Raw genomic sequence first — 115,604 nt, 5'->3', positions numbered from 1 at the left:
GCTCACATAATTTGATTCAAATAGTCCGAAACTGTAAAAATAAGAGACATGGAAGCCATTTCTTGGTAACACTGCAATAAGCTTGTTTTTAACAAACTACAAACTCCATGTGTGAGCTTTTTTGGTCTGCTCGTAGGCTTTTTCTTTTCGTCCTGTTTCCCCTTGCTTCCAGTCGATATGCTAAGCTAACTGGCTCCTGTCTCTAAGCCCCTTCTTAGACTTGAGATTAGTATTGATCTTCTCATGTGAAGTAATTCTCGGCATGTTGTGGACTCCATCTGCATACTATACTGTGCAGGAAAGTCACAGTACGTGCGTAAGTAGTATTCTTCGAAAATCACATATTTAAGATTAAAGAAACATTAATTCTAAATTAAATTTAAGCACATCTGTGACACTGATGCCGTGAGTTTGCAGTTGAAGCAGCGCTCAGGTGGATTCACTCATCAGTGGCTCCTCCAAGTAAATACATAGTTGCAGTCGTTGCTCATTTCTTCTAAAAATGTCTGTGCCTGAAGGTTCCAGTGGAACATTGCTGATAGCGTTGTGGAAAACATCAGAACAAAATGTCATAAGTCAGATTGCTATTGCAAGCCATACAGGACTGTCTGTGTCAAATCACAGCTGCACTGTCCAAGAGCACACCGTCGGGAGAGGGTACATTTGTTTCCGGAGCTGTAGAAAAGCAGCGCAACACTCCAATCAGCAGAAATCCTGTCAAACTAAGGGACATCTCATAAAGTCTCAGAGATCACCTCGCCTCTCTGAGACACTTCTTGCGAGCCAAAACAAGGCTTCAGATTGGATATGAAATCGCAAGATTTCCTAGTAGATGAAGGAAAAAAGTTATATTTGCTAATGAATTACAGACTGAAGATGATGATTTTGGACTTTATGTAGGGAGATGAACAGGGGAGCGAATGGTGCCACATTGTATCATACCCCCAATGAAACATGGTGGGAATCAACTCCCTGACACAGGCACCAGTCCATTCTTCACCCAGAGTTTATGCAAGTAAAGCAGGAAAATCAAACCAAGCACACCTGCTTAAAGTGCTTTGAGTCGAAAGAAGTCTGAGGAGCGCTGACTATAATGGACCTTCTTTAGTCATCATGACCTCCACAAACTTTCATAGGACACTCGAAGACTGAGAAATCCAAACTGACATCACATGATCAGATCATGCTGGTGTTAATCTTAATTACCAAGTTTGGGGAAACTGGTGGAGTCAATGCGTATCACATACCAATGTGTTTTTACGTGTGTGCACATTTTTCAACTGTTTATTCACATTGTTCAGCTTTTGTTATATTAAATTCATTACTGAATCAAAAATATATGCGGAACAGAAGTGTCTTTCCTAGTGGACTAAACTTTGTGTGACATACTTGAGTGAATCTTCAAAAATATCCTTTAATTAGACACTGGTTAATTTGCAATTTTCTCTTCATACTGCTAAATGGAATTTACTATTAGTACCAGCTGACTGCTCTATCAATCTAATCAGTATATTAGTGAATAAATAAAGAAATTGCTAATTCTTGCACAAAAAAAATAAATATATACATATAATAGTTGATGGATCAACAAATCAATTATTCAAAACAGTGGAATTAACATTTCTGATCACTATAAAGCACGGGGCATGACTTCCATAATCGGATTACATTGTTCACTCAGACCTGTCAATTTCCTTTCCGTGTATTAGAAACACTTAGTGAAATGAGGATTAGCTAATGAACCTAAAATTATGGCAAATCTGAGCCACAGGCCTTCACAAAGTCAATTGTTTATCCACCAGGGCAAAGATTACATTTAAATGGGTAAAGTGATTTAAATGGAGCTAACGCAGACGCTTTTAGTGAAATTTTTTTAAAAAAGGCCCTATTAAAACAGCCTTCAATTCACAGGGAGTCTAGCCCCAGTGCTAATCCAGGCCCAGTGGTCCTCATCTTGACAGCCAATGAAATCAAGCCTGGCACCCTCAGCCCAACATTATTAGCAAATGCACAAGAAACTCTGCCTTTGCCTGCTGGGTCTGTCTCTCCCTCCATCTTACTCTCACTCAACACACCAGGACTAAAATTCCCTGTGACAGGTTTCCAGCCGCAGTTTGTGTGTGTGCGCGCGCTTGTGTGTGTGTGTGTGTGTGTGTGTGTAGAGGAGTGTCTGGGTGTCATGTGCGCCGTGATACTCATGCTACAGAGCAGCTCTTTTGCTAATTGCAGCTATTAGGCCTCCAGAGACCGTCTCAGAATGTAGCATGGTTAATGAGGAGTGCACAGTGAGATAAATGAGACATTGTATATCTGATGTTGGAACAATGATCGAGTGACATTAGATGTGCCGTTGAGGGCCACGTGGAGCAGTTGTGTTCCTCGTGACCCTCGTCCCAACAGTGCTGAAGAGGTATCACTTGAAAGCTGTTTTTTGAATGGCTGTAATTAAGGTTATTATTTCTTTTTTTGGGTGCTGATTAGGCCTTTGTCCTAGATTGCTCGGGGGCCAGTGTGATGTGTGCTGTGGTCTTCTCACTCCCACATATCTCCTTAACCTTTCCATTAAACAGTCCGCTTTTTTCAAAAGCCAAGAGATGTGTAACGTTTTACACGCGCATTGTAATATCCTGAATTAGTGATAATATATTGTCACTATTTAGTGAAAAGAAGATCTGGCTGCTTTGAAAGTTTTATTCCAGAAAGTAAAAATAACACTTTCTTTATCTTGAGGGTAAGAGATCCATTCAGTGGGGATTAAAAGAGTTTTTGAGATCAATGTGTTTTTCAGCCACAATACGAGCATCAGTGAATCGTGAAAAAGGATTGTAAGAAAACCCGATTTTCAGTCATAATGTGTGTGTTTATACGAGTGCTGCACGACAGTCAAATGGACTAATGGGGTTCACAGTAATACGTGCTTTCTCTACACATTCTCTAGCTGTGGAGGAGATGTGATGGACAACAGCAACAAGGTGGTCATGTTGCTCACTGTGTAAACACGTGGTGAGGCTATGTATAGGTGCAGAGTGTCATGGTGATGCATTAGTGGACGGGTCTAGGTCTAATAAGCGGGACAGAGGGGTGGCAGAATGTGCGGTTGCACCAACGGGAGATGTCACTGGTTAATTCAATGAAACATGCCGCCAGGTTGACAACCTCATGACACCGTCACCTCAGCCTTTTATCTAACAATGAAACCCAGTTCCATTATCACAAAATACACAATATAGCATGTGTATTACACTTGTATACTGTATCTTCCTTAGTTTTGGTGTAGAGATAGATAAACTTTAGTGAAGCTATTCCTCATTTTTTTCTAAATACTGTTGCATTAATAGCACTTTTGTTCCTATTTTTATTCAAAGTGCTTTACATTGACAATGGCACCAGTACCCATTAATTTATACAAGCGTTCACACACTCTCACACACCAGTGACAAGCAACTCTGGATTTAGTGTGTTGCTTAGAAATACTTTTGCATGTGGTCCATGTTCAAAGGGATCGAATCTCAAACCCTGGTCCGTTGATGACCTGCCCTCCCATCGAGCCACATCGGCCGAAAAGTCTTTGAAAAAATGGTTTGCATTTGGACACATTATCCAATACAACATATATAGATATAGCCAACAAACTTTGACGCAATCATGACTCATTTAGAAGAACCCATTGATCGGCTAAGTTGGTATTCCTGGAAAACTGACTGGAAAATGGGAACTTGTTAGCAAGGCTAGCAAGGCTCAGTGTTAGCGCCGGTGACTCCAAAGGGATTGCGTGTCTATCCTTGTGTTTCTCCAGAAAGTGATCCTGTATTTTAGATAAGTGCCACCCCTGTCCAAACTTTCCTCTTGACAATGTCCAGGTGTAGCATCTCACGGCAAATATATGGAATGCATGTCAGATTTTCCCTTACAAATGTGTCCTTCCCGCTGTGCAGTCTTCTTTTGGAAAGCTTACATTGTCCTCTGTCAAATACTGATACACGCAAGTTATGGTCTTGAGAGCATAGGCCGTATGAAAAGATTGGTATGGGCGTGCCATGTGTCAAATCGATGCCTTGTTACTCCACAGCTCCACCCTCTCATCCCGGTACTGTGTGCTCACTCCTGGCTCTATAAAAACATCCAAAATACCCAAGGCTTCCAAATGTTAACCCAGAAACCAACGAGTGACTTCATGGTTCTTTTATACAGTTCTGTGATTGAGAGCTCTGCCTCTTTCTGCACATCCTCATTACCTAGGGTTTTCACACAGCTTTGAAAAACACTTAGCACGGTGTGGGATTTGTTTGACATGGTTCACGTAGAAATGAACATTTGTTACATTCCAAACCCAGTTCACACAATGCTGATTACGTTTATTGTGTATCTGTACTTCACAGTATACCATTAATTTAATTCAGCTGCCTGTGGCTCGTGATGAAGTTTTACATCCACCAGCAAAGATTGGTTTTTCAATGTGGAAGAGCAGCTATAGTGGTGGAATAACTTAAAGAAAGTATACTACAGTGGGGTAGTGGAGCCTATGGCGGAGATACCAGTGTTACAACAGTAACTAAGGTTCTGCGAATTCTCTGGAGGTGTGGATGAATTACATACAATCTAGAAAGTGTCCAAGAAACGTTTCTGATGCTCCAGGTTTGCTCCAAAGACAGGTTTTCCTGTCTTTTCCTTATTGATGTCCTGGCATTAGATAAGATAAGCGTTTATTCAACCCACAGTGGAGAAATTCTCCCGCTAGTCACTCTAAAGTGGTAAAATAATTATAATAAGGACAGACCTGTAACCGGCTTTAGTGTGTATATATTTTCATGGTAATTTATGACAGAACGCTTAAACAAGTTTTCTGGAAATGTCTGACAAACTACTCCCAGGGGACCAATTTTCAATCAGCACTGATTGAAAATGGTGTGCGGCGGATGTTCTCACTAATGGTTTCAGCTATGACGACAGACATGTAGTACGACATGCTAGATCCATTCATCGCTGTCTCTATTGTCAGTCATAATGAAGTTGTAATGTTCGCAGTAACCGGGGAGATTGAGCAACATCAAAGATCTATTCTTTTTCCCCCTCAACTTTAGATGAATATATTCATTCCCTTGCTTCTCTTTCAGGTCTAAATCTGTCACTTTCTGCCTGCTGATGATGCCTTTTTGTCCCTAAAAGCCGTCTCCATTTGGGATTTCTTGTGCAAATCCTTCTTTCCCATCAAAATCCTTTTTTCTTCTTCGCTCTTTGTTTTTAGGGCCAGATCAATAGCTGAACGCAGCTGGAGGCGAGGCACCAACCGTGTGTGTCTCTTAATACAGCTAAGAGGTCAGTGGACTAGCGGTTTGATTTTTTATCCTCTGGACAAACCGGCCGATCAGTTTAAAGGCTAACTTGACAGACATGGCTGCCGTTGATCAAAAGGCCTCATTAACATTTCAATCTGCCACTGCCCAGATAAGACAACGACAGCCATTTTGAGATGGGCGCCATCTCTCAGATGTGCTGGGTGGCCAATAACGATGGTGATATTTCATATACGTTATCTCAATCTCCATGCGGCTATCTTTCAAATAACAGATGCCTCAAGTTTAATGCGCCTACCTTCCATTTTAATGAAAGTAGATGTTTCTTTCTCAGTTTAAAGGATAAATTGAGTAATCACTCCCTTGAAGTGAAGGTGGAAAATGAACATCAACCAGGTTACTCATGCCTTAAAAAATTCTTGAACGTTTGTTGATTTGAGGGGGATGAATTAATTAATCAGTTGCTTGACAGCTCCCTGGGCGAGCCTCCGCCGGAGGATCGATAAGCCACATCCCAAACGATGGTATGGATTTTTGTTGAAATACAGCTTCTTAGGAATATTTGGAGTGAAATATCTCCCCCTGACAAACACGCGCAGGCTTTAAAGTTCAGTTGAATGTAAAAACGGGAAAAAAAGTTAATAACTCTGGTGTCTGATTTGCGATTGTTGTCATTTCAAACAAGTGGCATGTACAGTATCTCTCCAGCACCTGGAGGAACATGCTCGCAGTCAAGTCAAGTGAGTTATTGAGCCTTTTCCCTTTCCACACAAGATCACGCCTGTATAATTGAGGTGGTAAAGAGACAGAGAGAGGAATGTGGAGAAAACAAAGACAAAGAAAAATGTGAGGCAGAGACAACCCAGCTCTGTGTGTAATATAGATATGACTTTACTTGCATGTTAACCAATGCAATTATGGAGTGACTGTATTCGCAGTACCAAGGTCATTGGTGTGTGTGTGTGTGTTTCTGTGTGTGTGTGCGCACGTGTCCTTCTGTACCTGGCTGCTGTTCAACTAAAAGGAACAAGACAGAGAGTCCGAGCCTCGCTGGATACAATAAAAGCTGCAGAGGAGCAGGGAACTTCACAGCAGCTCAACTGGTCCGACCGCCCCGCGTCACAATCCTTCTACACAATACCCAACAGGAAACACTTGAGAAAAAGAGTAAAGGCTAATAAAACCGAGACACTGGCGGATGTGTTGTAATGTAAGATGTTTCCCTGGCATCGTTTAGCTGCACTTAAAATCACTAACAAGTAAGAGTTTTATTGCCCCGTGGAACAAAGCGAACGGACGGAGGTCGATACGGGTTGCTGGTCGATACCAGTGACTCAGTGATTGCCCAGACACAAATACTTAGAGGCTGTTTTCTCCTGCCAAAAACCAAAACAGAGCTAACTAACTGTTTCATATGGATTCCAGCTGCAATAACTTTTGCGATTCTGGTGATTCCATCGCAGTTCCTGAAAAGTGACTATTTTACTCGGTTTAACCGCTAATAGTGGATGGAACGTGCCAATAAATCGATGTCGTTGTTCTGTGGGTGGCTAATGAAATGAAAGAAATCCAACCATAATGAATCTTAACAGGGTCCTAATCATCTTTGAGTGACAGTGGAAGGATTCCGGACCGTAAATCATCCATGATTTACTTTTCTGTTGACAAGTCTGGTGACAGAGAAAAATGCTGATATGGATGTGGTATCTCATCGCACTTTTAAAAAAGACACTGAAAAAGTGTGTGCGGGCTAGTTTTTCCACTGGCTTCTTATTTATTTACGCGTTTGAAGCTTGTTAATGCAGCGCTTTAATAAGTGAACATTTGTTTTACAAAAACACTCGTCTTTGAATACGTGAGCGCTTGATGATCTTCAAATGTTAATTGAGACGTCTGATGAAATCAATTTGCTTGGTTTAGTTTGGATGGGTACATTTTAAAAGCTAATGCGCTTTTAAAAATTTAGCTCTAACCAAAACTCCGGTAAACACATCAAACCTGTGTTTAGCCCTCGGCTCCCTCATCACCGCCACCCAACCGCCACCGCTGCACAATCACTGAAATCAGTCCAATCAAGCCAGGGTGAAGCGGTTAAGCAGAGAAGCCTGCATTTAGTGGGTTTTATAGGAGCTGCTGTTGCTGGCACTCAGGGTTTAGTAATCTGAAGACTTCGCCTTCAGATTCATTTATTATAAGCGAGCGAAGCTCACGGGTAGCGCGTCTTTCTAAACTGGGATCTGTATATCCTCCTATATTTAGGAGATGGACTCGGTGAGATGCTAAGTAATCGACATACATTTCAGCATGTGAGTGTTTTATTGATCTCTGCAGCATTGCATTACATGCTGGAAGCGAGTCTGAGCTGTGGTATGTTACAGAGAATGCACTAGTGTTGCACACATTTGTAAGTGTGTGAGTCCCAGGGAGACGGTGGTGGTGATAGGGATAATATTATTAGATTTGCCAGCTAATATGGAGAACATTTAAACATCTTAACCATGCCACAAATAATACATAGGTTCAAATATTATTATTTTTTCATTTCAATCATGTGCAACAGTAGGGTGGCTGACTGCCATAAACCTAAACATACCTGACATAAACATAGCAGCATGTGTCTGGGATTTCACCCGAGGACTGAACAGGATCTCTGCCAATTGCGGGGGAACCTGACAGCGTGTAATATGCAGCCTTGTGATTGGCTCAGCAACAGGAGGCTTAGATTGGCAGGTCTGGGGTACTCATTTTCTGCCTCCATTTCTCCCTTCACTAAAATATGTTGGTTTAATGTTAATGTGTATTCAAAGAAATTTAAATTTGTGGGAGAAAATAAAAACATATATATGTATAAAAATGTCTAATCAACCAAAGATTTTGTTGCCTCCGTGGACCCCCTGGTTTAGAGCCTACCGTGTGTTTGTTTGAACTTATAACTGATTGAATACGTCAACCAAATCAGGTCCTGTCTGTCCCATTTTCCAAATCAATTCCACTTTGGATACTGCAGTAGCCCTCCAGATATTTCCTACGGCTGGAGATCAATAGCGGGATTCAATGACTGAAGACTACTAATCCAATCCAATTGACTTTTTACCCCTGTTTGACCGAGATCTGTTCAGAGGCTCAGAATTGTTTTCCTTTGCTTTCCTTAATTTAAAGTGGGCTAAACGTTAGATTGAGACAGACGGTATTAGTGTCTTTGGGCTTGATTGCAATCACTGACCACAGAGTGTATCTATGCTTGGTTTGAATTTGTCATTATACACAAACTCTGCTTTTCAGTGGAAGTGATTGGTGTCCATTTAGGTGAGTGCTGTTACAAATCAACGGACTTTCCTATGCATTTACTTAGGCACAGCATCCATTGCTGAATTCAAGCCTATGTAAAAAGCCCAGGGCATGCAACACAACTGTTTCCCAGACTCCATTATGCTCAACAAACAAATAGCAAGAATGAGCCTTGTGTCTGAACTCATTGTTTTATGTTTCTTTTGATATTTACATGGATGCACAATCATTCGAACAGCGGGACCACTAGGGATTCAAAGGGAGATCACAAACACTACACCGGCTTCAAGTCCCAGGTGGCCCAAAATAACCCCTCTCAACCATATACCAACAAAAAAACCCAAATTCACCCTTCGTCTTTGAGTGTTTTCTTGTCGTCCGATGATGACCTCCAGTAGGAGGAAATGAGGTGCAGCGGGAGGCTTGAGAAAAAAGCCTTTTACTGGTTTAAGATCAGCCACAGGTATTAAGCTTCTCTCAGGGCCCAACAAAGCTCCGTAAAAAAGCCCGGCTAGGTAGCTGGGAGCACAAACAACGGGGAATCAGATAGAGGAAAATCATTGAGATACACAAGAGGCATGTTAATCTGGTAAAAACATGAAACTGATAAACCTGAGGCTTTAATGTTTCAATGGAAAATTAGTGTCTGAATTTGCTGCCGTTTAATGTCTTAATAATGGATCGTTTTTTGACTTTTTTCTTTCTTTTTGTTCCCTCACATAATCATTACTATCTCATCTATATCTAGCTCTACACTCAGTCTGCCGCCCTAATCCTACCTCCATCCCCTCTCATACCTTTCTTTATAGCACAGGCTGTAGAATTCCTTTTTTTTCTAATAATTTGTTGGCACAAAGCAGACCTTCTCCTTTGGCGTTTTTGAGCGCGTCATCAGTCTAATACAATCAAGGCCAGCCACCTGCCGCGGCCACCGCAAACCACTGCCTATTATACAGTAACAGAGCTTTTCTCTTTATTCACGGAGACAGAGGGTCTCTGTTTTCGGAAAGGACTGGCAAGGACGACTCTGCTGACGGAATGCGAGACTGAAAGACAGACTCCGGCCTAGGTTTGTTTGACCTTTATGTTGAACTAAATTGGATTAGGCAAAGCACACATTTCAAAAAGAAAAACCGCGACTAAACCCCCAGAATTTGATTTGAAAGTTTGATTGACAACGTGTAGCGTGGGACTTTCAAGTATACGAATGAATATCCATTAAATTACATCTTTGCCCTGCAAGCAAAATGCTGCTAAAGCAAATCCCCATTATGTGATTCTCTTTGTACTTTGCAGTGTACTGTAATTTCAGATGTGTTTTTTTGTGGTGGCATTCCTGCCCTGGTGCACTGGTAGGGATGCATTTAACAGCAACCGGCAATGACAGCTTGCAAGAGCTGAAGAGAGGAGAGGAACTAAAGCAGACAGCAGCTAGGGAGTATACTGGAGCCTAGGACAGTGAAGCAGTGGTTACAAATGTAACTTGGTTTCCATGAATGCGCTGTCTCTGGCAGTCGGGAACAACAAAGCTAAAAAGGGACAGTTTATGATGCTCAAGATAATAAACTTGGTGTCCAGAGGAAAGAAGACGGAATAGAAGAGTTTTATTGTTGGAGGGACTTTTTTTTCTCATTTTTTTTCTCATCCCACTGAAGGGAGAAAGGGGATTGAGGGACCTCGTCTGCGTTAAAACACTGCATAACTGACTGATTTGATTGATGCTACTTTGTGTATTTCTTTATTTTTTTTTATGTCACACATGTTAGTTTTGAAAAGAGCTGAGAAACGAGTTCCTGTGTGTCTTTAATCTATTAAGAGTAACAATAGCTACAACATGAGCACACACAGCTTTAGTGTTGCAGTCTTAAGGGAAATAAGACCGGAATGGTTTTGTGTAAAGCTAAATCAATATGTCCTTTAAATGTCAAAAACATAGAGGGTGGAGGTCATGCATGCAATGTTTATTTGATAGCAGTAAAATAGCTTTATTAGGCAGGTTAATTGTATTTCACTCCATCTATTGCCTTTACAGTGGCATGTTTCTTTAACTGAAATACAAAAAATCACAAAATATAAAATTTAATTATGGATGAAAAAAAGCCAAGCATGTTTCATGTCTCATAACCCCCAGTATTAGGCAGGACATTGGAACGCGTCCCGAAACACTATCAGATTTTAATAGCTATTCTGTTTCTAATGGATTTGCATGGTGAGAACTATTTTTGTAGCAAATCGGTTCGCTCTCCAAGATTGCGAAATGGATGAGGGTCAGACTTTATCGCAGTTTTGTCTGAAATCCGATAAGGAAAGTGGAGGAGAAACAGCCTCGCTTCTTTCTCTTACTCCCCGGTTCAATAATGCTCCCATTGAGGGAAAGAAAACAGCAGACGCGTCTTTTCTTTTTACCCTGAGGGGAAAGTACCTCACATTGAGGCTATCACTGAAAGGTCAGGCCGCTCCGAATCTCATGGAAACTCCATTCAGGAGACACACTTCCCGTGCCATACTGGGCCCTGTCCAGCTATCCTCTCTGTTACAATAACATTTCCACGACTCGGCGGGGGGATATGAGCTCCAGAGGTGCTGAGAATGTCAGGACAACGCTCTGACCTTTTGATCGCCGAGAATACAGATGGGCATCTAACACTCCGCTGATGTCAGAAATGCAACCTGTGTCTTTCATATTTATGTTGCCCTTTCAGTCTGTCACTGCACTATGTGTGTCCCTCTGTATCCAGTTCTAGCGTTTGAGTATATTGTTAATTACAGAGCACCTTTAAAACTGAAAAAAAAGCCTTACATAATAAACAAAGCCACACGCTATATACTGATGTTGACTGACAACCTTGCTAACCTGAAGCAAATGGTGCGCTGTTGAGACAGCTCATGTATAGCTGTCTTCTTCCTCCATTTATCCCTTTACTAAAATATGTTGTATTCATGTTTATTTAAAGAAATTTCAATTTGTGGGGGAAAATTTAAAAAAAATATATATAACGAATGTCTAATCAACCAAAGATTTTGCGGCCCCTCTGCAGTACCTCCGCGGACCCCCTAGGGGTCACGGACCCCCTGTTGAATACCGTTGCTTTGAAGAACTGCTGAAATTTGCTCTGTGTCTCGAACAAAAGCTAAAACTTTGAACAAACTTCAAAGATTAGACTTGTTCTTTTGGATATACTGTGCAATGACCTGGGTGACAAAGAACCATCACAGACACAGTAGCTGAGAGGCTAAGAAGCCAAGGAAAGCTGCAAACCGTCGTACAGAGATGGTTCTCCTGAAACATTCGTAGTGACTTTAGTCATTTTCCTCCTTCTGAAGGAGTTTAGGTCATACCTGTTCCGAGCACACACACTTTAAGTGAGGGGAAACCCAACAACAGAGAGGGTGGAAACGCAACAATTGCTTCAATTTGAGCTATCGGCCCACATTACAATTTGAAGAAAAGTGGCAAAAATTGTCGTGTAGAGATCCAGAATGGGCGCTTACTCCTATATTCCCGCCGACACTCCGTGAGATGAGAGAAGTCCGTGTGAATGGTGACCAGCTAGTTTCAGAAAGTTAGAGAGCAGCTTTTCAACCGTTTGGCAACCAGGCGTGATGGAGTGTGCTGGCAACTCTACATCTGATTGTTGGCCTAAGGGTCAGGCGTGCTCCTAAATTAATCCCCACTTTCTTTACACTCCACCAGTCTCCTGGCCTCGTGTATTACTCTAGCAAGCAAGTTATACCCCCTTGAACTCACATACTGGAGTTTCCTACAACAAGGCACTCTAACACAAAGTTTATCTTGATACAAGTGTAAGCTAGTACTCAGATAAAAAATGTTGGCAGTAAAACAAACCCTTGAATGAATAGTGCATTGTTGATCATTTCGCCATTGATCCTGTAGTGGCTATTTCATTGCGCTGAAGAATAAAACTGATCATAAAAGAAAGTATAAAAATGCTCTAAGTGTTTTTTTGTATGGTTTTACTGCCCTGTAGCACAATAACTCTCTGAGGCATTATCCACAAAATGCACTTTATCCTTCAACCCCGCGCACTAACTGCAGTTTTGTGGCTTCGTAGAGGCTTCCATGGTGTGAGTATGGAATCACACTTGTACCTCCCGGAGAAAAACAAGGACCACCGTCACTGTGACACACAATGAAAAAGCCAGGGCAGCGTCGCCGGGCAGAGCCCGCCGCGTCTCGCAAAGCCTCGCGCAAGGTGATGCAGACATTTTGTGTTTGTCGCTGGCTGACAGCGACGGGTCTCGGTTTACGCGCGGTGAGGAGAGGAGCGCACGGAGGAGAAAATCAGGATTTAGATAGCGCGAAGAAAGAGGAAAATGACAAAATAAAGACACTAATGAGAGGAGAGGAGAGGAGAGGAGAGGAGAGGAGAGGAGAGGAGAGGACAGGGGAGAGGAGGAGAGAAAGTGGGGCCTGTGACAGGTCTAGAGGAGTCTGTTGAAATGAGAAGAAGAATCCGATGGAGAGGAGGCAAACCAAGAAGGGGGAGGCATGGGCTGCGCAGTCAGCAGTCAGGAGTCAGGTGTACTGTATGTGTGGGAGTCGGGTTTGAGCGGCAGAGTGCTGGTGGAACAGACAAGTTAGATAATGTGTGTACTCGTGTCTGTGTGTGCGCGTGTGTGTGTGCATTGTCTGCTATAATCCGCAATGAGTAAAGATCCCGGACAGAATAGGTTCATATATCATTCTCCTAATGGCGTTGGCCCTGAGTCAAATCTTTGAGATATCTCTTTCTCTCTCATTTTGACTTAACGACTTCAGGATCTGTCTCCATTTAGCTCTATTTTAGCCCGCCTGTCATAACTGTTGAGATTTACTGCCGAGCAATTCCTCCACTCCCACTGCATTTAGCAACCCAAACATGTCTCTTTGGAGCGGGCGGCCGGATTAATAGCGAGATTTCAGTGTTTTCGAGCCATCAGGATGTTTATATCCCTTTCAGGTCCCAACACCAGGCTTTGCTCTCGCAGCACACGCTCTCCTCATGAAGTCAGTCTGCACTAAACCTCTAAAACCTTCTAATATAAATGTTGATTTTTGTGAGATGGTATCTGTTAAAGAGGTCATGTAAATCGCGTGGAGGGAGGGGGAAAAAATGTTTAGCAGAAAGAGCATGCAAGAGATAAGAATGTTTTTCAGTCAAACGGTGGTTACAGTGATTAATTCAAATATCTGCATGAAATTGAGTATGTGGGCATGTGTATGAATAACGTTCAGAATGAAAGGTGCAGACATCAGGGCGAGAGCGAAGCAGTTTAACAGGGATGGGAAAAGTACCATACCCCAAAGAGGGGCATGGTACTATCTATCTAGGATTTGATGGAACTTTAAATTAAATTTTAAATTCAAGTAAAACTGGAGCAAAACTAGTTACAAGTAATAACTTCTAAATTTAAAATACGATAAACTAGTTTTTCAAAGTCCTGAAATTAATTACAGAAATTTGGTCTCCAACCATAGACTTTTTTTTTTCACTCAACAAATCTGAATGTTTCCAAAAAGCGGAAATTGCCTTATACATACAGTAGGTCTTCAACAGGGGTTGCGTGACCCCTAAGGGGTCCGCGGAGGTACTGCAGTGGGGTCGTAAAATTGTTGGTTGATTAGACATTTTTCATATATATATTTTTTAAATTTTCCCCCACAAGTTTAAATTTCTTTAAATACACATTAACATACATCCAACATATTTTAGTACAGGGATAAGGGATAGCTTTTTATTAAATTCAAAATGATAATAATAATAATGTATATTTATAAATAGCACTAGGCCAAGTTTAATATAGAACATATATAGTACGTAGGGGGTCCCTACTTAATCTCTCCTTAAGTTTCGGGGTCCTTGGCCTGAAAAATACATGTTGTCAAAACCTAAGCTGACATTTCAACATTGATGGTTATGTCCTAAAGAAATATAACCAACAACAATAACTTGAATAAAAGAAGGAAGAGGCTGAGCTGGAACTGCTTAACTATAATCCAAATGAGAGTTACTTTTTTGGTGAAAGTTGTTATTTATGACTTTATCCTTGATTTTAAATTCGGTCATAGCTTAGTTGCCTGCTTTCATAATTTTACCTTTAAAATGTCACAGAGAGGACACAGTTAGCTTAGCATAAATACATATGTAAGCTTCAAACCTTAGCATAATTAAATATAATTAAAAGAGTGGAAAATTTGGGATAAAATTTGAGTGTGGAGAACAAACACACTCTCATGTCTCAGCCAGCTAGCTTAGCGTAGCTTGGCACAAAAACTACAAAAAGTGGGGAAGAGCTTGACAAACTTTGTTGACATCTATGCACGAGCTACTCCCAAACTTTGCAAATAACAAGTTAGAAATATGTTTTCTAAGAGTTGTTATTTCCTGTTGCCTTTTTTCTCTCCACACAGTTTAGCACAATGACCCTCCCATAAAACCGCAAGTGTGTTTATGCTCAGCTAAGTTAATTAGCAGATGGCGGTAAAATCATCTGACTCTCAGCAAGGTGGCGTATATACTGTATTAACCGCCATGAGAAAGTATTGCTGGGTGATGCACTGGTCTCTAGCGGCGGTGGCGTCACTAAACAAACGAACCTACAGGCCAAAGAGCATTTCAGGCAGTCGGGATAAAAGTTAACAAACAAATTTCTCACACATGGCTGGTATTCAGCGAGGGTCAGGGAGGGTGCTATATCTGGACAAGCAGTGAGCCCCATGCTGGGGAGGCCTGGCAGTCGACAGAGCCGCACTCTAAAATAAACACACGCTTGTACTAAAATGATCCAAACAGAAACACTAATCCATCCAAGCCAGCCTTCATTAAAGTGGTCCACCCAAGGTCTAATTATAGGATTACAGGGCAGCCAGCAGGACACGGCAAGAACCTCTGGTTTGGATGCAGTTGCTCCAAAACACACCGATCGCTGCACCTAGTGACCCAGGTATCCACCCACAAGCACACGCACACACTTCTGCGCTAACCTCAAACACTCATTTACACAGTGCCCATTTCTGTCCTCCTCTCCGCAGGACGCTGTGCACGCTCCTCGGAGTCTGAGCTAACGCGCACGAGCCGAGCGAGACGACGCACACCTGGGTAAGTATAGTGCTGACTGTGTGCCTCCTAAACAGACATAAAAATAACCTCAAGGTGGAGCGGCAAGGAGAGTCAGCCCCGCAGTCTGATAGCAGGGGGAGGCAGACAGGGTCAGGAGAACTCTCAATAACATCTCATTACGGCCAAGACAGTCTGGGCTTTTAAGATGTTTTAAGAGATGACCCTGGAGAGGCTGCATCACCACTTAAGAGTCTTGATTTAAGGGGGGGGTGAAGGCATTCTTCCTTTCCTCTTTCCAGAGTTTTACTATGTGCCGCGGAGGAAGGGAGGAAGCTGTAGTTGCTTCCTTCATTTTTCCTTCATTCATCCCTCAGGGGTGAGATAGCTTGAATGAGTTTGATGTTCGCTGATACGACTCAAGTTGAGTCAAACTCTCTTTGATTTGAAAGGATTCTTCTGTGACAGCACGTCGTTTTTTTTTTGCTTTTAAACACCCATTGCCAACTTTTATTGTGAAATTTGAGCATGACATTTGGTCCGGACCCTCGGGACGAATCACAGTGATACCTTCACTTTTCATCCTGCACCGCCATCATGTCTCTTCTTTTTTTCAGTGTGTGCACTGCTTGGGTGCATCAGCGGCACTTTGTGCTCCGTCTTAATTTGCCAATATTAGCATGAGAGCATCCTAAACTAATTACAATCACTGCTCCGCCTCACAGAGCAGCTAGCACGGCTGCAGTTTCTTAGTCCTTCTTTTCTTGGTGGATCGCACTGTACGTGACACAATGAGTGTCTTTGTCGGAAAAACTGACTTCCTGAAATGTCATTTACCTCCACATTTAGCATACAGATTAGCATGCTAACGTGCACATCTTTTTTAAATGTAGATCTGATTAGGAAAAACAAATAATAGCAACTCTGATTTTCTGACTTTATTTTCATTTATGGTGCTTTTATTTATTTATTTTTTTCTGTGTGTAATTTCACAATTGTACATTTACATTGCCTTGTCTTAAAACGGGAGCCACAGGTAGCTACAGTTATCTTGTGATTATGTTAATGGGAACAAAACCGCTCCCTTTAATTCACCATTTCGCCATAATTATTCACGGGGGGAGAGACGTACTTCGTAGATACACTAATACTTGCCGTGGAGCCGCTGATCTGTAAGGAGCTGCCAAGATGTGTTTCTGTTTAAGCCCTCGGGCATCATCTTAAAGAACAATGAATTCTCTCTGAATATTGCATTCCTTCCAAATGAGATGCCAATTATTTTTTATCAACAACTTCCATCCCTCTGTAAGTAAGAACAAAGTGGTGATCACAAAGGAAACGCACATCTCCCTCGTACGCCGCTAATATGCAATCAAGCAGAATGTCAGCCCTGCTTTGTGCTGACAGCCGCAAGTGATAATTGTGTAAACAAAAAGCGCATCATTCATTCAAATATTATAAAGAAGCAGATGAAAAGGGAAAACAAAAGGATACAAACAGTAGCAAGAAGGGCGGCGCATTGAAACTGAGAGAACTGTTCAGAAGTACATTTCTGATTTCAAGATTTCCACTGGACCCCTGTGACGGAGGCGAATATTATGCCAGTTTAAATGTATATTTGTGTTTGCACGCGTGGCTCCTGAGCGGAGTAAGCGTAGAAGGAGATGAGGATGGGCTGAAAGGCGAGGCGGAGGAGGGCCGAGGAGCTGGAGGGGCCTGCGAGAATGTCGTGAGGCTTATTGGGGCCAACAGAGGGCATTGTTATCTGTAATATCCATTCAAATGTTCCGTATCAGATGCAGCGAGTGCGACGCCGCTTGGGGATGGAAATTAGTCTTGTTCGCCACTCAGCCCTGGTCACACCAAGGGCAGATTCAGACAAATGAATTTACGCAGACAATACATATGGAACGCTGATGATACAGAGGGCCGCATGAATACCAGAAACAGTCGGGGGGGGGATGCGAGGAGGCACACGGAGGCCTTCCGACCTCCTATAAAGACATTCGTCTTTATAGTATAAACATGTCAGCACTTTACTTCCACGCGGCTTCAGGCCGACTCTCACGTTTCGTTTTAAATATGGTACACTGAAGGTTTTTGTAGGTCGGTCGGTGCTGCCGTAGCTACACGGAAAGGACACAAAACCTTTTTAACAACGTTGTCACTTCCAGTTACAGGCGGGGGTGCATCAAATTAAAGAGACAGCTCAGCCCCCAAAATCAAATATACATGTTTTTACTCTGGCGCGTATGCCAGTTTATGAATCGAGATCATAGGTCTTCAAGACGGGGTCCGCGACCACTAGGGGGTCCGTGGGAGTACTGCGGGGGGGCCGCAAAATCTTTATCTGGTTAGACATATTTATATATTTTTTAATTGCATTAATATGAATGTAACATAAATGGAGGCAGAAGACGTTTTCATTCTATCTATATCTGTCTGCCACCCGACAGGGGGTCACATCGCATCGTTGGTTGATTAGACTTTTTTTTTTATTTTCCCCTTCAGATTTAAATTTCTTTAAATACACATTAACATGAATCCAACACATTTAGTAAAGGGATAAGGAATAGCTTAATACTGAATGCAGAATGACAATAATGTATATTTATAAATATAAAGGAGTTTAATATAGAACACATATAGTAGATAGGGGGTCCCTACTTAATCTCTCCATCAGTTTGGGGTCTTTGGCCTCTAGTTCAAATTTAATTGTAGTAGATGGCTTTTGGCTTGTGGTAAAGATAAGAAGAGAGGATCATCTATTCATCTTCTATCCAAACATGCCCTCCTCGGCCGAGCTGTAATGCCAGCAGCGTGTCCACAAGCTAGCCAAGTTGAAATGCGTCTCAGTCGTACGTATTTGAAGCGGCGCACATAGGACTGAAACAGATGGATGGGGAGAGGGCGGAAACGGAAGTGTCGCTGTCCTGGCCAGCAGTGATAGATGCTCGCTTCTGTCTGACAGGGTTCGAGGGTGCAGCGAGACACACTAGGCCTGTAACTTCATTTCTGGGGAGACGCTTCGCTGTCGCCGTTTCCCGAATGTCTCTTTTTCTGGAGCCAATAGCCCTCTTACATTACATTCAGGAGAAAGCTGAAATGTTTACAGCTGATAACGCCGAAACTCTGCTGCTCAAACCAAGGCTATCTAAATGAGTAAACGGCACTAGACTAGACAGGGAAAGACATTATTAAAATACTCCAACAGTGTTTACAAGTAAAAAAAAAAAAAAAAGAATCCATCAAATGGAATAAACCAACCCAGAGTTTTCATTTCCACTAGTCCTCCACAGCATCACCGACTTTGTTAATGGGCTTAATTTCATGAAAATAAAATAAAACGAAAACGAAATAAAAAATAGGATTTACACTTGAGTCACCTCTCACCTGAATCTCTTTGGCAGACTTTGTACAAACCTCACCCTTCACTGTGCAGATAGGAGCAGGGGTTGTGCTATCTCTCTATCCCCCCTGTCCTATCTCACTGAGAGACACTGTGAAATGTAGAGGACATAAATCTTTTGTATTTACGACTCGCGCTGTAGTCAGCTATCTGTTAGTAAGCCCTGCCCTCCTCCTCCTCCTCCTCCGATGTGCAAGGTCTAGGGACTTATGATACCTTTTTCAACACGGGGTATTGAGGGAGGATGGTGTTTCTCAATCAGTCCGTTACGTCACGGGTTGTGACTGAAAGAAGATCCCCCGTGCTCGTAGAGTACCTGAGTGACAGAGGCTGAAGCGGGACAGAGGATCCTTTTGTCCGTGGATGCGCCGTTTCCTTGAACTGTGCTTTGTCATGATGGCTCGCGTTCCTGCCCGGCAATGGAGTGAGATCGTTAATTTGGTGTTGCAAATTGTCATCGCGCAACAGTCCGCTCTTATTACCGCAAGTGGAGCACTAATGTCTTTTGACAGCACATGAAATAAGTTAAAAAAAATAATAATAACAAAATGTGTTGACGCGTCAAGGGGGCCCTCCTCATTCCTCGGAAAGGCTCAGAAACAGTTGCAAAAGACGGGGCCCTGAGAAGAAGCACTGACCCATCGACTGCTGTGATCCATGTCTGACTGACACCAATACACATTCATCCCTGCTTGTTTCTGCCTCAGGCTAGTGGGCCACGGGCTACGGTGGCTGGCACGAAATCTGGTCAGACAACAAGTGTGGCTTTGTCTCCCGGGCTCGCGCTATCGCTGGCATCAAACACCAGAGGAGGTGATCCGATGGACCTTTTGCTTTGTTGTGAACCAGCCACTGATAAAGGGCCCTGAAATGTCAGCGGCCACTGTGTAAACCCTTCATTACGCGCTCATTTAAAGGGAATGCTCCCCAAAACGCAGCGATCTCGCCCTCATGCCTGACACGCAGGGGAGGGGAGCGCTCTATAAATCTGTTGTCTGTGACTTGACACCTGACGCTTCCTTCCTGCTTTTCATCTCCTCCTCATCTGCTCAGACACACACACACACACACACAGTATCGGATTAGCAAAGATCTCCACGCTGCTATTTTAATTTAGCTTCTGAAGCAGCTTCATTAACATTCACAACTAATGTTTTTTTCCACTGGGTAAATCCCTCCATAGAGACCAGCTTACGCCACTTTTCTCTCTTATGAGTCGATTCTCTGTTAGTGCAACTGCTATCTCCCCCTCTCTCCCGATCTGGACTCTTTTTAATTATAAACTAATCTAGGGAGGCAACCGCAGACAGCACGATCAGTACCTCACACACATATATGAAATTCAAGTTGTTTGCCTTTTCTTTGCTGTGTATTTACAGCCACCATAGGTAGCGCAGGGATGCAGCCCTAATGCTCTGCCAATTAGCCATAAAAAAGAAGCATTAGTCCCCTGACTGGAGCTCCAGCTCTGTATTTGGCTCTCATGCAATGTGGAGTAAGTGCAAATACTAAGTCTGGGGTCAAAGAAAAAAGTAAAAAAGTGGAGTCGTGGAGTCATTTTATGTCTCAGTGCTGCGCGAGTCACCCCTGCTTTTGGAGCCTTTAGACATTATTGAAGATGCGATTGCTGCTGAGTGGCAGGAGTGCAGGATGGAACTGGATCCTCAGACTGATGAGCGCTCTAATAGGCCTGTCTAATGTATCATCGATAGACTGACTGCCGTCTCGGAGGAGACATTTCAGAGGGATTCCAGCAGATGGATTTCAGAAAAGAAAAAGAAAAAAAAACCCATCCCGCTCCCGGTTGCTGCCGGCTGCGTGTGTGAACCAGGCCGAACACTGGTTTGTAGAAAGACGCCCTCTTCTTGCGCGGGCGGGATGTGCAAGGAGGGGGTTTATTCCAAGAGGAATACAGACGAGCAGTTATATGCTTCACATGGTCGCAGTGCCCCCCCTCTCCCACTCTCTCGCTCTCTTCCTCTCTCGCGCTCCTCAGCCAATCTGCGCGCGATGACGCCGCGCAAAGGCAGGATCTAGTCTTGGCTTCATCATCATATTTAACACACCCACCCAGATTCACACATGCTACAAGAGGTGCGTTCTCCTATCCCGCCGCACTCCCGGAGGTTGCCCGGCCCGCCAGGGGGATTTCTGCCTCTTTGCAACCTGTGCACATTTCTCCGCCGGCTCGCCTGTATGTAATAATCGGGACTCGATGTGGCCGAATTACGCATCCTGGGTCGCCGGGGTGAATGAGAGCACGCACTGCTTTCCGGGGACTTTCCCGAGAAACACTTGAATGTGAAGAGCTGCACTTCTCGTATTTCCAGATTTTCTCTCTCTCTCGTCCTCGCTCTCTCTTTCTCTCTCTCGGCGTCCCAGCTTCTCTTCCCCTACACTGGAACGGGGCTGGACGGCGAGACCGATGCGCGCAGTTGGATCTCTTGGGCACGCTCGTTTGACGGATCATTTTCGCCGCGTATCACAGCTGCCTTAGTGTCCTCCCCCACTTTTCTGCCAGTCGGTGTCAGTTCGGGAAAGGGGGTAGACGTCCAGCGCGAAGAGGATGAGGCTTGGGCAGATCGACCGCTGGTCTGAGCCGACTCGACCTGTTTTACCTGGACTCCTGCGGATGATTTTGCGCTTCTGAAACCTCGCCCAGCAACACCCGCGACTCCAGCAGGACTCTGATGTTGAAAATACAAAGGTTGAACGCTGAATCCTTTACTCAAGACGGCAAGTGAAGATGGGTCGTACGTGTTTAATGTGTATTTCATTAGATTGGCGTCCAGTCTGATAAACATCATCAGCGATGTAGTCAGCCTGTTCATCTGCGTGCTGATCATTTGCAGTAAATACTCACATCTGCTCAAAAGGGAGACCATGAAGATGATACTCCTTCGCAAATTCCGGTTTTTGATCCTCATGGTGTTCCTCATCGCGTGCTCCATGCACATAATGATAGACTTGTTACCGAAGCTGGAGCGGCACGGCAACAGCGGCTGCTCCTGCTCGCACACGCCGAGCGAGGAGCCCCAGAGCTGGGGGAAGCAGGGCTGGCCTAACAAGCACACTCTGCGGATCCTTCAGGACTTCAGCAACGAGCCCAGCTCGAACGTTTCCTCCCACTCCCTGGAAAGGATCCCGGTGACGGGCGACAAAACGCAGGCTTTCAAGAGGCTCCAGGAGCATCAGGGGCTGCGCGGTGACAGGAAGAGGCAGTTCATGCAGGACCCCACGGTGACCAAGAACATGCCCGTCAAGGGTTCAAGGTTGTCTGCTCTCTACGACCACCCCTTATATAAAAGACCCCTGCCACCCCTGACGGATGAGGACACTTTGTTCAACGTCAACACGGACATCAGATTTGACCCCAAGGCGGCAGAGGATCAGTCATGGTAAAGTGTTTTGCTCCCCGAGTCGCCTTCGAAAGAAAGCATGTCACAATCACCCCTGATAGGACACAAGCACTAAAGAAGCATTTTAGAACCAGCTTGCAAACATCACAGCAGAGGACTCACAGTCTTGTGCAATCACGTTAATCTTATTCTGAAGCTGACGCTCGCTGGCTCTTGCACAACACCTGTCACTCTTTACACAAAAATCTGAAAATCCCCTCTGTGCCTCTCTCTTTTCCCCTCCAGGGCAGGGGAAGGCAACGTAGACGAGTTCGGCCCCACAGGGGGGCTGACGGCCGACTCATACCCCAACTGGCTGCGCTTCCACATTGGGATTAATCGATACGAGCTGTACTCCAGACACAACCCTGTCATCGATGCTCTCTTGAAGGACCTGGTTACCCAGAGGATCACCAGCGTTGGTGAGTCATAAAAATCGACACAGGGAGTGTGTGTGTGTGTGTGTGGGGGGGGGGACTTCAAGGCAGCAGCAATCAGCAGGAGGGCTTCAGTGCACAGACGGAGGGTCAGAATTTGCAGTTTTCTCTGAGCTGCGATTGCAGAAAACCATCAGCACTTCTTTCAGGCTAATCCAAGTCATCCAGGCGTACGCGGACAATCAGATTTGAGTGCACAGTAATATTTTACACAAGCTGAATGTCACCTTTCTTGAGTATTTTGGTGCCTAATTAAACAGTCTTCTAGTGGGTCCAGTGTCTTGATTAAGGACGCTTTGACCGGCCGGCGTCTCCTCATAGGAACAGACATCGACTGTGCTCATAGATTTAACCATTCGGCCGCTCGGTCAATCTGTCCCTTGTGTGCCACGCAGAGAGAGGTCAAAGTTCAGGTTAAGAGGTCAGAGAAACAATGTTCACAACTTCAACTATACAGTTTTAATGGACAAACAAAACACTTTATTTCTGTTTGGGAAAGGATGGAATAGGGTGAACTGTATGGTGCACGCGTTGATTTGTTTTTAATAAATTAATTTCATATATAAACACAAAGCTTTGTCAAACCAAACAACCGCTTCATGACAGTAATACACCTTTTAGTTTTTTAAGGTTGTAACATACTGATAATGGCCTCACTGGCCCTGCTGGGATATAATTTGTGGTTTATGGCTGAAAACAAGCATTTAAAGAAGAATGAAGTCGTCCCTCTAGTCTTACGTTATATCAGTTTAGTAAACAAACCCATAACTATAATCTCACGGATCAAAAATTAAGTACAAGGCTTCATGATGTTTCTATCTCAGATGTATGACTGTGTAACTGAATAACAATTTTGTCCTGGTCCTAGCTGTACTTACATTTAGCGGTCGTAATTTTTTAATCACTCCTTTTGAAGTGATGCTCTGCTCATTGTAAACTCGCCTAAATAATCATAAATCGTAGTAGTGTCTGTGCGCAGTGTCTCCTTTCAACATTATTTAATGGGATCAACTGGTTTAAAGGAGTCAGAGGAGGAGCTGCTAACCGACTGACAAGTGTGCTCCTCTCTAGCACACACACGCATACACACACACACACACACACACACACAACTATGCACGAAGATGGAAGTGCGCTCCCGGCTATCATAGGACAGCGCTGAATGTGATCACCCTGCCTCACGAGGCTCAAGGAATAATAAAACGCCACAATCTTCTCTCATGTATTTCCACGGAGCGCCGCAGCGGAATACATCAAGTCCGAGAGAACACCTGGTTTCCATGCAAATCACACGGCTACGCCGCGGTTCGAATGGAATCAGGCACCGTGGCTCTTCTTCATTTGATTGACAGGCGCGCTGTGAATCCGGCGGAACTGTATAGAAAAGTGTAAAAAAAAAGCCTGAGAAACAGTGAAGTAGATACCTGATGGAGGTGATAATCCATGCTGGGGCAGTTATATATGTTATATTATTGGGGCGGGCGGAGTGGGGAGGGGGAGGGGGGGTTGGCTTTCTTTTTGGCTCGCTTCAGCTCCTACATTCCAGGAGAGCTTGTCGACTCAAGGTCGTCCATCTTGCGGTAAAATGGATTTCAGATGTCAGGTTTATCTGCCAGTGACAAAAATGGAACTGGCCTATAGCGAAGATTAAATGCGCATCAGGGCGTAGGATTAGCTGTTTATAAAGCTAGCAGCCCTGCGTGGTAACTAGTGGAAGAAAACATTCATTCTTCTCCGTCTTTCTGGTCAACATGATCTCTAATTTTGCTCAAAATCTTCTTGCCTCTCGCTTTCTGTCTGTCAGCCTGGGTGGATAGAGGAAGCAGTTCTCAGCATATCTTGCCAGCTAAATACATGGTGGCTCAGTAATTATAGAGTCTTACAGGCCTGCAGGGCAGAATACCAATAGAAGTCGAAGAACTGCAGTTGTCTATTATTTAAAGTTAAGGATAGGAGTTCTTGGATGTATTTTACACTGTAAAACCTTCCGAGCAACCCCCGCCGATGAAGATATCGCGTGCGAGAGCGAGACAGATAAAGGCTGTACGTCCGACCGTTCCAGTGCGCAGCCCAAACGGAGACAGAGCTAAATATTGTTGCCACACGAGGCCTCATTGAATGCAGTTTGTTTACTGCATGCGGAGGCCGAAACGGAACATTATTTTCGTTGTGGCTCCGCATGCATGAGTTCCTCGCAATTACAGTTGGGGTTCGCGCGGCAGCAGGTGAGGTCAGGCGAACATTGATCGGTTCACTTCTAATTTTTTCCTCGGTGAAGTGTTTGCTTGTCCTCACGATTCCCATATGTAAAAAATAAATGAAAGCATTGATTGAGAAGGTTGTCCCGTGGCCACCAAAACACGGCTCCCGATCGATCAGGGTAGAGACGGCATGCACAGTGGCTGCCGTGCCTGTTTTTTTATTTATTTATTTATTTATTTTTTTTGTGTAATTCTGGGTGTTTCAGCCCTGCCCGTAGCACAGAGCCCAGTCCCACGAGCGCCTTTAGACTGCATTATAATGTTCAAAAATGGAGAAAACACGGAGGATAGGAGGGAGAATAAAAACACAAAGGCGCAGAGACAGAGACAGAGACAGACCCTCCGGAGAATACAGGCGGAGAGTAAACAGCAGAGGAACACAGAGCGTTGGGCGAGCACTGGCTGTCCTTCACCCCCTCACTGTTCCTTCCCATCAAACAAACACTGTGACATCAGCTCTCAGTCTTTTCAGAGCTAGAGCACACAAGCGCACACACAGCGACACACAAGGACACATCCCTGCGCGTATACGTAAAGGCTGCATAGGCAACAGTGAACTTCACCGTCTCCGCAAATTCATGTTTCAGGATCCCACTGCGCCGTGAAATGTTTCTGAAAATCTAAATCAAGTCAGTGATTATAATTGTATTTATATACACTGATCAGGCATAAAGTTATGACTTAATATTGGGAGAGTGTCATTGTTATCTGTTGGGGGGAGTCTGGTCTGGTTTAGGTGGGTGGTTCATGTCTAACATCCTTTTGAATACCAGGTCTAAAATGGTCAAAATTGTCAGTGGTCATAATGTTATGCCTAATGTTACCTGTTTAATTACTATACTATACTATACTATACTATACTCATGGCAGGTGGATTTCCGTTTTGTGAAAAAGTGCATTAGAAAGTATTACGAGTTAAAATGACATGTAACGCCTGTTAAAAGGAGAATAATTTATTACAAGGCGTACCATGCTGAACAAATATTAGATCAATGTGGATTTTCTTACTTCTCGTTTTATTGAACAGAGGCAAAAAACAAGTGTTATTACGGAGCTGGAAGGAGATGCTTGGACCTTTTTGTTGAATTTAAAAGCAACGAAACAAAAAAATCTAAAGGTTTAGGGTTCATCTTAACTCCCTTGCAAGTGTGTTAGGTATTCTAGTGAAAATGTTTGCATACTAATATAACAGATTAAGGGATTCTCTTCTGTTTCATTTGAATCACAAAGCTGCAGTATGTTGTAAAAATGCTGACGTATAAATACTCAACACCTAAAGTGAGAAATTGCGTTATCATAACGTTCTGTCTTTAAATGAAAGGTTCTTTAAATACAGTTTTCTTCATTCTGGAAGAGCGAGGTGATTCTGAATCCATGCCATAATTCAATGGGTTTAAAACATTATTTCTCTCTCAACAAGATGTACTTTGCAAAATAAGATCCCGTCGGTCCACCCGAAGACACCATGACTTTTGTTTTAAGAACAAAGTGTACATGTTTGAAACAACGCTTGGAGGTGTGGAGATTAAACAGCTAACAACTAGAGTAGTCAAATGCAGATAATACAGTTGGGTTAACATTTTTTGTCAGCTTACTTAATTAGCCTAAATGCTATAGGAGGGCTAGTTTGAATTTTCACACTAAGCTAGGTTACCTAGCTAACACCGGTTGCTAATATCAAGTCAATTAGCATCAAATTTGCGCTTCATTAAAACTAAACTTCATTTTTGTTAGCGTGAAAGTCTCATTACAGTTAGGTAGCTGATGTCATTAAAGTAAAATTAATAGTTGTTTGTTTGTCACCCAACAGCGATGAAGTCCGGAGGCACGCAGCTAAAGCTCATCATGACCTTCCAGAACTACGGCCAGGCATTGTTCAAACCTATGAAGTAAGTTTTTCTGGTTTCCACAAAAATGCTCTTTGTGTGTGGTGAGTTTTGCTAAATGTTCCTCATGTTGTTCCTCTTTTGGGTTAAAGCGGTGTCTGTCCCGCTCTACCACGCCGGGTGCTCAGTGTCTCCCTGTTTAAGACGAAAAGATATCTCTTTCATGTCACGTTGAAGCTTCAGTGCCATTTCAGTATAAAACACCAACTATGCAGCTCTTTACCTCGACTGACTTCCTTTTCCGCATCCCATCACCTGCTCATTCTCCTCACAACATCAATCTCGTTTCCTCATTCTCCTCTCTGGCGAGATCAAATTGCTTTCATTTCAGCGCAACCTTGATATTCGATTGAAGGCCGACATCACTCTGCTGTGTCAGAGCCAAGTGTTGAATAGGCATTTCACCTCGGAGGGCTTTCAGGTGACACATCACATTCTTCAGCGGCCATATTGGAGGTCTGCAGCCCTCAGGCAACACCGGCTGTGCCATTTTATCGCAGATTCGTCTGATCCGTTTTGTATGTGGCGCCATTTGGTCGGTGCTGTTGTCGGCATGAAATTTGCATGCTTGTTAACAGAACTGGTTGAACAGAGTCCTTTGGATTGTGAAACTTTTAGCCGTCATTGATGGTGCTGCCTGGCTAATTCAGACGTTTTGGTTGGTACGCCACTTTTGTAGTTCATAAAATATCGCTAAGGGTATATGCACGTGACGTTACAGCTAGCGAATTCTCTGTGGTTACAGCCACTGAGTGGAGAAAAGTGACAGTTGAGCACAGAGATTAACCACATTAGTTTGAATCACAGGCTTTAATGGCGTCTAAATTGTAAAATAAATGTAAAAATTAAAGGTAATGAGCTGTTTTGCGATTGACTGTACCGACAGATTTGAAAAGCAGTCAGAGATACATTTTTACAGAAAAGTGAAGTAAATGAATTGCTGCGTTACAAAGAAACAATTGTTGTTGTGGCATAGTTATGGCCAACAATCAAACAATAAACAGAATATTCAGCATACCAATTGTATTACCTTTGGTTATCCACTGATTTATTTTTCTGTCCCACCTCCACGGGTCATTCTTCCCTTGTTTGTGGAATATCTGAACATGCACCAATTTAATTATCACTGAATTTGGTAAAGACATTCACGTTGACCCCGTGGGCTTAGACCATCATCAGACTGGCTTTAATTTGTCAATTGTTTTAGTTTATAGTCAAATATATGAAAAACATGATGCCATTCCCGTCATTCTCAGCTGCGCTTTGCTCGGATTCTGATAAAGCTTAAAGCACCACCGTGCTCCCTCTATACAGCCTCGCAGAGATGCTAACACACGGGCAGAATCAGATCTTCTATTGAGTTGGATATCTCCCTTATTCAATATGCGTTTATGCATATCACCAAAATAAAAAGAGCTTGGTTTTGTTATGTAGTCAATGCAAGGGACAGTTTAAGTGTTTAGCATTTAAGTGTTTAGCATAATACGTTTTTTTCATATATATATGCTAAACATTTAAATTATCCTTGTGCTGGTGGCGTGTAGGTAGGTAGTGGATGAATGATAGTTATTTAATACATATTAGGGAGCATATATATATACACAGACACACACACATGCACACATTTATATATATTCTTACGTTATGTCTGCAGGCTTTCAAGTACCCAACCTGGCCTCATATTTTGTCATTATTTTTCCTTAGCTACCTCTCTATAATGATGCCAAGACATAATTGCTCGGAGCTTTATGATTCAGCCTCAAAGCCTTTGTTCCGTGCCTCATTTCCTTCTAATCCTATTCCAGATGTGAATAAGTAATACAACATATCATTATATTGCACATAAAAAGGTGAGGAGAAGCGAAATCAACACTTCTCGAGCCGAGCTTACTCTTCTACATCCTGCCGTACATCTCAGCTTAACTTGCGGGGGAGATAAGTCACTCGGTGATAAAAGCCACTGCGAGATATTTCAAGAATTCACATCACAGATTAACTCACACTTCCTTTGTCCACACTGTCATATTTAGATGATAAGGCATCCCGAGAGAAATGCTCTTTGCTCCTAATCTCACCCCGATTGGTGGATTTAAATGTCACCCATCCTTTGTTATGGTGATTGTAATTTAATTGTGGGTTAATGGTTCTCTATACCCAGACTGTTTGCTGGCCTCTGCATGTCAGGATGGAGAGTGGGGTTAAGCCTGTGGATGATAGGTATGAGGGAGGGAGGAAAGCTATTCAGAGACTGTTGTAATTACTGTTTCAATCGCAACACACTAAGTCGGGCCAAACGCAACAAGCCTGAAATCATCCTGACAGGCCGGGAAGAGCAGAGATGAGAATGAGGTGAGAGGAGTGAAGGGACAGGAGAGGGGAGAGGTGCGGAGTGCCATAGAGGAGTCAGGGGAGGTGAGAGGGAAGGATCGAGGAAGACAGGGGGTAAAGGAGAGAGACAGATGAGCAGACGTGTTGTCAATACACGCACAGAGTCAAAATCCACTGATTATCTTGGTGCGCTGCCTCGAATCTGAACCCAGGCAGAAATGTGAAATGAGAATTCTGGGGGAAAAGCGTGGGGCTGGATGTAAATCTGTTGCTCGCGAGTTGTGGTTGTCAGAGCCGCGGTGACGTCTGATAATCCTGAAATACTGCTAGAGCAAAGAAAAGAAAAAAAAGGCGAGGGGTTCCACTCCCTCCTGCTTGAATGCACTTGACTTTAACAAAATAGGGCAACCCATGCTGACCCGTGTGAGTGTGTGCTCATTTGGACTGCAATCAATGTCTTAACAGATTTGCACAGTCACCGCCGCCATAGACATCATTTCACTCGCAGCAATCACGCATGCTAACATGCACAGAAACACACGCATCCAACTTAACACCCGGCATCATTTGCTCGTTCTCAAATCTGCTGGTGTGTTTCCACATGATGCATCAAAGAGACAGAGGCTGAGAGATCAAAGACTTCTCCGGCTGTGCTCTTCTGCTCGGCTCCTCTCGGCTCTAGTGCAAATGTGTGCCAGGCATTCGGGCAGCAAGGGCACGCAGGCATGCACGCGGTGTCTGGGTAACGATCGACCCTCCAACCATCCATATCTGTGGAAAGTTGCACTTTGGCTGCTCCTCTCTGTTTTGGTTATTGGCCCTTCTGTCTTTTTTTCGCTCTTAGCAATCACCATCATTCGGCCTCCATTTGTGCTACTCTGTCTGCTGTTTTTTTCTTTCTTTACTGATCAGCACAGCTGCACAAATCGATTAGCAGGCCTTCTTTATACTTGGTTATCTTGGATTGCTGAGTTCTTCTTTCGGCGTCCAACAGTAAAAATACACATTTTTACAATTTCATTGTTAATGTGGCAGAGTTTTAAGCAGCCTTTGTTGTACACACACGAAGGGCCTTCACTAGCTATCCAATATGAAGCAACAAAGGTGAATCACACCATTTAACTGTCTGTGGCCCAGTTTTCCAGACGTGGAGTAAACACAGTCTTAACCAGCCTAATTCAACTCAAGGTTTGTTTGGCAATTTTTGTAGAAACTACAGGTCTTGTAGGATCAGAGAGGCTTCATGGGATGGGACTTAAAATCCCAGCTGATGCCCAGCCCTGTGTTGTTTAAACAGGTAATATTTGGCTGGGAACGCATCATAGCTCGACTCCGTAGCACAGCAACTGCAATGTAACCTGAATAACATTCAGTTCGATGACTAAGCTCAATTATCTCCTTCGTCATCCTCTGCGTCCTGTTATGCCTGTGGTCAGAACCGAAATAACCCCGAATTACAGCATTTCCATAATTTCTGCCTTTATCCCAGCAAACAAACATTTTATGCTGTCTGGTTAGGAGACAATATGCTTCAATAGGCTTCAAAACATACAATGTGTAGGATACGGGGACGCAATAGTCCTATTTCAACCAAGAGTCCTATTATGTGCTTATGATACAGAATCGTGTGGTGGGCTCAAAGAAATATATCATACAGGAGTAATGATTAATACCTTTGTTCACTGATCCCTTTAGTATGCAGAGTAATCATGCTTTTTTTTATCAGTTTTACCTTGAAAGCCAAATATAAAAGTTCTAAATATGTCACTAAATTGAACAAAGAACTGAAGGGCCACAGTGAAATAAAACATCTACATTTATATTAATAAAATGTCAGTGTGATGAAATTGTTTTTCTTGCTTATGGAAGTCTATCAACACTAATAGTGTAGTTCTGTATAATTAGCAGCTAAAGTTACGATAAAGAATTTCACCTAAATATTTAACCGTTTGGACGTCTTTCACCCTGAATTACTTGTTTTCATATCAGAAGAATGCAGCTTGCTACTGAGAATGTATGCAGTGTTGTCTGCGCACATTTGATGCGGGCCTCAAATAGGGCCTTGAGGGACGCCAGTAACAGGGACAGGGATGTTTTCCCTTTCCTTTCCTTTTGTTTTTCCTGCTTTTTATATGATCCCTGATCCCAAACAACTGCTTGCTTGCCCTGGGTTTTCACTTTTGATTTGATTTGCTGCTGTGAAGTCCTTCTCATGAATAACTTAAATTGCTTAACTTGATGATATAGGACCAACATTACATCTGTTCTGGTCACAAACTGTGAGCAAAGGACTACAGTTTTAAGCTGAACTTTTAGCTCATGGCAGCATGAAGAAAAAGTGCTCTTTGAAAAAGGTACAATCCCTTTGGGAGGACCTCTCCTACAACAAAACATTTTGTACCTTCAAAAGCTTACCTTCAAGTTCAAATCTTACTAATATATATAATGTGCCTTTTGCTGTCAGAAATGTCCATGTACCTGTGCAATCAAAGGGTAAGCAGGTAATACCGCAAGGGACCTTGTTACCTCTGTGTACAAAAAAATACGTGTGCTGTGTTTAAGTCCCAGCTGTAGCGCTGTACTTTTTAGTACTTTGAGTGTCTGGGTAGAGCCATCTCATATGTTCTATTTGCATTTGTCTCTTTTTGTCCTGATGGCATTACGACTTTGTGCTGCTTTGAACTCCAGAGACATGTAATGTTTACAGTGAAATTAGCGCTCAGAGCACACAAAGCCCATTAGATGATGAGTGCTGATGATCGACAAAGGAAGGCGGGGGAAGGGCTGATGATTGATATAATGGCGGTCTTCCGTTCCTTCTAGCTTCCACTTAATTGTATCGCTTGTCAATCAGCCGACTGTTGGCTCAGTCACACGCGAATCAATTCCAGTATTCCTAGAAGAGATATCTGCTCTTTCCACTGCCCCTCCTCGCCGAGCGATCTATATCTGAGCTGAGTCGGATCTATGAGTAATTTCTGATTGACACGTCGTGGAGACAAGAGACGGGAGCCACATAATGTCACCTCGTTTGTGTCAATAGCATATTGACAGCAGCACAAATAACAGCCTGGAGGAAATGCTTGTGTTAAATGTGAAATATTGGTGGGAAATTGGCTGGATATGCGAGATGACGTTGTGTCGTCATGCCGCACCAGCCTTGAGAAGTGAAAGAGTAAGACTGCGGGAGCTCTTTCTAAAGAGATGGCGAGGGCATGTCTCAGCAAAAACCCTTATTATTCTTGCTTAAAGCTGCCCACAAAAGGCCCACAAATGAGGCACAACACTGAACACAGAGACACTGGTAGCCAAAAACCCCCAAACAGAACAAATAAGCCACTGTTCCTGCGTGTTTTTGAATAAAAGGGATGTCAAACATACACAACTCCTCTGTTGACAAAGCTCAGTTTGTGCCTCTCCTCTTTTATATATATTTTGTCAGTTTCGGTTGTTTGCTTGTCAGTGTGCGCATGAACACTTGTTTACTGTGTGATATTGTATTCACAAGGTCTTCTGTGCCTCTGCTTTGACTTTGAGTCAGGAAATAAAGGGATGAACCGCCTCAGGACAAGTCATTCAGAGCACAGATGATGAGCGCGGCCCTGTTAGGAAATTCGTAGCAGCACAGTGGCGACGCCAGAGCAGGAGGGGCAGAAGGCACCATTTTGACCCTCAAACTGCTCTCCAACGTGCGTGGAAACACACAAGCACCTGCGGTGAACCATGACGCAACATCACGAGAATAATTGGATATGTACGGTACATACAGTAATTAAACCTTCTCCTGTATGTGCTTGCGGCATGTAGGTAGCACATTAAATACACTGTGAATGGATTTCCATGACATGCTTTTAAATATATATATATATAAATAACAGAGAATATATATAAAATAATAATAAAATAACTGGCACACGTGATCCTGCGTGTCTTCCAGATATTTAATCCTTCTCTCTATACTGAGAATGCAAGTCTTCCTGGACCGTGAATGCAACGCGCACATGTTCGTGTAAATGTGCCGGCTGACCTCAGGAAATATCTGTTCATATCTGCTGTACCACTGCTTCTGTTTGCTGGCTGAATAATTAATCTACAATTAAAGTCACTGTGAGATGTGCGACTTAGCAGCACTTAAGGCTTTGCCCCGCTCTCCGCCTAATGTTTTGACTGTTCCCCCCGTGTTATAATTGTTGCGCCGGGGTGTTATTGTGCGGTTCGCGCAGGAGCGCGGAAATCAAAAGCGTTTCTGGCAAAATGATCGGGGGGGGGGGAGCAGCTTAAAAGAAATAACTCACACCAGCGGATGAAACGCACGCGCTTGTCATCGTTTTGTGCTGCGGATGAAATTCGCAGCAGCTACACTTCTTTTTGTGCGGCGGAGCGACACGTGTGATCGCATATGTAGCCCTCAGGCTTGGTTATCTGACCCCTTTACTGCCTTCCCTATAGAGACTGTGACACACTGTAGGCTATCGGTGCACAGCTGCACTGTGTTTTCCGCTAAACGTGTTAGCTCGTCTGTTGTCACATCCAGGCAGATGGAGGAAAACGGAGAAAACTAACACTGCACCGTTCACCTTGATACCGCTGAACCTAAGAAAAGCACAGGTGGAATATAAGCCAGATTCATGCACATGCATCCATCACAGATGAATTAATGAAAGATGGAAGCGCTGCCTTACAACGTGATGGAAAAATAAAATAAATAAAATGTAAAACCTCTTCTCTGAACTTAGCAGAGCACAGAAATGTATGAATATTGTGCAAGCTTGTGCCACACGGCTGAACACCGTCTAGTGAATTGCTCCTTTTTACACAGACAGTAAAGCCCCCACCGTCCAAATAAAAAAAGAAAAAAATGGTCGCACACCATTTTGTTAAATAGTGCTTTTTTCTGTAATGCATAAATTTCGCCCTTTCAAGTGCATATCGACAATAGAGCGGCTTTTATGGAAATGCTTTTTGTGCCCATTCCTTCTCTTATAAAGACTGCAAAACACAGCAATTTTTCTGTACGACGGTAATGTATTTCTCACAAAAAAAAAAAAATCTTTCAACTTTCTACGTTAAGTGAATTTCACGTTCAAATGTGAAGCTTGTATTTTACCTATTTAATAGAACCTATTAACCCGGGACACAACGTGGGCCGCGCTGTAATTACACATAAAGGGTTAATGTAAAGGGTTAACTGACTGATGATCTTTTAATATGGGGCAGATATTGTATTGGGCGGTATTGCAAAGTGAAACAAACGGGGCAGGCCTATGGCCCGGTGCGCTGTAGAAAAAAAAACCTAAGAGCAGCACTCAGACAGGAGCTTATGCAACTAATCTATGGCCCAGTGGGGATGGAGGGGGCTTCACATAAGCAAGTAACCCTGTGTAATAATCTGTTAATGTACCATTGGCATGCTGCCATCCATAGTAATCATCCATCAGGATTTATGTAGAACTCAGATATTAGTAAGCATGTGAGGTTTTCCTCAGTAATATATTCTAGCACAGAGTGCCACTTTTAATTAGTGTGCTTGATTAGCATAATCGTTGGGTCTGACGTGTCTGTTAGATTTTTTTTTTCTACTTTACGTGTTATCCTGCACTTCCTGAAAGCTGAGCGTCAGCAACCACTCTCCTGGAGACGTCTTCACTCTGCAACCGCTGCGGTTGCAGTCTCGGCGTTTGTTTGTGTGTGTCTCACTGTCTTACTGTCTTACTACCACCTCTTATGATTTTGGACATGCGACGTCTCAGTTGTCACGGTACTTGTACAGTAGTTTCCAAGGAGACAAGGGAGAAGATAAAGCGGCCGTACTTCGTTGTCTTTTCCACACTGATCTGTTTGTCGAGCGTGTTACCGTGCACGCAGCACGAGCCCCAGCTCTGCACTGGTACTGTTGCAGCAAATTCCACGCGGGCCTTGCTCAGGCCTTCCAGGAAGCAGGAATGTCTTGGTGATATTATCAGTCAACTGCCCCCTTCAGGTAAATGTTATCAGCTCTAATGTGGTGCTGAAGGAACGATAACGCAGTGTTGCAGCCAGCAGAAATGACAAGCCAAGCATCCAATCTGCATATCAAAGCCTCTGCAAAATTCCTCTGCCATCTGTGTGCACACGCCTGTGTGTGCGTGTGTGTGTGCGCATGTACACTCGCCAAAGCTTCACACACTAGCAAAACGCGCACATTTCAAACGCACGCCGCTCCGCTGTGTCTCTGCAGTCTCTGGAGGGACGGCGTTCCTGCTCTGTCACAGTCTCAGTTCGTCCTCGATAAACTCATTGTTTCCTTCGCAATAAAAAGGGAAACTTAATTATTCACCCATTAACATTTCAGAAAACCTGTTCCAACTCAGTGTTTCTGTGGGAATGCAGCCTTTGATACCATCTGTCATCTTGTCTCTTTGCTTTGAAGGAGCTGTCACTCAAAGGCAGGCTTTACTCTGTCTCTGTCTGGACACAGCGCACCTCAACGGTTGACGTGACAATAGCACCAGACATTGATTCATCTGGCTTGAGTCCGTCCCGCCATAAAGCCATTATTATTGAGGGCCAGATGCTTGAAGCGGAGGGTGTTTCATGGCTGGAAATGAAGCTTTCCTTTTTTTTTTCCCAGAGTCAGGGCAGATAGTAAGACAGTCTCTTGTGTGCTGTATTTCCTACTACATGCCTGACATAGAAAGCGGAAACACCTGCACGTGGACATGCTAAACATTTAAGATCGCACCATAAGCGTCTTATTATAGAGCCGGTCCATGTTCACTACCGGTTTAGAATTGGAGATAACTGAGTCTGAGCAGCAGTCCTGACTGCGGTTTGTTTTGCTCAGCCAGCAGCCAGCTCTCAGATGTCGTACGCTATTTAAAACCCTTCAGCTTTTGTGTGTTAATAGTAGATAGTTGGCGCGGATACGTTTTCTCTTACGAGGGTGCCTTGACATCTGCCAGGTTTTGTTGGATTAAAGCACAACATCAGCGTGCCCCACTCAAGCAAAAAATGTGAACACCCGAACGCAGCAAGTGTGACTGAAAGCGGCATCAGATGAAAGGTACCGGACTTCATTCGGCGATTTCAAAGAACAGCACAACAGGTTCTTGCAGCATCTGTTGTCTTGTTTGAGTTTACAGCAGCGGAGCTCACGCTGTTTTGACTCCTTTAAAGTTCTACGTGTGGGTTTGGTAAAGTAAAAAAAAAATCCTACCACAAATCCAACCAGCGCATTCGGCCCAGCGCTATGTTGTTTCGGTACAATGCACACCGATCAGGCATAACATTATGTCCTAATATTGTGTGTGGTCTCTCCCTTGTGCCTCCAAAACAGTTGTTCGTGTTTTGGAGTTGTTCCTAGAGCGCTTTTTGCGTGTGTCATTGCTGTGGGGTGTGGGTGCCTGGTCTGGTCCAGGAGGGTGCTTCCACGTGAACGCCAGGTCCCAGCAAAACACTGCTCTGTCATACACTTCTCCTGTCTGTGGTTTTATTGTTGTGGCCGATGCGTTTTCAGATAATCAGGTTGTGAGTTTACCCATTTGCCTTTTGTTTTGACGCTGTAAATGCCAGCGTGAACCACCTGGACACGCCCTAAGAAACAGCACCACCCTGTTTGTGGAAGATTCCCCCCCGTTGCGGTATAGTTAGATAAGTGTTCACACCAGGTTGGAGCTATTTTAAGAAACTGATCCAAATATGTTTAGTTGGGTAGCTCCCTTAGACATATTGATTATATGGAGAAAATGCACTTTGATTTGGGAGTTAAAAGAGAGATATTTCTGAATGGGGCCTTTAAAACACACCGTGCCTGTGCCTCCTGCCAAAGAACGAGAGAGCTCCAGTTTTACTGAGGAGTCCAGCATTTTATAGTGTGTTGGATGTTTGCAGCAGACCTCAAGGTTCCTCCTGTGATCTTCCTCTCTCTCCTGACTTCTCTGTCTTCACCTTCGCTGGCCATTAAAGCTCCCCGTCTCCTCTCACTGTCCTGGCAGCACAAACCGATCCCTTTTATAAGCTGTAGTTAGTGTCAGGGGAAACACCTTAAGGGGATCATTAGACTGTAATGAAGCAGGAGGTAAAATACCATGTTCGCCCGTCGCTCCCCAGCATTCCTGATTGTCAGGTTTAATTATAGCACTGCGCGGTCTTTGACTGGTATTTTCACTGCATTTGTCTCATTTTCTTCAACCCGGCCTCCACTTCTCTGTTTCAGTAGATGGACACTTGGTCTAATTAGGGCCTTCTCTCCTCCTGAAGAGTCACCCTCCGAAGGGGGTGGCGTTCAGGGAACGTGGCACTGCGAGGCCGTGCTGTGATACGTAATTAGCAAACAGCAGAGCGGCGGCTAAGGTTACGGTGGGATAGAGGTTGCCACAGCTGTCAGCACCGATACTACGGTATATAGATGCAGATTAAAACATCTGTCCAACGCTGCCGTGCGCGTGAGCTTGATTGGACTATAAAATCCTGCGCTTCCACTTCAATATCTGCATAGTTCTCTTCAGAGGAAAAGCAGGAGGTTGGATAGTCAAAACAAGTGATCCAACCAGCATCAGATGGGGAGATTAAAAAGCCACTCAGAACGCCCAAGTCCCAACACGAATTTCTGCCTGAGTCGGGTGCGCGAGCCTCTGTCTCTGCTCTCAGACGGCACGGGCTCTCTCAGAGATGAACATAATTCAAAAGCGGTTTTGTTGCATTCGGGACGTGCCGACTAAGTGGCACAACAGACCCGGGTTGCCTGTTTTACATTGCAACACCTTCCTTTTTCTTTTTTTTTTTCTTTTTTTTTTTTTTTACTTTGTCTAACACTTCAGTTTCATTACAGCTCCCGCTCTGGGCGCTGCCTCGGCGTGCCGGTACTCGCCGCCGAAACACAAACACCGGCAACCCGTTATTTGTCAGGAGTGACAACAAATGCATTAAAACGTGATTGTATCCTCGCTAGCCAGAAAATGAATAGACAGAATGACACGGCTTGTGCATCGCTCTTTATTATGAGGGCCTTGTCTGCCTGAAGGAAAGCTGAACAAAGAAATCACCTAACATGCTAGCAGAGTAGACGCAGAGCACAGATTCTTTAGCTGCTTAACGTGCAGCGTTTTTTTTTTTTTTTAATGGAAATGGCTAAACAATGAGCGGAAATTGCCGCAAAGCCGCGCAAAGCTCCATCAGCAGCGCCTTACGCGTCGTTTTCGCATCATTTGAAACACCACCGTACCAATCCGTCCGTTTTAATGACGACGCCCGTTTCAGCCAAAGAAGCCCAAAAAAAAAAAAAAAAAATGACAGGAAGATTACTTGAACGCTGGGAATGTTTTGGCCCTATACCATCTCCCCAGTGCTACAGATTATTAATGTCAGTGGGGTGCGGATAAAGAAAGGATAAAGAAAAGACCATATGGTCTGGCTCACCAAAGGATTATGATTTGTTGTTGTTTGCAAAAAAAAAAAAAAAGAGAGGGAGGGAGAGGAAATAGAGTGAGAGGGAGAGGAAAAGTGACTTCAGCATTGTTGGGCCCAGTGAGGAGAAAGCAGCTTGGCGAAATGGCATGGATTAGCGCGCGCTTCCCTACCAACTGTGATGCTGTGCTGTGTTCAGTTAACACAGCGCGGCGTTGGTGAGGGGGAGTGATGGGGCTATTTGCGGTGTTTGCCCAGCGCTTATTCAAATATGAGCTTTGGAGTCTCGGTTCTTGTCCAAGCACGAGCTGACTTCAGAGGAGGCGTGCCTGACTCATCATTCAGAGTAATGATCTGGGGGAAATCACAGCCCCGGAGTCTAACGCAGGGCAGGGCGACCACCTTTAGTTCCTCCCCTAATTCGCTGCCCGCGAGTCAAGTCGAGTGGGCGGACCGCTTAACCGCGAAGCGCACGCCATCCAAAAGGCTGCCTCTTCTAAACATAAGGGCACAACTCATAATTTATTAGACAGTCTCAAAGGGGGCTTTCACATCTGTCATCCCGTGTGAGGAAACATTAACAGCAGTTTGTTTGAGCTCTCAGCCAATATTCGCCCCTTTATTCAGCTGCGCAGTAATGGAAAAGCTGCGGTTAAGTGCAACCGACTTAAGAAAAGGCTTCATATTAAATATGTAAATTTACACAGATCCTCTCTTTTTTTTTTTTTTTCCCTCCCCATGTATTTTTCATCCCCTGAATTAAATGTGCATGCATCTGTCATGGCGTGGACATCATTAGTTACTGTTGCGAGCCGCGTTCCAGGCCAGTTTTTCTTCCAGGCAGAAGAGAAATTGGCATGTTGTATGAAGATTTACTGCTGCTTGGTTCCCTTGTCGGAAAATTCACGACAGCACACGAGGAGCTAAGCGGCAGCTCCTGCGTCTGTGGCCAGTTGGCTGCTGGACATTTCTCCTTCCTCGCTGAGCAGCCTCTTTGCTAACACGGGAGATACATTTAGCTGTTTTTCCAAACCTGGAACGTTCGTGGACTCGCTCGGTTCCTTGAAATCGGTCGATTCGGATTTCTTTTAATCACGTCTATAAACAATACTCGCATCATGTCCGCATGAACAGTGGAACCTTTTAATCGCCCTTCCTGTCCACAAGAGATTCCTTACTAACAGGGTTTTAATGAAAGAGACGGAGGACCGAATCCACAGGCCCACTTCTGAGCGAAAATACTTTCCAAAGTTCAGCTGAGGGATGGTGTTGTTGATCAGTGTGTTGTTTTCACTAGTAAAATGCAGTCAGTTGTCATGTTTTTTTAGGCATTCATGGCTGAGGCGTTCCCCTGGCTTTACCTGCAGCGCCAGCACAGGGCTCATGTTTTGATAGAAATGTCTTAAATTCCCATCCAGATATGACTCACTCGTCGTCCGTCACTTCGTAGCTGACAGTCCCAGAGCAGATGTGGCGTATTTACGGACCTGGCTCGTCTTGCTCTTCTTACATTCGAGAAGAAAATACCGTCGATATTGTCCATCCCGGTCCACTAGATGCTCCACGCCCACCATCGGCGATAGGTGGTGAGTTTGGTGGCAGGGACCGGAGCTGTGGATGGTGTTTGCCTTCCCGCTTGGCGCTACACACCGATCAGCCACAACATTAAAACCACTGATGGGAGAAATTCGTATCACCAACCGTCTTGTGACAATTAAATGTTCTGCTGGGACACTTTTGGACCTGGCATTTGGGTGGATGTTACTTAGCCATGAACCGCCCACCTAGACCAGACCAGGCACCCCCACCCCATAGCAACAGCACTCAGCAGGATGCAGCCTGATACACACACACACACACACACAAAAACAGTTGAGGAACAACTCAAGAAACATGAAAAACAGCACGAGGTGTTGACCTGGCCTCTAAATTCACTAGATCCCAAACTGATCAAGTATCTGTAAGATGATCCGCAGAGGCCCCGCCCCCATAGGATCCAAAGCCCCCTCACTAACAGCACCCTCATAAGGCCCATGTGCATTCTATGATGAGTCACAACTGAATTATATTAGGAAGGTGGTCATAATGTTATGCCTGATTGTTGTATGTCCATCAGCTGTATCAGTCACTCCTATTGATCCCAACTACATCGCTTCAGAGTTAAAATTCAAGCTCAACATTGTAAGCGCCTGTTCTGTTTTTTGTTTTTTTTTTCTTCTTCTTTTGTTTTTTTGGGCCCTTTTCCAAAAGTTCTTTCCTGAGAGTTAAGCGCAGTTGCTAAGCATGCTGTTGTGATGATCCTCGTGTTTCCGTTTGCTGCCAGCGTGCTTGCATGCTCTTAAGATTTGCTCATTTGCAGTGATCACATTCTATTTTTAACAGGCACCGATTTGAACGGGAAACCGAATCTTTCGGTGCCGTCGTGTTGCAAAATTTGATTTCTCCGGGGACATAAAGCGATGACCAACTATTACAGCAATGACAACGCTAAACCGGTCCGGCCGTTTTGTCTTAACGCAAACTTCGGGTTTTCATTTAACATCTGCGCCTCCCGCACTCCACGCCACGAGCTCATTTAAACTCCACCTTTTGGGCCTCCTCATCCTCACTCCGCTCCTAAATTGTCGCCTCCTTTTGTGACCCACCCCGAGCCATTTCCTGTTTTTCTCTGTCCCTTTTCTCTCCCTGTCACTTCTTTTAACCATCACTCCTTTCTCCTCCGGCCACACCCCTCAGTCTCTGGTCTCGGGAGAAATGAAAGGGAGAGGAGAGCTGTGCTTTCCTTCCTCACGACGACACCTTGGTGCTCTCATTTTCTCCTGATATGATATGAGTGATTTGAGCCGGGAGAGAAGGTCTCGCTGTGCAGTCTCCTCTCCTCTCCTCTCCTCTCCTCTCCTCTCCTCTCCTCTCCTCTCCTCTCCTCTCCTCTCCTCTCCTCTCCTCTCCTCCTTCCTTCCTTCCTTCCTTGCCTCTCCCGTCTTTTGGAAAATGTGAATCTGTCGTTTATTGTTCTTCCTCTCGCAAAACTTGTTTTTTCTTCGGCTCATAAAGCCTCCCAGACGGTCTTATAAATATTTAACAAGGTCAGTTTTCTATTGTACTTTCCAGCTTCCTCTTGTATCCGTGAGCTTGTAATGGTGGCGCAATAAAAAAACGGGGATGGTTCCTCCGAGGTCGGGGGGAGAGTGAGATGCACCCCTTTCCCTCTTGTTTATTATGTAATAGGACATGACGTTACAGAGACTTCATCCGGTTTGTTTCTTGTGCGTTTAGCAGCCGGGATGACTTCTTCGCTCCTTCCATCCCTCTATCCGTCACTCTTCTCTCTCGTCTCCTTTGTCGCTGAACGTATCCGCGGCGGCGCAGAGCCCTCCTTCCCTTGATGTGCGCCCTTGCCACGCAGGGTTTTCCTACGTGTATTTATTGCGTATTTATAGGCGCTGAGCCCTGTTTTCTATCTGCTTATCAACAGCCAGCGTGTACCCCACCCACCAATTTAGCAGACACAGCCCTGGGATTTCAGGACACCACAGGCCCTGGCAGCAGTCACTCAGCCCTTGATCCTCGTGCTCCCCGTCTCTCATTCGCCGCTTTCTTACAAAAGCGTTCCCCAAATCCCTCGATTTGTGCCCTGCTGATTTATGTTTTTTTTTTTTTTTTACTTTCCCCCTCAACACCCATTTTTTTTCATTACTTCTCTTTCTTTTACCATCTCTCCCCGCTAACCCACTTTTCTTATTTTCTCCCTGCCTTTCATTCCCTCTCGTTAGTCTCCTCTCAGACGCCGATTCCCTCGCCGCCTGCCCCCGTCTTGCAGTTTTTTTTTTTTTTTCCCACAGCGACTGAAGAGCACTCGCTTAAACGCCTCCCTCCCCTCCTCTTGTCGAGTGCGTATCACTTCAGCCGTGAGGCGTGAACCGTGATCCGCAGAGATCCGCGCGTCGTCAATCACGCGCGCCGGTCGCCCCGCCGCCGACCGCCCTGCTGCCAGATCACACCCGTGCGCATTTTTGCACGAGCTGATTTTTTTTTGCAGCAGCAGCTGCAGCGTCGGTCGAAAAGCGGAGACGAAACAGAAGCGCGCAAGTTGGATCCTGTTTTAGTAGCATGCCACCGCCTCCTTAGCCATGCAGCAAACGGTATAATTAGACTAATTGTCTCAGCAATAAATTTCAATCCAGACATGAAAGAATTTGGAGGGGCGGGGAGTGGAGGAGGGGGGGTCGTTTTACTAATTACTCACAAAGTTTGCAGCCCATGTTCAGAGAGCCGGGACAGAGACATAGGTTTAATACCGGAGACTGGCGCGGCGGTGATTGGTGGGTAATTTTAAGCTAGAATTGATTAAAGAAACTCACAAGTTGAGGCGCAGTTAAATTAAATTGAGCACAGCAGGCGCAAGAGTGAGAGCTCTTTGGTTGGTGCCTCACTGTAAGTCATTCAGAAGGAGGGGGGAGGCGCCGCAGGTGATTCGTCGCAACTCTGCGGTGCGTTCAATGTCGTCACATGATCAACGTGGTTGCAATGGTCAGCCTCGTGGAGCATGCTGTAGGGGGGGTAAAGTGAGGAGGCGGCCAGCGTGGCTAGTGGTGGTTTAAGAAGCAACAACAAGCTACGCATCATATTCAGCAGAAGCTGGAGAAGCCACAGAATGAGGCCCTGGGCCGTGTGACGTGCAGCATTTCTAAGTCGAGCCGCTTCAACTTTTTCCCTAGTGCGATCCAGTGATAAACCAATCAGATGAGTTTGTTCTATCCATTTCATTTTCTTTCTTTCGCTCTAAGATGTTATGTTCTCTTCTGCAGCATTGTAAGAAAACCCTAAACTTTCTAAGTTTCTTACTTAAAACAAATGCTGTCATTGAACGTTTGAGCTCTAGCTGGTGCATTCGCGTTCAGGCCTCACAGGGTGGAAGCTTCTGAAGCAGGTTTGCAAGACAGCTGCGAGAATCCCAATGAGAAGATGTGGGAAATAGCGCAAGCTGAAAAAAAATAATTTCTGAATCAGATCAGATGTTTCGTATGAAGACGTCAATTTGAGTTGGAAAATCTATTCTTCAAGCCCTGTTGGGCGGGAATGATGTGGGATGCAGCTTGGCTTGGGATGGCAGCGTCTCTAGTGGGATTACCGGTTACAACACGTACATGTTTAAACATCTGACAATGTCAAGACTTCAACCCAGAACATGGAACTGGGCGATGTTGCTACTTTGTCGCTGGTGTGAACGTAGTGTGTGAGCAGGTGGAGAGCTAAATAATAACAGTGCGGTTTTACAGTCACGATCGAACATCGTTTTCATGTTTTGATGACCCGCGCTGCCGCATATTTATCACATGTGTGTGACAGAAGCTCCAGCTGTGTGGCAGCTACCTCTCCGTATCGGAAGCCGTCCCCGGCGTTAAAACCCTGACGTCTCCAGCCTGAGATCGACTGACCCGCTGCACGATTTCTGGCTCCACGGTTTAAGGCGATCAGAAGATAGACCCCCTTTATCTCTAAATTTGCACTCTTAACAAATCACTACTCTCTGCACCGCCATCATCTAAGATGTTATTTTTTTTTTTGTCTTTCTTTCAAGTCCAAAACCACAGGAAATGAGGAAAATCCATTAGCTGGATGGTTTTGCCCCCCCCTCCACACACACCAAACACACACACACACACACTCACACACACACTCCAGTCGTAGTCTTGCCCCGTGGGCCTGCATGACAAGGGCAGAGGAAATGGCCAGGCATTAATGGCAGCTTTGATTACTCTCCTGTCACTAATGTAGCCGACATGAAAGACAAGAAGAGGAGAGGGATGACTTCAGCCCCAATCTGATGCAATCTGATGGCATCTACATGTAGCCAGGCCGTACTTACGGAGCCATTTGGAGCACACGCCGAGGCTCTGGGGAGTGGGGGCGGGGGGGCACATGTGCACAAAATTCAATCGGCACATACCTCCCATACATGTGTGTGTCGGGATAATGGCGGAAGAGGTTAGGGATGAGAAACCGCGGGGGGGGGTGGGTAGAGGATCTTGGTTCTCATCTCTGTCCTTCTCCTCCAGCGTTCTGAGCTCCCTCTGAAGGGTGCTGCTGTTTTGCCGGGGTAAATTGTTGTCTGCTGTGTGCGCACTAGATGTAGACGCGGCGCGGTGCTGACACGTCGCAAGCGGCAGATGATCGAGGCATCGCGTGATGTTACAAAGCTGCAGGAAGTAGAGTAAGAGTAACATTAAGAACGAATGCGGTTTGATTAATGACTGTGTCCTCTCCCATTTTCCATGGTGCACCTGGTCCAAACACATCATCCAAACAACACAACTAATGTCTCTCTTCACTGTGACTCCACTCTGCTCTTCTATTCTTTTCTAGACTGCCGCTGTACTTCTATTCTATTCTATTCTATTCTATTCTATTCTATGGTTTGCATGTCAGCATGTTCTGTTTCTAATTGTCTTGTGTTTTTCTGAATTTCTGTTGAACAAAAACAAAAACAGAAACAAACAACGACAGACAGCTTTGGTCTGAGATCGACCGACCCGCTGCAGTATTTCTGGCTTCAGCTTCGTCTTACGTTGCATTAAATGTACTTTTTTTGTTTTCATTAATTTGATCTATTAATTGGACAAAGCGAACCTATTTCATAACGTTATTTCTGGTTCTAGGATATTGTTGTGTTTTCTGATGATTAAAATTGGAATTACACTTCATCAGATAACCGAGGAAGTAATTGCTGGTTGCGCCACTACAAAACTATAATGTCACGGCCGAACAAAAAAAACAAAAAAACAAAAAAAAAAAACATAACACAAGCCACTTATGTGTATTTAAGATCTTTCTCTGCTTCAATTTCCGATGTAATTTATCAGCTCAACAAATACGGTGCTTTTGTTCAAGCCGCCGAGGTCCCGGCCAATGAGATTAGCTCTGTCTTCACAGAGGCTCCGGCTCCTTGAAATGTTTGGGTAACTAAATTTCCAATTTGCCATATGCATGTGCCCAGGGGCTTTGGTGTGTCATTTAAAACCGGATCATGTGTGCAAAGTGCAGACACGTTGTTATCCATCCTCTTCACAATTGCCGCGGAGCCATTTCTGTGTCAATATGAGAGATGGAAGAGCAGCCCGGCAGCAGCAGCAGCAGCAGCCATCGGCCCCACCTGCTCGCACAGGGATCAAACTGAAGAGGAGTCGGTTTGGAGAAAACGCCCAAATTTGGGAACCATTTGGGAAAAACTGCATAGTCTGAAACCGCACTTGACTTGATTTTTATTACAAAAAAACAGCTTCTGGCTGTAACCGAGAAGAGCGCTCTGTCCCGTCTGACTGAGACGCTGCAGCTTGCCTTGTTATTTGACCAAATTATTGATACTCGGGGAAAATCTCAGGGGACGCGTTTGATGAACGAAAGCTCTAAAGCTAGAGAGCAGCGAGCGGGCGAAGATGTCGGACCCTGCTGTGACGAGACAATCCTTCATTTGGAATCGGAGCCTTCATTTTTTTGTGAAACTTTCAATGACGCATGTCTTGGATCAAAACACAATTAGGCGGAGGGGGGGAAAAAAGTGCATTCTTTAAGCGCCGTGAAGTCGCTAAATGCATTTTAAACGACCTTGTGCACTTTATTACAAAGTTAATAACATGAAACAGGGCTGGAGTGCATTATGCTAACTATTAAAGCTCTCCGCGTCACGCTGCTGATCTGATTGACTCCGGGGCGAGGCTCTCCGCTGCGCGCCCGTGTTGATCGGCCACGTCCAGCTGTTTGCAGACGCTCGGCCTGCTCCGGCCTCGGCCTCTTTTCCCGGGGGGTTGCGCGCGCTCTCCGCTCGCGTCACAGCGCGAGGGCGCGTGGAAGCAGGCAGGTAGCGCGCGGCTTAAAATTCCTGCTTTTCCCCAACCTGCTCTCTCTGCATCAAGCCCCCGCCCCCCCATCGCCGTCTCCTTCTTCTTCTCCTTGAGGACGAGGATGCTTTTACTCCTCTCCTGCCCCGAGACTCCATTCGGCGTCGGCCGTGGCTTTATTGACCGGCGCCTGCACAATGGCTACAACACATGTCCATGCCTGCTTTGGAAATGAATCCGCTCTCAACAGAACCGTCCCTTCCATTCTCCTCTCCTTTCATTCCCTCCTCATAATTCTATTAGTTCGTCCTATTCAGGAGCGGCCTGATAACTCCGCGGCACAATGAGCGCGGCGACCGAGGGGTTCTTCGGGGGTTTGGATGGCGCTGGCCCGTGTGATGTTTTCGCCGAGCCTCGGCTTTGTTCTCGGCAGCGTTGCCTCCGGCAGCAACAACTACTGCTGGTACTGTAAGCCGTGGTCTATCAGCTCTGAGAGGCGCTGGATGGGCTTAGGGTGAGCTTTCATGCACTGGTATACCATCATGTGTGTGCTTACACATAAATGAGCAAACCCAGGGACATATATGCTAATGCTAAAGCACGTCCACACCTTTGCTCACGCGCACGCTCGCGTGACACACTTAATCACACTGGCTCGTCTCCGCCGCCTCAGGAGATGTGAGCACGCTTTAATGTGTGCGAGAGAGGGGCTGGGCCGCTCTCTCAGAGGAAGATTAATATAGGCCGTGTCCATCTGCAGTGTGTGTTTGCACCATTAAGCTGTGTCAAACAGAAAGCTGTAATCTGAAATGAACGGTCTCCGGTGCGGGAGATTCGCTGACATCGATGCCCCGTCTGGGTTTAGGAACTCGGCTGGCTGAAACCTCTGCGACGGAGGCGCGTGGAATTTCGTGTGCGTTCCTGTGATCTTCTGTTGTGTTACGGGGGCAGGTCAGAAGGATACAGGTGTAATGAGGTTTGATGGTTTGAGCCGTGAGGGGGGAAGTCATGGCAACACCTCGGCGAAGCCACAAAGCATCATTAAAACATAACCGTGGCTCTTGTTGCAGTCACAGATGATAAAAGATGGATTTTAAAGAACACACTCTGTCTGCCCGCTTTCCTTTCTTCTCTCGCGGGTGCTGCTGCTGTTCTGTTACCTCTCGCGTTCCTTCCGTCCCACCTCCTCCTCCTCTTCTCATCCCCTTCGTTTTTCCTCTCACCTCTCTCCTCCCCGCGACGGATCCATCCGGACGTGAGCGCGCTAACGCCGGGCCCTCTCGGTAATACCTTCTAATAAATCCATTGCACGCTGTGAGAGCAAAAGGGCGGATGAGGGGATTGAGGGAAGACGAAAGGAAAGTGTGATGAGAGGAAAAGCGAGAGAGAGAGAGAGAGAGAGAGAGAGAGAGCGAGGGCGGGCATGAATAATGAAAAGCGCCAGAACTCAAGCTGTCCCATCAGGCCCGGCGACACTCCGGCTTCCTCCTGCGCTGTTTTGGTTACAGGCAGATGAAGGCTGCTCGCGCTGACGGAGGAGCAGGGAGATAGAAGGGGAGAAGAATGGCCTGAGAAGTGAGCGGATGGATGTGTGCTACGTGCCTCGAGTGCTAAGGGCAGAAGCTGAAGAGAGCAGGGAAGCTGATAATTAGCAGTAATTGTTGTTCAGGGGGAGAAAAGCCAATTGGTTGGGGTTTTCATCTCAGCCGCCTCTCTGTTTATGTCGGAGGGTTTCGCCTGTGTTTGTCTGAAACCGTTTCATATTATATTAAATGTGATCCCATAATTGTAGAAAGAAAGAAAATATTGAAATATTTATTAGGGATGCAGCCTACACTTAACCAGTTATTATATGCTTTAATATTCTATTCTATGCTAGTTCGATTTATTCTGTTCTGTTCTATTCAATTCTATTCTACATATTCCATATCACATTCTTACTTTGATATATTTTATTCTTTATATTCTATCCTATTCTATTCTACTTTGATATATTCTATTCTGTGTTATTCTACATATTCCATTCTATTCTATACATTCTACCCTATCCTATTCTATTCTACTTTGCTATATTCTATTCTATTCTATTCTATTCTATTCTATTCTATTCTATTCTATTCTATTCTATTCTACTTTGCTGTATTCTACTTGATTCTATTCTGTCTTATTTTGCTATATTCCACTTTATTCTATTCTATTCTATTCTACTTTGCTATATTCTACTTTGCTGTATTCCACTTTATTCTATTCTGTCTTATTTTGCTATATTCTATTCTATTCTATTCTATTCTATTCTATTCTGTTCTATTCTATTCTATTCTATTCTATTCTATTCTATTCTATTCTATGCTAGTTTGATTTATTATGTTCGATTCTGTTCTACATATTACATATTACATTCCTACTTTGATATATTCTATTCTGTTCTACTTTGCTGTATTCCACTTTATTCTATTCTGTCTTATTTTGCTATAATCTATTCTATGCTGGTTTGATTTATTCTGTTCTATTCTATTCGATTCTATTCTGTTCTACATATTACATATTACATTCCTACTTTGATATATTCTATTCTATTCTATTCTATTCTATTCTATTCTATTCTATTCTACTTTGATATATTCTATTCTGTTATTCTACATATTCCATTCTATTCTATACATTCTACCCTATCTTATTCTATTCCACTTTGCTATATTCCACTTTATTCTATTGTACTTCGTTACATTCCCCTTTAATGCTCTACAGCCAGATAACTGACTTAAAAGCATCCATCAACTATGAGCTGTCCTAACTATTACCTTTATCAGCTGTTAGGTTGTCTACTGTGAGAGACAGAGTGCAAAGTCCAAACATGGTAACCAAACAACCTGCAGTGCACAGCTCTGGATGACATGCATTTGACTAATGATGCTAATCTAGTTAATATTGTTTTGCATTTTCATTTCATGTGAGATAATAAAAAAATGCACCGCATATAAGGAAATAACGTCGCCTGACCGGTCGAGTGTGCACCTCGGCCCTGTGCACACTGTAAATAAAGAGCTGTTAAAGCAGGCTTTCCTCTGCGCACTTGACTGCCCGGGAAAGGGGGCGGTGGTGGGCGGTGGGGGCTGAAATGCAGACATAAGCGGGAGAAAGAGCGGCCGTGACAGAGGCGTAAAGGATCGGCTTTGTACACCGTTACATAGAGGCTGAGTGAAGGTTAGTGGGCATAGAGACGAAGGAGGGGAATTGCAGCCGAGAATGGCGCGTCGGCCTGATTTTGTTTTATATGAATATGGTCATGTCTTCTATAACTAACCTTTAACCCCGAGGCATCAACCTGCATCTCATTACTGCAGACAATAGCGATCGTTTTCCTTACCCTACCTACTGAGCCGCACAGTTACATGGATGAACTGCTCAATTCCAATTACACTGCGGTGATTGCATCGCTGTCACAAAAGCCTGCGAAGGCTGTTCAGTGGTACGCGGCCGCACTCTCGCACGGACTGGAGTGCAAGAGTCTCTGGCTATTGTTGACGCAAGGAGAATTCAGAGAGGCTGCATCAATCTTGTCATCAAAAATCAACACGCTTGTTAGTCTCTGTCTGTGTGCTTGCGTGTGTATGCATGTGCTTGATTGTGCCCGATTGCATGGCTGCTGTTGGTGCCGTGTGTGTTTGTGCGTGCGCGATTCACCTTTTGGTCTGCGTGAGGTTTTACTGGACCGTGGGTTCGATAGATCGATGCTGAGTGGAAGGCACACACTCAGCAGAGCCAGAATAGCTCTGGAAAGGCCACGGCAATCAGTCTTAGCCAAGTCTGTCCCCTAATCATCCAGAGGAGATTTTTATTCTGAATGGAGGCTATTTTTACAAACTGCCACTTGAAGCGCTTCCAGTGAAGTCAAATATGCAGCAATTACAGATATGGATAATTAAATTTGACTCGCAATCGATCTTCAACTGAAATTGGGTCTTGCTTTTTGCTGCTGATTGTTCCGTTTTTTATTTACCACTTCATGTATGAGCGTTACAGCAGCTGGTCGGACTTTCTGTTAATCTAACAATGGAGGGCAGAGGGCAGCAGATATAATCTCGCTGGTTGAGTTTAATCTAAATGGCCAGAGCCAAAAGTGCAGATTGCTAGCTGGCAAGCTTGAATGGCAAATAAATAGATCAAAAAACATTGCTAGCGCTCACACAGAGAGTGGGGTTGTATAATATAATAACACCGTGTTCCCGCTATTGAGGTCTCACTCAACTAATCAAAGTGTTTCTGCTCTATAGAAAAGCCTGTTTAACCACTGGTCTCTGTTACAGAAAAGCCTTAATGCACTTCCCTTTTATCTGCAATAAAGATATGTTTCCTATGATTGTTATTATTGCGGCTGTAACTGCTTTATAATTTCATTCAGGGAACATTTAGGAGATGTTGGTTGCTGGTTATTGTTACAAATTGCATATTATGTTGACATTATTTCACATCATGTTTGATTGCAGTCTCAGAGTTTCAGCCGTGATAGCTGGACAGCCCTCTGGATGGTAATGTCACTGTGTAGGTTGTGTGCATCAGTCATTTGATAAACAACGTTGCCTGAGACGGACATAAATACTGCTAATGCATCCCTGTTAGCTAAAAATGTATCCATGCGAACACACTAAACCAGGGGTCTTCGACGTTTTCCGGCCAAGGACCCCAAACTGAGAGAGTAGGAACCCCCTAACTACTATATGTGTTTTATATTAAACTCAACCTAGTGCTTCTTACAATACATTATTATATTTCATTCATTATTAAGCTATTCAAATAATACATAGGTTCAAATATTAATTTCCTTATTTCAAACATATACAACAGTAGGGTGACCATGCAACTGCTGTAAACATGAACATACCTAACTGATGTATTGCTTAAAGTAGTAGGGACAATGAATCACCAAGCCTTTTTGCTCTCAGTTGTTGGCTGATGTGAGTGAGCTGCACAGTTAGCTTCTCATCTGCTGATATTGGACCTTGCATCTGAAATTTCACTGGATTCATGTTAATGTGTATTTAAAGAAATTTAAATTTGTGATGGAAAAATTGTGGGGAGGGGGGGGGAATATGTAAAAAAAATGTCTAATCAACCAAAGATTTCGCGACCTAACCCCCCTGCAGTACCTACATGGACCAACTACGGGCCGCAGAGACCTATGCACTAAAGTAAGAGCAAAACTGTGATCTATGCAGCTTTTGTCAGCCAGTGTAGCTTCTCAGAGCAACTAGCACAACTGGAGGCTTAAATCTATCTTAGATTAGCTACAAGCTAGGGCTAACAACACTTTTCAGTGAATCTAAATGAAGTAGTGAAAGAAGCTTTTTTTGAACTTGTATATCTAGTGCTGCTTAAAAGTTTTTGTGCTGTTGAGAATTTTATACATTTCTGCATAAAAGTAACTCAAATCATCCGCAGATTTTCACACAAGTCCTAAAAGTAAATAAAGAAAACTGAGTTAAACTAATGAAACAACATATTATGCTTGAGTGTTGCGTTATTCAGGAAAATGAACCAATATTGCCTATCTGTTAGTTCCAGAATTGAGTGCACTTCTAGCAGTTAATTTCAAGGCTGAATTAGGTTAGAATGGTTAAAGAAGAAGAAAATGAATATGTTCGAAAGGCCAAGCCAAAGTCCTGACTTTAATCCCATAGAAATACATTTCAGAACTGATGTGTTTCTGCACTGGGAAATTGTCAGAAATTCACCAAGCCTCTCTAAACAACGGATCAGCAGTCACCAGAAATGTTTAGCTGCTGTTATAGCTGCAGAACAGGGTCACACCAGATCCTGAAAAACCAGGGTTCGCTTCCTTTTGCCGCCATCATTGACTGGATTCTCTTTGTCTACTTTCAGGGCTCGCAAGAAAATCCATTGATGTTTTGAACCATTTTTATGCAAAAATGTAGAAAAACTCAAGAGGTGCAAGTACTTCTAAGCTGCACCGTATTGAGTCTATAGCTGTTTCCTGAAAAGATACTGCAGGGTTAAAATGGTCGTGCATTGTTGGAGCCTTGACGTGTAAAATTAAATGTCAGATTTATTCCGAACTGCACAAATCACATGTACAGTACCATTTTATTTTCAAAGCACTGTATCACAATCAAAGGCCCAATTCAGCTCGATATACATGCGTGCGATTGTGTAACATAATGTGATTATTTAGTCGGTATGCGGCCCCGGGTACCACTCATTCATGCAGCTCGGTGCGAGGCCGACTGACGGCGGCGGCGCTTCACTGATGTTGTTCGTTTGAACGCTGAATGAATGGTGCAGATTAAGGATCATCTTTTATGCCGTGCGCTGGGAAATTCATCATCTTTCCTTCCCTCTCGCGGAGACAGACACACGTGTAATCCACCTCTGCTTTGGAAATGGAGATTAGAAAGCAGTTCAGTTGTCCTCTTATGCGGCTTGTGTGGGAATTCAATGATGCGTGTTTACATTTCTGATTCGGTTTAAATCGTGTTTTATCAGGCCTAGTGTTTTTTTTTCCTTCTTGGGTAGGTACATAGCGAGGGTGCACCTATCTATCTATCTATCTATCTATCTATCTATCTATCTATCTATCTATCTATCTATCTATCTATCTATCTATCTATCTATCTATCTATCTATCTATCTGCCGACCTACCTACGTCTGCCTACGTACCTATCTATCTATCTATCTATCTATCTATCTATCTATCTATCTATGTGCCTACCTACGTCTGCCTATGTATCTATCTGTCTACGTACCTACGTGACTACCTACGTATCTATCTACCTACCTATGTACCTACTTACCTACATGTCTGTCTATCTATCTATCTATCTATCTATCTATCTATCTATCTATCTATCTATCTATCTATGTGCCTACCTACGTCTGCCTACGTATCTATCTATCTTCGTACCTACGTGCCTACCTACGTATCTATCTGTCTGTCTCATGTCCAACCCTTTGTCTCCTCAGTTAAGATTGAATGAATGGCATCAGGCATTTTGCAACACATTCTAAATTAATTTACTTGGAGCTCTTCCTGACTTCCTGCTGGCCTTCATGCATCCTTAACAAAATAAGACATTATTACATGTTTCCTTGGAATATCCCCGGAACTGGAAGGACGACTCCCAGAAGTGTCTCCCTGGCTGTTGTCTCAGCGTCCAGAAGCTGACAGACAGGAGCTAGTAGGGCTTGTGTTCCTTTCTATAATAAAGAAAGACTTACGGAGATGTAAGGAAGAAAGAAAGAAAGAAAGAAAGAAAGAAAGAGGTGCCCAGATAAGAGCTGATGCCGTATCAGGACGCGTGCTTGCTGGGTGGAGGCGTCCTGCGCCGATAAGGACATGGAGCTCGCTGTCAGAGGCGGCGGTATATCTGTCTCAGATTATGTTGAGGTGACGGCTTCATCTTTATGGCCGCTTTATCTGCCGGGATATTTACAGGATGACATGACAACATCTCAGCGGGAGAGGAAGAGGAAGGCAGGATGTCATCTTCCTCCGCGTGGGTCTGCGCGCCACAGTGGATTAATGCAAAGATAATGATTAATGGCGCGCCCGTTTCACCTTTCCGTCCCTTGTCTGTTGCCGTCATCTAAAAGGCCTCTCAATAACAATCTAGCCGAACATCCTTCTCCCAGAGCCTCCCTCCTCCGCCTCCTCCTTTCACTCTTCATGGCGTCTCTTGTCAGGCGCTACAACTCTTAATAGCTGTGTTTTGCTCACTGATTTTCATTTAGGGCTATTCTTCTCTGAAGCCCTTTGAAGTGGCTCCACACAGAAAAATAAGTAAATAAAAAGGGGAAGGAAGAAGCCGTCTGTTGTTTTCTGAAGGCTTTGGCTATTTATTCGGGATGACTACATTTACACGCTGCCGGCCCCAAGGACACGGAAGCGAAACTTGACGCTGGATGTAGTTACTTTTCAAAATCGTCTCTGCTGCATAATTCATTATATTGACATTATCTTTATTCATGCACATTGTGATGTATGTGAATCATGCTGATGTCTATGAATTAGTCTCGAAAGGAGGGGACGCTAGCGTGAATGCAGAGCGGCGTGCCGTGGAGAATCGCTCATTTCTCGACAGTGTATGGTGTTTTTTGTAGTGTGTGTGTGTGTGTTTATGTGTGTGTGCATACGTTACCCTTGTTGTCAGAATGCTGCCTCGATACTTTTATCATTTGCCAGTGTGTGTCTGAGAGCGTGTGCATCTACCTATGTGTGTGTGTGTGTGTGTGTGCGGTAAAGTGTCAAGAGTGTAGAGTGAGCTTTGCTAGAAGTAAAACAGCTGTCTCTCTGTATGTCAGGCGGGGGATCTGAAGGAGTAAGGGAGTAAAAGAGGAGGAGGAGGAGGAGGATGAAGAGAGCTGCAGAGCCTCGGGAGCCATGACAGCCATCGCGCTTAGAAACTGCTGCACACACACACTCGGAAAGTCACACACCTGGATCACAGTGTGAAGGTTATTTAGAGAGCCCTTGGGTGTTTGTGGTGTGCTAGTTAAAAATCCTTGGGTGAAATTTTTTACTACCTGACTCATTACGGCTGCACTGCACTGACTGCACGTGGTGTTTGAAGCCGCCGCTGATGCTTTCAGACGATTCGTGTCTTCACATTTGGCTCTTCGCACGTCACTTCGACTGTGGACCGAGGGGCCTTTTGCTTAAAGAAGGACTTTATAGTGATAACTGGAGGATTTAAATGTACACACACGACATGTTTTGCAGTAAGACATTGTTGCAGTACTGATCTAGTAAGACATGTTTCCACGTTTTTCTTCCTTTTCGTTCTTTTCCTTCTGGCTCCATAAAAACAAAAAAACATTGGCAGGTATTTCTATATATTGTATTACAATTTTCAGTTTCTATTCCACTTTTCCTTCTCGCCTTCCCTCTAACTTCTCTCATTCATTTTTACATGTTTCTTTCATTCTTTGTGTCTAAATTCTTTCTTTCTGTCTTGTCCTTCTTTCCTTTCTTCCTGCTTTCATACATATTAGTGATTTCCTTTCCTTTTGTTTCTTTTCCTTCCTTCCTGTTTCAACTTTTCCATCTGTGCTCCCTCACTGTCTCCTTTCAGTTTTTCTATTATCCTTTAATTCGTTCTTGGTTTCTTTGATTCTTTTTTTGGTTTCTTTCATTCTTTGTTCTTTCAAACTAAAACTTTCCTTTTTTTATTGAGATTTTAACAACATGATTACGTGATACAATATTGCACAACATTAAAAAAAAAGAGTCCTTGACAAAATACACATTTCAACACCCGCGTATGTATTTACACATAGATATAAAATATAAACACGTAGATCATTTTCATACATTCCAAGTGCACAAGAAAAGTTTTCTTTCCTTTTTCTTTCTTCCCTATTTCTTCCCCCTTCCTCTCTTTCTTGCTTCCTCATATCCTTGCCTGTATTCTCTCTTTCTCTCTTTCACCCTCCATTATGAAAAGGGTCTTTCTTTCTCCGCCCTCCGTCCTTTCCTTACCTACACCAAATGTCATGTCTTTGTACCACCACCCACGAGCACTTACTCACACAAAATAACCTGTCACAGCTTCCCATTTGCGCGTCAAACCCTCATTGTGGACATAAGATTACAGCGGAGGGTTGCGGCCGCAGAGGCCGGTAAACAGTAAAACATATCGGCAGATGCAAACACGCAGGTACGCCTGTCTCATGCGCCCCCGAAAAGCCTCTCTTTTTTTTTTTTTCCTCAATTTATCAAATGTCATTGCTGGAAAGGTCAGCTTTCACACGCGTTATGCTCGAGATAAAACAATGCACCGCCTCCTCTCATCTCCAGCCCGCGCCATGGTTGGTGTTTTTGACCCATAAATGGGATTCGCTATCTTTACCCGTTTATGCATTTAAAGCTTACCTTCCACCTTGCAGCTCCACACCTCCCTCTTGAGGTTTAGAAAAACTCCTTTTTTTTTTGTTGCTTTGTGCACGCGCTTGCACTTTGCCATGCCCGTGGGTTTGACAGATGATGTGTGACAAGTGTGTGGAGTCAGCCCTTTGGTGGGAACCCGCTGGGGCTGGAAGATGCCCTTGTCCTTTTATATTTTACAGCATATCTTTTTACTCCTCCGCTCTGCTTCCCATCTATGCTTTGGCCTACGACTATAGCTATAGGCTCATGGTGATCGATTGGCCGTTTGACTTTGAAACTAAATAAAACACCCTCCCCGTGCTGTATCCTAATGCACCGAGACACGGTGACACTTGGGTTATTACGTGTCACCTTGGATGAGATGTTTGCTCATATTAGAAAGTCAAATAAAACTAAATTTTAATGATGTTTTATGTCCACAATCCAGCTCAGTTCCAGATGCAAGAGAAAACAAGAGCGTGACCGCGGATTGCTCAAAAGTTAGCGGTTGGGCCGTGCGAAACATGAAGAGCAAAAATAAAGCATGTATAATGAGTTTTGTGGAAAGAATCCAGCGCGGGGCTTTGTGCATAATTTTGACATTTGCAAATTTGGAATTCGTCTCCATAATAAATAACTTAAAGCCACTGGGATTTGCGGTGTGAGCAGCTACGGGTCCACAAACGGTGGCGATGTTTTGAGAGAAGGAACATTTAGTATATATTTAGAAATATGTTAAATATTTGCATATAAAATGGGAAAAACTTCCATTGAGGCCGACAACTTTCTGTGACTTTTTTTTTTTCCTACATGTTGCCACCAAGGATCGTTAAAGCAGGACTCCAACAGTTCACAGGTTAAAGGTTAAAACAGTTCAATCGTTTCTTCTGTGGCTCTGAGGAACACTGAGTTTGAAAGAGATATGGGCTGAGATTACAGAATTTTCTAATTCACCCAACCTGAAAGTCCAGTCCAGACCTCACTTCGTGCTGAGGGATTCCTCCTAGATTACCTGAGAAAGGTTTATAAGGTTTACGGATCAGCTGTTAAACCCCCTCGAATCACTCTATATATCTAATATATGGTATATGGTATATAAAGGTGGTATAAACCCCTTCATGACCTACGTCACTGTGACGTCACAATGTTAACTGGTGGCAAATCAGAGGGAACAACAACAATAAAGCACACACTTCACATCAGGGCAGATTAATATGTAATTCATGATCAGATTCATCCTAGATAACATTATGGGTTAGACTAAACTGAAATTACATCAAGTTAATCACTATTTTAGGGATTCTTGTAACATGTTAATGCTAATGCTAACCGCAAGCTAACTCAACATTAGTTGCGTGTTTCAGGGTTGTCCAAGCAGAAGTTGCATTTACTACGTTACCCTCCACAGTGTTTCCACTTACTTCTTGTAATATCTTTGTAGGAAAGACTTCACTTGATAAAGACAGACCAAACTTCGTCCCCTGTGTCCTCCTTTGGTCAAATCGTCCATCCAGTGTGAGAGTGTAGGAGCCGGTGAATGTAGTCCCATCAGTCACTTTTTAAAATAACACTCAGTGACTGTATTAGTACAGTCTCTAAAATATGTGTTTTCCTCGTCCATTCCGTTGAAATATGGTAACCGGGGTTTACAGGCTACAATGTTTGAAATTTGTTGCATCCAGCTAAGCCCCGCCCCTCAGAAAATGTCACATTGTTTACAAACCATGAAGGGGTCTATCACGCAGCACTAAACATGCTGTTCCTCTGTCTAGTTACACAATCTGTGTTGACCACCTCTAACCAACTATTTTTTTTTTTTTTTTTAATCAAAAGTCATTCAGCCTTCTGTGTTCTACAGAAGTTTTATGAAGTTTCATCAAATTCTTCTTTTGGTTTAAATAGCGGTTAGTAAAACAGCTTGTGGTCTGTGGAGAGTGGATCAGTAGATGTACAGCAAGTATATGTACACCTAGCAAAACTAGGTGTTTCTTGCCCTCAGGTCAGTTCACTTGGTCTGGTATGTACTCAGCATTCACTGCCAATGCTCCACTTCCCATCAGATTACTTCCCAATTTCCTGAAATGCGCAAAATTGTAACCAATAACAAAACTATGTGCAACTGTCTCAATTGCCCTGTGAACCCGAACCATTGCAAAGACATTGTATAAATGACGCCCTGAATCTGAACGAAATACAGATGTGTAAACAGCCTGAAGCATATCCTGTCATGTTGTGCTATCATTCCAACATCATGCAGTGTGTGCAAGTTGGAGATTATAGAGAAGAATGTTTGTGAAGTTGACGCAACCGGATTTTAAATTTTGGCACAATTGTAAAAGCCCTGCAGCTCTGCTTTACAGTCCCACACTTTAGTGTGTCTTTGTTTCTTATTTGTATACTCATACTCATCGTTCCAAAAATGTACAGTAGTGGTTTATCTGTGATTATTTTACACGTCCATCTCATCATATTCTGTGTTTAAGTGCACGTTTCTAAGCATGAGAGTGACTGATACCAGGAAGGAGTGACAGCTTCCAGCGAAATGCCTTTTCCAACTTGATGTCAGTAACAGCGCAAAAGGAAATGCCTCTTCCTTACTCCCTCCCCTTCCCCCTCCTTCCCCAAAACTCCTCTCTCTCTCACTCTCTCTCTTGCTGGTGCTGCAGAGGTCAGCTAGTATGAACAGGTCTCATTGACTCTCATTCACCTTTATTTTTTCACACTGCTGTGTGTTTGCCGATAGACCTCCGCTGCCCCGGTGGCTGCCGGGGCCCCTCCGAGCCGAGGGCAGAGCCAAGAAACTGTCTGGCCACCCAGTGTAAACTATGTGTTTACAGCAGGGCCAGGGTCACACTGGGCATGCTCGGCTCAGTGCGTCTCACCTGCTGCTAATAATAAGGGGGCTGACGTCGGTGTGGACGGCCGCTACTAAGTCCCTTTTGAAAGTATACCTTTGCCTGGCGGGGAAGGAGTAGAAGCATAGGCTTTCTGCTTTTCATTCAGCGTAAATCCGCTGTGGATTAGTAAATATTCCAAAGGTTAAGCTCAACCAGGCAGGCCAAAGTGAAAGGGACGAGTAGCTGTTGAGCAACCGGCATCCCTGCCCTCATCCTCCTCGTTTTCCTGAGAGCTCAGTGCGTACTGTGCACACAGCCATTTATAGACTTTATTATGTGGTCATGCATTTATGTATGTTTCCTCCGCCTCACATCGGCAGCACGGCTTCCTCGTAGCGACGCGGCCCTAACCGTTTGCTTGATCAGGACATGCTTACATTCTCCAGGTGCAGCTGTTGGAGGATCCAGACATAAAGTTATGTAATGCACAACAGCTGCATGTTTGTTGTTTGTTCGAACATCACTGAGGGACTGTATGTCCTCCGCTCTGCCCCTATTAAACTGTGTATTTAACTACAGCCCTTCTTCCTCTCTTCCCCCTTTTTTTACTCGTCCTGTCAGTGGGGGAGGAGGGCGGATTGGTGAGGGGGGCGTAATGCCATGCTCTAAATAACTTTATTGACATTCGAATTGGTTGCGGATCGCGGTAATTAGCCAGCCTTCCTGCTTCCTGGCTGCCATTCACCGAGAGAGGGAGGGAGCAATTCAAGCCACGTTTCAAGTCGAGCCGGAGAGATCCGCCTCGGATGAACACATGCTTCTGAGCTCAAGCCTTTCGCTCATGTTGTCATCCCCGTAAGAGCAGCGGTGACGCAAGGCATGAGCACCTAGCGCCTAGCGCTGAGACCGTTTGGGGTGGTTGAATATTGGAGGCCGTGTATGAAGAAGCATGTTGTGGTGCCTTATGCAGGGAGAGCTATGTAGTAGGACTGTGTGAAGTATTCTTGTGGATTTTTCTTTAAGGCTGACTGACCATGAATCATTGCACTAGAGTGTTTGCTCATTCTCAACCTCCGAGATATCTCCATGACGACACTCCTGTACAGTCAGTGAGGTCAAGAAATGCTCAATGAGGCGGTCTATCTCATATATATATATATATATATATATGTATACATACACATAGTTCAATTGAAAGGCACAAAGCCAACCCCAATCGCCTTATATCTTTTGTCATTTTATTCTCAAAGTTTGCTTCCTTGAAAGTCTCTTCTTGCCCATCATCACTACAGCTCACTGGATGTCACGGTCCATGGTCTGTTGTCGTCACATCGCAGCCAGGCTCTTTTTTCCCTGTGGCCCTTTATATAAGCCATCACCACTTAACACGACTTCCTGGACAAGCCACTGGTTGCTGAGGCAAAGTAAAAATTAACTAACTCCCCCCATCACCCATAAAAAAAATTAACATTTTATTTTATTTCACATCTTTTATCGTTTTATTTGTTTGTTTTTTTTCTAATGCTTTATAGGAAGGGCCGTAAAATAAAATAGACATTCATACTACTCAGTTCAGCTTTACATCATGCTGTATATCACAAATTGGTCTCGAGGGCCTTTTACAGTCTCCACAGACAACAACACATCTATAATTAGACCCTCGGCTCCATTAGGAAAAACTCCCAAAACAAACCCTTTAATGTGAAAACAATGGCGGAAATCATTAGCAAACTAAACGTACGGGAAAAGACTAAATTACCAATGAACCAGTGCTGCACTTTACAGACTTTTCTTTTTTTTCTGCTCTAATTGGACATGGACAGAGTTTAAAGTCGACTTTCACATAAAATATAGTGTTTACTAGTGAGCTTTACAAGTGCTGGTTTTGTTTCTCCCCGTTTCCTTTCCGTAAGCATGCTAAGCTAAGCTAACAGGCCACTGGAGTGCTATCAATCTTCTCCTCTCGCTCTCGACAATGATATTCCCAATAAAATGGACCAGACGGTTTTTAAATTAGCATCTAAATTTGCGCAGCTGCCCCCCGACGACACAATAGTTTGTGGTGGCTTGATGTGTTGCTTTTCAGTGCTGTTGCCGTGCGGCGTTGGCGTAAATGGGCGCTCTCCGCTTTCAAAGTCTGCCTCATTCTTTTCTCGACACGAGGCTTTCCAGAGGAAAAAGGAGACACAGTCAACAGGCAGACCTTTACTGGCCTCAATGACCCGCCCAGGACTGAACAAAAGAGAGTGGAGAAAGCTGATATTGAGAAAGGCAAAAAGGAGGAATAAACAGATCAGGCATACCTGTGGTGTTGTTAGTGGGGGGTCTTTGGGTCCTGTGGGTTGAGGGGAGAGGCCTCTGTGGATCAGGCTCGTTTCAGTGCATCTTACATCTCCCGTGAGGGGTCGTAATGTTATGCCTGATCGCTGTACATCACCAGGACATACACCTCGATACCGACCGTAGGCGTCTGCTGCGCAAACAAGAGCTAAGCATCATTTGAAAAGACATGTTGCAAAACGTTCGCCAAGCTCTCCTGCTTAGTTTTCCCACCACCCGTCTGTGCGATCCCCTCTGTCTAATAACGCTGGATGGAGAAAGATTAGAGAAAGGCAGGATAAAGATTGATAAAAAAAAGAGGAGGAAATTGAGGGATTTTCAGTGGAAGAGTGTGTTCCTGGGCTCCATGATGGGCTAGTTAATGACTGGCGCATATGTCAGCCACGCAGCTGCGGAGCTACAATCAGCCAGCCAGCTGAGGAAGGGAGTGACGGATGGAAGGGGGAGACGGGGAGGGCAGGGGAAGGGGGGGGGGGCGATGTGAAGTATTAGGCCGTGGACGCACAAAAAAAACAACAGAGGAAGGATTCTGAGCGACGGAGGGCTAGCGGAGCCGAGGAGGTGAGAGAAATAAACAGAGAGGGGGGCGTCCAGAGGGAACAGAATAGAGAAGGAGAGAAAAGGAAGAAGTTGCCAAGATAGTTTCCATTCTTCTCGTCCTCCCTCAAATTCCAAATCATTACGCTCAGCTGCCTTTCTGGAAAGTATTTATTGTTGTCAATAATAAAAAAAAGCAAAAAAAAAAAAAAAGCAAAGAGGAGGCAACGTGTATATAAGGAAAACTGAGTTAAATCTGCTCCTCTAAATCTGTCTTTGTGTCCTCGTCTTTCTCACCTCCACTTCCTTTGACTTTGCCTCTTCAGCCCCGCCGCCCCGTCTGTCCTGCCTCGTCCTGGCCCGCGTTCCATCAGCTCTGGGATTTAAGCCTTTAAGAGCCTCTTTTCCCTCCAGTAAGAGCTTTAAGGCAGAATGTGTGCGGAAAGCATTTTTTTTTTCTTTTTTTTTTTGGGTGGGGAAGGATCAGAGCCAGACAGAAATAGGTACAGGCCCGAGAACAGGAGCGGGTGCTTCAGGAGAAAGGAAGCGTTTGACCTTGGATTGTCCCCTTCTCCTTGCTGCCCCACAAAACGTCGGCGGTGGCTCCGCCGAGGCAAGGACGGCGGTGGCAGTAGTTTATTGTGCCTTGGTTATTGCTCACAAACGCCACCCGTGGTATTAGCCACGCGGCTTAAAAAGCAGAGCGTTTTATCGCGTGTGGACCGAGATGTCTGCATTTCTCTTCATGTCACCTTGCGTACCTGCTGTATTTGTGAGTTTCCGCATCCAAACGTCTCAAAGCTACGCGTTAACCTCCATGTTGAGTGGCTCTGCGTGACTTCTGTACCTCACCTTTGGGCTAATTGAGCATTTTTTTCTGTGCACCTGCAGGCAGACCCGGGAGCAGGAAACCCCCCCGGACTTCTTCTATTTCTCTGACTTCGAAAGACACAACGCCGAGATCGCCGCCTTTCATCTGGACAAGTAGGTGGAAACGAGGACGTCACACTCCTTGTGTGCTCCGGTGTGTTGTGCTCGAAACGTTAAATTGCCGTCAGCCGTTTGAAAACCTCGCTTTTGTTTCTGTGTCTTGCTGCGCAGGTGAGTTTTGGAGCAGACGACGTACCCCTAGTTTCAGAAGTAAACTATTTTTTTTTGCATGTTGCTGCTGGCTAACTAATGCATTCACTTTACACTGGTTTGTTCACAACAGACGGGCTAAATTGTAAAGGCAAGGCCACAGAATCAGCTCTCTGAGCTGCTGTGCTAGCAGCAGCTAATGGAGGTCAGCTGCTTGGATCACTTCCATCTGTCTCCTCATCCCTAGATTTTGTTACCGGCCAAAGCCATTTTATTTATCATAATTATTATTTCCTAAATCAACTTAAAATAGGGCGTAGCGAGATTCACGGGGAATTAAATTGCCATAAATACCGCATGTGGATAAAAGGAATCATTAGATCATCAGATAGCAACGACAGAAATAGCTGCGCTCGGAGGAGTTTCCGGCTCTGGCTTCTGTTAAGCGCCTCGAGACCATTTCGGATCGTTCCTGTCGTCACGTAAATAAAGCTGAATTTAATTAAACGAGCGGAGGCGTTTCCTGCGCTCGACGCTATCGCGACGTCTGGGGCGAGGGTTCGAAGAGCGGGGGCGCGCCAAGCTCGGCACAGAGCAGGCGCTGAAGAGATCCGCGTTAAACTAAACATTGAAGAATTAGCCGCGGAGAGATCGGCCCCTTCAGGAGCGGGAGTGGGAGCGGTGTGTGTCTGGCCTGGAGCAATAATGACATCCAGAAGCAGCCCTGTTGCTACAAACACTTTGAACGAGGAAAAGCAAAACAGAAAAAAAAAAAAAAAAAAAAAAAAAACGGCTGATGTTCTTGAATCTAATCTAACCTCCCAAGTACATTTTTCCATCCTTGAGGGCCAGCGTCCTGCAGGTTTTTGTTCCTCCCTGATTGCTAATTTGCCCGTCCCCGTGCCACCTCATTAACCGCCTGAGTGGAGAGCAGATCCCGACGAGAGCGCCAGGACTGGCTAGCGCTGTTTTACAGCACTGCTTCCAGATATGTGTTTGCGTTCGGTATTTTTCCGCGTTGCATAACTGATTCATTAGCATCACATTTAGAGGAACGTCGAAAGGATGTAAGTGATTGCAGCTTTGCCCTTCTTTAGTATTAGACCGGGGGGAAAATATCCCAGATTTGGGGTTAGGTGAGGCTAGGATTAAGTTCTGCACAAGGAATACAGTAATCAGATTTATGTGTGTCTGCGCGCTGGCGCGACTAGAAGCATACCTATTTCACTTCTGCACATTCCACGAACACTAGATTTTCTCAGAGGAGCTTATTTGAACGTTGCCGTCCCCCTGAAACTCATCTTTTTTTTTTCTTTTTTTTTTTTTTCCAAAACAGTGTCTGAGGCCGGCCCGGTACAGTAGAGGCTGTGAGCTTCGAGAGGCCGTGAGTCATAGAGAATGAATGCCGCCCTCCCGCAGCTAGTATCTGACTGAACAATGAGCGCAGCCTCTTTGCTTAGCTAAACCACCGGCTCTCTGACTTCACCGCCTTTACGAGGCTGACACTTTATAGGCCCCGCTGGAGAGGATTCGGTGAAAAGAGAGATCCTCACGAGCCCCTCAGAGACGGGCTGCCGCGAACGCCGGTGTTCGCCGCTGACACAAGATGGTACCGAGGTCACGCGCGCACGTTCGCGGAGGCACGCACAATGGGGCCACAGAGGGCGAGGGCGACGTTTGATTCCGCTCTTCCTGCAGGCACAATGACACAGTTCATCAGCGGCTGCATTAGCAGCGGCGCTCCTCACCAGTCTGCCACACATCTGGTCCTCCTCTGTGCACACACATGAAAATATGCTCACACGCTCCAGCGTATGTGTGGGTTAAGGGGAAGAGGAGGAAACCAAAGGCATGAAAGGCCCTGTGCCCATTCTAAATATAAGCCAGGCAGGGTTTGCCAAAAGCAGCGCTTTATTTTTTTGCCTTATTTTGCCTGTTCTAAATTAGAGCCTGTCCACAGAGCTGCTGCTGCTGCTGCTGCTGCTGCCTGTGCAGAGGCTGAAGCTACACTGCCTCCCAAGGGGCACACACAGACACACACACTGTCTTTCCCTATATAGGCTACACTCCTTTAAGCGTCATTAATTATGTGATTGGATTTAACTGGGAAGTGCACTTGGTTTTGCTGCATTAGGTAGTCAGCAGATATCAAGACTCACAGAATCCAATATGACCTTAAAATATTAAACCGCACGGCTTCAGATTCATGAGAGCCCACTCGCATCTTATACATTTTTCAGCTGGAAATATCCGCAGCACCGATGCCAGCCCCTTACCCCGAGTAGAACACGTGTTTAAAAATCGCCACTGTGGGAATTTATCGGAGAGGAAAAAGACGGAAGAAAAGGCGTGTGAGCGATGAAGGAAGCCAGCCCTCGCTGTTCTCTTTAGCGTGGCAGCCGGCCCAGACCCAGCAGGCCACACAGCGCTGTGCGGTGCTCTGTCCTGCGTCCGCCTGTCTCTTTGACAGCTGGGGGGTGGGGAGGGGGGGTAGAAGAGACATGGCTGCATATGTGTCTCGCTACACCTGCCACCGCGCGACTTCATGATGGCATCATTTGTCCAGCGGGGCTCCCTCTCCTTCCCCGGTTCTCTCATTCTTCCATTTTTAATCTGGGCCTGTCTTCCCCGTCTCTCTGCCCTCAGGCCTCGGCCATTAGGTGTTGTCGGGGCATCAATTTTTAAAGAGCCCGTGCTCGTGTGGTGCTTGGTTGGTATCGAAGGCGGGGGCGTAGCATAGAACGGGCACGCGTACGGGACGACAGCCGTGCCACGGTTAAGAAAAATATGCTAAATCTTTCTCTCCGTCTCCTGCACATCGTTGACTCTGATGCTGGTTCCCAGTCGTGTGATGCAAAGACGCACAGTCGCCTCGCAAAGCGGAATAGGGACGTAGAACTCACTGGGAGCTGGCATCCTCAAGTATTTAGAAAGTTAAAAATGTGTTTGAAGGAGAATCAGAGCCACATAAATACCACAGGGAGGTTCTTGCCACCATGTGCTGCATCTCTCAGGTCCTCGCTTGGGTCACAGTGCCCCCTTTTGGCGGCGACATAAAATCACATGTGGTTTCATGGTGACAGCGCGGTTGTTTACTCCACTGGTTTAATGGATGAAGCTCTGGCTCGCCTAAGTGAGATATTGTGGGTTCATTCCCCCCATCTGACGTGAAAAAGGCTTTATTTTGTGTTGCAAGCAGCAGGTCCTTGTCTCTGCTCTCTGCAGGCGGCTCTGTATACACTGGTAATAAGGTGGATTTTTAATCTGATTCTGTAAAATAAATCAACATTTCCAGGGCTATTTTTAGTGTGGCTGCTGTAATTCAGCTTCATATTTGTATTTATTTTCCTAAATACTGCATAGAGTGGTCTGTTGCGTATTCATGAGTTTGTGATTCCCAGTACGGCTCTAGTGTACCGACATATCGCTCCGTCCAAGTCATTTTGCCTGTATTTGTGCGGTTTTCTTAATAAATGCATGAAAATGTCCTTACCCTGGAGATGTTGACATCCTGGGAAATTGTCCTAACGGCCTCCGTCAGCAGCGTGTGACAGCCACTCTAGCTGGCACTGCTCATTTATTCATTTATTTATTTATTTATTTATTTATTTATTGAACACTTGCAGCTGTTATTTTCCAACCCGGGACAATCTTTAAAATCCTCCTCTGCTTTCTGAAGACCGACTCCCTCTGTGTTTGCGTCTGCCTCGCAGGATCCTGGACTTCCGCCGTGTGCCCCCCGTGGCCGGCAGGCTGGTCAACATGACGAAGGAGATCCGGGATGTTACGCGAGATAAAAAGCTCTGGAGGACCTTCTTCATTTCACCAGGTACACAGTGATGAAGGGGGGTCGAGTGATTGGTTTTCAGAAGGGGGAACTTAGATTATGTGGCTGCAGATGGAGGACATATATATATATATATATATAAAATGAACAAACCCTCTGTTACTCTTAATTTTTGAGTCTATGCAAATCACCATCTTGGCTATGGCTACATGTGATTTCAGCTATCTCAAAGTGTCACACAAAGTGCCCATAAGTAATGAGAACTTTAAACCTAGTTATAATTCAAACGGGTGAATATATAAATATTTTGTGGGTCATTTTAAAACGGAGGTCTATGGGGATTGACTCGCTTTTGAGTCAGCCTCAAGTGGCCATTCGTTGAACTGCAGTTTGTGACTGCTTCCGCTGTGGCTTCATTTTCCGCCTTGACGGCTCAAAAGAAACACATTAACAAAAATGACCCCAGCAATTTATAAAAGTAAAAACCCAGCAAAAAAAAAAAAGAACAGCTTCCTCGCTCATAATTTGGGTGGAAGCTGCTCTTGTGGCCTGAATTACTGAGATATTCATTTGCATGGGATTAGTATTATCGAGGGACTTTACCTTGTGCCAAAGCATGACAGTTAATTAGCGATACAACTTCACTTTACATATTATACACATGGAAAACTCTCAGAGGATTAAAATTACTGACAATCTCAGCAATTAATACAGCTCAGTGAATATCCCCAGCTAATTTTAATAGCATGGGCTTTAAATATATGTGCACTGAATGACAAAAGGACGAACGGAGAGAAGACGCTTTTTAAACACAGAGTGGTAAATGAGAATATATTTAAATGTAGTGCTAGGCTGTTATCAACAAAGGTTAAACAATGTAGCAGCAGTAACGACATGCGCTCCGTTTCTGGTCCTCAGCCAACAACGTGTGCTTCTACGGGGAGTGCTCCTACTACTGCTCCACTGAGCACGCTCTGTGCGGGAAGCCGGACCAGATTGAAGGGTCTCTGGCAGCCTTCCTGCCAGACCTGGCTCTGGCCAAACGCAAGACCTGGAGGAACCCGTGGAGACGCTCCTACCACAAGCGCAAGAAGGCAGAGTAAGAGATCGATCAGTGGCGCTCATTAAATTAGATCCCGAGGGATTCGCTGCTGAGTGGGATGCTGTAGGTGCAGCTGTCAGAGGGTATTTATTAGACTTTCTGTCAGTCACCAGGGCCAATGATTGTATGAGAGCTGAGTAAGAGGTCTGAAGTTTGTAAGATATTCTGAATACGTGTGGTCCAGCTGATCTTTTGCTGCAAGAAAGCAATTGACGTCTGTTATGGTTAAGAAAAAAACACCTAGCGTAGCTTAGCTTAGGTTATGAATAAATTGGAATAGACACAGTAAAAGGAAATTTGCATTTATTTATCCGGTGCAGAGGCATACATTTAAGTGGACTAATACTAAAAATCTTTTCAGGTGGGAGGTGGACCCAGACTACTGCGAGGAAGTCAAACAGACTCCACCTTATGACAGCGGCACACGACTGCTGGACATCATGGACATGACTATCTTTGACTTCCTCATGGGTGAGCAATGAGTGGACGTGTGTCCTGAGGTGATGCTCATTCTCCCAAAGCTGATGCATGTATTGTAGCTACAGCAGGCTGTATACATTACGAGCTGGCATGACACAGGCGCACACACAAACACAAAGAAAAAAAAAACGTAAAAAACTGCACTAGGTGTTGACCTGGCCTCTAAATTCACTTGATCCCCTCCACTAACAATACTTTGTTGCCAGACACAACAGGAAACCCTCAGAATGTTGTGCCTGATTGGTGTGTTAACTCCTTCCACACAGGAAACATGGATCGCCACCATTATGAGACGTTCGAAAAGTTCGGAAATGAGACTTTCATCATCCATTTGGACAATGGTAGAGGGTGAGTCAGCACTGAAACACTGAAATGCAAAAATTAGCGAGTTGTCATTTACAAAAACAAAAAAAACATACATAATACATTACAATTTTTAGAAAATTTGTTTAAAAAAAACAAACAAACTTATCCAAATTCAACACCATCCTGGTTCCGTTTTCCGCCCTAGCTTTGGAAAACACTCCCACGATGAGCTGTCCATCCTGGTGCCATTGACCCAGTGCTGCAGGTAAAGCCTCTGCTTTATGGTGGTTACATGTGTGTTGAGTCGGGTGTGTGATCCCCAGGAAGAGGAGTGAAAAATATTTCCTCACAACATCAATTTTGGCTCACTTGTTTCAACCCCACCCGCTGTTTCTCCGCAGGGTGAGGAAGTCCACTCACTTGCGTCTGCAAATGCTCGCTAAGGAAGAATACAAGCTGTCCACGCTCATGGCAGAGTCCCTGGTGAGGGACCGTCTCACTCCTATCCTCATCCAGCCACATCTGGACGCCATGGACCGGCGACTGCGCCAGGTCGGTGCAGCGTACTCATGTGACTTATCTGAACTATTAAATTAAAAACGAAACTGACTCAAAAATTAGGCAATGAACAGATTACTAGTCCTAAAAATTCTCTGGTCAGACTCCTCAAAGGTGAAATTTACTACTGTGTCCTCTGTGATAGTAACTCTCCAGGTATTGACTGGTAGATGGACATTTCTGGATTGTTGAAATATTTTTCTGTTGTTCTAATGTTTAAATTTTCAAAAGCAAGAAAAAAAGCCTGATCGGTTAAAAGAAATCAGCTTGCCAGTAAAAATAACTTCCTTCTCCTTCACATTTCCCTCTGCTTCCGGTCTAAGCTAAGCTAAGTAAAGCTAACATGCCACTGAATTTATTAAAATAGAATACATTAGGGTCTCAACCAGAAAACGTCTGAAAAGACCAACAATTATCAGACTTCGATTTGAAGCCAGAAACAGAGAAATCTATCTAACAATAATGAAACATTTGTATTTCGCTGTCACCAGGTGCTAAACGTGCTGTCAGAATGCATCGAAAAAGAGGGTTACAGCTATGTGGTGGAGGACGACCTCCAGGGAGACCAAGGGACAGACCACGCTCACAGCGGCCCAAGACGGAGGTAGCTGCCCCGGGGTGTTGGTGGCAAGATTGGGCTGACTCCCTAGACTGGACTGAGTTAATCCGGTCTTTCTCTCAAACTGTACTAGCATCCCGCAACGCAGATGAGCCCCATCTGTGCTGGATTTCTCAGAGGGCTTGATTTTTCGCTGAACTTGCAGGGGAGCCCACCTGCCTGAGGTAAAATATAAAGCCGCGTGGAAGTGGAAGCCTGCTGGATGGGACTGGACTTTAACAAAGAGCGCAGTGGCTTTAGCCGCACCGATGCTTGTGGCGCAGGCGATGTCGAAGACTTCTGGATGGATCTGCGGCTGCTGGACAGAAGTGAACCACCGCACATCACCTAGACTCCTTAAAGTATCCAACCCTGACTGTAGTGTAGGATAGTATCACCACAGCTGACCCAAACGCCCACCGACCCACTGCAGCAACCAAACCATTGAAGTCTTGCAAAAGGCGCCTTCTCTCTGTCTGGTTCGGGACCCTTTTCTTTTGAATTCAGTGAATTCTGATGGGCTTGTAAAGAATCTCCCCGTCTTCACAAATGTGTGTTTCTACTAACTGTTGGTATTGCAAGTGTTTTGGCTGAACATTCCCAGAGAAGTAGGAGGAGGAGGAGGTGAATGTCCTGTTGTCTTCATTATCAAAATGATGTTTTATTGATTTGCTGCAAAAATGTTTTTATTGCATTGTGTCTCTTTTTTTTAAAGAAAATTGATTTCTGCTGAGGTTTTTCAGCACCTTATAGTTGCTATTCCACATCAAAAATATTTGATTGGAGTGCAGGTTTACTCCTGGATTTGTCCATTAATTTTGCCCATAAATGTTAAATGTCCTTGAGAGAGTATTTATTAAAATTCATATTTATTGTTTGAAATGAATACTAATCAGTACCACAACAACACATTACTTGCTGTCGAAAGTGTGCAATTGAATTTACATCACAGAGGTGTACTTCCGCGTTTGTCCAAAAGAGGGCAAACTGAGCACGTGCAAGAGTGGCTGCCAGCTCAATGCCGCTCATTAAAGTCAACCCTCTCCATATTTTAGCCCATTACAAATCAGATCGGCTTTAAAATTGGTTTACAGCCACCATGATCTTCATCTTTGCAACTGCTGTTTTTGTTTGCTTCCAAGGCAACAGATATGAGGTTAGATTTACGGTACCAAAAGCCAAATGTGACACTAATAGTTTTATATTATTGTTTCTTTGTAATATATTTGATGTCCAGATGTTGCTGTTGTGGAGAGATTATTTTTCAGGATGTATATTTCATTCATCGCCAACAGCTGATAGCTTAACTGTTGGTGTCAATGATTCAGTCACTGGCTGAAAGTTAATATATACAGTAGGAAAATCTAGTGCCTGTGCAATGATAGAAATACTTGAATGTCTGGTTTCATAGCGGAAAGGTTTAAGCTCCTCCCGGGTACAAGCTATAGGTAAGATTCGGTGGTCTCCATATGTGTACGTGCTGACTCCATCTGTTCCATAAGGTTGTTATTCTACAGTCTGAGTTCCCATTGTCCTGTGTCAGGGCAGCACAGTGTGTATGGATGTATGGGTGGATCCATGGAGGACCTTAGATGGTGTTCTTGAAGTGAAAACGCTTCTTCTTTTCTTTCTTTTTTCTTTTTTTTTTTTTAAATTGAACTCATTGTTTCTGTGGATTTTATTTTTTAATTTCATTGCATCATGGTAAAAGTGCAATAAAACAAAATAAGCAGAATATGATGAGTCTGTGTTTTTATTTCCTTAGCGTAATCATGGAATAGCACACTTATCAAACATCTGTAAAGTCGAGGTATTCATCATTTTCAACAAGGTATCCAGCTAGATGTACCACGATAAAAGTTAGGAAAGCAGCATAAATTTAGCACACCAGATAGAAAAATAAAACAACACTAAAATAAATACAATTCAACATAAACAACTGGCTCCCTTCTTAAACAGATTTTATGGCTACTGACAATTTTAGGATCAACAACAAGCACAGTCCCCTTTTATCTTAAGCCTAAACCGATTCTCATCCAATGCATTTTAATAAGAGGGACTTGATTTCTACTGGGGTCTATGGCTGCAGTACGTTGTTATTATTGGCTGATCCTTCAACTAGATTCTGAATTTAATAGGAATCCACTATAAAGAAATCAGGATTGGTTTACACAAGAATTGTTTGGGCGACCTTGTGAATTCAAAGCTGGAGGGATTTGATAGAAGATAAAAAAGGCAAGATTTCTACTGCCCCTAGATGGGGCAGGTTAGACCGTTTTTAAGAGTAAAATAAACAAATTAAAAATAAATTAATAAATGACCAGCCTTTCATAAACATAACTGAATATCTACAATAACAAGAATAGGAGAGACCTTCAGAAATTACTTGTGAGAGAGAGCAGATACAATGCAAAGAGCAGTGGGCCCAGAATATAAGCTTGGGGAACACCACAAGATGTGAATTCAATTGACAAGGACTAATTGTCAGCAGTAGCTGAGAAACTCTTGTCTGATGGAGCTGAAAAAAAAGTACACATTTCCCACCTCAAACTTTCAAGACTTAAGATTAGGGATGGGCCTCAATAACCAGTTATTTTAAAAAACTGGTTCCAACTGATTCAATTCATCAACCTTTAAATTGAAGTCCAGATAGTGGCAGTAATGCTAACTGCCATAAAACAAAAGAAGAAGAATCTTTACACCGTTCATATCACATGAAGCTTACGTAATGACAAGGAAGATTCAATGGCCGAGAGACTGAAAAGGTTGAAAGTGTCTGATAGACCTGATAGAACTGACTTTTGGGCCACATGTGGCATCTAGATGACACCTCTGGCTGAGATGTGTAATTGAAGCCCAAATAATAGATTTTACTTTTGGGCCACATGTGATTTGTAACTGGCAAATGTGATATGGCAAAACACACAAGGGCCACATCATAACCACTTTCGTTTGGCCATATATTCAAAAATAGAGGGAATTTCTCTTCCGGGACAGTTCTGTAATTGAAGCCCAAATAATAGATTTTACTTTTGGGCCACATGTGATTTGTAACTGGCAAATGTGATATGGCAAAACACACAAGGGCCACATCATAACCACTTTTGTTTGGCCTGTGGCTCCACTTCTCCAGAAGGGACTGTAATAGAGCAATGTGTAACTTCTGCAGCACTGTAATTTCAAGCAAGGGCGGCAACACCACCAACATGGGGAAGCATTTGTGGACGACACACAGCATTAAATACAGAGAGTGGCATGTGTTCGACAATCTCCGGTCAACAAGTGCAGCTGCCGTTAAGCCTAACAGAGCAGTGCTAGTGACGATCAAATTTCCAATTTGTTTTACAAGAACAAGAAGCTCAATAAAAAAGATGTTGTTTACCCAAAACCACAAACACCTTCTTTTTCTAGGAGGAGGAATTGATAAGGGAATCGATGCATAATCAGATTGATAAGCAGAAAACAGCATTGGTATAAATAAAAGCTTATCAATGCCCATGCTTACTTGAGATGACAGACATTTTAAAACTTAATAACATTAAAGTGTAAGATGAGGAAATGAGTGAGATCCCCCTCTAAATGATCACCCCAGGCTTGTCCTTTGACCTTATTTCATCTTTACTGGCAGCTCGAAGAATTACACAACCATCCGACTTCAGCTAATCTACCTCTCCAGTCCAATATTTCACACATCCTGTTTCAGAAATGGTTTGTTTATACAGCACACAATTTCGGGAGTTGGTAAGTATTAACACAATAACTAAAACAAAACTGAAATGCAACATTTGAGTATCATTGGATTAAAGCTGGATCTGGAATCAGGACAGAGTTAATGAAGCGCAACTTAGCCTAGCTTAGTTTAGCCTTGCTAAAAGAGCTCAAGCGTGGAGAAACAATCACCCATGTGACATTGGCTGTGGGCTTGTTTGCAGTGAGGTACTGGTCACGATGTTCTTGAGTATGGAAAGGATTAGACCTAAAAACATTCCTGTTTTGTACTATTTTGTGTCATTAATAAAACATCTTAGAACAGTAATTATTAAATAAAATGCGGCAGCCACTCAAGATGACTCAACTGACTCCATAAGTCTGAACTTTGCCTGTGACAGTCTGGATACAACAGGTCTGTTGTGTACGTCTTATCTGTAGCAATCTACATAACCTAGTATAATTAGACAGTGAATGGTGGCAGTGGGGATGGCTGCACAGTACAGTGCAAAAGAAAATGGCCCTCAGCCCCAGATCTGTGCATAAGCATGTTTACAGTTCCCAGTGCACTGTTGTGTTTTGATAACCTTTCCTCACAGAACAGCCCCCGGAAAAGCTCCTTGGTTGGTTTACATAAATGCATGTATGCGCACACACAAACACACACACCGAAACGGACGATGGATGAATGGAGGAAGCGGCGTCTGAGACAACCATCAGAGGGACAGAGAGTGACCAGAGGAGAACTAAGGGCTGTAATCACTGCGGTCGGTTGCAGACAGGACGCCAGAGGAAGCCTCGTCATGGGAGTGAGCCACGGGGACTTTATCAGATCTCGGTTCAAACCAACCTGATACTGTGACCTACTGCTCCCCTCTGTCGGGCCTAGTCACAGCTCCATGCGAATCAAGCTGCTTCTCCTCGAGTGGGAGCTCACCTGAATGAGCATAAAAAAAGTTAAATGCGTTTTTTTGATCACGGAAAACAAGCAGCCACTTGATACGGTGGCGCTGGAGTGTAAAATTAAATATTCCACAGTTTCTGCTAAAAGTGGAGACGGTGATTTTGAAATGATGTCTTAATAATACCAACCGAATATCCCTCGGAAACATGCATCCACCAGGGAGGTGGATCAGTGATGCCTTTAGAAACAGTGAGGTCAGTTTAATAGCTTCTATTCATATTTCTATATATACTGTCGTCATATTTTCTGGACCCCACACCACCACCTTATAGCACAGTTTCAATAATGTCCATCGAGTTGTTATCACAGGGCTAACACAAAGAGACAAACAGCCATTCATCATTAATTCAATCATGAATTTAGACCGGGTACCCTAACATGCATGCCTTTGAACTACTTTAATTTTATAGCCTGGAAGCTTCACCAACATTTCTTTTTCTTTTTTTTTGGAACCGTTGTGTTAGGAACTGACTCACTGTCTTCTGAGGACCGTGGATTGTTTGCAACAAAGTGTTTCTGATTGGTTGTGGGACTGTCCAATTGCATGCAGAGCTGTTATTTTCTTCTCTGTGTTGGTTGAAACACGCCCAATAAGGACTCACGTTCCCATAATAATCTGTCACGCCATCATTTTTGCTTTTGCGGAGGATCGGTGCCAAAGCTTGTTTGCTGAACATCGTGTACTACTTGTTATACAGCGCGCTGTGACTGTGCTTAGAGATGACAATACATGGATGTTTAACAGCCGGTTTATGCAGCCGGGCACCCTATTTATGTTAATCTGATAATACTGATCTAAAAAAGCACCAGAATAAAAGGCACAAATATGTGTAAACACAGCAGGAATCAGCCTATAAAACCTTTAAATCGTCTTTTGAAAAGGTTCAAACCAACAGGAAAAAAATGGATTTCTGGCACTTCACAGGGTTACGCCCACCCGTCGCATGATTGATTTGACCTGCACCTCGACACCTTTTATAAAGAAACACATTCGAAAGGCAGAAATTCTGGGCCTTCCCCTGAAATTGAGAACCGGTTTGACCTTTCAGCAGTTTCAGCGGCATCGGGAATAAACAAGTGCGTTTGTTTTAAAGTCTCGGGGAAGCATCACCATAGGACCTATAGGTGACTCCTGCACCAGCGGGGGCCACACACAGAGGCCTGGCAGACCTCAGGCTGTTTTCCCGGCCTCTGTCGCCTCACTGGAGACCTCCAATTGCCCCGTTAAGAGCCCTTCAAAATACACATCCCCCTGTTTCATAGACACGGAAACAATTTATAGCCATTATGGAGCATTATAGATAGCATCTACAAAACTTCCCGTCGTTGACTAAACGTCTGCCAGAGTGGACACACACACACATACACACCCCAAAGAGTTAACGGAGAGAAAAAGAAAACAAAGATGCAAAGGATCTTGTTTGTTGGTTTGAGGTTAGCTGTTTTAAGTACAGTCAGAGAGATTAGGCTATAAAAAGAAGCAAAATAAAACATGAAGGCGGCCTACGAGCCCAAGCGGACCACCCAGGATCCTGCCGGAGGTGAGGGAGAGGGCCGCGTTCGTCCAGTCCAGACTACGGTACGGTAAGACCGTCGGTCTGTTAACCAGCACATCGATGACCAGCTAGTGCTATACTCACAATATCGTCGGGAGAAGAGTTGGCGTATCTGGGAAAATCAATAAGATAACTCGTTAAGAGTGTGTGTTCACGTAGGTTCTTTTTCAATGCTGTTAATCCATGTGAAATTATTGACATTAACCTAGACTTGATTAGCAGAGTATTGAGTTCTTTTTAAGGTATTCCAATTAAAGGCATTATGGGAAATGTAGTGGTAGTGTTTTTAGTGACTGACCCATGGTAAGAACATGATGTCTTTCTGTGTCTTTTAAATGTTTTGCCTTTTGAAAGTTGCTTGACCTTATTTAGTAAGTGGAAGATTGACCTATAGTGTAACATTCAAGTCAAAACCAAGTGAAAAATATAAAAAAGGGAAAATTTTTTTAAAAAAAGGGTTCCTTTTGTCATATTAGGACGTCCTTCTATTCACCATATGATAGATTTTAATAGTTTGGACTAGGGGGACAGCATGTGTACATCTTTACCCCCTCCCCCTCGTAGGATCGCCAGTCAACAAAACTACTACCGATCATCCATAACATTGTGACCACCTTCTCATATTGTGTAGGTCTCCTTTGTGCCTCCAAAACAGTTGTGACTCATCAGAGAATGGACGTGGGTCTTCTGAGGGTGTCCTGTGGGGCGTATGGTGCTTGTTCCAGTGCATTGCACAGATATTTGATCAGTTTGGGAGGCCAAGTCAACAACAACAGCTTGTGCTGTTTTTTATGTTTTTTTTTGTTTGTTTGTTTGTTTGTTTTTTGAGTTGTCCCAAACCATTGCTGCTGGGGGTGGCTGCTGCCATTAAGAAGTGTAATTGCTATGGGGTGGGGGTGTCTGGTCTGGTCTGTATGGGTGGTTCATGTCTAAGTAACATCAACATGAATGAATGCCAGGTCCAAAAGTTTCCCAGCAGAACATCACAATTGAATTATCACAAGATTGAATCGTCACTTCTCCTGTCAGTGGTTTTAATGTTGTGGCTGATCAGCATTATGTATTGACTTGATGTAAGTGAGAACAGGCACGATTAACACACAGATGTGCGTGTTTTAAAGGTTTATTTTTAATCATTAGTTGATTTCATGTGAGACTTAATGTAAAAGATAAACTTTAAAAGACTAAGAAAAAAAGGGTTTGGGGTCGTTGGGTTTGAAGAGAAGTGATCCTAGCAGGCCTCCGTACCCCATTCCTTATCTCTGCATGAGGCCAGCAGCTTGAGGCCACACTGTCCCCCTCCTGTCATAACACACCTGAAAAAGTTGCACTGTGGGTGACGTAGGCTTCAGCGTTCGTCAAGGGAGGTGAAGATTTTCTATCGTTCTGCTGCATCCACTTTTTTGACCAGCCACTGCGACAGTTTTAAGCAAGGACGTGTGGACTAAATAGAAATGCAGTGGCCTCCGTTCACTGATGAAAATCCAAAACTAACAAGGAGCAAATTACCAAGACGGGCCCAACAGCTATAATCTGTAGCCTAAGGGAACTTTAAGGTGGTGTAGTCAAGTGGACTGGCACTTAAACAGTTTAGTTTTTGACCAGTCAATATATGTAGATAAACCAGTCTACCCAAATATGACAGACACTCCGATTATCAGTGATTTTTCACTTAAAAAAAAGAGCTGACCTTTCTGGAGTCATGAAATAAGAAAAAGAAAATCAGATTGGAATTATATAATTTTCAAGTGGTTTGGAGACGTTGTGTGGCAGGAGTTCAAAGAGCTCAGAGAGAGGTGGCTGCGAGCCCCGAGAGCCTCAGCGGCGGCTGGAGAGCAGCTGGGGACGAGGAGGGGACTGGAGAGGGGGGCTGGAGGCAGCCGTCATCAGCCGAGCTCAGAGTGAGTGTCAGCTGGCTGAGCAGAGCATGGTGGCAGAGCAGAGCAGAGCAGCAGGACAGGGTGTTGCTGCTGGGCTTTGGCCGGGACAGTCAGATGAGCCAAACTGTTCAGATTAAGCACCTGACCCCTCAAAGTGCAGAAATGTTCGACAACTCTCATTACCCCTTCAACTGCTTCAACTACGATGGAGACGGATACCCTTCCTCCAGCACCGACGAAGAGAAGAAGATGTGCAGACCTGCGTACAGGTATGGACCGCCTTTTAATTCCTGTCCTTCTTATGTGTTGGTGCAGCACCTGCTTGTTTACTTTACACTTTTAATATTTGTAGTTTTATGTTTTGTTTTTTGTTTTTTGTTTTTTTGCATATTAATTGGTCATTATCGGCAAAAGGCAAAAGATGCATAATGGCATGGCACTCATTACTTAAAACATGATTGTAATCGTGAAAATATTTAAATTATCTGCCATTATTCTCACAATCATCCAATAGATTGGAGCAAAAAGATAAAAACACAGATACTTGTGATTGCATTCACTTTTTTAAAACTCAACTATAGTGTGAAATAAAAACTTCTGTTTTTATTTCTATTCTATTAACAGGAACACAGACATATTTAATATCGTTTAAACAGTGATTTCAGTGTATTTTCATATACGTTCTCAGATTTCTTAACAAACTCATGGACGCTGTTCAAGAGGTTTGCCAAAGATCTAAACGTCTAAACTGCTTCATGTTTTTGATGCTTGAAATAGGAACGAATGTTAAAAAAGCTGAACGTGCACTGTCTTTTTTTTTTCTGATCAAACCTTGTGCGTCTCTCTACGTGTGTGTCAGCTACATCGCCCTGATAGCCATGGCCATCCAGCAGAGCCCCGAGCAGCGGGTCACCCTGTCGGGCATCTACGAGTTCATCATGAAGCGGTTCCCCTACTACCGGTCCAACCAGAGAGCCTGGCAGAACTCCATCAGACACAACCTGTCTCTCAACAGTTGCTTCATCAAGGTGAGGGCGCCGAACGTGGGGAGGACGTGCTCCCTTTTAAATGACTTTTACATGTTTTGTATTTTTCATTTTCAGCTTTTTCTAAGACTAGAGAAGCAGAAAAAGTTCATTTACTAGCAGTACTCATCTTGTACAATTCATATAATGGTACTAGTGTATTATTATCAGTGTATAACCAAGTATTTTTTCCTTCAGGTTCCTCGGACAGAGGGCAATGAGAAAGGAAAGGGAAACTACTGGACTTTTGCCACAGGCTGCGAATCCATGCTCGACCTGTTCGAGAACGGCAACTTCCGTCGTCGCCGACGCCGCAGGACCATGAAAATTGGCCTCCGCGACTCAGGAGAAACCCCTTTCCACCCTTTGGAGACCCACAGCAATCAGCGCCTGCCCTCAGCCCGGCGCCCTGAGCCCGACTCCACCCTCTGCCCTTTGAACCCCGAGAGGCCGAGGCCCGGTCCCCAACAAAACCACCTCATCCCCAACCCCACGCAGCAGGGCAAGCCGGAGTCAGAGATCAAGTTTAGCATTGACTACATCCTGTCCACTCCGGATCCCCCCCTGCCTGGGTTCAGATCCGCACACGGGCCCGTACACATAGGGCCAGCGGGACCACCGATTCACGTCCTAGAGCCGCAGCACCTGAACCTGCACTTCTGGACTCTGTGAGAGGAGACGCTAGCGGAGACTCTGGGACCTGGGAACTATAAGGACGTCCAAAGACAAGAATTCCACAAGGAGGAATTTTGCTTGACATGAAAAAGTAACAAAATAAAGAGGTACAGTATTATATGGTGGATTCTAAACGGAACAAAAAAAATGCTTAAGAGAAGCATTTTACTGTCAATTCATCCAAAAGATAAAATGTCAACAGAGAAATTCAGTTTTGAAGCGTTTTATCATTTTGTCATTATGCTGTTCGTGCGGTGTCTAGTGCTGACATAGACTAGGTTTACAGTTTTCTCTAGATGTATATACACAGCACAGCTAAGATGTGTTTATGAAAAACCAGGATGTGTTGCAATTATTAGATTATCCCCAAATCAGAAGATGAGATGATTTTCTTCATAAAAGAAAAGAAACATTCGGAATTGTGTGGTTTTCCTTTAATTCCTGTAAAAAAAAAAATCACCCCGTTGATACGTTTCAAATATATATGTGGTTAAATCACCTTTTACCTTTAAAAAAAAAAATCATCATCTACTGCAAACAAAAACATTTAATTCAAAATCATTTCATTTTTTTTCTAATATCTGAGTGAAGCAGCACTAAGCAAAAGCAGGATTCTGCCTCGAAAGGGACGTAATATTGTCAACAGAAAGAAATGGAAACGATCTCGGCCTGTATTTTAGCCCGACAGCTGTCATTCAAAAGAAAAACTGTACAAATTGCTCAGACTACTTGTATTAGGAGAGAGAAACTCATATCAAATGCAAATCTCTTTTCTTCAGTAACAGGCAACATCGTTATCTGTGACTGATCACATTAAAAAATGAAAAGAAGACAAAAATGAGCAAATTTTTAAATAATAGATTGACCATTTCATGTATTTACTACCGTTTTAGGATACTGCGCATACTGTTCTTCCAAATCTAAACTATACGTACCAACTAATTACCCTCTCTTGACAGTACACTAGTGTACTGTATAAAAATAAATGAATTCTCACAGTCCTGCGCTAAATCTCGTCTTCATGAAGATTATATAGTATTCATCGTTTGTTTAACACACCCGAGAGAGCTGTTGATTCAACTCTTTTGTCTTTTGGAAGCTGTGCTTCGGAGCATTATTGAACTCTATTATGTTCTACCAACTTGTGTTCCTATTATTTTTGACAACCCCCTTTTAGTCAGTGGGCTTAGCTTAATAACAGAAACACTTTTAACTCAAAACAGTTTAACAGCACCACAAACTACATCCACTAAAATGATCCTACAGTTGTATTATTACCTCCTTTCTGACTGTGAACTGAACATTGGAACAGTCATGGCAGGGCTGACATATTACAATGCATTTGCTTTCAGAGGTGTACCTAATGAAGTGGCAGCTGAGTATATAACCCCTGAATTAATATAACAAAAGACATTTTCACATGTTGCATGTTGACGTGTGAAAAACAATTAAATTTCATGAGCTTTTTTTGCTAATTAGTAAATGTTAGCAAGCTAACTCACTCTGGCTGGGATCTTTAGCATGTTAGCATGTTTAGCTTAAAGAACCACTGTTCCTCCGTGATTTAACAGCATTTAAATGAGTCATTTAACACAGTGAATACTCCGGCTTGAAATGACTGCGGTACACTGTCATTACTAATTCAAGAGTTAATATAAATGCTAGCATCTGTGCTTTTCCCTAAACCGTGAAGGCTTCTGACTTCTGACTTAATTCCCTTGTTTCAAGCCCAATTTCTCTCCGCATTTTGCATTTTTCTTTTTTTCACACTGACCTTTTGAATCTTGATTGACTGACACTTAAATTCTAATCCACTCAGTCCTTATTACAGCGCGTTGTATCCGGACACTTAAAAAACAGGCCTAACGAAAAATCGGGGCCTGCCTAACATTTCTTTCCTGCGCGAGGGAGATCAATCATGGCGTGTTCCTGTGCTGTTGAAGGGACATTTTTCAATTTAACCTTTATATTATGTCTTGACTACATCAGGGGAGGGTTTCAACACACTTAACATGAGTGGCATTTAATATAGCATAACACTTGCAAGGTGAGGCCGAGAAGTGACCCTATTTAAATACCGGGGCCCCTTCCCGAGCTCAAACGGCTACACCTCCCCCAACAAGACACGCACACGCTCACACACACACACACACAAGCGGACCCCTGACGCAGTTATAATTAAACACACCTTATGCCTCCTTTGCAAATGCCCCTCATCGATCTGTGGGGTTTTTAACATTCATACGTGAGCTGCCCCCCAGCAAACGTCGGCGGCGGCGCGAGCGTTTATGGATCAGCAAGTTTCCATTAACTAAGTTGTTGATGTTGAGGAGCGGGGCCGCCGCCGCTGCCACGACGCCGCGGATATATTTGGGTAAATTAACTTAGCATAAAGTGCTTGGAGGGCTACAGGGACTCTTTGGAGGCAGCTAAAGAGAAAGCAAGGCAGCAGTCAGGCCCGAAAAGTCAATGCACATACTACGCTGTCAGTGAATATATAAAAACGTAGCTGGTGGCACAGCGTCCCGATAAATGGCCTCTATTAAACTCCTAAATACATCCGTTTTGTTTCATTCCTGTTTAATCCTAGGAACACTTTGGGCCCAGCTGTTCATAATTACTTCCACAATCTGTCTCGTTTATAAGAGCAATTATTTAGTTTCAGACTTTATTACGCGCACGGTACCTGGCAGGTAGAATGAGCAGCTGAAGGCAAGAAACGGTTGGATCGCAGGGAGAGGAAATTGGGAAACCAGTGATCTGCGACATTTATAACAATCAAATCATAAACACAAATAGGTCATTTAATCTTCAGTGATTGTTTAGCTAATGGATTTCGCGGAGAGGATGGAGATATATATTTTTTTTGTTCTAATGTATCTGTTTAATTTAATTTCTCCTCCTCGCTGAAGTGTTTTCCTGTCAGAGAAATACATTGATTGAGCTGCGGCCATGAACAGGAAAGATACCCGTGTCAGTATGAACCAGCAGCTAATGAAGATCAGTGTAATAGCCCGAGGTCTTTGACACACACACACACACACACACACACACACATCTCTGGCCTTTGCCATTTGGTATAGAGACGCTGCAGTTACACACTTAAAGGCTGGAATATGCTATTATTTTTATACGGCCTCAAGTGTCAGTAATGAGAAATTCAACACAGCACGTCAACCCATGGCGTGAAGGGACACGTATTTACAGGTTTGACTGGTGGAAGGACGTCCCTGCTGGGGACCCGGCAAGAAGCAGCTGACTGGAGTTGACCAGGAGGGTTTTAGGAGGAAAATGGAAAGTAGGAAATTTAGTAAAGGAAAGGCCTGACATTCAAATCAGAAATCGGTTTTATTTGTCAGTTTTCGTGTGGTAAACACGCCGGCTTTGGTGAAGCTTCGGGGCGTGGCTTTGGTAGAGGCGCAGACACAAAAAGACAGAACATGAACTTGACTAAAACGCTATATATTTCCAGTTCAGTTCCTGAAAGATAGATACTAATGACTGGAAGAAACGTCACTTATATGTTGTTTAAAAAGGTGCACATTGTACCAGACAATGTTACTTTTTTTAGTGGAAGTATGAAGTGTGTCTTCTGAGAACTGTATTCACCAGTTTATGTGCCACAATAATGAGTGTTTAAATGTAGCAGGTGTATGAGGGGTGGATTTGCACACCTGCTAATGAAGACATGTGTCACATAGCACAACGGTGGCAAGATCAGGGTTTTATTACGCCGACTCCATTTGTCATCAGTTTGTTATTGGTTTAGATCTTTTCATGGAGTTTGAGGACCGGAAATAACAATACATCACATCTCTTAATCTTCTCACGCCCTTAAATGTGGCATATATGGAAAGAATGATAAACAATAACAGATTGACACCGATCACAAAATAGGTTTTAATCTGAACACATAAGTTAAATAAACATCATTCAGCATGAGAGCGGCTGACCAACTCTAGCTGCATCCTTTCTCATTCTGGTTAAAAGCAGGGCTGGTGAACTTCGCCTACAGGTTTATAACAAGGGATCGTGTGCAATTGTCGTCTTGGAACCAAGTTCTGTGCTGCAAAGCAGATCCATTGCATTGAGTTAGGCTGACATGCAATGCAACTACAATGCACCGCAGCTCTGGCCAGCCAGCATCTGATACATCCGGGGTGGTGGAGATGCTTTCTCTCTGGGGCGTCTCTGTCGTATTGATGAGCTACTAATCTTTTCCTCCGACGCGAGTGGTGCCAGGCTCCACGGTGCAGCCAGCAGGGTGTGCTAACCAGCTGTTTGTGGAGGAGAGGTGAATCCAAAACATCACCAATGTGGGCAGAGGAGTCAAATTAAAAAAAAAAAAAGGAAAAGATTTCTGCTCAGGTCTCTGTGAATTCTTGGGCGATCCAACTGCTCAGGCTCCTGCAACACATTGTTAAACATTAGAGCGCATATGGTTTCAGGCGTGAGTAATATGTGTTGGAAGGGAGGCGGTCACATCACTGTTTCACACCAGCATGCAGCACATGGTGCTCCTGCTACTGACAAATCTAACTGATCTACAACCATCTTTGAGTATTTTTTTCTTCTTCTTCTTCTTCTCTTTTTTGTTTTCAGATCGACAAAAGACATTTCTGCACAGGCAGGATATAAATAAATATATATATATATATATATTTTTTTTTTTCCTTCTTCACATTTTCCTCCAATTATCTAAAAGCAAACACAAAAGCATCCGTTTTTTACCTCTCTGAGCGAAATCCCCCCGGCAGCTCTGGCACGATTTAAAAACAGTTAGCTGCTCACTGTAAAAGCAGCCCACTGACTCTAACAGTGATCCTTGTGTGTGTTTCAGTCTACTGTCTCACAGACACACCCCTCCTTCTTAACCGGGAAAACGCTCCAGTGAGTGAGGCAGAACGCAAGGGGCCATGTTGTGGGATGAGGCGATTCCTGACAACCAATGGGGAAGCCCCGGGTGAGGGGCCCGCGGGCCTCTTGAGGGAGAAAGAGAGGAGGCAGGGGGGAGTGCGGGGAGGGGTAAGGTAAATGAAAAGGGTTTACTGCAGGTCAGCTTCGGCTATTAGCATCTGAAGAGGGAGCCGGGCGAGGATGAAATCCCGGGAGCGGCGATTCAGAAGTAAAAGACAAAAAAAACTCGGGTGCGGATCACACACTGCTAATGTTTTATTAGAGTTCATGCATAAGTCAAACAACACAAAGAGAAATGAGAGATGAGGCAACTCAGGAAAGTTAGCAGTCACGCAGCACAGCCTCCCTTGTGAGCATCTTTTCGTTTTTAATCCAGCGAAATACAGAGGAACGGATTGTTCGCTCACGCTGAAATAAACCAGATCGATCCTGGACGCTACTGAGGATATTAACAAATATTCTTTTAACACAGATCAGGAGGCGGCTTTTTTTTTCTTTTTTCCTCCATCAATTGAGATAAAATGTTTCTCCTCCTTTACAGAACAGCTGACACGCACTTACAACACTAAAACAAGGAAGGAGAAAGGAAGTCTCCCTTTCAAAATGTGCAATGTTGATGCTTTGCTGAAAGTGTCCCAAGTATTTATGTCTGATTTTTTTATTTTGTTAGTTTTTCCTCCATGTGCTGGTCGGTTCATGAAATTCAAAGCGACACAGAAAATGTATTAACATATGTATCCTTCATGAGATAAACGTGATTCTTTGACAGCTACCAATCAGCGGAGAACCAGAATCCATCACCTTATGTTTATGTATGGACACTCCCAACCAAAGGGATTAATCACATAACCAATAAACCATAATAAATCAGATGCATTGTCCAGCAGCATTGTATAAAAATCAAAAAAAAGAAAGAAAAAAAAAACAACACACACACACACACACATTAGCAATTTCCTATCCTTTCCCTTAATTCATTTCCCGTTTTCCATTTTGCACAATAAAGCCATTTCAAAATACTGATCTGAAGAAATGAAAGTAGTGCTGATAAAGTGAGATCTGCTCGCAGTGATTACACCTCGCTGGGCTAGAACATTTACAGTACGTGTTGAACGCGACTGTCAAAGTGCACGCTTGTTTTAAGCTCGTTGTGATCGTGTAACATTTACTATTTGTCGGGAGGAAAATGTCTCGTTTGTAGCACTTGGCGAGCTCATTTCTGAAAACAAATGTCGTGTTGAAAGGTCAGGCCTTCTGAGGCGTCGGCATAAAGAAATAAAAGGAGATCTGCGCGGGAATAACATGCTTTTGTAGTGTGATGCTAGACTCTCCTTACATCCCAGGATTAACACACTGCGAATTTTCAGGAGTTTTAACAAATTCAGTCGGATCCAAAAAAAAAAAAAAAAAGGAAAAAGCTGGGCAATTTCCTTCAACATCAAGAACAAAAATGACAAATTTGGTCCTTCAAGCTCAATTTTAGGACAGAAACATACAGCACAGTCAACTCACAAAGGAACTAAAAGCTACAGTCGGTGAGTAAAAACTCGATAACTCCCTGCCAAGAGATTCATCTGCGTTCAGCATAAACATGATCAAATAAATGAAGAGAATAACTTGGAATTAAAACTATAGCAGCTTCGGGCTAATGAATCTCAGCAAAATAATCTCAATAAATCTGTTGTGACCGGCAAAACTCATCAAACAACTGCCCGCAAGTTCATCAAAGAGGTTCCACGTCGTGAAAAGGCAGATCTCGAGGAAGGAAAAAAAGAACGCGCCCGTCGGTACAGTGTGCAACGATGCCGATAACACAAACTAAACTCCCTTCTTTGACATCGTGTTTTTAAGTTAGTAAATGATCACATGTATAACTATTCCCTTTTCTTGCTAAATCCCGGTGAGGTACATCCCTATTGTCAAAGCAAGTGGAGCATAAACCCCTTTCAAAAAAATCTACATTAAATTACCATCTCTTTCATACATATGTAGCTTAAATATACACACAACTAATAATCTTGACAATTTTTTTTTTGCCATTTACAGATTTACAACGCAACTTAGAGACTTGCAAAGGGACTGATACGAACACCAAAACGAGAGCTTTGTAGGTACGATCAGTGCTTCTGCCTGCAACAGGAAAATATTTCTGTCTGCTTTTCTTTAGTAGTAAAAACTAAAGGTCTGGTTGGACTGTCTGAGGGACTGATAGGAAATGGATTTTCCCCGACTATGACAAGGACTAATTTTTTATAAAACTCTACCCTATTTAAGATTAGCTGCAACATGAAGCTCTGCAGTCCACAACAGGCTGAAGGAGATTCTTTACGCATAAAATAGAAGAAAGCAGGCTGACTCGTCGCCTTCGACATCGGTGAGATCTGTCACCGGGGTGGCCGGACAAAAAATGCCATTGGTTTGATTTTCTCTTTCTGGTGAAAAATTAACGGAGGCCCTTGGTAATTCTCTTTTCATGACATGTACAGATCTCTGTAGTGTGACTGAATAGTGTTGTGGTCGTTCAGAACGGAAGTGTTTCAGTGTCAGGTCAGTCTGTCCTTGGGTGATGCTGCTCAGCTGGTCAGGTCTAAGGCTGGGGGGGATCAGAGGTCAACGGTGGGAGGTCTACATGGCAAACAAAGCGTCCTCCGGTCTTTCTTGCTTTTTGCGGCTGGGCGTGCCCTGCTTTGCACCCGGGTTGCCGGCCGGGGGCGACGGTAGGCCCGGGACCATCTCTGCAGCTTTGGCTCGCTCCTCGAGGAACTTGTCAAACTCTGGGCAAAAGAACGAAAACAAGAAATGAGAGAGGAAAATGTGAAATTGAAATAGGCTGCAGTCAAACTTTGGCTAGAAAGAGAAAGGAAATTCCTAGACAATTTATCTCGTTGTCCTACCTTCGCTTGTCACGCCTTCCTCGCCCTCATCTCCTTGCTGTTAAAAAACAAAAACACCAATGTCACACCCGTCAGCTGAATGTACTCGGCGTTAGCCACTGCAAAGCACCTCAAACCCAAGGTCAAATTCAGATTCACTGCGTGTGCCCAAAGTTTTACCAAAATCACTGTGTATATTTTAAGCAATCCTCCACCAGTCATATTTCATGAGGGGTGTAATGGTACAAGTATTCAACCCGAATGGGATGAGACTTCCTTGGTTGAGCAAGTTCCAGGATGGAAACAGTGCCTCATGGAGACAAACATTTTACTCCACCTGATCATTTTGGTAGAGCTCTAGTTAGAAGGGAATAGTGTGATGTTCAAGAATCTCACGCAATGTTGAGTTTGAAAAGTCTTTCCTGTAGCCAGATTCTGCAATGGGTCGACTGACTGGTCACCACGTGGAGCTCACAGTGGTTGGTCGTCAGTGTTGACAAACCGAGAATATAAAGGGTGCAGCGTGGAACTGTGTTGGCTTTTTACGCTTCACAGGTTGTTATGCTACATTTCCAGTTCAAGCTAATAAACATTTGAGTAACACCACCACCCAAACTTCACCCTGCTTAGAAGCACAGCCATGCAAATGGACACCAATGTGCAACCATGATTTGGCCTTTACATTGTCTAGTCTACTGACCCTTTGCCGACCTTCTGATTGGTCTGCTAGACTCTTTGCCAAATACCAACTTCCTATATTAGTGTTGCTAGGTTAGACATACACTAGCCACGCTGAGGTCCATTCCCAACGAAAAAGATTGAAAACCTGTAGACTTAATAATTGTGATTCTTTGACACACTTTGCCAAGTGTGAGGAAATAACCATACGAAAAACACTTTTTAACATTTTTCCTTGGGAATGTTCCTCCCTGGTAAAGTATGGCTATTTGGCTATTAGCTATAAGGCTATTTGTCTAACCTAGCAACAGGTAGGTACGTTCTGGTTGGCTGTCAGTACACCAATCAAAGAGTCAACAAGACTGCCATTAATGCCTTTATTTTTCAATCTAATCCAATGGCAAACATGTTAATTCATGTCCTCTTGTCTCATGTCCTGTTCCAAAAACATGCTAAACCATTAAACGTCTGTACCACTACATCCCTTTTTTTTATGATACACAGAGCCACTTACCGTTGTTAGCACTCACTCGAAGTTAGGTAGTAAGTAACATGATATCATACATAGAATTTTCCCATGAGTCAGTCTAATACATTTGTGCAAAATGAGCACGAGCTCTTGTAATGGGCTACAAACTCACCTTCCTTCGATATCAAAATATAAGCTGCTGAACAGGTCAGACTGTTCTTACGTTCCAGTTAAGATCTGATAATTTACATAAATATGTGACCTAAGTGGCTAACTTAGTTTGGTATGTTAACATCACAGTGAACAAAGTCCTGATTACACAACTTTGACACATTTGCCTCTAAGAGCTCATACTCATTTTGCAACATTCATGCCATGATCATGTCCTCACAGCACATTGTTTGTTAAATTTAAAGCACTGAAGTATTAAAGTGTGATTGGTCAAAAAGGTTTAAGAAAAACATGTTATTTCCAGGCTTCAACCTGAACCATGAAAAAAGAAATAAGGGGATAAAATAGAGTGCGGAAAAAAGGAAAAAGAAGCAAGCAGAAATTAAAAAAATCATGACGGGCTCACCACATCAGTGCACAGCCACTGCTCTATGTCATCCATGACAGTGGACTGGCCTCCGACATCCTATGAGGCAACATCAAGGCGCCACAGGTGGGTGGAAAACAGAAAAATAAATTCCCAACCCAAACACAACAGAAAATATGACTTAAAAGACCTTGAGGTTTAACTCAAAAGCAAAGTAATAAAGTATTTTATGAGGGGGAATAAAAGAAAAACAATGTTTATGGATGGCGTGACTCGATTTTATGATACTACCGATTAGGCCATGAGGAAGTGTTAACAATAACACAAAAACAAATTCTACACACTGTAGAATGCATATTAAGATAGGAATGCAGTGTAATGAAGGTGACGGTGAATACAGGGAGCAACATCATACGTGACACCACAGCAGGAAAACAACTAAATCATCCAGTGACCACAAGCTTCTGTTTTTTGGAGGTTTTTTTGTAACACAGGAGAGAAAATTAATTTTCAAGTCCTCAAACAACTGATGGTCTTGTTAGTCCTACATGAACAACTTGAGGTCCTTATTCAAAACAGTCCAATCTAATTGTCTATTAAAAAGTAAAAGTTCACTTGGATTCATTTGTTAAAGAAATTAGTGGCATGTAAGATGTCTCTATTGTGATGGCTCATCAAACAGCACACAATATATCTCAAATGTTCTACGACTGAATAAAAAAAAACACACACACACAGACTAAAGAGAAATACAGTATAGTAAGTATAATATGAGAGTATAGTTCAAATTTAAACTTACCGCTCCTGCAGCTGGCTGTAGGACATCCAGAGTGGGAGGAGGGCCACCAGCGGCGGGGCCGTCTTCTGCTGTAGCACTGAGACCAGTCACATGAGACGATGTCAAGAGTAAGAAATAAAGCTCGTTTTGTAAAAAGCTAAGCTAAAATCCCTCTTGTTCCTCAACAGTTAGCTCTTACGTCTTTTGCGGTTCAGATTTGGCTCCAGTCCTGGTCTGAGCGAACACATCGAAGTCGTCCTGGGCAGCTGGAGGCTTACAGCTGGGGAGAGAGCTCAGGGTGCTGCTGACGCTGTCTGCCCCAACATCTGCACAAATAAGTTCAATTTCAAGATGCTGCTCTAAAAAATGAGTCACTAAAACAGTCAGTGCTGATGCTGATGCAGACTAAAAGCAGAATGAGCAGGGGGTTAAATGAGGCCTCCAACAATATGCAGTGGATGACGGAACAGTCTGGCTATTTTGAAAATGTATTTATTTACTTTTGTGCTTAGAGTTAGATATAAAGTATGTTAGCAGTCTTATCTGTGCCTCTGTGACTTTGCATAAAGACTAGATGTAAACTAAAACAGCTTGTTAAAAAGCAGTTTCCAAAACACGGCCGTCGACACTTCTCAAGTTCAGTAATTAACAAGCAGTACATCAAAATGTGACCAAATGGATAAGAGCTGGAACTATGTTTCCATTTCTTTGGTTCTGATTATGGAGAAACGCCAGTGAATTAGCTTAAACCTGACGCCTCATTTATTTATTGCAAGTTAATTATGAACAAAACACTCAGTGGCCTTCAATCCAGCAGAAAATCTTCCACATTCATAAAAACAAGAGAAAAATATTGCTTTGTGGTTGTATGCAAATGTTACTTTTGGTTCAACGAGTTAGCAGCTATAACTGATTTGATATCATATTCTTAGTTCTAACTTGATGATCTTAAAATGCAGAATTCAAGCTTCGTTCCTGAAGCTCTTTGAATTATCTGATAGCTTGGAACTTTGGCCAGAGGGACCAACTCTTTCCCTCTACGGCCAGTATCATTCAAGACCTACAGTACGTATTTAAATGGTAGTTGTAGATAGCTGTGATATCGTTAGCCTAGTAGCATAATTGCCCAAGTCATATTTGAACATACTGATAATGTAACAGTAAGTCAAAAATTACCTAGGCAATTATTTTTAATTAGACTAATGATATACTGAATAAATATACTAAATAAAAAGAATTCTGTTCTCTCAAAGTTGACATTTTTTGAAAACCTGTGAGGTAGTATGTTCGTACCTAAACCGGCCAGGCGGGAGGCCAGGGTGGCCGGGGATGAGGGTGCTCCTGCGGGGGCTGTGATCGAGGTGGGAAGGCTGGCTGGGGCTGCGTTCGGCATATTACTGACCACCGCCGGGGAGCCTGGGCCGAGGTCTATGAGGTTGTCCTCTGTAGCCTCACTGAGGACCTGGTGGTGGAGGAGGGACGATCAGACTCGATACAGCTCTCAATTCATGGAGGAGCAAATGGAAGAAATAAGGGATTCTGACTCATGAGGAACAAAACCAATCCTTTGTGGGAGGCTAAGAAAAGGCAGGGTTAAACTGAACCTTTAGTTCTTGGATTACGCTTGGGAAAATAATATCAAAAGAAATTTGTGGTATTAATTTATAAAACGAAGGCTTGGTGCGTGACAAAAGTGGACACACTCTTGAAAAACTGGCTGGTTTGCTTCAGGAGAGCATGAAAGCAGGAGATTCTTAAGGGGGTCCAAGAACACGGTTTTATCTTAAAGGATACATTTAAGTCTGGGAAGTATTTGCCTGCTAGGAAACGGGCAAAATGATAGATACACCCTGTCAAGTGTTGCTTATCTGTTAAGACAAATCAATCCCCTTAAGAAAGCAGAAAAGGCAGCAGGGAAGGAGGAGGGAGGACTGAATATTTGGGCTCTGCAGACGTGGCTCTATCGTGACCACTTTGCAAATCTCAGACTGAGACTGAGATATGCAAAATGCAACACGGCACTGATTCTAGGCACAGATGATTCGCTTTAGTGCCATCACCAGTCTACCTCCAGGTTCGTCACTATATTGGCGTTTGGGGGCTGCAGTGTCAAAACATGCCATATGGGGTGAAGGATAATGGTGGAGGCCGGGCCCATACTATTCAGCCATGTTTCAACAGTCGCTGTGGGGTGACACTGGTCATTTACTGTAGGGAGGTTGACAATATTTCCATACTTGCCTGTCTCAGCTAGCCACAGAAACAGAAGAACAGAAAAGAACAGAAAGGAAGAGACAGTGAATACCATTAACATGCCTGCACAGGGACACAATGCAATGGCATGACAACAATGGAAGATATAACATGCATAGACAACGGGGACACCAATGAAGAGGTAAGGACCTCTGTTTTATTTATCAGATTCTCACCAATGTTCACGGTTTAATCAGTATACAGAGAGGTGAAGGTGGAAAGAACAAGAAACTGTCAAAGGACTTGAAGCAAGCATGGATCTTTAAAGGGAGGAGCAGATGTGCTAAAGGACCAGGATGTAGGATTTAGTGGCTTCTAACAATGAGGCTGCAGATTCCAACAGCAGATTCCTATCTTACCACTTCATTTCCAAGCATGTAGAAGAACCTACTGTGGTCATCCACTTTCAACCAATGCTCTGGTGTCACCAAAATAAAGGTGGCAACATAAAACCAGAAGACGCCAACTCCATATTTAGATATAAAGAGCTCTTTGAAAGCCCATGGGCCACACCGATATGTAACAACAGGTTTTTATAAATCTAAGAGACTCTAATTATGAGCAGTTCTGCAAATAGATCCCCATAAATTCTACATTTTTTTTTTAAGAAAAGCATGGTGAAGTAACAAAACTCTGAATGGCATTTACTCAGTTTTCATGGACACTAGTACTCCAATAATAATCACAATAACTGCTCAGTAGATTAACACATATTGGTGTGGGTTGTATTTAAGGCAATTTGGATAATACTGAACCACTTGATTTATGTTTTGGGGCATTTAAATGGATACACCTTACCAGATCATGTTATTTAGTGTCCAAGTAAACAGGTATCCATGTTCAATTAGTCACTTGCTATTCGTGTGATCCCTGTTTTGTAGCACACGACAAGGCTTCCTACAAAGCTAAGACTGGGCTGTTGAACGTATTTTCTCCTGCTTTTGTGTCAGATATACATTCACCTTTTTATAATCCATAATCCACCTCAAATACTTCCTCAAAAGCAATGACTCTGACTTGCATTCATCAATGGACTGTCAGAATTTCCCAGCTTTAAATGCACTGTAAAAATACACACTCAATGGAAAAAAGAAAATTCTAAATAAAAAAAAAGAAGATGAAAAGAAATGGCACCTGCTTTGAATTTTACAATGAAAGCAAACATGTGCCTTTGTTGCGTTTCCATTTCATTTGGCGTAGACATGTGGTAAACAGCTGACAGCTAAGTCAAACAGAAAGACAGCACTTGAAAGACTTTGAAACTGTGCTTGTCGGGTCATGTGACATGCTTGCCCACACTAAAGAAACTGAAAGGAGTGGATGTCCAAGTCAGAAAATGAACTCTACGACAGAGAAGATCTAGGTTAAGAGGTGGAACACCAGTGCAAGCACATGAAATATGAATTGGTGACTCACCCCATTGTTGACAGTCTGAGCTGAGGACCTCCCAGTCCTGAACCGCTCATACCTGGAGCAACAAGGGGACAACATGGACAAAACCTCTTTAGTCCATCTAAACAAATGTGTGCAAACCCACTGTGTCATCGTGGCTGCTTTCTGAAGTTCCACAATTTGTGTGTTTGTCTGCGTTTTCGAACCTTTCGTAGCGGAGGAAAATGTTGTTGAGGTCGTCGTTGACGTGCAGCAGCTCCTCAGTCACCGCCTCGTTAGAAACACAGGAGATGAGCTCCATTATCCTCTGCTGCATGGATCTACAGGTCCTGTGCAGCTCCTAAGCAACACAAAGGAACATGGCACACACACAAACACAAGAGCAGTTTTTCTTTTGATTTCTTTTTTTGTCAGACGCTATTAGGTTGATTGAAAAGTTATCACCTTACACACTACGAATTTTGTTGGATTACAAGGGCAGTGATGCCAGGTTACTGTTTTCTTAATGACTGTACAGTCATGTTAAATAAAAAAACATACTAGCTTATATTTGTCGATTTATTTCCTCTTCCTAGTCCCCTACCTTGACAATGGTCAACTATAGGCCTAATACTGCGTTCACACTACAAGCGACAAAAGCTGTAACTCGGGCACTCAGTGATATTTTTTTTATATCTTTTATGTTCTTTATGCATGTATGGTCCTGGCCCCGAGAATCAAATTCATTTGTATGTGCAAACACATAAAGGACCATAAAGGGACAAAGCAAACCCATATAATTGATTAATGCATCATCACAGGAGCGACAAATTTTTTTTAAACCAGTTCAGCTTTTATATTGAGTGTCGGACATCAACCTTATATCACCAATTTCCACTGAAAATATATTGTAATGTCTTGTCATCTCACTGCAAGTGTGAACGTCGCATCATCCTAACAGGTAACACCTGTAGCCTTTACTTTATTGCAGCCAAAAGCATCCCACAACAACAAAATGTACCCACAACACACACACACACACACACACACACACACACTTGCCTGTAGTAACTCATAGTCTGAAGTGTCCTCTTGTCCTGGCACCATCTCAGTCAACATCTCTGACATCACCTTAGTGTTTCCACGAACAATGTCCAACTCACTGCGTAGTCGGCAAATCTGGACGAGACCAAGGTGAATAACATGACATTAGTTTAGATAAAATGACTAAAGCTGGTGTTAAAAAGAAATCCAAGCAGTATTGCATAAATAGATAATCAGGTTTATTAGTCTGGGGTGTGTGAGTGTAACTCCACAAACCTAAAACCACAAATGACAGTACTCTGACCTGAGCAGAGATCAGCAGTGAGAACCTAACAACACTGGCATTTGACAGTTGTTAAACAGTGATGTCAAACGCATGTGTAAGCAAGAAACACGCATGAGGAGTCACAGCAGAGAGGGAGAAACCATCCAAAGTGTGGTTTCATTTCGCACTAGGGTGGAAAAACAGAAGCTGTCACCTAACCTGTAGCCTCCTAATAGAGCAACCCCTCCGGAAGTGGACTTAATCCTGCGTCACAAAATAAGCGGGCAGCCGCAGAAAATTATTTCTTTGAATTAAAATAAAAATTCTAACTGAAAACTAACAAATTCTCTCTAATTTCATCCATGTTAGATGATGATGACAGGCCGACTGTCCCAGTGCTAGCTCTCAGGCTACTGCCAACTCGGCTTGTCCATCATCTCCCAGCCAACTAAACACTTGTTGAAAGAAAAATAAGGGTGAACAAATGTCACTGTGTAGACAGAAGAGCCTCAACTGTAGAATAACCAGAGATCAGTTATGTGTCAGTTCAAGGAAGATGCAGTATGGGAAATGCCAACTATAACTCATTATGTATAGATCACATCTAGAATAAATCACTCTATTATATAACCCACTGTTCTAATGTTTAAAACCAGTATAGATCATTTGTTTTTCTGACACAGAACCTGATCATAAATCAATGAATAAGAAATCAGACTGATAAGCAGAGTGAGAATAAGAAAAAAAATCTGAAACTCTGTGTTCAGCATGTTTATGGGAGTGTGGTCGTACCTGTTCGGGTGTAGGGTTGATGGATCCCGGGGCATGAATGTTGGGGACCTGAGTGGTGCTATAAGCTGGTGGGACGGAGGGGGGTGTGGGCTGAGTAGTGCTGCTGTACTTATGTAGGGTAGAGTCGCCCTCAGGAGCAGTTGCCGACTAGAAACAACAGAGAAAGAGATCATGGCCGTATCGTGATTTAGCTAGAATTTGAAAAATGATAATTACACTGACACAGGGGCTTAGCATACATTGGGCTACTTCGTATGAGGCCTCCTACCTTGTGGGGTGTGTGTATAGGTGACAGGGTCTCCAGGTCTGACATGGGGAACTCGATGCCTTTCCTCTTTAGCTCCTCGTAGATTTGAACCACACCAGTGAGGTCAGGGCTGCTCCTGAATGCATCAGACCACGCCTGGAGAACGCAGAGCAACAAAAGGGTTAAAGGAAAAGAGAGGGGACAGACTAAAAAAAAAAACAACAACAACAACAATGGGTCAAGGGAGGGCTGACACAGCAAACAAAGCAAGTGATGTGAGAATAGTAAAAAGAGTCTGTTCTCTGATGATTTTGTTTGTCTTCCTTGAATGCATTCAGTCAGCAAACCACAAAGCTCTTGGCTTCTCCTCAGCGGGACTAGGCCATTGCAAAAGTTCAAACATGACAAAACAACCGTTCATAAACAAGTGCACACGAACTTTGAGGGTGTTCTTGATCCAAACGTGCTATATTTGAACAATTTAGTCTGCAATTACCAAAACTAATAACAGGACAACGCCTGTGCCGGGTTTACTTGCTCAACTCAGATTCACTTAAATTGCTTAAACGTCACCGTGACTTTCTTCACCTCCACAGGTACAGACAGTAACACCTGAGAGAGGAGACAGCTTGTTAGGGCGTTGCACAACACAACCACAGCCTGTTGCCCAGCTGGGTATTGTGATTCTCGCTGAAAGAAATGTCAACAATACTGCAGCTGATGTGTAAAGGGAGTGCTGCTCAATAAATTTTCCCACACAGTTTTCCCAGCTGAACCTCTCATCACAAACGTGTTTGCCCGAACGCTGGATAAACAAAGAGACGATTACAAGCCTCCCTCACAGCTACTATGCGTCCCTCCTGGATCCATGCTGCAGGCTGCGGTCACATGGTGGCCCTGGTGGAAATAGGAGCAGCCTACATGAACCTTGCAGAGTCACCTGAGCTGCGATGGGTAACTAGAGCTGCCCCTGGCTGAAGCCCTGGAGACACTGCGCTCTACCTGAGGCGCTGCCTTGGGGACGACAGGCCACCTCCTAGAGTGCACCACAGCTGCAATAAACACCTACGCTGCAAACTTTCAACTCTCACCAACGCACACAGGACAGACTCGGAAACAAGCTTCACGGTGAATAGCTTACCTGGATCAAGGCGAGCACTTTATCTTGGACGATGGTGGGAGGGTTGTTTTTTGGAGAGATGACTTTAACGAGCACGCCCTCAACAAAGTCCCTGCTGGTCACTAAAGCGTGGAAGCGGTGGCCGCAGTTCTTCACGCACGTCTCCAGGACCTGAGAAGAAGAAAGAAAAAATGCCTTCAGAGAATGTGCATTCCTGGCAGACTGTGGCTCAAGTCCAGACACAGTGCAGGCATGATGTTTTAGATGGCAAATTCTCTATGCAAATCACGCGATACGATCGAGTGGCCATAAGTGATTCGCTTTACATAACATTTCCAAGAACACAAATATATTTTTTAACGCTGCAACATGTAAATGAGGTGTATGCGCTGCTCTCCTTCCATCCATGTTCTCTCACCGTTAAAGCCAGCATCACTTCGCGATAGTTCCTGTTGCCGCTGAGCCTCTTCTTGACTGCTCTAATAGCATCCTTTGGCCTGCACACACACACACACAAGTCATAAAACATATTAAACACTCACGGATAGCACAGCAGAGCACACCAATAGCCTTTAAATGGACATGGTGACAAATGGAGCAAACACAAAACCTGGAAGGCTGAATACCAGACACAGGTACATGTCAATGATTCTTTTATATTCTGCAATCTTGACATTGACACAGTGATTGTTCCACTGTGAGTAATAATTAACTTTCTTTCACTACGAATCAGTGTACACCACTAGGTGCGCGAATCCACTTTCATTCTCCATAAATGTGGAATAAGTAAGACCTCTTTTCATACCAACCTAGATCTCCTTTATAGATTTAAAGTACAACACATTCAGCTGGACCCACCTAGGCCAGTTTACAACCCCCAGATTAAACAAGACCTGGACTTCACACGGCAGCTTTAAAGATACAGTGCAAGGTTAATGGAGCAATGAGATAAGCAGCGAGGCCCTCGCAGAAATCCACTTTACGCAGGCAGCGCAGAGTTTCTGCTCTTACTGTGGCACTGGTTTGATTAAAAAAAATGGGACTGTCTGCATAGTTCACTGCAGCAACTCATTATGTAAACAGCACATTCAGTGCACAATCGAGTTGATCAGCATACGTGGATATTCATTGATTTTCCATGGGTACTCACCCATCCTCTGTTTCATTGATAATGTCGCATATTTCCATGTTGAGGGTCCAGTCCTCACTTTGCAGGGAGCCATCGGTGGCCCTCTCTGAAACACACGTGTAAGTTAATTAAGTAAATAAATACAATTAAAAAACACAGCGGACAAATTACATGACGATGATTGGTAGCTGGCTAGCTGTTAGCCAGCGTCATTCTTCACTTAACACAAATGTATTTGCATTAGTTTGTGGCTCTTGCAGTGAGCTACGACTGACAGTGACAGAAAACAGACATTTAGTTCGTTAACGCTAACACAGTGACAGCAGATGTTAACGCAACTACGGGTTAGCTAGGCGGCTAATGGTGGCTTTCCAGCTGTAGAGAACTCATTCAGAGACGTTCGCGTGCTGAAGGCAGCGAACCCGTAAATGACTACAGCGCAAAAATAAGTACGACAACGTGTGTCTGCGCGCGGCGTCGCTTTATAAATATCTAGTTACATACCAATGCAATGCCCCACTGGGGTACTGTAAGGATTTCCCAAAAGGAACTCCATCTTGCGCGACAACAACCAAGTCAGTCCACGGCTGGTGATGATGATACGTGAGGAAACGTCCGCGACGCCCCGCCCACACTGCAACGCCATTGGTCAAGAAATCCTGACCTTTGTCGTGATTGGTCAGCGTCGACAGCCATCACGAGAGCTGGGCGGCTGTAAATAAAGGCAACCAAAGGTTGCACCAATAAAACTCAAATTGATATTTTTATGACCGTGGCATTCATTCTGGGATTAACATAATGAGACAGAACACATGCATAAAATGATCGGTTGTGGAAGGTATTTGTGAACACGTCTTAACATTCACTGTGATTCACAAACTTTGCTGACGCATTCTTGTTAAAATCTGTATTTTATTTCATCATCTTGGTGCATGTAACTACTGCAAAACCAACACAATTATCAGCTCTGTGCATGTAAATAACCAATGGATGAAGACAGTCCACTACTCTGCTAAACTTTTTCCAGAGTCTGCTATGTGCAGATGAGATAACGCTTTCTGCTAAACCCTAAGTCTAATTCTTCGTTACCAAAAGAAAAAAAAAAACAAACATAATACAAACAACATGTATGATCACAGTCTCAATTACATGAAAATATTCAGCACGCAGAATGTGTCACTTAATGCAAGTGAATATTTTCCGTGTGCAGTGTCCCGACACCAAACACCACACACAGTATTTAGATGTTACTGGCAACAAAAAAATGGAATTAACATTCCACCGCCGCGCAGACAACAACATCATTCACTGTTCTTTTGAAGCCATGCGGCACTGTCCAAAATGTCACAGAAGACCGAGAACCGTCTGGAAACTCTGAGGAGTGTCACACTTGGCAGCTGCCACATGTAAACACTGCAGGACAGGCAGCCAGTGTGTTTTGGTGGCGGGTGATGACTCTTTAGCAGATCACTGTCACAGAGCAGCTGTCAGCGCTAAATACAACGAACAGGATACGTGGTGTTTGTAGCAATACAAAGATTTTTACGACTGAGGCGGCCGGGGTGGCTTTTTTGGAAGCGTTATTTTTGGACTCTTTGATGTCCCTTGTGCGTCTCAGTCCTGCAGAAGCTTGCGTTTGACAGTCGAACTCTCGGATGAGAGATGAACGAAAAGTGTCCCAGCAGCAGTCCGCGCCCTCAGCTCATACATGTCATAATCATGGGCCCACTCCACGTTTCCCCAGGTCCGAATCTGAGAAGGAGGGACGACACGTTAGATGAACAGAAACTGTCTGCAGGAGCAGCCGAACGAACTGCAAGATCAGATATTTATAGACTTCCTGCAAAGCAAACAACAAAAACCAGGGCTCAGAAAAGCAAAGTCAGCCTCTACACTGCCAAGTGAAGTTAAAGGGGGGGGGCAGTGTGAAAACAGAAGAGGGTGCTGTTTCTCTTGAGCAAATGACTTTTTGAGGTTCTGGCAGTGACACAGGGCTATGATGGTTAAAAACATGCTTTTAACACAGTGAAGAAGCAAAGAAGTGCCTTCCATGCTGGGATATAAATATGGGTCGCTCTCTGGCAGTCAGTACCTGGTATTCCTCCTCCAGCCTGGAGAGCAGCACAGCCTGTTCCACACTGAGATGTCTGTCAATCATCCCCAGGGACAGCACAACAGACTTCAGCTGGGTGATCACATACTCCAGCCCTGAACAAAAGCAACCACACTAATGTAAGACTCTGCATGTAAACCATTACAGCCTATTACAATTATTCACTGCAAATATTACATCAATACCATGTGCCATAGGATGTCAGCAGCACATTACTAGATACTGGCTCATATTTTATTTTATTAAGTTACTTTTCAAGTAAAATTTTGGACACTTTGGACACCTTTAAAATTTTACACAATCTCAAATAATGTCATGAAATATATGTGGAAAAATCTTTAATTGTGTTTCAAAACGTGTGGCTGCATTAAACGAACAAATGCAACTTAGATTTATTTTGTTTACCGTTTACAAGAAGAACTAACAAAACTAAATTCTTGACAGTTTCAATGTGTTCTCAACATTGTCTGTATCAAAGTCAATAAATAACAGAGAATCCGTTGAAAACTGAGCAAAAAATAAATAAATCATCACAACATCAGTTAACATTAGCACGCAGTAGAGCTCTAATCCTGGCTGGCACGTTCCCCACAAGACATTTTGTATCGGTATTCGTACCGATATCGAAGAAAATTCTAGATTGGGTATCGGTGACAATGAGTCGATCCATATTGGTTATGGAAGTTTAATTCCCATTTGCACTAAACTAGAGCTGATTGCTATTTATTTTGAAAGTCTACCAACCAAGTTAGTGAAGCTATTGTTTTTTTCTCAATTTCAGCTCCTTTATTAATTATTTAATATTTATTTTGTTTTACGTTGGATTTTGAATCCCTAATTGCACTGACTGAACCAGTTACACTTGTTAAATTTTTATGGTTAAGATTGTTTTATTGGTGCACAATTATTAAATAAATAAGTAATTCAGTACATTTATGTCTGTTTATTTGTTTGTTTGTTTTCTAAACAGGAAAGAAATGTTTAAGTCAAGCCTGATGTTGCCTTGCACAAAAGAATGATCACAGTCTTTTCCACACAATGAAACTTATCGTTTATTACCATAATTCTGCGTTATTTTTCGGTATCGGTATCGGCCGATACTAAACCTCAGATATCGGTATCGGTGGTGAAAAAGGCAGATCGGTGCATCCCTAACCACAATGACCCAACACTCAAAATTCCTTATGTATTTTTATGGAATCAAGTTTTTAATGGCTGTTTTGTCTGTGACTGTACTAAAAGACATTGCACTTGAAGACCTGAGAGTGATTCTTAACGCAATATTTCACAAATGCATGGGGTGTGTGTACTGTATGTCTTATACTATATGCCACATGTTCTCCAGTATCTGGCCTAATAATGTCAAAAACATTGTTTTATATGTTCTCTTAATAGCATTTGTCCCTCCCTCCTGATTCTCTCCTTCACCGCCAGCTCTGAGAGCACTTGGCTCGAACGTGCATGGACTGTGTCTGCTCAGGCTTTTGTAGTTGACCAGTCAGAGGAGACTGGACTTTTTCTGGGAGGGGAGCAGCCTCCCCTGCTGCCTGTTTTTACCAGACACATGCAAACACAATAAAGGAGCTTAGCTTGTCTTAGGTCGGTTAGGGATGACTAACCTGTCAGGGACCAGAAGTTATAAGAGTTGAGGTGTTGCCGAAAGATGTCTTTGGTCGCCTCTGGAATCTCTGGACCCATAATATTGGATGAGGAGCCAATAGTGACATTATATCTAAGATTGGAGATGAACATTGAGAAAAGTGCTTATTAGGAATCTTCATTTACCGCTTTAACTTCAACACTAAACTAATGATAAAAGCTAAGGACATTCTCACCTGTTTTCAATCCAGTGCAGCACAGGATCCCACTCATTCTTCTGCAGCTCAACCAAGCCCTCAGGCTCCTCTACTCTGTAACTACACAAAATATAAACACTACTAATAAACTGTGATATTCCACATTCATGCATCTGTTATTGTGTTGATCTCTCTTCTGCATGTGTTAAATATACTGTGTTGATAGAAATTAGATATTGCTATACAAGAACGTAAGAACATGTTTATTAATAGCACTAAAAGTAAATAAGTGGCTGTACCAGATGGTGTCAGTCTCCAGAAACTTTAGAGCAGCGTTGATCATTTGCTCCTTGTTACGGTGGGTGGGATTATCCAGAGCTGTGTTGCACAGTGTGGTCTGCAGGAAGAGTTCACCAACATTACTAGTCCTGTCAGTTTGTCTGTCAGTCAACTTTTAGTTAAATGGCCTTCAGTAGAGGCTAAGAACACTGTGGTAGCAATATGTTTTCTGAGAAGTACTTTTTAGAGACATTATTACTGGAAATTTGCACCAGTGTAAGCACTCTTTTGGTGTTGCATGTAACACTTCTAGTCATTTCAGAACGTCACTGTTAATTTTAGTCTTTGCTTAAGATGTGACCACTAATACTTGCTGAGCAAGGGGAGTTATGTCCACTGTCACATAAATATAGCATAGTCTGAAAGCCACAGATCTGCCACAACATTAAAAGCACCAACCAGTGAATGTCATTATCTCATTACAAGCCATGTAACTCAATTTCATAATAGACTTATGATTGGCCGCAAATGTCTTCCTATCATCTTGTAAATAAATTATCAAATAAATCCTATATTGCTGGCTGCCTTACTCTGCCTTAAGCTACGATAGCGAATGTGTTGAATCAAACAACAAAGGTCAGACTTTTCTCCCCATGTGTATCGGTGAGCATTGGCTGCCTGTGGCTGATCGGTGCAGTCGGAAGCAATCCTAAATGCTGCCTGACCACAAGGATGACAGGTACTCCCGTTAACAAAACTCCTGAAGCACCTATTGTTGTTAGAGAAATGTAGTCACAGGATGCTTCAATAATGTTTCATTGAATACATTGCATTTGCAGGTCTTTTCCCCAAGAGAGAAGCAGGTGCTACCAACCCTGCATTAGAAACTCTACTGTAAACTCAATCTAATGCCATGCTCAAAGGTCCTACCAGGTGCATAGTGTAGAACTTGAGTGTTTCCCTTTGAGCATCCCACTCTGTTGCCACGGCAATGGCCAGGGCTTCATTTGGCACTGTGAAGAGCTTCCCTCCTGGAGTTTTGAGTTTCCTTTGGTCAAGGTTTATCTCATATAAACCACCTGTTAAAACATTTTTAAAAAATGTAATATATATGCATTTATATATAGTCACTAGTTTGAAGATTGACTGTATGCAGAATGGAAGAAATAGCTTTATAAACACAATGAAATGAAATAATTCCGTAGTGTAGACCTAAGTAGGAACTAATGTAAAACATCTGATAGTGGCTATGTCCTCAAACATATGGAAATAATATAGTTATCTTTATTACTAATTAAACTAGACACGTACCTTCGCCTTGGGATATGCTGACATCCTGATAAAATTTCTTTCTCTCTGGCAAACAACAGAACAACACATCAGTGTATCAGTGTGCAGAATACAGAGGTTTAACCTACTGTTATAATTTTTCTTACCTGCTGTGGCTGTGGAGTATTTCAAAGTACATTTGACGTGCCGATTTCTTGGGCACACTTTATTGAGAGAAAGGAGATTTCCAAACTGACTCTGGAGTCTAATGATACTCCTAAACATAATGGAAATATTGTGAAGATGTGAGGCTTTTAAGCTAACTGTAAATAAAGCCGACTTGCTACGCTACCTGTTTCTGACAGTTCTTCACCTAACAAGATATAACGTTACACGAGTGAGTTTTCCCTTTAGCATCGGTTCGTGTTTGTACGACACTAATATTTAGAAAAGTCGCAACTATTTGTTTCTATTTACTGCATTACATTTCTTAGCTCTATCCTAGCAGCACCTACGTTCAAAAGCACGCGTGACCTTCGTTGCTTGACAGCGTCGTAAATGCTTTCAGTTTTTTGGGAAATGTAGTTTTATAGGTCAATCTACACACCCTTACACAACCGGGAAAAAACTACACCCAAATGTTCGCCTAATACCTTCCGCATCCTGAACCAATAGAATTTGAAATTCTTTGCTAGGTTCGAATCAGTTGACCAATGAGAGCGGCAGATACTGGTGGTTACGGCGTTGCGTCGAAGTCCACTTAGTTCTCTGGGAGCTTGGTGGCTGGGAAATTGAACTGTTGCGGAATTAAGTGGAATTTGAATGTTGGTGGAGCTCTTCAGCCCTCCTCCGCCTCTTCGTAGACGCAGACAGAGCCCCTCGTTCAGACGGCCATTGACCGCGGTCGGCGCCCAGCCAGCGAAGCGGGAGCCATGCCTGTCCCCGCTGGATACCTCAGCGACTCCCCCGCCGCGGCCTTCGCGTCCTCGGCCTCACTTATCCCGCCGCCGCCGATAAACACACAGCAGCCCGGCGTTGTCACCTCGCTCCTGTACAGCGGCTCCAAGTTCAGAGGCCACCAGAAAAGCAAAGGGAACTCGTACGACGTGGAGGTAGTGTTGCAGGTGAGGTTGTAGTGCTGATTGTTTCATCATTGAGTCGATATGTCAGGGGCATTTGGTGATCTGTCAAACGGGCGGTGAGATGATTGACAGCTGAAAATCAGTCCTGGCCTGTCCCGGAGTAACTCGCCTAGCTAGCTGTGGATGTAGCGGTGCCTACGACTGTATGCAGACAGCTGATTTAAACTACAGGGAGACTGTTTGTTTTCTGTTACTAAACTAATTTAACCCCACGAAATGCTGTTTAAGAGATTAATACATTGTTTTAACTGAAAGCATTTGCATAAGACGCACATGCACGGCCGTGGGACATACGTAGCATTTGCTTCATAATACCAAATAACAGGAACCCCACTTAACTGGAAAACAGAAGTGTCTAGCACATATTGGCATGAAGTCTAATCTAGCAATCTCTTTTCTTTTTAAAGCATGTCACCATGGAGGATTCCTACTTGTGTGGCTACCTGAAGATAAAAGGGCTGACAGAGGTGAGAGGAGTGATTCCCCACATTAATAATTCAAACCGTATCTGGCTACTGCTACAGCCATGTGACATTTCCTTCCCATGGAAAGAGCTGACCTTTTTTTTTTATATTTTGTTCAGTTCTGTTCTTTTTTTAATTTCTGGACAAGCAAACTTTTGACCCTCTTTGGTACGGCGCTTGCAGATAAAGGGGATGTACTTAGTACAACACCGCAAGAAATAAATAGCATTTTTTGATGCTTTATTAAAGAAATATCAACAGATGAAACTGTGGGAAACCCACTGGCCTCAGTGTTGCCCCCTTTAGGTGAAACGACCTCACCCACATGTTCTGCACAATTGTCCACAGGTCTCTGACTCTTGATGCTTGCTGAAATGTTTGACCGTTTTGTCAAACCAAAATTCCTCCGGTTTTCATGCACCTGCTGACCATTTAAAAAAACAAACAAACAACACAACATTTCAATTAAATTCCAAACTGGGCTGAGCCATAAACCTCCATTTCTTCCTTTTAAAAGATGTCTTGTTGGGTTTGATGTTTGCTTTTGATCGTTGTGCTGCTGAAAGTTTCAGCATGCTAGGATGTGGTGCAGATTTTGTGGCTAAATCAATAGCTGCAAGCACTGTAGTCCCTAAGGAAACGTAACACTTCCACCATGCTTCACAGCTGGTATGAGGTTCTTCTCTCAAGAAGTTGTCTTTGGCACCAAGCATGTCTGCTGTTACTCTGGCCAATCATCTCTGTTTTTGTTTCTGTCTGTCCAGAGCACTGTATTCCAATAGGCCTGGTCTGGTCTTGTCTGTATTGCTCACTGACAGTTTGCTCAAATGTTATTTATGGACAGCAAAGGATGTTTTCCTAATAAGTACAGTCTGAGTGTCGAAGCGCAGAGTTTGTCATCAGCAGTCGTGGAGTTGCCTGCAGACGATGTGTGATGAAGTGTTGGGGTTCTTGTGGACTTGTTGTTGCTCTTGGACTGAATGTGATGTGGCTGCCAGTATTAGACAAACGGCACTTTGAAATCTGTGCCTCTTGTAGATACTTTCCTCAGTTCATCTCTCGTGATTTAGACATCTTTCCTTACCCGGTAAAAGACATGTAATAAACATTTTTTTTCTGATGCCTAAGAAACTCATCACAACACCACATGCTTGAATAGTTAAAACATCTCTGTTAGAATAGACGGTGCAGGCTCCAGTCTCTCTTTCTGGTTTGCATCAAAGAGTTTGTCTGAATAAAACTTGCACATATTGTCACATTTCCAAATCATAGATGCCTGCTGTTAAATTAATAGTATTATTTTTTGCACTTGCCACAATGGTGTAAATACATTTTTATGGCCCCATATACGAAACAACCATACAATATTAACCATGTAGGAGGTGTTTTAAGATGATTCTTGATGCTTTTAAAGGTGGAAATTGTTTACGTGGTTGCTGACGATAAACACAATGCATAAAGTCACTTGCCAGTTTATTAGGTATAACAGTTCTGCACTATTGTGTTGTACCGACACATTTTTCTATTATTTTTACACCATTCTAGTCAGTGAGCTAAGATAAATAACAGAATGTCTTTTGTGTTTATTTCAATCCAGTTTAACATCACCACAAGCTACATCCTCCACCATTATCGAATGTTGAACCAGATTAAAAAACATAGCTCCCGAGTCAGCGGCTAAAGTTTTCACGATGTAATTACAGAAGGATGTGGAAGTATAAATATTTTGAGGGATTTTGCCTGTTACAGCATAGACTCTGCATTTACTGTACTAAATAACACTTCATAGCTTTCAACATTATAATATTATTATAATAATATTCTCACAATATGAATGTAATGGCGAACAATAAACCAGGAATATCAGAGCGTCTGCTTTCCTACTGTCAGAGCCCCAGTGAGTGCTTTAAACGCTTATTAAAGACCAAACATCATGTAAGTGAGATGACACTGTGGATTCTTTTGGTTTTGGTTGCCCCTTACAGGAATATCCAACTCTGACCACATTCTTCGCTGGAGAGATCATTAGCAGGAAGCGGCCATTTCTCACCCGAAAATGGGACGCGGACGAGGACGTGGACCGTAAGCACTGGGTAAGGTGAAACCCCGTCCGTTCACGATCTACGAACGTGCCCCGCAGCAGTGAGGTTTACCGTTAGACGTTTGTGTCCAGGGCAAGTTCCAGGCCTTCTACCAGTACGCCAAGACATTCAACTCTGATGATTTCGACTACGAGGATCTGAAGAACTCCGACTACATATTCATGAGGTGGAAGGTAAGACGCCGTCTGAGTCGAGCTTGACCATGTGTCGTCGTGGGTCACTCCTGAACTCTGTGAACTGCAGCTGCTGTCGTTTCTCGCCGTCAGGAGCAGTTCCTGGTTCCTGACCATACAATCAAAGACATCAGCGGCGCTTCCTTTGCTGGATTCTATTACATCTGTTTCCAGAAATCCACAGCAACTATTGAGGGCTACTACTACCACAGGAGCTCTGAATGGTAACAACACGAATTAACTGTCACATCCATTTTAGAGATATTAATTATTAATTATATCATATCCCAGACCAGCAGGATAACCATGGTGTTAACACAGTTTCTAGTTTTCTACAACCTCTGTCTAGTTGGCTTCAGTTCTTAATTTTTCCGTGGGAATTTCACTCACAGCTAGTCGACCGATGTGGCTATTACAAACAGCTCTAAGTTTAAATGTCTAACTTATAACAAATCAAGGCCTTTTTGTTTTCCATCTTCCGTGGTTTCATTTTTCATTTTTCCCCCTGCACATAATGGTTTAACGGTCGACGCGAAAACCCTGTGTTTGCCTTCCAGCGCATTTTCATTTCGGTTTATTTTTCCTCCTCTGACCAAGTACTTGGAAAAGATATCTGCTGCTTTCTCCAGCCGCAGATTTACTTTATGCCAATTTTCAGAAGTGGGCAACGTTACAGCCAACGTATAAGTGGTATTTTTTGAGTGACAACATTACTAAACGCATAGTTCCTCCAGCAAAATTAACTGTTGACTTTCAAAACATTTAAAAAAACAACACTTTGGGTTTGTTTTTGACAAACTCGTCCACAGTTCTGTTGGAAGGGTACGTGCAAACGAGTTCATTGGCCTGTTCTCACATTTTTCAGAGTTTTAATGGAAACCAAATATCACCGATGATTAGTCCTTCCTGGAGAAACATTTAGAGCGCAGTGTTCTTGAAGCAGGGTGGTGTTGAGGTTATCAAGGATCCCGTCCAGTGCATATTCATATTTGGATTTATTCCCAAGCAAACTGGAATCTTCCATTCTGAAGTCTCCGTCTCCTTATTTCTAGTTGAATGTTTTTAATGTGACAAACCGCAGCATGATATCCTATTTACAGTAACATCGTGCAGTTATGTGGTTACGGTCTAAGGGTAATGATCAGTAAATGTGAAGCTTTGCTTCGTAGGAAAGATTTATGCTGGATTAAACTCCTGCATTGTTCTCCTGTGAATATTTGCACTTGGGTTTAAATCCAAAATAAATACTAAAAAAAAAAAAGAAGAAATCAAGTAGTAAAACAAATAAAACCTTTATATCATCTGGAAAAATATGCATTCTCCCAAAGCTGAAAGTGGGACTTATAAAGAACGTATGTTGTGGTGATGCTTGTTCAGAAGTAGCTTAAAAGCCTTGATGTATAGGAACATATTCCTCTACATGCTTCTCAGATCAATCTTTCATGAGTAGGTGGGTTTTATTGCACTGTTGTGGAGTTCAGTCGTGCTGAGGCCTGTGAATGTTTTTACATCGTACTGCACAGCGATTTATGCAAAGTACGCACTGCATCCGCACTTAGAAACGACATACAGCGCGCATGCTATTGGAACATGCTACTTCATCACAACGTTGCACCTTGATCTTTGACCTTCCTGCTCACATTTGGCACTCATGCTTGGCGCTACGTTTTCAAGCCAAGAGGTAGAACGGCGCGCAAAACCGGACGCTAATCTGTCGCCATCTTTGTTTTTACTGAGCTTTGTCTCGTGCGCGTCCTCTCAGAGGCTCGGTCATCTGACAAATGTTTCTCTGCTCAAAGGATTGTGGGTCAGAGCAGCCAGAAAAAGCCAGAAAAGGACACAATGGCTTGTGTACTGCACAGTGTCACCAGCTGCGTTGACATTTCAGGGTATACTTGGCATACTGCGTCTGACTTACTACAAACACGCTAATTCCTTTTCTCGCTGTTGAAGCGGCCGCTGCTGAAACTCTGCTAACGCCGATAACCACATTAAGCTTCTTTTTGATTGGAGCGGCAGCTCCAGGAAATGTTCACTAACACCTAAAAAAAGGCTCATGCTGAGCAGGTGATGCAGGAGTGAAACTAAACACCAAACCATGGAGAATAAATAAGAAGCTAACAGTTAGCTGAACACTGAGACCTCACAGCACAGTTTAAGCACTAAGCGCACCTGCCACCTATTGAATACAGCCGTGTATTACACGTCATTGTGTTTGGTTGCATCTTGTCCAAGTGTATTTCTTCACTTCCAGTGTACACGGATGCTAATGTATGCTCTGTCATCACATCACAGGTACCAGTCTTTAAACCTCACCCATGTTCCCGAGCACAGCGCAGCCATCTATGAGTTCCGGTGACCCAGGCCGGCGTCGTGGATCTTTCTTTTATTGGACAAAGACTCGAGGCAAAGCAGAGGTCTGCCGATGCTACTGAGAAGGAAAAAGGAGGCCGACCAGGGATGAGAATTTGGGCTCTGAAGAAGTACAAACTCTTACGTGTTCCTAACAAGTGGATGGACAGCTGCTGATGAGTACACGGGATCTAGGACAAGTGAATGTATGTGAGGTGAAAAAAGAAAGAAGGGAAGTGCAGTTGTTGTGCTCCCTGGCTGGAGCTCGTAAAAGTCGGAACCAGCAGCAAAGACTGGGTGTGGCTCAAACGGTGTACCCCTTTCTTCATTTGTTTTAATGTCTGGTTTAAAAAAAAAACAAAACAAAACAAAAACAACAAAAAAAAAACGCTTGGCACAGTATCTCGAGACACTTTATAAGCAGAGACGGGAATTTCCCTTCTTGTTTCGCGACTAGAAACGTTTCCAGCTTTCGTCCGACCGATGCAGAATGAGCAGCATAAACACATTCAGCCACCGCAGGACAAGGGCTCCTCTGAGGGGCCCGCTCTTAGAAACACAATCGCTAAAGATCTCCAAGCGCGCGCGGACGAAGAGCAACGGAGAGGGTTCACGATCGGAGCTCTTCAGGTTTTAGGATTAGAGCTTTAATAAGCTAGAGAGACAGTATTTTTAAGCTAAGCTGGTTCTTTGTTTGCCTGCCAAGAGGATATTTTGTTATTTCACTCTAAATAATGGACACTGAGCGGCACTTTTAAAAGCTACAATCTGAGTGACACACGAACCCCTGTCTTTATAAAACTGCTTGGGAGATTGTTTTTTTTTTTTGTTTTTTGTTTTTGTTTTTTTTTACATAGAATTGTTGTGGATCTTTGTTTTGTTGAGTTACATTTGCACAGATACTGACTATGTGTTACTAAAATGCTTGCAGGATTTTACACTCGCGTCCCAGTGCACAAGCTTGAAGGCGGCCGGTGGAGCTTTTTAAAGCTTGTACTGAGTGGCGGGTTCAGAGCCAAAACAATCCCATGAAAGTATTCAGTAGAAAGTATTTTTATTTTTTACCCTGCACTCTGCATTAAGCAAAGTTTTACTCCTCGCGTGTCATTTTAAAATGAGACCCCCCCTCCCCACCACCCTACATTTACGTCTCCTCGACTATGCAACACTTTCAAGATAGCACTCTCCACGCAAAAGACCTCGAGTTTTCAGAGGCAAAAGTTTATTCTATCCTCAAAGTCTACGAAAAAGATCTATCTTCTTCAGAGGAACTATTTTTGTTAAATGGTCTATAATAAAAACACCCTCTCATCCCTCCCATTCGTCCCCCTCCTTCCATGTGATCGTGCCATCTTTTTAAAGCTTATCAGAGTTGTATTGTAACAGATCTAAAGTGTGTTTGTTTGAGGTTAAGCTTGGATTTAATTGATGGTGTGACTGTAAAGAGTGGATTATGGATTTAAGAAAAAAAATCTGATCAAAACTTCCTGTATTGTGTCCTGATTGTTTGACCGCATTTGTGTTTCTAAGGATTTGAGTTTGTCCAGGTTAATCTGTAGCAAAAGAGAAAAAAAAAGTAGCCCCGTCCTCTGTAGAGCTGAGTTAAGTCCAGTTGATAAAACTGTGACTTTACCCTGCACTGCCCTCTGGTGTTCTTAAACACTTCCTGCAGTCTTATGGGAATCGTCACTAAAAGCCTGTAGACGTGACAAGCGCTGAGAAGAGGACAAGAGCTGTGCGCTAACACGACTTTATGTGCATGAATCGGCAAACACGAGGCACAGCTGGGTCCGATGAGATTTATTTTTTTTTTTTTTTTGAAACGGAGGACCAAATAAATTTCATACCTCCTGGTGGCGCAACGTGATTAGAAATCACGACGAACGTTGGTCTCTCGACAGCTGTCAGGACGTTTAAGCTAAATTCACAATTGTCAGTCTCTTTTATGCAGATGAAAAGAGACAAATTGTGTTACAGATGTATCTGAATCAGTGGTTCCCAATCTCTTTTCCTATGAAGATGAGTCATAAGGCATGATGATGCATATATTGTCCAACTGCAGTGAAAATAAGGCATAACTTTGGTGGAAACCAGCAGACAGGGTAAGCCATGTGATTATAATGCGTCCTGAGAGTTCCTATTAGGATATTTTTCTCAAAACAGCTGGAAGGTCAAAAGGAAAGATGCAAAGGAAAATGGAAAACTGAATTCAAATTCTGCACTACTCACATGTGCGATGAGCTGACGCCTAACGCATGGTAACGTGCAGGGATCTGTGCTGCAGCACGGGACGAGACGGGTAAAGTAGGCCACACTGCACGGGTAAGTTACCTCGTGTGATGCGTTATCTCAACAGGAATACGTTACAGAGATAGGAAATATGATGGTATCAAACGAAATTTAAGTAAACTGCCAAAGTCCAAGGAACCAGGGAAACTACCGCTCAGATTACAACCGCTTTTAGGGCAGCTCCGGGCCTTGTGACATGGAAGTAGTCGCCTCAGACTAAACCAGACGTAGCGCTACGTAGTTTGATTTAACCGTTTATTTTTTTTTTGTTGTTGTTGTTGTTGTTTGGATTTCAGCCAAATAATCCAGTGCAAATATCTGGGTTTGGTATCAACGTCAGCAGCAGGCGCATAACTAATGATCTATATTAATCCACCTAACAGAGCATTTGTTTTTTTTCCACAGTGCATTCTTAAAATCACTCAGGTCCACTAAGCTTTGAAGAGGTCACACCTGCATGATTCAAACATGAAAAGGAGGAATAAACAGTAACATTCCAGTCCAGTGGGAGACTGATAACTCGTTCTTCCTGTGTCGTATAAACCACAACGCTGTTTTACCTGTGGCTGTTTGTGGGCGTGAACGTGATCTGGAAGAATGTTGACGTGTCTGGCCTGAGAACCGTCCTGTCGAGCTGATATTGACAGTTTTTGGCGCGGGGAGGGCCGCTCCTTTGCCAGAGGTGCTGCTATCAATAGTATTTCTGAAATTCCATCGCTTAGTTGTGGAAACTGTGGTGTTTACGGGACTGTCCCTACCCACATAACTTTCCAAAGTCAATGCCAGTTTCTAAAAAAAGCTGCTGCAGTCTATTTTTGTCTTGAGTCATGCAAATCGACTGGATTTGCTCCAAAACGAAACCCACTGATGCGAACGCTCAAAGTGGAAAGAGAAAGCAGCGTTTGGACAGAAATCAGTGCATTGCATTGATGCACTGATTTCTGCTCATCTGTCTGGCTCAAGCTGTCTGGCGTGGCTGCGCGCTTTTTAAGATAGGATCAAATAAAGCTTTAGTTGCAGCATCGCAGCAACTTGAAGAATCAAGGACAGTGCGTGCGGGACGAGGAGCAGGCTCCGGCTGCAGCGCCCCACAGCAGCGGCAGCAGCAGCAGCAGCAGCAGGACAGGACCTTCTGGTAGAACTCCTTCACATGCGTGGGAGAAGCAGTGTGTAGTCTAAGGGGATGTCAACACAATAAACACACACTGCAAAAAGCTGCTGCGAGCTTTTCAAGAAAGGAATTTCAAGAAATCAGATACATCTTAGATTGTGTTCGGAGACATGAAGTTTGTTTCTGTTAATGCAAGATGGTTTGATTGAATGTGAGAATGCTTTGCTTCTCTCTAGGAATGCTGTCGTTGCAGCCGCGGGTGTGCACAAAAAAAAAAAAAAAACGCACCAGCGACAAACAGAAGGTGCACAGAACAGAAGGAGCTGGTGAAAATGTGACAGATGCTTTGAGAATGGACTGAAGTGTCGAGGAACGGATTGAAACGGATTGAAAAGCTGTTAATCATTAATCCGAATGGTTGATCTTTCAGTAGCTGTTGTGCAAAGCTAAAAACTTCCTTATGGAGATGTAAATTAGATGTTGTTGGGATTCAACCCCAGGGAACAACGAATATTTACAACGCCAATATTTACGTGCGCTACAGCATTACAGCCAGCCAAACAGCTTAAGGACACTGCTGTAGTTTTACATTGTCAGTCTGACCTGAAGGTGACTCCATACGAAGCTGTGATATTTGCAAAAACCTCCTTTTCCTCTCTATAGAAGCCAGGACGTCTCAGACCAAAGTAGACTTAGATCTACTGTACATTATTTCTTTTCTTTATTGAATTAAAGTGTCGTTTTGCAGACATGTGTGGAGAGTAGGTTTGTGCGGCCTGCGGGCCTAGAGTGTGGCAGCACCCTCGGGCAAATGTGGAAAATATCAGGCAGCGCGCAGGTAAATATTTCATTGTCTCGAGAGGAGTTTTTTTTTGTCCCCGAGGTTCATCCTCCAGGGGCCGTGATCCATGAACTTGACTCGTACTGCAGATGAGAGAAATGGCCCTCTGGAAAAAGTCGAAACCTGAGCTTCAAAGACATGTATGGCGCCACTTAAGGGAGAAAGCTACATCGTTATTTATGGTAAAGAAATCTGCAGCCTCAGAATATGAAAAGGAGATTCCATCGCTTAGTTGTGGAAACTGTGGTATTTACGGGACTGTCCCTACCCACATAACTTTCCAAAGTCAATGCCAGTTTCTAAAAAAAGCTCCCGCAGTCTATTTTTGTCTTGAGTCATGCAAATCGACTGGATTTGCTCCAAAACGAAACCCACTGATGCGAACGCTCAAAGTGAAAAGAGAAAGCAGCTCCTGGATGAGCATTTGGACAGAAATCAGTGCATTGCATTGATGCACTGATTTCTGCTCATCTGTCTGGCTCAAGCTGTCTGGCGTGGCTGCGCGCTTTTTAAGATAGGATCAAATAAAGCTTTAGTTGCAGCATCGCAGCAACTTGAAGAATCAAGGACAGTGCGTGCGGGACGAGGAGCAGGCTCCGGCTGCAGCGCCCCACAGCAGCGGCAGCAGCAGCAGCAGCAGGACAGGACCTTCTGGTAGAACTCCTTCACATGCGTGGGAGAAGCAGTGTGTAGTCTAAGGGGATGTCAACACAATAAACACACACTGCAAAAAGCTGCTGCGAGCTTTTCAAGAAAGGAATTTCAAGAAATCAGATACATCTTAGATTGTGTGCGGAGACATGAAGTTTGTTTCTGTTAATGCAAGATGGTTTGATTGAATGTGAGAATGCTTTGCTTCTCTCTGGGAATGCTGTCGTTGCAGCCGCGGGTGTGCACAAAAAAAAAAAAAAACGCAGCAGCGACAAACAGAAGGTGCACAGAACAGAAGGAGCTGGTGAAAATGTGACAGATGCTTTGAGAATGGACTGAAGTGTCGAGGAACGGATTGAAACGGATTGAAAAGCTGTTAATCATTAATCCGAATGGTTGATCTTTCAGTAGCTGTTGTGCAAAGCTAAAAACTTCCTTATGGAGATGTAAATTAGATGTTGTTGGGATTCAACCCCAGGGAAAAATGAATATTTACAACGCCAATATTTACGTGCGCTACAGCAGTACAGCCAGCCAAACAGCTTAAAGAGAAATAAGGACACTGCTGTAGTTTTACATTGTCAGTCTGACCTGAAGGTGACTCCATGCAAAGCTGTGATATTTGCAAAAACCTCCTTTTCCTCTCTATAGAA

The 115,604-nt window shown here is 43.5% G+C and overlaps 5 protein-coding genes and 1 long non-coding RNA gene across 8 annotated transcripts; 3 read left to right on the top strand and 3 right to left on the bottom strand.

Annotated features, from left to right (window-relative positions):
- Nucleotides 1-20,857: 20,857 nt before the first annotated feature.
- On the top strand, nucleotides 20,858-71,822 carry fam20cb (FAM20C golgi associated secretory pathway kinase b). The gene is made up of 11 exons (XM_047609131.1): nucleotides 20,858-22,447; nucleotides 22,694-22,869; nucleotides 26,956-27,034; nucleotides 63,068-63,160; nucleotides 66,970-67,085; nucleotides 67,962-68,142; nucleotides 68,507-68,616; nucleotides 68,892-68,973; nucleotides 69,137-69,196; nucleotides 69,333-69,483; nucleotides 69,981-71,822. Exons 1-11 carry the CDS (start codon nucleotides 21,933-21,935, stop codon nucleotides 70,095-70,097), a joined length of 1,680 nt encoding a protein of 559 aa, XP_047465087.1. The 5' UTR covers nucleotides 20,858-21,932; the 3' UTR covers nucleotides 70,098-71,822.
- A 5,572-nt stretch (nucleotides 71,823-77,394) lies between these two features.
- On the top strand, nucleotides 77,395-80,955 carry foxl3 (forkhead box L3). Its single transcript, XM_047609470.1, has 3 exons — nucleotides 77,395-78,464; nucleotides 79,055-79,223; nucleotides 79,419-80,955. The coding sequence occupies exons 1-3, from the start codon at nucleotides 78,310-78,312 to the stop codon at nucleotides 79,890-79,892; spliced, it is 798 nt and encodes a 265-aa protein (XP_047465426.1). The 5' UTR covers nucleotides 77,395-78,309; the 3' UTR covers nucleotides 79,893-80,955.
- Nucleotides 80,956-83,775: 2,820 nt separating this feature from the next.
- On the bottom strand, nucleotides 83,776-84,764 carry LOC125022714. The gene is made up of 2 exons (XR_007114475.1): nucleotides 84,627-84,764; nucleotides 83,776-84,302 (listed from the first exon to the last, which is right to left on the bottom strand). It is a non-coding gene; the product is annotated as an uncharacterized LOC125022714 (long non-coding RNA).
- A 279-nt stretch (nucleotides 84,765-85,043) lies between these two features.
- Nucleotides 85,044-98,958, bottom strand: tom1l2 (target of myb1 like 2 membrane trafficking protein). Of its 3 annotated transcripts, XM_047609231.1 has the most exons (16): nucleotides 98,874-98,958; nucleotides 98,391-98,475; nucleotides 97,659-97,737; nucleotides 97,262-97,411; nucleotides 96,142-96,276; nucleotides 95,874-96,020; nucleotides 94,835-94,951; nucleotides 94,000-94,133; nucleotides 93,818-93,869; nucleotides 92,390-92,398; nucleotides 91,442-91,610; nucleotides 90,348-90,474; nucleotides 90,170-90,245; nucleotides 89,410-89,469; nucleotides 87,707-87,743; nucleotides 85,044-87,586 (listed from the first exon to the last, which is right to left on the bottom strand). In XM_047609231.1, exons 1-16 carry the CDS (start codon nucleotides 98,923-98,925, stop codon nucleotides 87,438-87,440), a joined length of 1,578 nt encoding a protein of 525 aa, XP_047465187.1. In that variant the 5' UTR covers nucleotides 98,926-98,958; the 3' UTR covers nucleotides 85,044-87,437. The 3 variants fall into 3 exon arrangements, with proteins under 3 accessions (XP_047465187.1, XP_047465189.1, XP_047465188.1); XM_047609233.1 differs by lacking the exon at nucleotides 89,410-89,469; XM_047609232.1 differs by lacking the exon at nucleotides 92,390-92,398.
- Nucleotides 98,959-99,261: 303 nt separating this feature from the next.
- On the bottom strand, nucleotides 99,262-104,347 carry atpaf2 (ATP synthase mitochondrial F1 complex assembly factor 2). Its single transcript, XM_047608645.1, has 8 exons — nucleotides 103,994-104,347; nucleotides 103,869-103,913; nucleotides 103,488-103,636; nucleotides 102,578-102,675; nucleotides 102,318-102,398; nucleotides 102,102-102,214; nucleotides 100,462-100,577; nucleotides 99,262-100,121 (listed from the first exon to the last, which is right to left on the bottom strand). The coding sequence occupies exons 1-8, from the start codon at nucleotides 104,109-104,111 to the stop codon at nucleotides 99,984-99,986; spliced, it is 858 nt and encodes a 285-aa protein (XP_047464601.1). The 5' UTR covers nucleotides 104,112-104,347; the 3' UTR covers nucleotides 99,262-99,983.
- Nucleotides 104,348-104,544: 197 nt separating this feature from the next.
- LOC125022211 (glucose-induced degradation protein 4 homolog) lies at nucleotides 104,545-111,522 on the top strand. Its single transcript, XM_047608646.1, has 6 exons — nucleotides 104,545-104,950; nucleotides 105,376-105,435; nucleotides 107,418-107,525; nucleotides 107,606-107,707; nucleotides 107,801-107,931; nucleotides 110,003-111,522. Exons 1-6 carry the CDS (start codon nucleotides 104,759-104,761, stop codon nucleotides 110,064-110,066), a joined length of 657 nt encoding a protein of 218 aa, XP_047464602.1. The 5' UTR covers nucleotides 104,545-104,758; the 3' UTR covers nucleotides 110,067-111,522.
- Nucleotides 111,523-115,604: the final 4,082 nt, after the last annotated feature.

Source organism: Mugil cephalus, chromosome 16 (genome assembly GCF_022458985.1).
Source record: "Mugil cephalus isolate CIBA_MC_2020 chromosome 16, CIBA_Mcephalus_1.1, whole genome shotgun sequence".
Classification (NCBI taxonomy): domain Eukaryota; kingdom Metazoa; phylum Chordata; class Actinopteri; order Mugiliformes; family Mugilidae; genus Mugil; species Mugil cephalus.
The sequence above is the reverse complement of the archived record's forward strand: the minus strand, read 5'-3'. Positions and strand labels throughout refer to the sequence as shown.

Excerpts from the sequence above, each read along its gene's own strand:
- foxl3 (XM_047609470.1), top strand. The coding sequence starts at position 78,310 with ATGAGCCAAACTGTTCAGATTAAGCACCTGACCCCTCAAAGTGCAGAA. Across the intron at positions 78,465-79,054 it reads ATGTGCAGACCTGCGTACAG|CTACATCGCCCTGATAGCCA; the intron begins GTATGGACCGCC and ends CGTGTGTGTCAG. Across the intron at positions 79,224-79,418 it reads TCAACAGTTGCTTCATCAAG|GTTCCTCGGACAGAGGGCAA; the intron begins GTGAGGGCGCCG and ends TTTTTCCTTCAG.
- tom1l2 (XM_047609231.1), bottom strand. The coding sequence starts at position 98,925 with ATGGAGTTCCTTTTGGGAAATCCTTACAGTACCCCAGTGGGGCATTGC. Across the intron at positions 98,476-98,873 it reads CCCAGTGGGGCATTGCATTG|AGAGGGCCACCGATGGCTCC; the intron begins GTATGTAACTAG and ends CGTGTGTTTCAG. Across the intron at positions 93,870-93,999 it reads ATTTTCCTCCGCTACGAAAG|GTATGAGCGGTTCAGGACTG; the intron begins GTTCGAAAACGC and ends TTGTTGCTCCAG.
- fam20cb (XM_047609131.1), top strand. The coding sequence starts at position 21,933 with ATGAAGATGATACTCCTTCGCAAATTCCGGTTTTTGATCCTCATGGTG. Across the intron at positions 68,143-68,506 it reads CACAAGCGCAAGAAGGCAGA|GTGGGAGGTGGACCCAGACT; the intron begins GTAAGAGATCGA and ends AAATCTTTTCAG. Across the intron at positions 68,617-68,891 it reads TATCTTTGACTTCCTCATGG|GAAACATGGATCGCCACCAT; the intron begins GTGAGCAATGAG and ends CCTTCCACACAG.
- atpaf2 (XM_047608645.1), bottom strand. The coding sequence starts at position 104,111 with ATGTTTAGGAGTATCATTAGACTCCAGAGTCAGTTTGGAAATCTCCTT. Across the intron at positions 103,914-103,993 it reads ATACTCCACAGCCACAGCAG|AGAGAAAGAAATTTTATCAG; the intron begins GTAAGAAAAATT and ends GTTGTTTGCCAG. Across the intron at positions 103,637-103,868 it reads CAGCATATCCCAAGGCGAAG|GTGGTTTATATGAGATAAAC; the intron begins GTACGTGTCTAG and ends ATGTTTTAACAG.
- LOC125022211 (XM_047608646.1), top strand. The coding sequence starts at position 104,759 with ATGCCTGTCCCCGCTGGATACCTCAGCGACTCCCCCGCCGCGGCCTTC. Across the intron at positions 107,526-107,605 it reads ACGTGGACCGTAAGCACTGG|GGCAAGTTCCAGGCCTTCTA; the intron begins GTAAGGTGAAAC and ends GTTTGTGTCCAG. Across the intron at positions 107,708-107,800 it reads ACATATTCATGAGGTGGAAG|GAGCAGTTCCTGGTTCCTGA; the intron begins GTAAGACGCCGT and ends TCTCGCCGTCAG.